The sequence below is a fragment of the Clupea harengus genome, chromosome 12 (assembly GCF_900700415.2).
Source record: "Clupea harengus chromosome 12, Ch_v2.0.2, whole genome shotgun sequence".
NCBI lineage: Eukaryota > Metazoa > Chordata > Actinopteri > Clupeiformes > Clupeidae > Clupea > Clupea harengus.
The window spans coordinates 16,809,154-16,953,332 of record NC_045163.1 but is presented as its reverse complement, the minus strand read 5'-3'; the positions used below and the strand labels follow the sequence as shown (position 1 = coordinate 16,953,332).

The window sequence follows — 144,179 nt, the reverse complement described above, 5'->3', positions numbered from 1 at the left end:
ACATCTCAGACGGCATCTTTCCACTAATCGTCCATCACTGAAAGATAAGCCAGTTGACTTTTTTCTCAGAAAACGCGATGAGCTAAAGCAGTCCAAGGGCCGAAACACACCAAACGCGTTTTTAAAACAGCAGACGCTTCAAAAACATCTTGGCAAAGTGCGGCGGGCAAAACAGCCGCAGGGGCACCAGGCTGTTTTGCCCGGCGCCTAGGAAGTGGAGCTGCGTGCGCAACCTGCCTGGGTCGAGTGTGACACTGATGAGCGGTGCGCCTCCGCGCCTTGCGCTGGAAAGTTGAGAATAGTTCACGCAAGGCGCGCCGTACCATAGGAAACAATGCATTTACTACCGTCCCGTTTAAAAAAAAAACGCGTTTGGTGTGTTTCGGCCCTATCGTGCCAGCCTTCATATAGCAAAAGCTGGTAAGCCGCACACGATTGGAGAAGAACTATGTTTACCTTTGGCCAAAGAGATGACGGGCATTATGTGTGGCGAAAAAACTGCAAAACAGTTGACCTTGGTGCCGCTCTCTAATGACACAGTGTCACGTAGGATACAAGCAATGGCAAATAATGTTAAACTCATACTGGTGGAACGAATTAAATGCAGTCCTATCCTAATGCCTTACATTTGTTGGGTAGGCCTATGTTTTGATGCAGATCAGTTATTAGTATTGTCACGTTGTAAGTTTTTAAATACAATACATGAGTTTACATACACTTAGTTGCTTCAGTCATGTGAACAATAAATCATTATTAATATTAATGCCTTCTGTGTAATCTCTATGTAGTTACAGGCCTACGCTACTTTATTTTAATTCTGGTGGTACTTGGAGAGCCAAATCATTTCTAAGGTGGTACTCATGGTAAAACGTTTGAGAACCACTGACCTACAACATATAACAAGTAACAACAATTTGAAATACAAGAAGGGCTAGCAGCAGTTTCCAGGGCGCAGAGTCCGCTTGCAAGGACCAGGTGAGGTCATCCATGATGTACACACCGAGGAATTTGAAGTTGGAGACTCTCTCCACTGCAGCTCCCTCGATGTGTATGGTGTCGTGACCCCCCCCCCCATCTGCAGCTTCCTGAAATCCACGATCATCTCCTTGGTTTTGCAGACGTTGAGAGACAGGTTGTTATCTTGGCACCATGCTACCAGGCCCCTTACCTCATCTCTATAGGCGGTCTCATCGTTGTTAGAGATGAGACCCAGGATGGTAGTGTCGTCTGCAAACTTCAGGATGATGTTGGAACTGTGTGTTGTCCTGCTTGTACAGGGAGTACAAGAGGGGACTGAGTACGCAGCCCTGGGGGCCCCCGGTACTCAGGGTCAGTGAGGAGGAGGTGTGCTTGCCCATTCTCACCACCTGGGGTCTGCTCGTCAGGAAGTCCAGGATCCAGTTGCACAGGGGTGTTTTAAGACCCAGGCTCCTGAGCTTAGGGACGAGGCACAATAGTGTTGAATGCTGAGCTGTAATCCACGAACAGCATTCTCACATATGTGTTACCCTTTTCCAGGTGGGAGAGGGTGGTGTGCGTTGCTAGGGCGATGGCATCATCTGTGGATCTGTTTGAGCGGTATGCAAACTAAAAGGGGTCCAGGGTGTTCGGAAGGGTAGAGCAGATGTGGGTTCTGACCAGCCGCTCGTAGCACTTCATGATGGTGGAGGTCAATGCTACAGGGCGGTAGTCATTTAAACAGGTGATGGATGGTTTCTTAGCTATGGGGATGAAGGTGGCCTGCTTGAAGCAGGTGGGGACTACGGACAGATGTAGTGAGAGGTTGAATATGGAGGTGAATACCTCTGCTAGCTGGTCGGCGCACCCCCTGAGGACGCGGCCTGGAACTCCATCGGGCCCGGATGACTTCCGAGGGTTCACCCTTTGGAGCTCTCGCTTCACGTCAGCCACAGTCAGGGACAGAGTGCAGTCGTCTCGGTCCTCGGCCAGTTTCGCGGAAGGAAGGGTGTTAGTTGCCTCAAACCTTGCGTAAAAAGTGTTGAGGTCATCAGGTAAAGAGGCGGCATGCTGCTCATCACTGCTATTTCTCCCTTTATAGCCTGTGATGTGTCGCAGGTCACCCCACATGCGTCGGGGGTCAGAGCTGAGGTAGGTGGACTCCAGCTTGTCCCTGTATTCTCTTTTTCCATCTCTGATGGCCGTCCGAAAAAGAGAGTGTTGCTCATGTTGCTGCATTTATGCGTCCCCTTAGTTACTGTTGCTATGTCCGACAAAACTCCCAGGACTGTCAACCCAAAAGCCATGGCGAGGACGGGGACAAGGGCTATATCTGTCAGTGTCAGTGATTCTTTTTAGGGTAATACCTCCGCGATATCCTCCAGATCAAGGCAAAAGGGACTGCAATATGCAGTGGAAGGATATATCCAAAACATTAAGATCAACAACGAAAGGGACACAACAATAATCGAAGCAAAAGCATACAGGTCTCAATCAAAAAATGAGAAACCCCACAACCTCTTCATTAAATGCAACCAGCACAACCTTGTAGACTAGTCATGTTCTTGCACCGCTGGGTAAGTTCTGTATATAATATTTCAAGCTAGCTTCTAATAACCTACAAAGATTATTTCTTATTTCTTATTCTTTATTCCGTCTGTGGGGAGAGACTCTGGAGAGGTAGCATAGCTAGCTAGCTAGCTAAGATGGTGACAATCTAGAGTACAGTACAGTAACATAGCAGTGTGGAGCAATATAGCTGCTAGTAACGTTATTGTTCAAGGAATGTGTGTGCATGTTGCTGAAAAGTATTTCACAGTCACTGTAACTAGCTTGTAAAATGATGATCCTGATGTAATGCTATAGCTTTGTATCAGATCGCCAGGTTATTGCTCTCAGGTTGTGCCTTATGCATACCTTGGGATACTCAGAAGTAGGTTGCCCATTCACAAAATGCTACAAAGATTAAAATAAAATAAGTTCATAATGGCCATTTGAACAGTTTGGTCAACATTGATACAGTATGTGAAGCTCCTGGCAACTTGCTCGCGTTTGCTAGTTAGGATAGCTCAGCGTGCAATTTTACAGACGGTAACATTAACATTTTGACAGTAACATTTACATTTTGATTTTAACATTAACACATTTGTTGAAGAGACTAGTTATGTACTAGTAGTGGTAATAATACTAGTTGACATGAACCATAACTGTATGGGGATGTTCTGTCAACTAGATGGCTTAGTTAGTTAGCTAGCTGCGAGCAGCTTAATTGACTTTGGAGCAGACATATGTGTTTTTGTTGATTTTCAATATATTGAGTTGGGAGTGGGGTTTCCCACACTGTTTAATTCACAGCCAGCACCTTTCCTCCTGTGTTTTGGGCTTTGGAAACTACGCCTCCCTTTAATCTCTCAGGGTACTTTGTGTCAGATCTACATGTCCCGTAGGCACACCGCAGACCTGCCAACCTGCACGCATTTTGTGTACCAACCACGCAATTCTTAGTGAAAATACGCAGGTACGAAATGCTTAAACTACGCAAAAAAAATCAATCGATACAAACCTATACCGTACATTTATTTAAACTACATCCCTCAGATTGGATAAGATGCTACGACCTTGTGCCTGTGGTTCTGTGACCCTCCCCGACATAGTACTCTCACTCACTCATCATCCACTGATACTACTACACTGCTACTTTATTATCCACCAAGGCATAATGCATTGCTGAGGTACAATGGGAAGTGGGGGAGTTATAATCAAGTACATAAATGTGACCGTAATGTTAGCATATAAAACGTTAAAACATGTGTTCGGGAACTTAACGAGATGATTTATTTCAAGGGGTATATCCTTCAGATAAATTTGTATAAAAAGTTAGCCGTAGTAGCTAGCATACGATGTGATTAGCCTGGTTACGAGACGGCTACGGTGTGAATAACTGATGGAGTAGGCTAATTTAGCTGCAGTAACGTTAACTCAAACGCCACGGAGACTGTTCTAACTTTGAATCGCTCTGTTGGGGCAAAGTGACCATTGCAAAGGTGTTTAACTACAGACTGCTAACGTAATCAAATAATTCCTACTATTGCAGCCAGTCAACCGACCAGCCATGCAGGTATAAAATAATCATGACGTCAGATGACAATTTTCAGTCTCGTTACCAAAAACAAGACCCAATACAGAGCAACCCTGAGCACTGACATGATAAGCGCTTTGGTGACAAGAAAGGTGAGCATGGCTGCAAAGGGGACTGTCTGTCACATGGAAGGCTTCAGTGATGCTCTGCTCAAAAAGGCCAAGACGTCAAGCTATGAGGCAAAGCAGTCAAGAGCAAGTGCCACTGGAAGTAGATAGATGGATACTTTTAAATAAGAGTTTTAAAAAAAATTAAAAATACATAAATATATTTTTAGAAGTGCTAAATGATGCAAAATGTAAAGATCTTTTCATTTATGGAATTCTTGTCAAGAAAATATGATTATTGTTTTCTTCAGCGCTGATTTAATATGTTGTATTCAAATTAGGGCTGTCAAAGTTAACGCGTTAATCTATGAGATTACTGTGGCCGAGATTAATGCGATAAAATATTTTAAGGCAGTTAACGTAACTTTGTTTACTTCAACACGAAACCGCCGCGTGCCTGCAGTCAGGAATAGGAGAGACTGAGACGGCAGTTGAAGATGGAGAGAGCAGAGGGATTGTTGGGCGGAAAGTTTCTGTTTAAGAGTAAAAATGATGGAACAATCGACAAAACTAAAGTTGTATGTAGCATTTGTCAAGCTGAATTTAGCTATCACCTTAATGCAAAGCACCCGACAGAAAGCAGTCCCAGGTTAGATGGTCGCCAGCCACACTCCACGACTTCACTAGGAAAATAACTAGACCAGTCCGTGAAAAGGTTACCAACGCTTACGCAGTTTAGGTTGCCGGTGACTGTCGGTCCATCAACATAGTTGAGGACAGTGGGCTGTCTGAGGTGATTCGAATTGCTTCAGGGGACAATTGACCGATCGCGAAACTCCTCCCTAGAACGGACCTCGTCCAATCATACCTTAGCAACCGCTACTAAGAGAAGAAGGTCCGACAACTTTGAGGTCTGAGCAGCATGATGAAACAGTGTGCCTACGGGACTTTTAGATCTGACACAGAGATTAGAGGGATGCGTCTTTTTTTCTCGCATTTCCAAAGCCCAAATACAGGAGGAAAGGTGCCGGCGGTGGATTAAACAGTGTGGGAGACCCCACTCCCAACTCAATATATCGAAAAACACACATATGTCTGCTCCAAAGTAAATGAAGCTGCTTGCAGCTAGCTATCTATCTAGCGAACTACGCTATCGCTAGGTATGATAACTATCTAGTTGAGAGAACATCCCCAAACAGTTATGGTTCATGACAACTTGTATTATTACCACTACAAGTACATAACTAGTCTCTCCAACTAAAGTGTTAATGTTAAAATCACAATGTTAATGTTACCGTCCAAATGTTAATGTTACTGTCTGTAAAATTGCACGCTGAGCTATCCTAGCTAGCGATAGCAAACGCCAGCATTGAACAGAACTTTTAACGAACACTTGTATTTATGCTTAATGCTTGATACAACATTGAACAACACTTGTATTTATGCTGCTGGCGTTTGTTATCGCTAGCTAGGATAGCTCAGCGTGCAGTTTTACTGACGGTAACATTAACATCGCTAGCTAGGATAGCTCAGCGTGCAATTTTACAGACGGTAACATTAACATTTTGATTTTAACATTAACACTTTAGTTGGAGAGACTAGCTCGAGCTTAACATACTGTATCAATGTTGAACAAAAGGCCATTATGAAGTTTTTTTATTTTAATCTTTGTAGCATTTTGTGAATGGGCAACCTACTCCTGAGTATCCCAAGGTATGCATAAGGCACAACCTGAGAGCAATAACCTGGCGATCTGATACAAAGCCGTAGCATTACATCAGGATCATCATTTTACAAGCAAGTTATCAGTACAGTGACTGTGAAATACTTTCAGCAACATGCACACACATCCCTTGAACAATAACGTTACTGTACTGTTCTCTAGATTGTCTCCATCCTAGCAAGATAGATAGATAGATACCTCCAGAGTCTCTCGCCAGAGATGGAATAAATAATAAGAATAAATAATCTTTGTAGGTTATTAGCTAGCTTGAAATATTATATACAGATCTTACACAGTGGTGAAATAACATGACTAGTCACAAGGTACTCGCCATGGCTTTTGGCTTGACAGTTCCGGGAATTGTGTCGGACGTAGCAACAGTAACTAAGGGGGCGGGGCCCTGGCGATCGGTCAATTCTTACGATTTACCGTCGAGGGGCACCATTGTGTCTCGCATACATTCCTTGTATGACGGCGAGAGAGCACGACAAATTCAGCTCCTCGAACAAGCTGCCAGCGTCGCCCTTACTGGGGACAACTGGACGTCAGTCAGCAATGACAATTACCTGGGTGTCACAGCTCATTTTATTGACAATGTATGGAAATTGAGATCTTTTGCATTGGAAGTAAAAAAAAAACAGGCGCGACATACAGCGGAGGACTGTGCAGAGGAATTCAGACGTCTCAAACAGATGGGAGATAAGTGGCAAACTGACCACTTTAGACACTGATAGTGCCTGTATTATGTTGGCAGCTGCTAGGCTACTTCCATTTTAACATCTACCCTGCGCGGCACACAGTCTGTACCAGGCGGACACTTTATAGGTATGAGTTATAGGCCTGAGCCTCTTTGAAAACACAGTTCTGCGTGTAGTTTTGTGTTTAAAAAAAAAAATACAATTAAACAACAGTCTAAAATACACGCTGTCTGAAAGTGATTACTCGTTAATTTAAAAGATTTAGTCTTTAGAAGTCAAACAAACTTTTAATGGCGATCAATCTAGATTCATGAATTTCAAAATGTGAGATTAATTAGTAATTTTTTTTGTATCTATTGACAGCCCTAATTAAAATCTGAATTACATAACATTGTATTGGCTGTCAATCATGATAGAAAAGTAGACAAGTTAAGTTACAGCATGTCCACCATCTCTTGTGGGGGTTATGCATTAAGCCATTTGTGGTGCCCTTACCACATTCTGCCTCATATACTGTATGTTAGACCCAGTGACATCAGTGCATAATACTTAGTAAGGAGGCCATAATCATTTTTGACTCATGGCTGAAGTTAAGTTTCTCCAGCTCTCCCCAGGTTGGCAAAAAAGCATCTCAAAATGCATCAGATTAATGCTTTAAAATATGGAATATTACAATTTTTCTTACAGGGGAGCATGCCCCGGACCCCCCTAGAGGGGTAATATCCTTCTCACCTTTTTCACCCCTGACCCGTTTTCATGCCTGCATTATGTATTTATCTATCACTTCACTGAATTGGAAGTCCATTTTCCAGGCAATCGCACGCCCCCTTCATTGAGGCAGAGGTTAGGTTTGCCTCCCCTTTGTGCTTTTTCACTGTGGTTTTATGACAGATTAGCAAGACTAAATAGCTTCTTCACATACGTGAAATACATTACATTACCTACTATATGGATACAAACGACATATAATAAAAGTGTCTACAAATATTGACAAACAATAAGAAAGCAAAAGTCATGCGCTCAACCCAGTGTGTGAGGGATTACACAATCTGGGATGAGGCGCAGCTCGTCGCTGCCTCACCTCGCGAGTCGCCTCTCTGTTTGAACAGAACATGGTCAAATTCAGCGATCTTGATTTATAAAAATGATCGGAATCATACGGAAATTAAATTTAAAGCAAAGATCAGTAGATGCATATTAATATTTATTTTATCATTATTTGTTTTTTTACTTTTCATGAGGCTCTGCCTCCCCTGACCGCACGTCCTTATGTATGTGTATGTAACAGAGCTGCCAACATACACGATTTTGGCGTAGCAGATACGATTTCCAGGCCCCAATTACGCTGCTACGCTTGACTTGAATATCCTACGCATTACCCAACAAATCGATATCATTATTCTAGCAGGCAGCCACGTGCATGGGTTGACATCCAACCAACCCTAAAGCTCACATATAAGTCGTATTACGATTCGTCCCTCGCGTCGGCAAAGAGCCAATAGGATCGGCCGTACTTTATTTTTTTTAATGCCGTCACTACTTTTACCAGGATGCCTTGTTTTTTTGTTTAAGGATTCCCGCTGTTGATGAAGAATTCTATACATGTAGACGAGTGACGTGTGGTGAGGTTCGTGGCTGGTCAGGCACTGACTTACAAATATATGAACCCTATAGAGTAGCTTAAATCACCATTCAATTGGCGTTAATGGTTATGTAAAGTGCCCTTAGCTAGCTAGTTAGCTAGCATAGCAACTAGATAACCTTACAACCAGGAAACACAACTTTAGCTGCAAAGTTTAATTTCTCAAAATCGGCTCACCAATAAAAAGCAGTCTTGGGTTCAAAGTGATCACAAGCACTTGTATGATGTTAAATGGCTTCACATAGACATTAAATAATCCTCAGACAAATAAGGTGAAATCAACGGAGCAAGGGCTTACTACTCTGATATCAATGTAATGTTAGCAAATGAGGGGTGAGCAAATATTTAGTCTCCGGTGTTCGTCCAAAGCCAAATCTATTCTTGAGGTTCCAAAAAGCAATTTGGCTTTGAATATGAGAAGTCGATCGAGTTATCTTCTGTCCCGTCGTTTGAAACAAACCTTTTAGCTCCGGCATTGGTCTCCCATTATTTATCACTTCACGTTTCGAGTGAAAGTCGCTCTCGCACGCCCCCTTCATTGAGGCAGAGGTACTGTTTGCCTCCCCTCTGCTTTTTCACTGCGGTTTTATGTCAGATCAGCAAGACTAAAAAGGTTCTACAAATACTAGAAATACGTTACCTATTCTATGGATAGAAAGGACATATAACAAAAGTGTCTACAAATATTACAGTGGTGACAAACAATGACAAAGCAAAAGTCATGCGCCCAACCCAGTTTGTGAGGGATTGCCCAATCTGAGATGAGACGCAGCTCGTCGCTGCCTCACTTCGCGTGTCTCCTCTCTGTTTGAGCAGGACATGCGCAAATTCAGAGATTTTGATTATAAAAATGCTTAAAATGATTGGAATCATACAGTAATCACAAATATACCACAGATCAGTAGAGGAATATTTTTTTTATGTTGAACTCTGCTCTAATATTCAGTGCTTAGTGACCACCATCTGACACTACAGTGTCAGTACTGTATTTGGTAATTCAGTATTATTTCATGTGTTATAAAACACTTTTTTGTGTATGTCTGTGTATAATTTTGTGCAACAGTACAGGGAAAAGAGGAAATTATACACTCAAAATACTGCAGTTATTTTGCAGAAAAACATGTCCTAATACGACCTAGATTGCATCTCAGAGCACGTAAAGTCTCTCCCCCGCCTAAGAAAATGTCGCCTCGCTTCGCTCGGCTTGCTACTATTTCAGAAAATACAATGTTGGCAGCTCTGATGTAATCTGAAGCACTGACCCGTTTTCTACTGCCGGGCGCTTCACTGCAATTGAACAAACTTACCACTCTCCTACTTCAGTTTGGTTTCAGAATGAGAGAATTTTAGGAGGAGGATGCCATTACTGTGGCTCAACTAGGAGTTAGGTGCAAATGGGCCTTGTCCTGACAAGCTAGACTCAAAGAGTAATGTAAAGGGAAAAGAATATGTGTTCCCACTGTCACAGTTTTTTCAAGAACACGGAGAACCTAGGCCATGCCTGATGCAGCCTATATTGATTTTCGGTTCCTATAGTTGGCCCTTTTTTTATTGGATTATATGTGACTTTTAGTGCTTTTTAACGTGTTTTGGGGATCACTCCACAACAAAACGAAACCCACATGGAAACAATAAAAACACTGCAAACTTCAGCCCGGTCAGGATTTATCCGAGCACGCCAAGGTAGTGTGTTGCGATGTGCGTTTTAGGATAACGTGGTGCCTTAAAATTGTTTATGTTAACGTTGCTTTGAATATGGGTTAGTGCAAGTTCAACGAGATCTGGCTCGAGAACAGTGCATTTAGTGCTTGGTTGAAGCCTGTCGAAAATAACCCATTTGAAGCCTGCTGCACTTTGTGCAAGAAAACGCTGAAATTAGCTTCTTTGGGTATGAAAGCATTAGTCGCATGGAAGGTCAGAAAAACATAACGCCACTCTAAAAAGCCAGCAGCAAAGCTAGGTTTTTTTATGTTTCAGTGTAGAACTGGGTTTTGAATGTCATAGGAAACTAACATTTACATTTCCTGATGCAACAACATCTTGACAGTGTGTGTAAGCAGATAGACAAAAGTTTCCAAGTGTTACACATCAGTTTCCATATGGTACCTTTAGACGTCTCCAAGTGTGTCATAACCTCTCCAACCTCACCAAATACAAAAGCCACTGTACATCAAGAATTCATACTTTTTTCTTGCCTTCTGTACTACAGCAAACCATTCTGAATTATTTTAAGTGTAATATATTGTAATTTATTGTGACAACACATATGATGGTCTACAGCCTCTCCAAAATATACCCAAAAACCTATCCAAATCCATATAAAAGTACATCATGTATGTTTTGTGGTTTTGTACTCAGACTGAGGTAGCCTGTCCTGATGTGTGTAGTGGAGGTGGTGTAGTGGTGTGTGGAGGTGGTGTAGTGGGGTGTGGTGGTGTGTGGAGGTGTGTGGTGGGGTGTGGAGGTGGTGTAGTGGGGTGTGGAGGTGGTGTAGTGGGGTTTGGAGGTGTGTGGAGGTGGTGTGGTGTGGTGAGGTGTGAGATGGGGTGTGGAGGTGGTGTAGTGGTGTGTGGAGGGGTGTGGAGGTGGTGTAGTGGGGTGTGGGGAGGGATGTGGAGGTGGTGGGTGGTGTGTGGGTGTGAAGGGATAAGATGAGATGAGTTCTGTTCTGATGAGATGAGATCTGTTCAGATGAGATTAAATGAGTGGGGAGCAGACCGATGCATCTCCTGCAGGGACATCTCTCTGGAAAAAATAAATCAATTGGCAAATGTTACACAAACAACTCAGCAATCCAGCAAAAAAATATATATAGATTACTGTGTAAGTATAACTGAACAAGACATTGTAAAATAACCAAACACAATATGCAACTAAAAACAAGAAACATGCAGACATAGAGTACACAACAGGAGAAATATAACATACCATACATACCAAAATGTATGCTAATAGTATTATGCGTGTGCATCACGAGGACACAACACAGCAAAAATAGCATGTAGCTAACGTTAGCGAACTTGCTAGCAGGCTTGCTAATTTGCCAGACAAATACATAGGCAAGCCAATAATTTGGAAACGTACAAAAATGCATACCAATAGTATTATGCGTGTGTGAAACCATACATACAGATATGTATTTACATAGTTTACATTACGAGCACGCAACACAGCAAAAATACCATGTAGCTAACATTAGCGAGCATGCTAGCAGGCTGGCTAATTTGCCAGACAAATACATAGGCAAGCCAATATTGTGAGAACATAACAAAGTGCATACTAATAGTATTATGCGTGTCTGAAAACATAAATGCAGACATAGATACTTACATGTCATGTCTAGGACACAATCCAGCTGTTCCTCGTAGCTTATAGCCATAGCTGTCCATCTGCTAAACCATTTTCAGTAGAATAGCGTCAGGCATCGCTGTCAAATATCATCTCCACAAATTATTTCTTCATTTTTAAGCTATAGCAGTCACGAAGCAAAACTATTTTGATCTTTTTGACCTTTGTGGTCAAAAAATTGTGTCCATGGGCGAACTCCACGTGTTGTGTTGAATGCGCAAAGCCTGTGCTTGAAATGACTCCTCTGGCGCATGGAAAGCGCACCAGAGAACCTTCGGTTACGCGTGGACCAATCACACCCTAAAATTATTCAAAGACAGGCAATGGGCATACCATTGTAAACATGAGAATGAGTACTATTGGATAGAATAGTCAATCAGTTTATAGTAACTGGATTGGAGAAACAGACATTTTGAATGCGGTCATCTGTTACAGGAAGTGGTTGGTTTGTGGGCAATAGACATGAAAACTAAGGTAGAACAAGGAATACAATTGTACTGTGGCCAAAAAAACTACACAGTTTTGCAGAAGAGATATATGGCTTTGATTATTCAGGTATGTTTTGGTAAAAAAAAAGATTTATCATGGCCACAAGGAGTTCGAGGAGATTGAGATCATATGATATGGGAAATGGAGACATGTTTTGTGCTGTGATGTGAGTACATAAATAAACCACGATAATATCCTCAATTAAACTGTTCAGTGTCATCATTTAGTTGTTTGGATAGATAACGATATTTTCATGGCAGAAAACAAGAAATTTTGGCAAAGATAACAATGGACGATTAGTTTGAGGAGGCATCAGGGGGTGGGGCACAGCAGGGGGCACACCACGTTTTTCTTTTGGTGGTTTTCTAACGAACTGTTGAACACAGGCATTTGATATTACGTGTGCCTGTGGTGGTAGTAGTGCTTTTTTAGATAAAAGTCTGTTTATGGTGAAATGTTTTTTATTTTTGTGGCTACATGCACGTAATTAAGATGTTATCAGCCGATCGCGCCCGTGCGATCGCTAGGGGGCGCATCTGAACTAACAGGTTAATATAAGTCCTTTTTACTTTAACAATGTTACAAAATAACATTTAACAAATTAACAAAATAACATTTCCTGAACTAGGGAAAAAGGGTAGACTGCCTCAATTCCTAGACTTAACCATGGGGTGTATTCTGCCCCACTGTTGGATGTTCAATCTGTCAGGGGGTCGTTGTTCTCTTGTGGGGTAATGACGACGTACGGGTAAGTCTACAGTCCCACTGTCTCTGAGTCTGAGTGGTGATGGTGTATGCCCAGACTGGGGTGCTAATGTAGCCTATTTCTTGCGTACATGCATTTATGTGTGTAGTCATGTCATTAATTTACTTTGCAAGTCATTTTGGGACTATTGATTTTACTTCATATCCTTCATACTTTGTTTGCCAGTAAGGATGTGAAAAATGTCTTAAATTGCATTCATAATGGTCATAAAAAGGCCTTAAAAAGTCTTAAATTGAACTTGTTGAAACCTGCAGAAACCCTGATTGTAGAGGCTCTGCATGGTGAACTGTTAACGTTAACATGCGGATGTTTTTTGGTGAGATGTTGAAGCATTGATGAGGTATTGTTATGGTGCGCCAGGTCCGTTTTGCAGTACATACACTGCACCATGTTGTCCTCTTTTCTTAATTTGAAATGATCCCAAACTTTGGACATTTTCTGCCTTTTACGGCCGGTCTCTTGATTCTCAGCCATCGACCACCTTAAATCTTTGAATGCGCGTGTGTCAATAATAACAGTCCGTATGAAACAATGATACCGTAGCATAGACTTTTTAATAGAGGGACTTTGGTGATATGAATTAAACGAAGCCTTGAGGCAAAGAATTTGCATTGAAAAAATTTGTAATCGAATTATTCGAATTACTCGGTTTAACGTTTCAGCCCTACTACCAACAGTGATTTTTGTTTACCAGTGGAGATGATGGAGGCTACCATAGGTGAAAAACATAAAACTATTCTGTAGCCTATATGAGGTTGAACCTGCAAAAATAATCCAGTTTACTCTAAAATTGTGTGCACTGTAGCACTTTGGAAAGGAAATAATCCTTTAATCTAACTCTAACCTGCCTGGACCAATCACATGAGTTGCAGAACTGAGCACAGCATAGCAAAACTAGTCACCACAACATTTGTGAGTTAACAAAGTACGTACTAGTCCTAAACAGAATCCTGAATTAAATTGGATCGAAGGTCAAAAAGGCAACTTTCTTCATGGCTGTCCTCAGACTTCTGACGAAAAGTTATGCTACAACCATGGCAATGCTTGGACTAATAGCAGGACATAAGCAACAGAGATCTCTTTTAAGACTGACTGTAGCGTCTTCTTGTATCTCTGTGGTCGGTGTTAACAACCCAAACGTGTTTTTGTTTATAGGAGTCACATTGGCCATTTGTATGCACGTTCTTGTCTTGCCAATAACGACTGCCAGTTTACCATACTGTTACCATATGAACAGCTCTCTTTGCTAATGGTGGAGAGCTGTTTTTTTAAGTGGTAGCTGATGTTCTGCTACAAGTCCAAACATTGCCCTGGTTGTAGCCAGCTTTTCATCAGAAGTGTGCAAATTTTGGTTTCTGGGAGTTTTTGAAGCAGCTGGGCCTTTTTTATTTTATTGCCCTCAGTGTTAAGAGAAATGGGGGAGACAGAGTCTGGACCCAATGGTTTCCTTATTTTCTGTCTCTGGAAAAGCCGGCTCATATCCTCTTCACATATATCATGAGTGCAGCCTGAGTATCGGGCGGGGGGTGGTAGGGAGATTGCCAGAGGTGTGAAAGGGGCTGTTATCAGGCTGGAGTGGGTGAGGGGTGTGAATTTGTCCCTCTCAAACCTGCAGTAGGTCGACATGCACGTGGAACTATGGAAAACAAACACAAGCACACACATTCTTTCTAGCGTGCACACTCAAGCACATGCTTTTGCACTCACACATACACACACACACTCCCCTTTAGTTCATTAGTTAAGTTCTAATTTGATTACATATTGTGTGTTTTACCTCTGATAAATTTGTAAATAAATGATTTTGTTGTATGTGCTGGTCTGTTTAATGTTGCACTAGAGTGAATGCTGCCAACTCCCGAGACCTTCAACCTTTCATTAGCTATTGATATGGTATTTTTGGTTGTAGTTATTGAGGGAATTATTAATCAGAGTTCCAAACTGTATTTTATGAGAGGGATTTGTAGGCCGGGTGCCAGCACGAACTTAGCCCCGCCCACAACATTTGAGGTCGGGAAGTTCGGTCTGGCATTGCTCCGTTGGGGAGAAATAATGCCCGACCTGAAGCTGTTCAGACCAATCAAATTGTCAGGGCGGGCTTTATACGACGATGGACAGATGATCAACAGTAACGTGATCAGCCACGTCACCAAAGAGCGCTTGGTTTGAATTCGTTTTCAACAAACATGGCTTCCGCTGGAGAGATTCTGCCATCAAGTCTGTTTGAGAAAACATCGACAGCGCATTCATTTTGAAAGAGGAACAGAGAAACGCGATAAAGGCATTTGTCGATCGAAAAGATGTTTTTGCCATCCTTCCTACGGGATTCTGTAAAAGTTTCATTTATCAGCTGGCCCGGTTCACATACTACGTTGCTCTGATTGGTTGTAGGTCTATCCAATTGAGCGAAGAAGCATTTTTTTTCCTGGTTCGGTTGAAACACGCCCCATAATTACAGCCCAATCGAGCAGTATCAGACTCATATTCTGACTAGAATTATGAGTATGACAACGTCAGGCTAAGGGATTTGTGACTGATCTTTAATTTGACTACTAGGGTAAACGCCACACTTTGTGTGGCACCCCATGTGTTCAACTTAATCGTTGATTAACTGCTAATGTGTTGAATAGTTGATGCATATCCAATCGGCTCTTACCAGCTTAACTAGTTTAATAAATGCCATGACTGGATATCAAAAGGCAGGTTTGCTCACAAGAGGAGGTCCAATGAAGTAAACTGACCTCTGAAGTGAAATAAATGTTGAACTGTGTAGTCTCAAGAAACAAAGTTGTTGGTGGAAAATGTATTTAAAAGTCTTGAAAGTTTTTATCAACATCTGTTCTAACATGTTCATTTTAGACTTCCATATTTGAAGACACTGGTGATGGCTTCATAAGAGCTTTGAATGTTAAATTGAGCACTTCCACATACAGCCAAGGACAAATCTTGGCAAAACCAGGAGAAATGAATCGGAATGCATTCTACATTGAAAATGGGCTGGTGCAGGTACTATGTTTAAAGTGAAATTGGTATGGTTTAGGTTGAGAGTTCAATATCTTCTCTTCAGGTATAACAAAAGGAACACTCTTATTTTGCAGGTATATGGAGATAATGATGAGAAGATTGCTACATTGTTACCAGGAACCTTAATTGGAGAAGTGAGAAACGTTACATACAGTGATGCCTTGCTGATATTGTTTATTTTAACATATCTTGATATCTGAAACAGGGTACTTTGGGTGAAGAGATATTTGTAATAAAACCTAAATAAGCTAGATCAGATATAGATGTACTTCTGATAGTACTGTAAGTATTATACTTTGCTCAGAGTTCAGAATTTTCCCCCTTTGCCTCTGATAAGGGCAGACAAGAACATTTTTACCTTACAATTAGCCTAAGGGATTTTCTTAACACAGAATGCTGAATTCTTAAATTAAAACAAAGGTGGCAGGTTTCAGGGCACAGATGGTGCTGCAAGTGAGTTGCAGCCTGAAAAGTTTGAAAGCCCCTTGGCTAGGTTACAGGGTAAACTGCTTGTACACTGAACTCAAGTAGAGTTATTACGTATTTTTTTATGGTCACTATATAACATGTATGAAGAATTTTTTTGTAAAGTAAATGACGCATAATGTATGTGTAACAGCCAAGAATTGCAGTACTGCATACCAGGCATACATTTTGCTATTGATATCTCAAACACTCAAACACATTTATATTTGGTACTCAGGAATGATATTGGTAATGTCTTTTGGGCACATTTGTTTTTTCACTCAGAAAGATTTTTGCCCCTGTGCCATGCACTAATAAAATAGGGCCCTATCTCACAAGTTAAATTGAAGTTACCTTTAGATATGCCTCCTTAGTGTGAAGCCTGTTTTGGTAAAGATATTAAGTTGATACGCCCTTTTAGGCGTGTTTGTTTGTAATGTTAATGTACATTTTTTTTAAGGTATATTTGGTATACAAGATACCAAGAAATGCCACAATTTCAGCTTCAACCTTGTGTGAAATTTGTGTTTTGGAACATAAAGACCTTATCTCACTACTGGCTGATTATCCAGAAGGTATCTAATTTATTCTTTATAGCTCAAAACCAACATTTCGCTTGAACCTTCCTTCAGCTCAAACATGTTTAGCTTTTTGAACCGCTCATTGTCCTGAATGTTGAATGCTTTAGACTAATCTTAATTCTAGGTACATTTTGTCTTTTCCCACCTAAACTTTACATTTTAGGTTGAGGTACATCACAATTCAATTATATGATTATCAAGGGAATTTCATGGGGACTTTAATGATTAAGAACATGCCATTGAACAGAAATTGTCAAAGTGAATTCTTATTTTATAATTACTGATATGTTGCAGTCATTACAGTCATGCTGTGATCAGCAATCATGTAATCCTTGATGAACTAATGCTAGCAAAAACTTCTTCAGAAGGAATAGCACTTGATTTGTTTTTGTGTAGAAACAAAGATGATGTATCATGTTATTGATTTTAATTGACAAATTGTTAATTTGACAGCGGGTCTAAAGATTGCCAGAGCAGCCAGGACAAGGCTACACAATGTTAAATATCCTCTTTCAGAAGCTTTTGCTTTAGGGCTAGCTTCAAATCCACAGAGTGTTGTTTTTCATCAGAATTGTCATGCAGATGGAAAGGTGAGTCTTGAGCTTTTTTCTAAGTTACCTTTTGTGTAACATTGGCCAGGCTTACATTGTGCCAATCCATCATAGAGGTTACTAAAGCATTTGTAATGCCATGAAAATAACTAGATAAAGGTTTGATGGCTCTAAGTAATGCATCAATCATAATCATTATTTTAAGTTTAAGAAGAAAAGTCAAAGGCACTAGACTGTATACATCATGAAGGAGACAGGCTTTCTTGAAAGTCAGAATCACATTCTTTGCAGTTTCCGATGACTTCTGTGTTCTAAGAATGATGATCTCAAATTTACATCATTTAGCACTTTAATCCAAAGGGATTTACAATTGAGTTACAACAAGCTACAGTAAGTTAGGAATTCCAATGAGAATAAGCACTACCAATCTACTTCTAGTCAACCTGACAAGTGCTGGAAGAAAAAAGTAAAAAAGTTTAAGCGCACTGTAAAGGGGGAAGAGATTAAGGAAGATAAGATTTTGAAGGGACAGTCAGCTCTACAGACAGGCTTGAAAACAAATCCTAATGAGAGTACTGAAAGAGTGCTGTTTTTGGCGAATCAGGTTTCTGTGGATTAATCATGATTAATCACTTATTACCGATTTTCTCTGTATATTTTTGTGAGAACAAAAAGATTTATGACAAAAGACGGATATATACATTTAACATTTCTTTTTTTTATTCATAAAAAAAACAATGGTGCTGCAACTCAGCAGTTCTTTAGCAGTTCTCTTTGCTATTCCATATGGAACATTAATATAATCTTCATCCTAAACAGAATTTGGGCTTCTTAGCCATTGTATGGTTGAATAAAACATTTTTCTTTTCTTTTAAATCAAACAGAAATTATTTGGGCTTCTTAGCCATTGTTTTTATAGGATGGTTGAACATTTTTCTCTTTTTTGTCAAACAACCATTAACCACACCATGACACAATCTAATGCCTCTAAATGCCCTTTTACAGTAGTCTAGCCACGGCTATCATATTACGTGCAATGTCTGTCCCTATAGTGGTCGTTTTGTCTTCAATTGCCCAGTTGCTTGCAACAGTTTGGAACTGTTGTGCACATGCCTCTGCAAAGTGGCGCTCTTCTGTTTTCATGCACGTTAGTGTAAACGACTTTAACTTCCATTCGTCGGTGATTAGATGTGCAGTTACACCCAGGTAGTTATCGTTACTCACAGAAGTCCAGTGATCCCCTGTCAGCGCCTGATGTTTCGTAGCAGCCAAGTCATTTTCCTTTTTTTTTTTTTCAGCTTCATACAGCTCGTGGATTTTGGTCATTATCGTCTTTGCGGTGCTTTGATGCTTGAGTCCCCCGTTGCCACTCGCAAAACTTCGGTGAACCCCTCCTCCTCAACAATATTAATCGGTCTACAGCTTTTTACAATCCATTTGGCAACTGTGCTAGTCAACTTGTCACAGGCCGACTTAGGCCCTGTCCCAATTATCTTCCCTTCACCCTACCACTTCATTGAAGTGCCCTTCACAACGGAGTGTGAAGTGTTAAGGGATTGAAATCTTTACCTGCGAAATGGGACACGGCTAGGTTACGGTTTAGGCTACGTTCGCCAAAAACTCAAGGCAAACAGTTTTCCTATGTTTGCGAATTTGAACACATTTCAGTTTTTGCCAAACATATTTACCCACATGACATGTCATGATAAAATAGCGTTTTTTACATCCTAACGTTAACGTTACTCGGCTACTCTCAGCAGCATAGACAGACGTTAATTTGTGAAATAGCGATTTATTTCTAACAATCATATTCTACTCAACTGTAAGGAATATTATTTTGCATAATGATCAGCTAGATATCCCGATGTGTTTCACATTTTTTTAATAGTTATTTGCGAAGATATACTACATTTGTAAACTTATTTTTCTGCACTGGCAGCCATCTTTCTTCAAAATGTTTGGAGTCAGTCGGTTACCTAGGTGTTCGCAAGGCATCCTGGGAAATGTAATCTTTCCCTTCAGCCGTAGTCTGCCTCTGATCGCACTTCGTTTGAAGGGGTTGTTTGAAGGGTTGAACAACACTTCCCCTTCGGTCTAAAAGAATTGGGACACCCTACCCCTTCACGCGAACGCGCAAACGAAGGGGAAGGGCGAAGTGCTAGGGTGAAGTGGTAGTATTGGGACAGAGCCTTAATGAGGGGCCTACGTTGTTCAGTGAGGGTGGTTTGGCGCATTCCACTTTAACTCCCCTCGCCGACCAACGGATGCATCGCGTTGAGGTGGTACTTAGGTATTTGTAGGTCTATCCAATTGAGCGAAGAAGCATTTTTTTTCCTGGTTCGATTGAAACACGCCTCATAATCACAGCGGCGACTAATGCAGATTGGGCGGAATTGTGCGTATATTGGAAGCTCATTTTGCGCATGCGTTAAATGCGCTAAAAAAATTAACTAATTAATCCTGTAATTTAATCATAACGCGTTAACGCGTTATTTTTCACAGCTCTAATAATTATGTATCTTTTAAAGGGCTACAGAGTTAACATACTAAACTATGGCATAAAGGATTACCCACAGGTGTTCGTCTGGGCAGGAAGCTTTTTGGAGATCTTTGGCAGGTGGGGTGGTTTAATTTAGTGTGGGTCAAGGTGTGAGGTGTACTTGATGTCTACGTGAGGGGAGTTTGGTATGTGTAAAGCATAAGGGAAAGGGGGGAGGTGTGTCTGGGGCTCTAGTTCAGGATGAGGTTTATCTACAGACCCGTAGAGATTACCCCAGCAGCCCCCTACAGAGTTGATATAAAAATAAAGAAAAATATATTTAATTTGTTAGCTAGGTTAGTGACGTGATGTCAAAAGGTCACAGACCGGCGCGCCCCCGAATCAAACTTGAAAACACTACCAATTGTACAACATTGTGTTTCGTATGATTTTATATTTGATTTTGATTTAATACAGTAGTTAAATCACATTAATTATTAAAATGTTCTTTTGTAGCCAAAGGACCAGAAGATATCAAATGTATTGAATGAGTTCATATCTCATCAGTTGAAGGATCCCTCTTCATCATCTACAGATAATCAAAAGGTAAGATTCGTTTCAGGCTGTGTGATGAAGCTTATTTATTATATTTATAGTCATTATAATTTAAAATGTAAAGGTGCAGTCCATGATTCTGATCCAATACATGTTCTGTAAATGTAGTGAATTGCTCCTCACGATCCTCTAGCTGTACATTTTAGTGTGTGCACTCAAAAGAAACCTGTTTGAGGTTTGTACACAGCCATGGTTCTGAATGGAAAACAAACCAAGCCCTAAACAAGTCAAGCCAATCGGCAAGTTGCCTCAGGAGCTCTGAAGGGAGCGTGGAATTTGATTGGCTGTTGAGCTCAAACATCAACAAACCTTCGCCACAATCGCAGACTGCATATTTAACGACAGTATGTTTATGAGTGAAGAGCAGAAGGAAAAGTTTGAATTTAACCAATTCACTATAAAAAAAAACATTCTTTTGGTTTAATCAAATGGCGGTGCAGTTAAGTACCTCTTCAATGTAGATTGTGGGCCTTTTCTTAAGATTTAGCGGAGGCAGGATGTGTTGCATCTTGAATGCGGCTGAAATGAGTTACACTGTATGGCCCTTATGGCCATAAATATTGAAGAAGCACATTCTGGGCATTTTCCAAATAACCCCCTACACCCTCTAGCTACCCTCTTCCACTCCATTTGCACATTTTGTGGAGAGTCTGCTTAAACGTCATACTCAAACTATATGTCAAACGAACGACAAGACCACTGGCTTTACGATTGTGCATGTCAAAATGATCTAAAACTACTAAACGTGGACAGAAGTAACAAATCAATTTTTTTTTTTTTTCATAGTTTTCAAAAGTTTATCACGTGATGTATCTTCATGTGCAGTCAAATGAGTTTGGTGGAAATAAACGGTAGAATAACTTACTCTAAAGTATAAACTGTAAAACAAGACCATAATTATCCACCTTAATCCATGTTATGCATAATTTCCATTATAAATCCACACAACGAAAAAGAGTACAGGTACTACTTCCGGTTGACAGCAAGTCTTGTGTTGTACACGGTTGAAAAGGCCATCGTCTTAACTCTTCAATGACCCCTTGCTTATCACGATAACCCAATCAGCCAGCGAGATACGTCAACCCGTAACCAATATCATAGGTTGACCGACCTGTCAGTCTGACACAACAAAGGTGTCCGAGCATGCACCCAAGACTCTTTTACAGTTGCTATCATATGTCTATGGTTGCTATGGTAAACTATGCTAAGTCCGTACGTGGAAAACGTATACTAATACTTTCCTTGACTGGTCCACACGTGTGTCAATCATGTCTGTAGACCAATCAAATGCGAATGTATCCTAGTGCACAACAGAGAAGGTGGGATGTAAGCAGTAGTTCACGTGCATTTGTTTTGCCGGATGGCCATGCAAGGATTTAACAGTTCTATCGAAACGCAGTTGTACAACGAAACACATTTATTCTGCATCACCATGGCTTCTAAAAAGAAAACAGAGAAAAGGATTGTTTTTATGGGGCAACAGCATTATTGGAAGCGCTTCAACGGTTGGATGGCGAGGATTGAAATAGAGAGTCTGATAGAATCAGAAAGCAGCAATAGTCACAACTCAGAAGAGTTCTCTTCTAACTTTTGATTGGGATGAGATTTGAGTTCCACATTTTTTTCAGGTGATGCATACCCTTGTGGGAACACAATTATATGACCCAAACTAAATGCTCCAATTCAATTTCCCACTTGCATCCGCAGTAATCTAGATCTAAAAAAAATAAATAAGGGATCGCCTACATTTTGGGAAGGTTATCAACATCTCATAGTTTGAGGGGTTCTCTGTAACATTAAATGGAAATTTGCCACCAACAATATGCCTAAGAGTCTGTTCGAAAACCTTAAAATGCTGTCTAACGAGGTCTCTTTTCTTATAGTAAGGAAGGAAGGACTGTTCAAAACCGTTATTCTGTCTCTTCCTGTTTTATAAGATAACTTAAAACGTTCGCGTGACGGTCATTTTTCAAGGTAGCATCGATGCATCCTTGAAGCTGCCTATTACCCATGAATCTGTGCGCCAGCTCCATCCGGCAACTGCAAATTGTAAACAAAGATGGCGGACCAAACTCCGCTGACGGCCGTGTTTTGTATGTAAATTTAAATTTTTCGCAGTTTTCTCGCTGAGATTTTTCAAAGGTTACCGTGAAATAGACACTGTACTATCCGATAACACTGTTATTGTAACCAGCAATAATGGTTGATGTGATTTGCGAGGCGTCAGTCAGCCAACTTTCTATCATTAGCAGGTTACGTTAGATAGCCTAAAGTTCTTTCAGCGTACCAAAGCCACAGACTTAAAAGGCCGTTCAAAAACAACGTTTTTTTTAGATGCCTTCACCCAAAAGACATATCTCGTATATGTATAGACACCTGTCTAACGAGAGCTAGAGGATCAAGACGGCTAAGTTTTCGAACACAGCCTAAAGCACAATTTATGGTTGGCTTTTACGCAAGCACGCAAGAGCCCCTTGCGTAGTTACGTACCCCCTCTTCCGTGCGTCTCCCAATTTTTTTAACTATCCGACAAAGCTACGCATGCCGCAAGGCTGAGATTGGTATAAACCCATCACTGTTTACCTTGTGGGCAGTAGCATGTTAACATTAGAAAGCTGGCTCAGACACCTCACAAATCCCCTCAGACATATTTTACTACACCCACAACCGTCTGAGAACCATAAATGAAAACGAGTCCCTCGATGCAACTGCGTGAACATGCAGTAACGCAGTCGTAGAAGCATATTTCACCCTTAAGACTGAAAAGTAGGCCTTGAAATTTGGGCATGGAATTTTAGGTGGAAATTGCCAAAAAAAATCCAGAATTTAACAGGTTGTGCCATCCAATGTGCATGCAATGCCCTGTACTGTTATCCGGTGGTTTCTTATTCTTCCAACTTCTTATTATTATTGAACCGTTTAACGTACAAACATTTTTCTAAACTTTCTATTTTTTAAGAAATTAAAGAAAAACTAACATTTCTTCCATAGGCTTACATTGGGCCATTGTGACATCATAATAGGGTAATTAAACTGGCTTGCACCTGTGCTTCACTGACGCCAACGCTCCAATGCTCCTCTTCTCTCTGTCCCTCTCTATTCAACAGTTTAACTAGGAATATTAAGAGACACCTTCTATACTTTTCTCTCCATATTTATTATCTATCCCTCTCATACCTCGTTTCCACCAATAGTAACATAGCCGGTGCTGGAGCCTGCCTGCACCGGCACGGCCTGCATTTCCACCGGTTCCAGTACCAAAACTGAACGTTATCGAATGTTGGGACATGTTACTATGGTTACAATTGTGAGTTATTCACGAGTGGTCTTCTTCCAGCGAGAAGGCAAATTAATTTCGATAAAACTTAAAACTCATGTTTAATTTTTTAATACCATGTATACAAACCTAAAGTAAAGTTTCTTTTTACTTAGCCTCGGGTTTCTATATTTCCTCACGTAGATTAAACGAGTGGCAATGCAGTTCATCACAGGAGTTGACTGGCTACTACACTGATATATACTTACCAGTTGCCATGACAACTGTAGCAGTATCTCATGACAGCTAGCATCTAGTGCTAGTTAGCTAGCTGCTACACGAACTTGCTCAGTCAAAAGCAATTTTTTTTTTTTCCAAGTGGCACGTCTTCTACAGTACACACAATACAAAACCAGCACTACATTATGGTCTCAGTTAATGATGCAACTACGGGTTTTCTGAATTTCCTCACATAGATCAAACGAGCAGGGAATGCAGCTCATGATAGGAGTTGACTAGCATAACAACTGTAGCAGTACCTCAAGACAGCTAGCAGCTAGTGCTAGTTAGCTAGCTGCTACACGAACTTGCTTAGTCAACAGCTAATTTAAAGTGTCATATCACACAAAAACAACAAGCCAGATATAAAGAGTTAATGTATACTAGGCAGACAAACCAACACATTTTGATGGATGAAAGCTTTCTTTATTATTTTTTATTTGTTTGTTATTTGGTCTGTTGTCCTTTTGAACCCCGTTATCTCCAACTCTCCACGTATTTCTTCATATATTTTAGCTTTCCTTACTGCCTTTTCAATTTTGTCTTGCATTTCTGTTGATGACCAAATCGCTATCAAGGTATTTATTTCATCCGTGGACCACTGCTGGATGTATTTTTCATTTGTGTTTTCATCGTTTTCACTCATCATCTTGGTTGACGGCTGAAAAAAAATGGCGGTTGCTGGTGGGGTAGCTCCGCCCATAACCTCTGTGAAGTTGGTGGTGCCCGATTTTGGGCCCAGCAACTTCAGGGAGCCGTGCCGGTGCTGGATTCTCAGCACCAGCACCAGCAAAATTTGGGTTGAAACGCGCAGAACTGGTGCCAGATAAGGCACCGGCACCATGTCGGTGGAAACGAGGTATCAGTCTACTCTCTCTCACACTCCATCTCTCTGCATCACTCCATTTTCTCTCCTTTCAATATTTGTTCTCTTCACTGTCTTTAGCTATAGCCACTCTTGTTCACTTTTCTCCTTTATTCTTTCAATTCTCACCATTTTTTCAACTTTTCAACCTGATTTCTGCAATAAATTCAGCTCGTACTGCTAAATAACTAATTGTCATTTTATGCAAATATAAATCTTCCATTTAAAACATTCCATTTAAGGTCATTAAAAAGTGTCCTTAGCTAGTTAGCTAGCATAGCAGCTGGATAACCATAGCAACCAGGAAACAGAATGTTAGCTGCGAAGTTTAATTTCTCAAAATCAGGTCACCAATAAAAGGCAGTCTTGGGTTTAAGTGATCACAACCACTTGCGAGAGATGTTAAATGGCTTCACATAAACATTAAACAATCCTGAGAGAAATAATGGAACTTCAACAGAGCAAGGGCTTACTTTAATTTCAGTGTAGTGTTAGTGAATAAGGAAGGAGAAGTCCCCCTCCCCATTGCCCTTCTTGAACACGTTAATTTCATGGCTGCAATTCCCACTGCAAGCATGTCAGAAGATTATTGTTCATGGTACTAGGTTGCCAGGAGATCAATTAACAGTTTGACTCAAACTAGGGCTGAAACGATTACTCGAGTAACTCGAATAATTCGATTACAAAAAATGTTCGAGGCAAATTATTTGCGTCAAGGCTTCGTTTAATCGTTTAACACTCTGTTGATAGTGACGTGGCCTAGCAACACCGTCTGCATGCAGCTCCCTCAGTTTAGTTTTCAGTAGATAGTGAAGTTTAGTTCCTTGCCAATTCAGTGGCAAAGTAGTTGACCAATTTACTATGTTCCTAATACGTTTCGAGTGCTTAAATCATCATTGTTCGACATGTATGTGAGGCATTGTGTGCATACCTTATGAAAGTAAGGGTTTTCATGAAGTTACTACTGTGATAGATCGTGTATTTGGGCTACATGCGAGTGCACGTTGCTATTAGTAGCAATTAACATGCTAAGCGGAGATTTAGTTATGTTCTTTTCTTATGTTGATTTGATGTAATAAGGATGGGTTCATCCTGTTAAGATTTCGACTGGATGAGATATGAATGAGATCCATGTTGCCTAGTGTAATGTCCACTATTATATGTATCTAGTAATATTAGTTACTATTATATACTATATTAGTGTAATTGTTATCGTGTAGCAATAACTCCTGTTAATGTAATTCTCATTGCAGACCACACACATATGTACAATCACACGCATCGTCATGTAATGGAAATTGATGAATGCACATTATTAATCGTGGGTGTTTTAACTGACTAGAACCAACAAATACATTAACAGGTCACCATGCTGAGCCTCTACATTGTAACGTAAAAGTTGACGCTAGCGGATATATGATTGCTAACTAATATGAACACTAGCACTAGTTACAACGTACATTACAAAAAATGCACAAAGATCTCATGTCATGCACTCCTCATTTCTCCCTCTCGCACGTGTGGTCACACACATATACACAGCTGTTGAGCTTTGAACCTGGTTGTGGGACGCACTATTGATATTCATTTAATTCATATCATGCTCTGGTATCATTGTTTCATACGGACTGTTATTATTCACACACGTGCATTCAAAGATTTAAGGTGGCGCGATGGCGGAGAATCAAGAGACCGCTGTAAAAGGCAGAAAATGCCTTTCCGCATGTTAACTGTAATCTTGTATCTTTGAATGAGCGCAAATTTTTTAATGCGTGTGTGTCAATAATATTATGAATGACACACACGCATTCAAAGATTCGCGCTCATTCAAAGATACAAGATTTTAATAATGGCAGAGAATCAAGTGAGCGGCTGTAAAAGGCAAAAAATGTCAAAAGTTTGGGATGACATGGTGCAGTGTATTTACTGCAAAACGAACCTGGCATATCACAACAGCACCTCATCGATGCTTCAGCATCTTAATAGAAAGCATCCGCACGTCAACAGTTCACCAAGCGGAGCCTCTACAAGGTAAAGTAAAATTTGGCGCTGATTTTATATTTCATATATATATATATATATATATATATATATATATATATATATGTATCTTTTATATTGCTTGACGGATGATGGAGGGCGAGAGAGAGAGAGGGGAGACCTGGCCTGAGAGGGCAGCATCCCTAGTCGAGCAGGATGTAATCACTTACTAGCTAAGAAAAAAGAGATCGTTAACCCTAGTATTTGGCGTATCAACCTTGCTATTGCTCGATCGATATGTTAAAGCCTCAGTTTGATATTCCCCGGTATGGCCGAACAGTCAAGGTCAGCAAGTTGTTTATTGTAGGCATTTTCTTCTCCTTTTATTTTGTAAATTAAAGAAATGGTTATTTTAAATAGAAAACATGTCGTTTTGTTGAGCTCACGTCTTCTCACGACACAATGTGTTTCAGGTGTTGCGTAGCAACCAATTACTTGCTAACTTTAAGTTACATTGATCAACAGAAAACAGACAACACAAGTGATTCAAACTATAGTTTCTATTCTTCATCATCATTTTCAATAACAAATCTTCGCCTTTTCTGAATTTCCTCCTGGCTGTTGATGTTTTCATTTTCGTCTGGATAGTACAACTCAGACTGATCACTTTCGCTCATATTGAAATGTTCGTAACATTCTGTGCGCGTCTGTTTGCTGCGGCTCCTGCTCTTTTCGCGCGAGCTGTTCAAACGCGCCACCAAGTTAATTCACTTGTGCGCTGTATGTGCCACCACAGCTGATATTTTGTCACAAATCTTACTGGCGCTAAGCCCCCAATGCTGATATTTTGTTACAAATCATACTGGTGCTAAGCCATCAACGCTGATATTTTATTGCAAAAAAGTTTTACTATCAAGGCGAAAATGGAAACATCGACAGCCAGGAAGAAATTCAGAAGAAGCGAAGATTTGTTATTGAAAGTGATGATGAATACTAAAACTATAGTTTGAATCACTTGTGTTGTTACTTTAGATTAAAGCCATTTAATTGAATGATAGCCCTTTCGGTTGACGTATAGATGTTCGTATTCTGATGGTGCTTGAATACGATTATGGGTACCATCAATGCAGCCGATGATACCAGGGATGCCAAAGGCCTGACGGAAATGCTGCTTGACAGCGATTGCCTCGGCCTCGTTAGGCAAGTTGACATATCGTGGTAGGCGGCGACTCAGTGCCAGCGAGACCCTACGAATAACTCTACAAGCTGTAGATTTATGCACGCCGATCATGTCCCCCACGGTGTTTTGAAATGCACCGTTTGCATAAAACCTCAGTGCGATTAAAAGCTGTAACGTTGGCATCAGGGCAGCATTTCGGTCTGACTGAAATTGCAAATCGTGGGACAGTTTGTCGACTAGAGAAAAAAATCTCAACCCTACTGAAACGAAACCTTTGAATTAACTCCTAATCATTGTATTAGTTAGTTCTGTCTCGCACTTTTAAATAGTGTCCTCTAGTGGGTTTTAGGAAGAGAAATTAACACATTTTGATTTAAAATATGGCACAAAAATAAACATATTGAAGACATCTGCTGAGATAGGTGCTAATTATACTGTAGCATGGTAGGAATTTGCAGCTCAAGTGAGTAGGTTAACATTGTAGGCTAGAGTTCACTAGCTAGTTATAGGATCAATGAACCGGCATGATAAAAGAGAGCCACGACATCTACAATTAACTTGAGATGATTTAACCATTTCGTTTCTTTTACTATTTTAAACTTCATATATATTTTTCAGTGGGGCTACTCCAGGGATCACTTCTCAAGATCTGTACATAACTGTGTCTCAATTATGTTGTTAATGTCAGATATCCTCTGTTCAATTTTCGTGCCTGACAGCTGCAGGTCTGACACAGACCGCTATGATCCGTAATTTTCAGGGTTGAGGATAGCAACGACATCACGTACACAAAAGACTTCACAAACTCTCCCTCACTATATTACTTTTTTGCTCGAGCAATATTCCATGCCACCTGATACGATGCCAACGTGACCGTTTCAGAGTACTTCGTGAATTTCCGAAAAAGCTGAGTCTTTTTCTCTGACTGACGTTTCAAAGTATTTACCTTGTGCTTGCACAGCTCTATGCCTTTAGGAACTCCTGGGCTATGTTAGCATGGTGTGTGGAGAGACGGCGCTCCAAGTTTGAGGCTTTGAAATGCGACAGTGACGTCTGGCATATTAAGCAGAGGGGTTTTCCATTTCGCTCCGCAAATAATTCCTCCCATTCAGGCAAAAAACGTCCGGTGTTCATCTTCATATTTTCGTTTAGCTTTACGCTTTCCTGGATCCATGGCATTATGTCAGTAGGTAGCTACTGCTAGTCTGGCTAGTAACTCTCTGAGACTGGGTGCACACATTAGAATGTTTCATGTTTGGAACATTAACGTTAGACATCTCTCAAGATCGCGTGATGACAAAATATACATGAATAAATACCACATTCAAATCGGACAGCTTTTTGTCTGTATTGCCAAATATATGCATATGCATTTTAGATGTTTATTTTACAATATGAAAATTCTGTACACCAAGAGCAAAGTCAGTAGGCAATCGAGCTGGAGCCGAGCCGCACGTCAACCGGCAAAGAGCCGCATGCGGCTCGCGAGCCGCAGGTTCGCCACCCCTGCCCTAGACGATAACATTTCCTTCACTATGCTTGAGGGATGGTGTCAAGCATTCCTCCGGCATCTTTTAATTTGTTCTGCACCTTCTGACTGCCTTGGAATAAAAAAGAAACCAATGACTGTTCGCAAAAGCCCCGCCCCCTTAGTTACTGTTGCAACGCCCGACAAAACTCCCAGGACTGTCAACCCAAAAGCCATGGCGAGGACGGGGACCAGCGCTATATCTGTCAGTGTCAGTGATTCTTTTTGGAGTAATATCTCCGCAATATCCTCCAGATCAAGGCAAAAGGGACTGCAATATGCAGTGGAAGGATATATCCAAAACATTAAGATCAACAACGAAGGGGACACAACAATAATCGAAGCAAAAGCATACAGGTCTCAATCAAAAAATAAGAAACCCCACAACCTCTTCGTTAAATGCAACCAGCACAACCTTGTAGACTAGTCATGTTCGTGGCACGGTGGCTCAGGTGCTTGCACTGCCGCCTCACAGCAAGGTCATGGGTTCGATTCCCGCATCGGGCGCTGTTGGCACTGGGGGCAGGTCCCCCCCAGACCTTGCGTGTTCACAAGGGGTTTCCTCCACTAAGAACCCCAACAGAAAAAAACATGCAAAAAGAACAGAACACTCTCCTGTCCGTCCCTGACCAAGACGGACGGTTCACTTGGTCCCCGGGCGCTGAAAAGCTGCCCACTGCTCCTGGGGGGTCCTGGAGGAAGGACAGTCTGGGATGGGTTAGCTAACTAACGGTTAGCGGGTTAGCTAACTAACGGTTAAAGGCAGAGATTACATTCACAGCGACCTCAGGCCTGCGTGTGTGTGTGTGTCCTGTGTCGCCTCCATATCCACGTGTGTGTTGCAGTGTGTCGCTTGTGCAATAAAAAACTGATGTACGTCAGCCTTGTTTTGTTTGTTGTTGTTTTGTTGCATCGCTGGGTAATATTCTGTATATAATATTTCAAGCTAGCTTCTAATAACCTACAAAGATTATTTATTCTTATTCTTTATTCCGTCTCTGTCGAGAGACTCTGGAGAGGTAGAATAGCTAGCTAACTAGGATGGTGACAATCTAGAGTACAGTACAGTAACGTAGCAGTGTGGAGCAAGATAGCTGCTAGTAACGTTAATGTTCAAGGAATGTGTGTGCATGTTGCTGAAAGTATTTCACAGTCACTGTAACTTGCTTGTAAAATGATGACCCTGATGTATGCTATTGCTTTGCATCAGATCGCCAGGTTATTGCTCTCAGGTTGTGCCTTATGCATACCTTGGGATATTCAGGAGTAGGTTGCCTATTCACAAAAAGCTACAAAGATTAAAATAAGTTCATAATGGCCTTTTGGGACGTTTTGGTCAACATTGATACAGTATAAGCGCCTGGCAACTTGCTGGCGTTTGTTAATTAGGATATCTCAGCGTGCAATTTTACAGACTGTAACATTAACATTTTGACGGTTACATTAACATTTTGATTTTAACATTAACAAATTTGTTGGAGAGACTATACTAGTAGTGATAGTAATACTAGTTGACATGAACCATAACTGTTTGGGGATGTTCTCTCAACTACATAGCTTAGTTAGTTCGCTAGCTAGCTGCAAGCAGTTTCATTTACTTTGGAGCAGACATATGTGTGTTTGTTGATCTTCGATATATTGAGTTGGGAGTGGGGTCTCCCACACTGTTTAATCCACTGCCGGCACCTTTCCTATAATCTCTCAGGGTACCTTGTGTCAGATCTACATGTCCCGTAAGCACACCGTTTCACCATGTTGCTCAGACCTCAAAGTTTGTCGGAGCCTCTTCTCTTAGTAGCGGTTTGCTAAGGTTGCGAGGGGCGTTCTAGGGAGGAGTTTCGCGAACGGTCAATTAGCTGAAATAATTAACAGCACAAAACTCCATTTGTCACCACGATATGCCACTCTAAAGACTATAATTCACTTTTATTTATGCTGCATATTACTGTATAGCACTTTGCTCTTATTTCAGATTCATTGGATACCAACCTTCCGTCCAGATGACAGATTTGCCAAAAGTTGGAATATCATAATACTTTGGTGTGTCATTGTTTCGATATTCACTGAAAGTTGGGTGCTTTTCTTCGCAAATAACTTGGAAACAGGTGGTATGTATTTTTTTATTTAACTTTTCTGTAGGAAAGTCTATGTTGACATGTAGACTCGATGCTAGTGTTGAAAGATTTGGAATCGACCAGAAGAAATTGATAAAAAATTGATACATCTGTTCATCAAGATAACATTGAATGGACTTAAAATACATAACCAATATATTACCAATGGATTGAATTGCTATTACTGATGGAAATGTTTAATTAATTGTTATCGTATCCCTTATTTAATCTTTAATAACAATTCAATCTTAATTGGTTATTTAAGAGAGCCCCTAAAATCTATCATTCTTTTCAGAAAAATGTCTTTGATTAAAACATAACCAAAGCAACACTCTCAAATCCAGCATTGTTTTACCAAGTGATGAACACTATACATCAGATTATAAAGAATCTCAAGATTTTACAAATGTTTCCACTTCTTGTGTGTATACCCAGCAAACAAAATAGCGTCCTCTTGACATCCTCTAATGGTGCTCTTTGAACGTTCCCTTAACATCAATGTGTAGGGTTCCCTTTCCGTCCTGGGGACGTTCCGGGGACGTCTGGGAAACATTTTCTAGACGTCCTGGGGACGTTATTCAAGGACGTTTCAAAGGACGCACCGCGAACGTAGCAGTTTTAGCAATGCTAGATGTGCTTTCGATGACCTTTAGTCGCCTTATATGGCACTTTTTATTATTATTATTATTATTATTATTATTACTATTTGTTGTTGTTTCTGTCGCTGTGACTTACTTCTACTAGACTACTACCATTTTTATTTTCTCCAAGCTAAAAGAAAGACATATTCAGGATAAAATGTGGTGATATTTATAATTTAATATAGTTTTAATATTTATAATACAAAAATTGCATGAATTTCCATGAAGTAATTAGAGTTAAAGGCAAATACACAAATAATGATGAAAGGACAAAATAATGCACATTAAAATAATAAAACAAAACAGGATAAGATAAATATATTATTAAATGAGTAAAAGGAATATGAATTAAAAGGCAAGACAAAAAAAATGATGAATTAGACACATTATACAAATAAAATGAGCATGATAAAAATAAAAAAAGGAGGAAAATAAGAAGAGAACAGATTAAAAGCTACAGCAGAAAAAAGGTAGTTAAAAAGGACAATACATTGACATTTAAGTCTGGACTTGACTAAACACAAATATTTGAATTTCTAATAAAAAGTGAATATATTTAATGACCGTTGGTAGTTGTGCTCCCTCTACCTATATCTTTTGATTTGTCTTGCAGATTTTGTGCAATTTGGATCCTGCATGTTTTAGTCCAAAGTTTTAAAGATTTTCTTGAGCTATTTTAAACAACGACATAGAATTGAAGAAGGTTGGTGAAATTTGAGCTTAACAGCCAATCAAATTACACCGCTCCCTTCCATGCTCCTGAAGCAACGTATTGATTGGCGCTAATTGTTTATGGGTTGGGGCACTGTGTTTGTTTACAGAGCAAGGACAGTGCAAACCGTTTTTTTGTGCTCACACCAAATGGACATCTAAAGGACAGTGAGGATCAATTAGCTGAATTTGATAAAAAGTATATTGGCTTAGAATCATGGACCCAACCTTTAATCAAAGCTACTGTCATTGGGCCTCATTCTCGAACATTTTCTACGTTTCTTCTAAAATGTTTCTTACGGACTTTGGAAAACCAACGTGTCAGGGAAAAGACCCTAAACAGTTAGTTAGCAGATTAAAGACACCACCCAGCATGTAAGTGAACTGGACTTGTTTACGCCGCGTCCGGCGGAGAGCAGACACCTTGACCAGGGTCTCTCTGACGTGCCATGCTAAAACAAAGTCCCTTTATTAAAAATCCAATGTTTACACAGGATGGCAGACAGGATTCTGGGATACACTTAGGATAACTGCACCTTAGCTGAATTTTACTTCTGTCCAGCAACAAGACATTTCATAATACCCCCGATTCCTTCTTATCTTGCACCTGTTCTCAAACAGACATTCTACAACCCCCAATTCCTTCTTGCCTTAGGTAAACATATACGTGAGGTATCTGGGTTAACATTCTTGACTCTGCTAATTGTCTTCCAAAGTCCAATCTACATGGAGAACGCAGGGCACACAGCATTTTGGAACAAACCTTAAAACAAAAAGACATTCATGATAAAATATGATAATACTTTCTTTAACACAACATAAGAAAAACATCTCCGCCAGATTCATGAATGCCTGAAAATGTGTTCTAAAGCAGCAGAAGTGTTCTGAACTGTGCTCCCCGGAAGAGGTTTCTTAAATTGAAAGCGCGTTCTCGTGCACCTGGATTTGCATACATAAACGCCCTGCCAGCTCCTTATAAGGGCACGCAACCGTAGTGACGTGTGCAGTCGGAATCGACCGAATCAACGCGAAAGCAACTCCAAAGCGAGTCATGTCAAAGCGGAAAGCGAGCACCGGTCGAGTAAACGCAGATCTAACTTCACCGGTGCAGAGGTGGAGGTACTGTTGAAGGATGGAGATGTGTCTATTCTATTCCATTATGGCTATATCAACGCGATTGAGTTTAGTGCTTGTTTATTTATTCACTTACATTTGCAGTGTTCGTGTAGTCCTTTTATTTATTTTAGGACATCACGATGCCTCGTAGAATCATGACTTTAAACGTGAAATATAATTGTTAATGATACAAATATTCTCGTATTTATTATTATTATAATTATTTTAATCCAAGGATGTCTGTAGAGTTGATGTGAACGCAATCACCAATGATTTCTCACAAATTCAGCCCTTAACACTTCTAACACGGAGTGGCCAAGTGGGGCATCTTGTGGTTTTTTGAGGAATCGCATTTGAGAAAACTCTTGAGATTTACGACTGCTATTTCGCGTTCTGAAAGTCTTCTGAAGTTCAGAACAAATCCCAGATGAGAAAACTTTCATGAATGCCAAATTTGTTCATAAATCCACCGGAAGTGGAGTTCAGAAGAAATTCCTTCTTAAATTCTTCTCAACTGCGTTCGAGAATGAGGCCCATTGTCTTAAGCCTGTGAATAGAGCAAGTAATGATGGGTTGGGTTGCCTGCACAATCGCCTTTTTTGAAGCATATTATGGTCTTGTGGGAATCGCTAAGGTTAGAGAAAAAAAAAAGCCCCATGAGTTTGTTCCACCTCTGGGAAGTTACTGAAAGCATTGACATTTCCTGAATATTATCAAAAACTGACAGTCAGAATGACTAATGTCTAAAAAGCTGTCATTCCTAACTTGTGGATTAATTGACCGATCGCCAGGGCCCCGCCCCCTTAGTTACTGTTGCTACGTCCGACACAATTCCCGGAACTGTCAAGCTAAAACCCATGGCGAGTACGGGGACAAGCGCTATAGCTGTCAGTGTGAGTGATGATTTTTGGAGTAATACCTCCACGATATCCTCCAGATCAAGGTAAAAGGGACTGCAATATGCAGTGGAAGGATATCCAAAATATTAAGATCAACAACGAAGTGGACACAACAATAATCGAAGCAAAAGTATACAGGTCTATAAAAAAAATGAGAAACCCCACGACCTCTTCATTAAATGCAACCAGCACAAACCTTGTAGACTAGTCATCTTATTTCACCACTGGGTAAGATCTGTATATAATATTTCAAGCTAGCTAATAACCTACAAAGATTCTTTATTCGTATTATTTATTCCGTCTCTGGCGAGACACTCTGGTACTGGAGGTATCTATCGATCTAGCTAGCTAGGATGGTGACAATCTAGAGAACAGTACAGTAACGTACCAGTGTGGATCAAGATAGCTGCTAGTGACGTTATTGTTCAAGGGATGTGTGTGCATGTTGCTGAAAGTATTTCACAGTCACTGTAGTGATAACTTGCTTGTAAAATGATGATCCTGATGTAATGCTATGGCTTTGTATCAGATCGCCAGGTTATTGCTCTCAGGTTGTGCCTTATGCATACCTTGGGATACTCAGGAGTAGGTTGCCCATTCACAAAATGCCACAAAGATTAAAATAAAACAACTTCATATTGGCCTTTTGTTCAACATTGATACAGTATGTTAAGCTCGAGCTAGTCTCTCCAACTAAAGTGTTAATGTTAAAATCAAAATGTTAATGTTACCGTCTGTAAAATTGCACACTGAGCTATCCTAGCTAGCGATGTTGATGTTACGTCTGTAAAATTGCACGCTGAGCTATCCTAGCTAGCGATGTTGATGTTACGTCTGTAAAATTGAACGCTGAGCTATCCTGGCCAGAGATAGCAAACGCCAGCAGCATAAATACAAAGTGTTCGTTAAAAGTTCTGTTCATAGCTGGCGTTTGCTATCGCTAGCTAGGATAGCTCAGAGTGCAATTTTACAGACGGTAACATTAACATTTTGACGGTAACATTTTGATTTTAACATTAACACTTTAGTTGGAGAGACTAGTTATGTACTTGTAGTGGTAATAATACAAGTTGTCATGAACCATAACTGTTTGGGGATGTTCTCTCAACTAGACAGTTAGTTATCATACCTAGCGATAGCGTAGTTCGCTAGATAGATATCATAGCTAGCTGCAAGCAGCTTCATTTACTTTGGAGCAGACATATGTGTGTTTTTCGATATATTGAGGTGGGAGTCGGGTCTCCCACACTGTTTAATCCACCGCCGGCACATTTCCTCTTGTGTTTTGGGCTTTGGAAATGCGGGGGAAAAAACACGCATCCCTCTAATCTCTGTGTCAGATCTAAAAGTCCCGTAAGCACACTGCTTCACCATGCTGCTCAGACCTCAAAGTTGTCGGACCTTCTTCTCTTAGTAGCGGTTGCTAAGGTATGATTGGACGAGGGCCGTTCTAGGGAGGAGTTTCGCGATCGGTCAATTGAATACATAGTCTGATGGGGTAGATTGATAGAACAATACTGTAAAAAAAAAACGATAAAACATGGATGACACATTTTTTTACCTGAATATATCTGATATTCCCTATGCCCTATGCTGTATCCTATGAGATTGTTAGGTGTGATGGACAATGAAGAACATATCTCAATTATAACTGGTCATCCGTCATTCCCATTATTTAATAATAATTTTAAAAAAAACTTCAAATATTCTAGAATCATTACACATAAAGTGGCATGTTTCAAGTCTTTTTTGTTTTAATCTTGATGATTACGGCTTATAGCTCATGGAAATTAATGAAATTACGGGGAAAATTAACTTTTCCACGATATTCTAATTTTTTGAGATGCACCTGTATATTTGTCATATGTCTGTTAGATATGGTGACTTCTCTTCCAGTGATAAAATGTTATCAGTGTAAACTGTTATTGATTGCGATACGTATTATTGTGTACCATCTTAAATCCTTTGTTGCAGGATTTTATTACAAGCACATGGGACTGATGTATCTTCTTCTCAGCGTATTGATTGATTGTGTTGCATTGATTGACATATTCATCAATCTTCGCATAGAAGTTATGACAAAAGATGGTAATGTATTCATGCAGGATGTATCTCTCATTTAATTAATGTGTTGTTAAACATCTGTCTTCGCATTAAACTGTATTTAGTTCAGAATTTTAGAGATTTAAATATAAATTATAAAATTTGTGGAAAAATATGTTCAAGCTTCTGCTTGACTGGTAGTAACTATTTGATGCAGTTTAGGAGGGAAAATTGTGCTCTTTTTTTCTGAGCAATGCCTGACAAATTCCATCCTGAAACTTTTCACAGTCACATATATATGTTTATTGTTCTCTCTCTCTCTTCCCGTAATTTCTTCCTTCATTTTTACAGGTTATTCAACAGATTTCATATCTATATTCAATAACTATCGGAAATCTTGGAATTTGTATTTTGATGTCCTGGCTATTTTCCCATTTGACTTTTTCTCGTTTGTGTACACTGGTGAACTTCATTGGAGAAATTTAACCTACTTCAGATTAAATCGGCTTCTGTGGATTCGTAAGGTGAGATTTTGAACATGACATACCTTATAGAAACAGTGACTGACTGTCTGTCTAGTCATAAAATAGAGGTCTGGAGGGGATGGATTGTTTTGTCCCGTTCCCGCAAGATGTTTTCCTGCTCCCGTACAATGCATCTTTCATGTTTTGTTCTACTCCTGCCCTCAAAAGCCGTAGGTAGTCTATGCTGAAGGGATTTTTCAGTCCCATTTCTGCCCACTCTCAGAAACATGAGTTCTGTGTAAAAAACACAAACTTTGCGTCTGTTTATGCAAAACATAAAACCGGCACAATATCAAGGCAAATGTATTTATTGACAGTCTATCGTAGATAACATGTGAAACTTGACGTTGGAATTTTGTTTCTTAATGTTACATGTGACAGCAAACCCTTTTGCCATTCTCACAAGGTATTCATAGATACTTGGCTAAGATGCTACCTAGCTGCAGATGCTAGCTGTGGTTACTAGCCTACTGTATTTATTCTTTTTTTTCCACACAGGATCCTTAATTCATGCAAATATTTAATACAAGTCTGACAGACAAGCAAAAAGATTACATGATCACGACATACTGAAAATCACAGTTTGCCTTTATTGGGGGGGGGGCATGGCTGTTTATGCGCACTATTCTCTGCAAGAATTGTTTTGTGTTTTTAACATCACACCATTTTTCATTCAGGTTTATTGTCATTTCAAGAAAAGTGAGAAGGATCTGGACAATGACTTGTTTGTGCAAAGATCTGCGAAGTGTATTTTTCTCTTGATTTTTATTCTACATGTTTGCTCCGGGTGTTTGTATCTCGCAGGATGCTCAAACTATCGGTAAGAACCAGAATTCCTCTCTGAAACTATGCTATGGGATAACTTTGACCACTGAGAGATCACCAGGCGTTGATGTAGCATAATGCAGATATCATATCAGGTGGATGGGATTTGCTTGTTCTGTTTACCATCTGATTTATTTTCAGGTGGACAGTTCTGATTTAAGTAAAATGTATTTAGGCCTCGCATTTTGGTCAGAATCACAGGATTTTAAAAATGCTAAATGTTATTTTTTTCATAAAAAGAATTCCATTATATGACCTTTTTTATTATTCATTTAGGTAAACTATTATTATCATGTAGCATATATATATATATATATATATATATATATATATATATTGGTGTGTGTGTGTGTTTGTTCCATCAACAATCTAACTAATAACCTGATGAGAAAGAAATTGCCTCATGTAATTGTCTCACTTGGAATTAAGTACTCCAATCTGAATGAAAACTTAGATTGTAATTGCACAATAAGAGCATTCATAATTCTGATTACTTCGTGAATATGGGTTCCGTGTATGTTCAAAGACAACTAACTCCACTGCATTTTCCTGAAACTGAAAAAAAAACATTGGTAGATCCACAGAACATCTTTGGAGCCTGTCTGAATTTCCCTAGAGCCTATCAGCGCTCTGAATACAAATAAGGGCTGGAGAAGAGAGGGGGAAACTAAAAACAAAATTATCTCAGCTCGCGGTGCTGCCCCGTGAGTCGGATCTGCTCCAAAATAGATTATTCCTTGGCCCATGCTACACTTTTCCACCAAGTTTCATGAAAATCGCGCAGTAGTTTTTTTTTTTTGCATAATCCTGCTTACAGACAGACAAACTAACAAACGAACTGCACCGATAACACAGTCTCCATGGTGGGAATATGAATGAAAGCAGTGGGAGTATTTATAGCCCAAGATCTGCAGCCCTATTTGGTGGTTACCGACTCGGAATTATGTCACCCGATGGGAAAAAAATTAACTGTGGTACAATATCCCCTCCTGCACAAATTTCAGCAGTAAGGCTCTATGAAACACCACAGAAATTGTAAACAAATTGACTCAGACACCCTATCTAACTTTCTCCACTGATAGTTGGAACTCCAGAGTAAGTGAAAGCTACCTCACTGTAGTAGAGACAGAAACCAGGCCTAGGCAGTGATGCTGCCATTCTTCTGAATAGAAAGTTTTATTTGTCTAAAGTTTCCTAAATATAAAGATACCGAAACTACAGTTATCGCAGCCCAAAAACTGTGATATCGAACCGTGGGCCCACTCTACCATTGCATCCCTAGAATCCATATTAATGGTGAATGGAATATTTCAGAATATATCAGAATAATTTCATTGGAAGAAGTACCTCACATTTACTTTAAGAATTAACTGAGAAGAATGGGTGCAAAAACATTCAACTTGAGTACCTAAACACTACTTAATTGGAATTATATTACCTCATTTTAGCCATAGGAGCTGTAGAGTTAAAACCTTGAGTGAGCTATGGCTTGTGACTGGATGTTATAGTTTGAGGAGCATTTACTGTTTGGGAAACATTTAGGGCCTGTTCGAAAAACGTAGATAGCTGTCTTGATCCTTGATATCTCGTTAGACAGGTGTCTGACGAGACATGTCTTTCGGATTTATTTTTTTCAAACGGCTTTTTAAGATAGCATTTACGTTAACGTGTGACGTTGGTACGCTGAAAGAACGTTAGGCTATCTAACGTAGTCATGTTAGAACGTTGGCTGACAGACACCTCGCAAATCACATCAACCATTATTGCTAGTTACAATAACGGTGTTATCGGATAGTACAGTGTCTATTTCTCTGTAACTTTTGAAAAATCTAAGCGAGAAAGCGCAGCGAAAAATGTACATTTACATACAAAACACGGCCGTCAGCGGAGTTTGGTCCGCCATCTTTGTTTACAATTTGCAGTTGCCGGAGGGAGCTGGCGCACAGATTTATGGGTAATAGGCAGTTTCAAGGATTCATCGATGCTACCTTGAAAAATGACCGTCACGCGAACGATTATAAGTTATCTTATATAACAGGAAGAGACAGAATAACGGTCTCGAACAGTCCTTCCTTCCTTACTATCCTCGTAAGAGACCTCGTTAGACAGCATTTTAAGGGTTTTCGAACAGACCCTTACTCTGATCTTGCTATGTTTTTCCTCTCTCCAGATGTGACGAGGATTCATGGGCATGGAATACTGGTCTGAAAGAAACTCAGTCAAATTTTTATCATTACATGGTTGCTGTATATTGGGCGACTACAACAATGACAAATATTGGTAAGCATAAACCCTTGAAGCACTTGTATATAACAGTCAAACAAGTCAAGACAAGGAGTAAAGACAACTCCTCCCCCAGTACTACAGAGGTGTACAGGGTTGGGAAGGTTCAAAAAGGACGTTAGTAGGCATGTCCAAACTAAAAATCACGTCTCAGGATTGCTGCGCACATAAGTTATTTCGGGTGCATCAACTGTACTCAGTCTACCTTACCCAAAGACTGACTACGATAGCCAAACGCATTCACCGTTAATAAAACGTTCCACGAAAGTTCTCCAGCGTTTAAACGTTGAAGAACGCTGGTCTCCATGAGAACTTTTGTGCATGTTCAAAAATTTATTTTTGGACCAGCGTTTTCCGCCGATCACCGACGATTACTGACGATTACAGCGTTCATCAGCTTTCACACAACGCTCTTCTAGTGCTATACCAGCGACCATGGACGATTACCAACGTTTCCTCTAACATCATAGAACGTTGACCAGAACGTTATGGTGTGACTGGGCCTTTAGGCGCGCAACCATAGTTGACACTTCATCAGAGATGAATTTTCCCAGGGGAGATCATTCTATAAAATGTCCAGGATCAATGTAAATCAAGTGGTGGGTCCTTCTTCCGGCACATGAGTATGAGTAGCGTGACTTCCCGGTTACATGCCAGCGACGCGACGGAAGCGAAATTCTTTATCCCATTCATTTCTGTTGGAGGCAGGCGATTGTGACGTAGATAAGCAATAAAAGTTGGGGAAAGTTTAATCCTATGCAAATGAGGAGCGAATTTCACCAGCAGCGGCCAATCAGATTGTTGGTGTTGTCTCTGACGGTTTGAAAATTGCAGAACTATGGCGTCATTCGGTCGTTTAATTTGGTAAAAAGAAAAGCTTGGCTGGCCTTGTAAGGAGTTATTGTTGTTCCTGGTATGTTAGATATTTAATCCTGTGCTTACTTTAACACAATGACCGTTTTGATATAAAGACAAGTGACTCGATTGCTTACAAGCTTGCTAGTCCAGTCTGTAATGCTATTTCCACATGCTACGCCCACTCAAAGCGAAGCAAGTGTTTTGCGGCGCTGGCATGTATCCGTACCGTGAGGCACAACAACCTCCGCCACTACACTTTATAATTTAAACTCCCTGGGTAACACCGTACTCATGAAAAACATAATTGACCACCTCAAATGAGTTCTCTGAGCAACACAACGGCCCTATTAAGGGCCACCCCAAAGACCAAATTAACAGCTTGCATTGCTGGCTGTGTCTGTGTGTTTGTGAGGGTGCTAGTGTGAGCTAGTCAAACACCGTATAGGCGCTAGCTAGCTAGTTAGTTTGCGTAAGATACTGTAATTTAAGATAACCCTGGTAAAAACCCATCGATTATGTGTTTGTGATGTGTAATATCAATCTTTTATCAGTCATTCACGTTATTTACGTTTCCATTATTTACTGCTAGCCATTACACCAACACAAGTGTAATTCAGTTGCTATAAATGTTGAACAGCATTAACCGTAACATAACATTAAAAGTCAGGCAATCAACATTGTTACTCAAAGACAAAATAACGGTCCTGGTATAAGCCAATCAAACGTATCGTGTTTTCCGTATCGTGTCTTAACCAATCATTACTTAGAATTACTTCCGTGCGAAGCAGGTCGTCTGGCTACCACCCATCGTCTATTGACAGAGACTGTCCAGACGGCGAAAAGATGCAAAGCAACAGAATTCATGGTATATTAAAAGCTCTAAAGCTTTTCACCAAAAAAATTATATTTGGATGTAACCCCTTTGTAATCACCAAATTTTGTATTTGTAACTGTCATTTAATTACATAGTTTTTTCTCAGTAATAGTTCTCCTTTATTTTGTAATTTAATTACATAATTCCGTTACCTGTCACTAGTTACTCACCAACCCTGGTGGTACATAACTGAAATAAATATAGGGTAGGTAGTTTTTTCAGCAAAAAAATAAGGCAAGTTTTGGACAGAACAATGGTTTCTGTTTATCCTAGAACAATGCCTCGCCCAACCACCAATGGTAAATTATTGAAAAAGTTTTAATTTTAGTGATAGGAATCTGGCTCCTGCTATCCCACTGAATTTTGATGGGAAAAAAAAGACCAGTACAGTGATGGGGTGATTGTGGTTTAGGAGGTAGAGGAGTCGGAAGCTAGTTTGATCCTGACTCCTCACCAAGTGTCGAAGTGTCCTTCAGCAAGATATTGAACCCCCAACCGTTCCCGATGTGCAGGTTGACAATTTAGATAGTAGCCTCTGCCATCTGTGTATGAATGGTTAGATGTCTGAGGCATTCATCTGTAAAGCGCTTTGAGTGGTCTAGGAGTAGAAAAGCACTATATAATAATGCAGTCCATTTACCATTTACATAATTGCATGCAGCACAGTTGTAACATAATCTGATCATATTAAGGTATGAATTTGAATCTCTGCTCATGTGATTAGCTGAAATTGAAAGATCCCTCTGAAAGGCTCAAGAGAATGCCCTTTTGAAATTCAAATGCATTTGTGAAGTCTCTAACCCATGTGCCCAAATGCAGGAAAGTTAGCAAATGCCAAGTGGTTTGTAAATACAGGCTCGCCAGTCTATAAATAAATAAACTCAAAATGTCAAATGTCAGAATGTTTTTGGTTGAAATTGCAAATTCTTTTAAAGACATACATTTCTGGATTTATTTTACGTTGATATAATATGAGAAATGTTGTGTGTGCATCAGACAGCCCTTTTTTCATACCCTAACCCTTTCATATACAGGGCAAAATGCCTTTATATATGTAGTTTTAAATATTTTTATATATTATATATGTTTAGTTAATTCATATGCAATGATGTGTGCTTTAAAAAAATATCCATATGTATGTAGCAAATGTTGGCTGTATTTATATGTGTATGGCATATATTTGTGAATTAAGAAACAGATCTAGTCTCAAAAGTAGAGGCCAGAACAATACTTCCTTATTTTCACTCTTCTTGTCATTGCACATTTAATATACATTTTTCAATCTTAGGATACGGTGATATTCTGCCCAGCAGTATGACTGAGAAGTTAGTGGCAGGAATGGTTGGCTTAGTTGGACTGTTTATGTTTAACTACATTGTCAGTCAGATTTATGCCACATTATCCGCCAAAAATGCATCTAGGTAAGTAATGGGACAGTTTATTACTAAGAATTTGTGATGATTAACAGTAGAATGGCCAGGCAATTTATAATCGTCTTTACACCAAAAGTACATGTCTGAACCTAGTGAAAAATTAACGTAAACATGACTATACTCTCTGTTGACTATTCATTGTAGACAGACAATGGTCAAATAAGTAAAAAAGGTGAAAGCAATGAGACAAAGCAGCAGAAGTTGAAAGCAGTGGACAGCAGTGAATTTGAGGCAAAAGCATTACATTTAATGGAATGAATATTACATTTACAGAAAAAATTATGTGGATGAATCAGTCAGTAGTGTCAGCAAATCCTTGTATGTAATGTCCAGTGTGGTGTAATGTGTTGTGCATAAACAAAAGTTAAAATCTCAACTAAATCATAACCTCAAACTAGTGCTGTCAGTTTAACGCGCTATTAACGGCGTTAACGCAAACCCATTTTAACGCCGTACATTTTTTTATCGCGCGATTAACGCGATTTTATTTTTTAAAAATTTTATATATTTTTTTTTTTTTTAGATTAACGTTCTTTTTGGCCTTGCAAACTGTGTAGTAGGCTAACGTTACGGTTTGAGTGAATGGTGAGCGCGATACGGCGAAATGGATGATAAAAAACTTCTGAATGGAAAGTTTACTTTTAAAAGAAGCGAGCTTCACTGTTGTCTGAAAATGTCAACAGGCAGCTGGCTGAAAGCAAAGAAGTAGTAGGCTTACCTTTTATTGGTAACCTAACTGTTACGGTTCATTGTTTCTGAAATAAGAGGCCTGACTGCTATGTTCCCAGCAAACTTGAAAAAAAGAAAATATTAAGCCATGGTTTAACTGCACTATAGGGTCCTTGTTTAGCTGAAATGTGCACTTTATAATTTTATTTTGTACCGCCCTGTTTGGCAATGTAGGTTTTCAATCAAATAAAACATTTGCATAAAGCAAGCCAATCCACTTTTCCATGTTGATAAGGGCATTGAAATAAAAATAAAATGATGGAAAAAAATAAATAAACGAAGGGACATTTAGAATAGATCAAAATTTGCGATTAATCGCGATTAATTTTGAGTTAACTATGACATAAATGCGATTAAATATTGTAATCATTTGACAGCACTACCTCAAACACAAGCCAACCAAACCAACATCCAAAATCAAATACCAAGCCTCAATCATTTCTCTTCCATACAACCCATAAAGACAGTTATTTTAATAGAGTCCACAGGTGTAGATGATCAAACTGATGACACAGATATAGATGATTGAGCTTTCCAGCCACACCCACCGGCTGTCACTGCGTTCACACCACGGGCGGCAAGAACGTAATTTTCTACGTGAGGTGGCAATAATATATATTGTATATAAAGGCTAGCATAGGGTATGAGGTAGAGTAAGTGTACGGCAGTGAGGTGGCGGTGGGTGCAATTGGCCGAGGGTTTCTACAGGTAGACCGGGTGGAGAGATTACAGCAGCGTCCCATAGCGAAGATAGTCTAGATTAGGAGAGAAAGAAAAATAACAGAGTGAGTGGGTTATTATAGACATTAGCAATGGGAGGGAGAGGGAGAGAGAGAGGCTGCATGGGTGGGTGTATGGGGATTTTATTTAGTATTTAGTTGGCTGGTGACAGTCGCAAAACGCGCCATGTGCTGTACCCGGGATCTTCCGCACTCCTTCACGGTACAACATACGCTGTCTGTAGCCCAGTTTTGTTGATTAGGGGGGTATTGCATGTGTTTAGATGTGTTTAGCTATGCTGGCATTTAGCAGTTAGTTTGGTTTGGTACATATGGAGATTTTAGTCGTAAGCTTTGTTAGGGTTGCAGGGTACAACATACGCTGTAGCCCAGTGATATACGTTTTTATTTTATTTATTTATTATTTTTTTATTTAAAAAAAAAAAATTCTTGTGTGTTCAGATATGTCTAGTTATGCTTGCTGACTGGCTGGCCCGCAGGTGATGGGTTTGTTGACGCAATTACTTATGGCTATAGGATATACTAAAGAGGAATGTCTTTAGTCTTGATTTGAATATAGGTAGGGTGTCTGCATCTCGGATGGAGGCAGGGAGATTGTTCCAGAGGAGGGGGGCTCGGTAGCTAAAGGCTCTGCCTCCTACTGTGGTTTTTGATATTCTTGGAATTACAAGGAGGCCTGCACTCTGGGAACGGAGCGGTCTTGGAGGGCGGTAGGGGACAACTAATTCCTTAAGGTAGTTTGGAGCCAGGTCATTTAGGGCTTTGTATGTTAGCAGGAGTACTTTGAAATCAATTCTACTTTTGACAGGGAGCCAATGCAGAGAGGCAAGTACAGGTGAGATGTGCTCATATTTTTTTGTTCTGGTGAGTGTACGGGCAGCAGCGTTCTGTATAAGTTGGAGGCTCTTTATTGAGTTGATGCTGCATCCGGACAGGAGAGCATTGCAGTAATCTAGTTGGGAAGTAATAAATGCATGTATTAGTTTTTTTGCATCTTGGAGGGATAGGACTTTTCTAATTTTGGCAATATTGCGTAAATGAAAACATTATGTCTTTGAGATCTGTTTTATGTGTGAGTCAAGTAGGAGGTCTTGGTTAATAGTTACACCAATAGGGCCAATGATTTTCCGTTTAAAAAAAAATGCATTTTCCGTTTCACATTTGGTGAATTCCGTTTTTTTTTTCCGTTTCAGCTCATTTTGTTCACCCTGAGGTAGATTGATGGCTTAAAATGAGTGAATAATATGTGCCCTTCTTAGATTGTTGTTTGCCAGCCATCAACAGAACAGAAGACTTAACATTTTTAGTTTTAAATGCGATTGGGAAGACGAGCGCATGAATGTGACTGAATGTGGCTTTAGCGGAAATCTGTGGGTCAACCGTTGAAAAGGGGGACGTGGCCGGAGCAGAGTTCAGTGCAGACGTGACATCTTCTCAGTGGTTTTGTTCTTTAATTAATGTTTGTTCATCGTTGCAATCGTTGTTGTGTTTATTTGAAAGAAATATAGCCTTGCAGCCCAAAATAAAGGGGAATTTGGGCGATTTGTATGAACAAAATGATGTTTCCGTTTCAAAGGTGCAATTCCGTTTCAAAGTGTTCATTCCGCGAATTCCGTCCGTTTTCCGTTATCGCGGAAAATCATTGGCCCTACACCAAGGTTTTTGATGCTAGTATTGGGTGTTGGGATGCCATCGAGTGTGGATAGATGGCTAGATAGTGTCATTCTCAATTGATCGGGCCTACAAGCATAACCTCAGTTTTATCAGAGTTGAGGAGCAGGAAGTTGTTAGCCATCCAAGATTTTACATCTTGCAGGCAAGTTTCTATCTTGGGTAAATGTACAATTTCATCAGGTTTCATGGATAGGTAGAGTTGGGTGTCATCAGCATAGCAGTGGAAGTTAATGCCATGGTTCCTTATGACAGCACCTAAGGGTAGCATGTAAAGGGAAAAGAGCAGTGGTCCGAGGACAGAGCCTTGGGGAACACCGTAGCTTACTCTAGTGTGATTGGATGACTTCACATGGACATGAAAGAATTGATGGCGATCAGAGAGGTAAGCTCTAAACCAGGATAAGGCACTAGCGCCCACTATTGACGCACCGCACCTTATGCGTGGCAAAAGCCCAAACTGCAAGCACCACAACTTCAGTTTACCAGGCAAGAAGGTCGTATCAATAGTATTGAGAGCCTTAACAATGAATTCTCTAAGCTCTGAAATCTGTCGTCAGTCACTCAGTCACTCAGTGTGGAATTGTTCCACCTGCCTAAAGTCTTCACAGGCTTTTTTACATTAGAGGGAATCACCTCGGCATCAGTATAAAATATCTCTTCCATCAGTTTTCCTTCACTGATAGAAACACTTCTACATTTGTTAGGTCTCACTTTCATCCATACCCATTTCAGACTGTCTTGGCTAACAGCCGACAGAAACATGGAGCAGTTCTTGTCAGTGTCGTCATGTAATCCATTTAAGGTGGGAGGTAATGGTATTATTTTAGTACCAAAAGATTGTAGGAGACTCAGTCTGAGATAAGATCAGTCAAGGAACCGGTTTATCTTGTACAGGGATGCGCATCAAGGGAGAGAGAAAGAGGTTTCACTCAAAAGCTTCATCTATGTCTCTTCTAGTCAGCCATTGTAACATTTCAGTTCTTATATCCTCTGAGTATAAGGGGTGTCACCCCATAGCCCCATCCCTCCATGAATATGTATCAGATTACTACCTCTGAGACAGAAAAAAACTAATTTGTCACACAGAGGAAATTGGTTAAGAGATCCAGCTGTGAGCAAATGTTTCAGAGGCCTGTATTCATGAAGGCAAGGGTTATCAAAGACACTTTGATATGACCAAGAGGAGGGGAGAGGTGAGAACACTCATTCACACCTCTCTCAGGTCATTCCATCTACTAGTATATTCAACCAGAAATGCTTACATTGTAGCCTGTCCAATTAAAAGCAACAAATACAAATGAATATAAGATTAAATGGATTATTGAATATTGTCAATCATTATTAACTCTGATCCATTAATTCAGATTTTTCAACTCCTTCAGAGGTAATCGGGTGCCGTCCTGCACCAACAATCCATTTAGATGCCTTTATAATTACTAGGGGTGGGAATCTCTTGGCACCTCACGATTCGATTCCGATTCAGAGGTCAACGATTCGATTCTAAACCGATTATCGATTATCAATTCTAAACCGATAAAATGATTATCGATGCATGTGTATTTTTAAAACATTTGAGTTTGCTACTCAGTCTCAAATCACTTCATACTTTGTGTTTGATAATTAAAGAAAATCAACAGATGAATTACCTTCTCTATTTTTTTATTAGAGAAAAAGCTTTTCCTTGTCACAATTATGACTTTCAATGAACAATGCAATAATCGATGCAGCTTGCATTTCAACACAAAATGAATGTGTAAAAACTGTGTTTTTTTTTTTTATTATTAAAAAATCGATTATGAACTTTTCTGAATCGAGACAGAATCGTTCTAGAGAGAATCAAGAGAAATCAAAGAATCGATTTTTTTTCCCACCCCTAATAATTACGTACATTATCACAGTGAAAGCCAGCTGTGAAATGGTACCTCAGTGGTACATTAGGGCCGGGAGAGGATGCAGACCTTGCAGCACCTCTTGCACCTCACTCCACCTGGGCGGGCCATCGTCCATTGATGAACCCATCTCTCCAAGTGGAGGAATGTCTGCCTGTAACATGAGATCCTCATGCCTCAGATTGTCTTTATGTAGCTGTTGAAGATAGTTCTCTAGGTCCTTTTTTTCCATTCTCAAACCTTCTGTTTTCCCGGGTGAATAAAGACTTCACAAACTTAAATGGATCCTTGTGGAATGCAATCCTAGCTTGTTCTTTCTTCTTCCTTTGTTCATCTGAGGAGCTCTGCCCACCTTAACGTAGCCAGTCTACTCTTTACCTCTGCTTTCAGTACACTAATAACTTATCTCCGTTCATCTGCTGCTCGTTTCCATTGCTTCGTCAGCTGCGTCCTTTCTGAAATAAAATACCTTTACAATCCTGACAGCCTTTCCCCCCCTCAAACACACAAAAAAACAAACACGACGGTTAACACAACCAAAGATTTTTTACATTTTTATTTTCATATCTCTTACTGGAATTACGTATGCCCACCACCAGAGGTTGCAGCATAAAAGTGAAACATCCAGAAAGAGAACACAAGCACTGTAGCACCTCCCAAATAAATAGGAATAAAACAAATTTACACTGAGGTCTGAAATGCTGTGAACTCCACACATTTGACATCCTAGATCTTTCCCAATGGGGTCAGCAACTCTTTCAATAGTGCCACCTTTCTTGAAAACACCAGAATGAGACTTTGATTCCAAGGACTCATCTTGGCTCAACGCTGCTTCTAGCCTCACCCTTGAAACCAGTTTGACAGAGGCTGGCAATGAATCCTGTGCCTCAAACACTCAGTTGAACTTTGTGCTGCATTCTGAGGAGCCATACTGAAAGAATATATAATGTTCAGTTCATAGCGGTTGCTACAATTTGCTAGGGGATTTTTAGATCTATCAGCTGGCAGTTTTGAAACCTGTGCATTACCCGATTTGGCAACACTGTTCATGTGCGTCTGGCCTCAATTTCTCTGCCCCCTTATAAAATAAATTGTGTGTTCATTTCACTGAGGTGTAAGGGGGGTGACATGGGTGTTTCCAAAATAGAATGTTATGCATTTAGCTTTCAAAGCTAAAGCTTAGCTTTAGCTTTCTTTTCTGTTGCTTCACTAACTTCCTCTGCCCGCTAGTCAATAAAGCTGTGACTTTCTGCCTCCTTTGTAACAATGTAGCATTGCCCTTTGCATGACCTGAACCTAACTCTGACCTGGTTTTATTTCAGGCTACAGGTATATCCAACGTGTGTATTATAAGTGTACAGTAACTGCTGTAATATAGTGCTGTGCTTAAATAGTAGTAAATATGAAGTATTTTCATGTTCAATAATAGTAAATATGTTAAGAGTAAGCTCTTCAAAAAATTACAAAATACACCAATGGGTGTTAGCTTTGGTCATCTAGGGTTCATTTTTCTGAATGTAGCTTGTTGGCTGGACACGTTTTTTCCATTTAGTTTTTTCATTAAATATCACTGTAATCCTAATCACTTTTTTTGCAGGGTGTCATTTCAGAATCTCCTCTCCTCAGCGACTCTTTATATGGACCATCAAAATCTCAGTATATCTCTTCAAAAAAGAATTATTGATTACATGACTCTTCTGTGGTCAAAGTATCAGTGAGTATACAACTTTTATTAATCACACCTATAAAGGTTGGAGCCTTTTCTCTATAGTTCAGTCGTATAAGCCTCTATCAGTCTTATGTCCAGGGTTTTTCCTGGGTCAAAATGGGTCTTCGGTGCTGTGCGCGCACAGTCTGTGTTACCTCCTGTATGTATTTTTTTGTTTTTTTACCATTTGATAAATAATAGAGGCTATGCTTGAGGAAATCATTTTGCTTCCACTTTAGATTAAAATAGATAGGCTAATAGATTGACAATAGCCCAAGCCCCATGGTGCTATCATGTATGGTTCAAGGCCACTAAATTGTTTGGAGTACAGCTCCCGACTACTGCGCCCGTCATGGTTAAAAATAGCTTGCAACGTCAACACAGTGGGAGAGAGTTCTAAGAATTTGTATACAACCAAAACAATTTGCACGCGAATCCAAAGTTCTAATACTTTGCCCGCGAATACAAAGTTTATAAAGTTCTAATATTTAGAGCGCGAATCAGAAGTTGAAACAGACTAACTTACATTACCACACACAAGTTAACGCAGATAAACGAAAGCTAAACTTCTCAAAATAATGTTACGATTTATTGCCGGTGCATCACCTCCAGCAAAGGTAAACGTCAGTGGGCGTTAACCGGCCAGCTGTTAGCTAGAATCTAGAAGTTCGTTGTCTCTGAATGTTTACAGCAGCTAGCTATCCTAGCCTGTCACCCTACTGGATCCATCATTAAGATAAGTTTTCTACTTCCTTGTCAGGCTGAAAAGAAAATCAACTATCAATAATATGATTTTGAGCTTGTATCCCATATTGTTGTGCAATGATATCCCCTGTCCTCCCGGCTCCTGATAAGTTAAGCTAACTAATATTAGCGTGCTAGCTATCGCTAGCCAGCATGGGGAGTTGCCATTAACTAGCGAGCTACAAACGTCAGCCAACAATGCAAAATCAAAATGATATGGCAGAAACAATGTCCTTAGCAGGCTGTTAGTTACATTACAGGGAAACCAGCCATCAAGTACATGGAATTGAGTTGCATTATTGTCAACACAAGTTTTTTGTTTTATTCTTCGGTTTAGGCCCTGGACTTTGTAAAGCGCCTTGAGACAATTGTATTGTTCTGGCACTATACAAATTATTTTAAAAAGTAAAATGAGTTGATTTTGTTTAATCCATTCTGAGAGTGATTAACAATGATATTAAAATCATAGGTAAAGGTTGTTTATGTCAAACAATGTCAGAGTAGGTCTGAAATGCCAGGTTTAATTTTGGCCGGTGAAAAATATGATTGGCTGGTAATTTTTTTCATCTACCAGCCATGTTGGCTGGTAAGTCAAAAAGTTAATTTCGAGCCCTGTTCTCTACTACAACAACTTTAAATGTTTGCTCTCTGAAGCGTCTTTGGAGTCCATGAAAAGCGCTAAACAAACCGATTGTATTATTATTATCATTATCTAGGCTTCTTCCGACAGACGCGCACATCTGCGACGGTCACTGACAAAAGGCATACAGCATGTTATAGAGTCTGCAATCCCAAATACCTAACTTACTTTAAAACACTTGTGGTAGTGAGGATTAAAGTTGGGCGACAGGTGACCACTACCATGTCAGATAGAGTGAAATTAATCTTGGAATAGCAGATAGAATTAACTAAAACAGTCAAACAGTCAGAAATGCGTTAAAAAGGTATATATTATTTCAGTTCACAATCATCAGTAATCACATATAACCTTATGTTTACCTAGCACACAGACAGACTGCTTGTCTTAGGCTAAGGCGGCTCCAAAAAAATCAAAACAAGAGGAAAAAGGCAAAAAGTTAAAATCTTCGGCAAAAAAGGGCATCTTCGTTGCTAATCAACCGAAACGAGTCTTCAGCGACACAGGGCAATCAATGCATGCAACAAATCAGACAGCTTTCATTAATGCTACACAGCTAACAATACCTTAGTTGCATTGTACTCCAACCACGCAAACTGTCCCAACCAGCTTTTACAAAAACTCCTTTGTTGGACTCCAAACATGCAAGGTGGATATTTCTGGAGTTTTGGTCCATCCTGAGCGTTCATGCTAATGTCACTGATGCTGCTAGCACCATGGTTAGCACCCTCAGTAGTGGTGGAGGGTTGACCTCATTGACCACAACGTTCCTCTCCTTAAAAATCCACACCAGATACCCCTGGCATTTCTTCTTCTTCTTCTACGTCACTCTTGTAATCGTTCTTCCAAACATCGACATTTAGGTTGCAAAAACCGATGCATTGTTGATATTCACTTGAAACTACCACGCACTAGCTCACTTTCTCCTTCAACCGTCCGGTAACGTCAACATTCAAGCGTGCAACGTGAAAGTTGGGTCAAAGGTTATGACAGAATGATTGCTCTGTGTCTAAAACAACCTGTTCATTTCAATCTGTTATTATTTTCTTTTGTGAGTTAAATATTATTATCACACAATAAACAACGCAGAATGAAATTAAATAACAATAATAAATAAACCATTATTTTCTTGGGGGTGCTATGGCTAATCCAGGGGGAGCTAGAGCACCCCCTAGCCCCCCCCTGGTATTCAGACAGAGTATTAGGAGGCTACAAACTTCCTATTTTTATTCTTATTATATATCAGTAAGTTAAGGTAGAGACTAACTAGTTGGTTATTAAGAATGTACAAAGAATAAATTACATATTCAATGAGAATAAGAAACTGGTGAATACAGGCCTAATAAATGATCAATGATGCTCAATGCAGACTTTATTGGGCACTTATACAGACACATATTAGTTATGTTTTAATGGTTAACATATGCTTTTTAAACTAAAGTGTTACCACACATGCAAACCTAGATAATATATCACATGTATACAGAGTTTAGCCTGCGTGATGTAAGCATGGTTGAATCAAAACAAATTATATATGAAGGTTCATGGAACCATATGCGAACTATATGTGATCAAGAAATTGAAAACCTAACTCATTATGAGCTTTTATGTTGTTATTTCAAGATATGAAGTTGTTAGTACAAGATACACTAGATTTCACCTGATTCTTCCCTAAATGTAAATCTATTTGTATTTCTTTCAATATCATTCAAGAGGTGAAGCAAACCCAAAGGGACTTTTTCTAATGCATGACTTGCCCAATGAACTGCAGCAGATTGTCCTCATGAAGGAGAGAGGAAAGCTTTTGTCAAAGGTCAGTGCACATTTTATACACTTGAATGGGTGATATAGCAATTTTCATTAACAGTAGCATTGCCAGGAACATTAGCATGCAAAAATGTACAATTAAAATGGAGTCCTGCAGATGCACTTTATTCTTGTGTGACATGAACAGTAGGCCAAAATTACGTCAAAGTCGAGAACGCTGAGATGCAAACTTAAAATAACAGGTGGAAAATTGACATCAATCAAGTGGCCAAAGATAACAGAAAGCCAGAGACAAAATAACAATACATCTATAATGATCCTTTGCTAATTCAATTAATAAAATGAATGTTGAATCATATTCTTTTAAAGATTTGGTCCTCTGGAATCTGAAAGTTCTTCTTGAGTTTAAAGTATTGTCAGGGTTCGACATAAGCAATGGCGCAATGTCCTGGAGGCCAGTGAAAATGTATGTTGGGCAAGTTCATTGGCTAGTAGCTGGCCTGTTTGGGCCAGTCACAGTCTTTCCACCAATCACAGTCATGGGTCAGCTGTGATGCTAGCTGTCTGAAACTAATATATTATATATTATATTATAATAATATATATAATGTTATAACCCCAAAGTCTGACATGAGTGAGCCTCAGGACAAAGAAGTTTGAGAAGTCTGAGTGTTTAAAAGATCTATAGTAGTCTATTTGCCCTGACTATGTTCATGTGACATGTAAAAAAAAACAGTCTATGTTGATGACACAAATGGTTGAATAGAGATCTTTTAATCACATAAATGTTTTCATGCCAGTAGTGAAGAGGTGGCTCAAGAAGGCAGACAAGAGCTTGCAGTGAAAGATCCACACTTAATGTATTGCTATGAATGTAATGTATTAACATCTTTAAAATGTTCTAAGGAGACAATGAATCAGTTAGGATGTGTTTGGACGAATCATCACAATGTATATAGGATTAATAAATGAACAATTTTATGGAAACGTTTTTTTTCTTCAGGACAGTGGGGGAAAAATGTAGCCTGGATGCCAGACGAACTTAGCCCCGCCCACACAAATTTAAGTCGGGAAGTTCGGTCTGGCATCGCTCCATTGGGGAGAAACTATCTCCTCACAAAAATCTGTGAGGAGATAGATAGACCAATCAAATTGTCAGGACGGGCTTTATACGATGATGGACAGATGATCAACCGTAACGTAATCAACCACGTCACCAAAGAGCGCTTGGATTAAATTTGTTTTCAAAAAACATGGCTGCCGCTGGAGAGCTGAAATGTGGAGATTCGAGTCTGTTTTAGAAGACATTGACAGCACATTCATTTTGAAAGAGGAACAGAGAAACGTGATTGTGGTGGCCAATTCTAAGTCTTAAACTATTTTCACAATCAGAAAGTCAAGACAAAGGACGTGTTGTTCCAACGGATTTACTGTAGTACATTAAGCCACAGTAAAGAGATGTATACCGGAAATAGATCTGCCAAAATACCTTCCCGCTAACATATTTAAGCCTGTAATTAGCACCTCCCATCTATGTTTTGCTTGGTTCAATCCAGCCAATTAAACCTGACCTCTCCATTCTGACCCCACCCAAATCAAAGACTTCCATGGTATATAATACCACACCCATTTTAACCGTAGGTCACTTCAAGCTACGCCCTCTTATTTTAAATCTCTACCTCATCTGAAATGTAACCCAAAGCTAATATTTACACTCATTCAACAGGTATCTGGTAAAACTATCCCTTATTCATATGAAAATATCCCACAGTGATCAAGGCATTTGTCAATCGAAAAGATGTTTTTGCCGTCCTTCCTACGGGATCCGGTAAAAGTTTAATGTATCAGCTGGCCCAGATGGTCTACGTTATGGTCATACTACGTTACTCTGATTGGTTGTAGGTATATCCAATTGACCGATCGCCAGGGCCCCGCCCCCTTAGTTACTGTTGCTACGTCCGACACAATTCCCGGAACTGTCAAGCTAAAAGCCATGGCGAGTATGGGGACAAGCGCTATAGCTGTCAGTGTGAGTGATGATTTTTGGAGTAATACCTCCACGATATCCTCCAGATCAAGGCAAAAGGGACTGCAGTATGCAGTGGAAGGATATCCAAAATATTAAGATCAACAACGAAGTGGACACAACAATAATCGAAGCAAAAGTATACAGGTCTCAATAAAAAAAAATGAGAAACCCTACGACCTCTTCATTAAATGCAACCAGCACAAACCTTGTAGACTAGTCATGTTATTTCACCACTGGGTAAGATATGTATATAATATTTCAAGCTAGCTAATAACCTACAAAGATTCTTTATTCTTATTATTTATTCCGTCTCTGGCGAGACACTCTGGTACTGGAGGTATCTATCGATCTAGCTAGCTAGGATGGTGACAATCTAGAGAACAGTACAGTAACGTACCAGTGTGGATCAAGATAGCTGCTAGTGACGTTATTGTTCAAGGGATGTGTGTGCATGTTGCTGAAAGTATTTCACAGTCACTGTAGTGATAACTTGCTTGTAAAATGATGATCCTGATGTAATGCTATGGCTTTGTATCAGATCGCCAGGTTATTGCTCTCAGGTTGTGCCTTATGCATACCTTGGGATACTCAGGAGTAGGTTGCCCATTCACAAAATGCCACAAAGATTAAAATAAAACAACTTCACAATGGCCTTTTGTTCAACATTGATACAGTATGTTAAGCTCGAGCTAGTCTCTCCAACTAAAGTGTTAATGTTAAAATCAAAATGTTAATGTTACCGTCTGTAAAATTGCACACTGAGCTATCCTAGCTAGCGATGTTGATGTTACCGTCTGTAAAATTGCACGCTGAGCTATCCTAGCTAGCGATGTTGATGTTACGTCTGTAAAATTGCACGCTGAGCTATCCTGGCCAGAGATAGCAAACGCCAGCAGCATAAATACAAAGTGTTCGTTAAAAGTTCTGTTCAATGTTGTATCAAGCATAAATACAAAGTGTTCGTTTAAAGTTCTGTTCAATGCTGGCGTTTGCTATCGCTAGCTAGGATAGCTCAGAGTGCAATTTTACAGACGGTAACATTAACATTTTGACGGTAACATTTTGATTTTAACATTAACACTTTAGTTGGAGAGACTAGTTATGTACTTGTAGTGGTAATAATACAAGTTGTCATGAACCATAACTGTTTGGGGATGTTCTCTCAACTAGACAGTTAGTTATCATACCTAGCGATAGCGTAGTTCGCTAGATAGATATCATAGCTAGCTGCAAGCAGCTTCATTTACTTTGGAGCAGACATATGTGTGTTTTTCGATATATTGAGGTGGGAGTGGGGTCTCCCACACTGTTTAATCCACCGCCGGCACCTTTCCTCTTGTGTTTTGGGCTTTGGAAATGCGGAAAAAAAACACGCATCCCTCTAATCTCTGTGTCAGATCTAAAAGTCCCGTAAGCACACTGCTTCACCATGCTGCTCAGACCTCAAAGTTGTCGGACCTTCTTCTCTTAGTAGCGGTTGCTAAGGTATGATTGGACGAGGGCCGTTCTAGGGAGGAGTTTCGCGATCGGTCAATTGAGCGAAGATGCATTTTTTTATGCGCCCCATAATCACAGCCCAATGGAGCGATATCAGACTCATGTTCTGACTAGAATTATGAGTATGACATAGTCAGGCTAGGAAAAATGTTGAGGTGTGGATAAAATTAGGTCTATATATAAACTAAGCATAAACAAAAAAAATCATCCATCATCCATTACGGCCAACTTTGATTTTTTTTTCCTTGCATCACTTTAGACATCTACCACAGTTCCAAATTGTAATACATTTGTGAAACATTTGCTTTAGGCAGGATCCAAGTGCACGACATGTAGACAAACAGGGCAAAACAAAGGGAACACATGACAAGCTAGCCGAATGGGAATCCATAGCGGAAGGGAAAAAATGCTACAGAGATGCTACCATTTGGCCAAACTCAGGCAACAAAAGTTTATATACTCGCTTTAAAATCCACCCACGAAAACAGTAGCCACTTTCCAATAGGTATAAATTAAGCTTTAGACAAACTTCAAAACAAGGACTAAATGAGATAACCAGACACAGGTGGACACACCAGGCAGTAACAAAAGGGGCATGAAACAGAGGCACAAGGCACAACAAAAGCACATAGAACCAGAGGTGTAAAAAGTACTGAAATGTTGTACTCAAGTAAAAGTACAATTACTTTGATGAAATTTTACTTAAGTACAAGTAAAATTACCCATCTAAAAATCTACTCAAGTAAAAGTAAAAAGTAGTTCATTTAAAATGTACTTTAAGTAAAAGTTACTTAGTTACTTTCAACAACTTGATGGGGGCCGCTCCTATATAGTGCAAAAAAGGACAAGGGGTCATAAATCCAATACAAAAACTAGTTATTTTTTATTAAAGGAGAATCTTTAGAAATATAAGTGCAATGACATTAAACATGTCAAACATTAAACATGTCAACACAACATTTAAGAACTTTTGGGAGGACATGTCAAGACATGACAGCTAAAATAAAAAGTTAAAATACCGCTGCCCCACTTAAACTTTGGTTACTTTACTTGTGTCCACCTTTAGAGCATTAGTCTACAAACTTCTTGTTGAGTTTGAGCAGCAGCTGATTTTCAAGATGAGTAGAGTTCATCCGGGCTAGCTTTGCATTGAACAGCAATCCAGCACAGCTGAAGAGTCGCTCGCAGGCGGCTGAGGCAGGTAGGCCAGTATTGAGTTTCAGGGACAGTTTTTTGATATTCTGAAAGGCGTTCAGCAGATCCATATTGACTGAGACACAGGCTAGGTACCCTTCTAACTCCCCTGTACCTTCTGACCTTCTGGACTTCATTGAGGAAAATAAATCATCTTCATCTGATGAATGTTGTCCAACTTGCTCCAGCCTCCAACATCCGGTCAAGGTGTTGTCTGACATAGACTAGACCTGTAGAATGACAAACAACATTTCTGACAATTAAGTATTGAGCTGCCATCAAGATTCAAGAGTGCATCATAACACAGAAATAGCTATAAATCAGCTACTTGTGATGACAGACCTACAGTATACAGAATTATAGCATTATTTTCTATTTCTACATGCATCACAATTCATAATCCTCAATTATTGCTAACAGGGACCCCTTAGCATGAACATGAAAGACGTGCACGTTGCAAAGCCACCACTTATCGTTATAAATATCTGACAACATCGTGATAAATTGCAGATAACGACATACACATTGACTTGTCCAACTGTCTGAAAACGATGGTGTGCGCATTCACATTGTTCTGTTTCAAGGCATGGGAGGCGGCCAAATGATTAGCCTAATATCAGTTTATGTGGTGTATTTCATTGCTGATGACTGATCTGCAGTTTTTAACACAATATGAGAGACTGAACATAATAATTCTATGACCTGAAACGAATGGAAGACAGGAATGGTATTATTAGTCTATTGGATGACCGCTGTCGACGTTAGCATACTCAGGTCGGTTGCAAGTGCTAGCCAAAATTAGGCTACTACCTACTAGTGCCATGAAACGCATATTTTGCTTAATGGAGCAAAGCTAACTAAATGACAAAAACGCTGTCTGAACTACTAATGGAAAGGGACAAATACTGTACTTACCAACACATGCTTGCGCAGATTTGAAGATGAATTTGTATAAGCAGAAAGTTCTGACTGACGGATTAGGCACTGTTTACACAGCATATAGCTGTTGCCTCTTTTACGTTGGAAGGCAAACTGCTTGCTGAGATGTGGCCACGGGTTTTCTTCATCTTCTTTAATTTCAACTGGCGGAAAGTTCGGTGCTTCAGCTTGTTGGTGGTCCGCAGCTTGTTGGTAGTCCGCACTATCATCTTCCTCCATATCTATCTCTCGTGACTCGGCACCGTACTGGCGCCTTGCATCGACTCCATCATCCACTCTATGCAGCATCCACCACTGCAGTGAGCATTGTGGTGCGCGATTCCTGCCTTGAACTATGTTTTTTTTTTTTACTCAGTAACGGATGTAATTTCCAATGTAGCGAAGTACAATACTTCAGTCAAAATCTACTTAAGTAAAAGTAAAATTACCGATTTAAAAAACTACTTAAAAATGACAAAGTACACAAAAAAACGACTCAATTACAGTAACGTGAGTAAAAGTAATTCGTTACTTTACACCTCTGCATAGAACACAGGAAGTAAACAAAGAAGCACATGGTCTGTAAATTCTCTTTAGAGAATGGGGTCATGCAGGGACCTCTGGGTTTTTCATTTTGCATTAAAAAACGCAAATATATATCTTTTTATATATATAAGCTAAAAAAAATATGAAATTGTGTACATGTCACGCCACAGAGAATAAGGACACTGTAGGTAGGGGAAACGTATTTCCTATGGGATCCGTATTGAAACCGGAAGTGGGTACTTTACTCTGGTCTCTGGTACCCCTTTTCCACCAAAGCTGGGCCGGTGCTGGTTCTGGGCTGGTTCCAATTCTCGAACAAGTTCTTCGGTTTTCCACACAAATAAACCTGGCTCCGGTTCCAAAAAACAGGTTCCAAGTCAGCCGGGGAGAGTTGGAGATGGCGGGGTTCAAAAGGACAACAGACCAAGTAACAACCTAATTTAAAAAAAATAAAGAAAGCTTTCATCCATAAAAATGTGTTAGTTTGTCTGCATCGTATACAGTAACTCTTTCAATCTATCTTGTATTTGTTGTGTGATGTCACACCTAAGATTAGCTGTTGACTAAGCAAATTCGTGTAGCAGCTAGCTACCTAGCATTATCTGCTAGCTGTCGTGAGGTACTGCTACAGTTGTTGTGGCAACTGGTAAGTATGTAGTAGCTAGTCTACTTGTGTAAAGATATATATTTAGTTGATGTAATCACTTATATATGTATTGTTTATGTAATCACTTTTATATATCCACGCCAAATGCTTTGGCAATAGTAGTCTACAACGTTAGATATATAAAGCTTCTTTTGAATTGAATTGAATAGTCAACTCCCGTCATGAACTGCATTGTCATTCGTTTCATCTACGTGGGGAAATATAGAAAACCCGTTGCCAAGTAAACAGAACATTAACTTAAGTTCGTATGGTACTACATGGTATTAAAAATGAATCATAATAGAAGTTTTATCGAAATTTGTTTGCCCAGGAATAAAACCACTTGTGAATAACTAGTAACCTAGTCACAACATTCCAAAATGTTCAGCTAGGACAACGGAGGCGTATGACGTGATTTAAAGACGTAGCTAGCCCTATTCTGACTCTCGGCCGGTGGAAAATCGAGCTGGTTCTTAGATAAGAACCAGCACCGAACCGCATAAGCACCAGCCCGGAACCAGCACCGGCCCGGCTTTGGTGGAAAAGGGGTAACTGTCACACTTATGGACCGCAAATGCCACACTTTCAGTTTACCCGGCAGGAGGGTCCTTTCAGTAATATTGATTGCATTAACAATGTCTTTCTCAATCTGTCCAGTGTCATTCAGCACAGATTAAACCTCCTGCATAAGCCTCATCAGTATGAAAGTTTTTTTCAATCAACAGTCCCTTACAAACATTTGCAAGGTTACACCATAAACCTTGACCACCTCAAATTAAAATGTAATTAACCCAACAGCCAAGGAGTACATGGAGCAATCGTCGTAACCATTGTCATGCCATCAGGGCTGCAAATTAGGTAGATCTGCTTGACCTACTAGCCACCGTGGCAGGAGAAAAAAAGTATATGATGTGTAGCAGTAACATATATGACATTAACATTAACAAAGAAATGAGCTGCTTCAACAAATTTTCAATTATATATTTATACAGATTCCTTTTTTTGAGCAAGCTGGCCCAGCTTTTATTCGGGATATTGCATCAGTATCAGAGATGTATTTCTTTCCCAGAGGGGAAATAATCCAGTACTGTGATACAATAACAAGGGAGCTTTTTTGCATTCATCGAGGGACATGTCAGGTAAGTTCATAACAAAACCTTTCTTTGAAGTTTTAACTGTATGATGTACAAAATAGGACAGTGCTCATCAATGCCTCAACTTTAGAACTGATATATATGAATACTTTCATTGAATGTCCGTACAAAATTAAATGTGATGAACCTGATTTATTTTCATCTCTAGATTTTAACTGATGATTTGTCGGATATTGTGGCACTGTATGGAGAGGGAATGTATTTTGGAGAGGTAATATCTGTAATTGTAGCGCCATAATTTCATCTACTTCTTTTAAGTTGCCCTACAACTTTTCAAATAATAACTATGACTTTTCTCTGCAGTCCGGGTTTTTGTTTGGAAAACAAGCTGTCATGACAATGCGCGCAAAGACACACTGTGAGATACTATCCATTGATTTCGACAAAATGAAACCAATCCTTCAACGATACCCTAGTATAAAAAGGTAAAAACAACTTAATAACCTGACTTTTTAGTTTTAGAATGTCAGATGCTGGTAAGCCACTTGCTATAGTTTTTACGGCATTGTTTATTAACAAGCAGTGATGGATAATGTAAAATGTAAGTCCTTATGTTATCAAATACATATTGCTATTTATTACACTTCTTAGGCTGGGTTGCACCAACAAGGATTACCTCTTAAACTAGGTCTAAACCAGGTTTGTATTTTAATCCAGTTGCACCAAACTTTAAACCTAGTTTAACCTTAGTTTACAAATCTGTTGCACCAGTCATTTTAAACCTGGATTAGCATTTATATTTAAACCACCCCTGGAGGAAGTTTATCTCTGTTTTATTGACAACAAATTATAGCCTACTTTCGTCATTTTTGTCACGTTATTGCTGCAACTTACGGCGTTGGACAGAGTGATAACTTACTTGGGGTGACAGCAATTATTGTAACCTGCTATTCATAATATTTACACCCTATTTACCTGTTCAGTCACAGCAGTACATAATCAACACAACGATTATAAGCTAGCAACGTCATCTAGTTCGTAGTAACTTACTTGCAGCTTCTGTGGCTGTACTGTCATCTAATGCGCCGTCTTCGTCGTAGGGGTTGGGGAGGGGGAAATCTGCTGCGGGATCATATCTATCATCTTCTTTGACAGAGGATCCGTAGTCATTGGTGGTGGTCCTCCGCCGGTTTAAAATTGAAGGCCACATCTTTTTTGGCTTTAGCCTTGAGGTTTTTCCAACAGGCTTTCAGTTGTACACTGTCCCTCGTCTCTTTGATACCGGTAGAGCCGGTGTAGTGTACTGCTGTCAGTCCTCATATCCTCAATTGTAACCCCAAACTCCTCCATCAACTCGGTCAGCAAAATCTTTTCAAATGTTGAAAAGTTTGACCCTCTTTGACGTGGCATAATAGCTAGCTAGCTGGCTAAAGTAACTGTGTCTATTAGCTATAGCCGCTGTAGTGGTAGGCTAAACGGTAACTAACGGTATCAGTAACGGCATTTATTCAACAAGCAGCTAGTTTAGGAAAAAGAGCGGATGCATTTATTTAGGGCTATTTAGTTCCGTATTTGTTAAACCTACATTGTGAATTTGTTTACATTTCGTCGGAATCCATCATGGCTAGGGTTGGGTACCGAGAACCGGTACCAATATGGAACCGGTTCCAATACAACCGGTACCTACGTGGACCGAAATGTAACGCAGATTTCGGTGCTTCATTTCGGTGCCTGAACCAATTGAACACGGTCGCTAGGCAGATTCCGTGGGGCACATGTAAAACTGCCCCAGCTCCCAATGTAAACTTTTTCCTGTGTCGCTCACGCTCATTGGTGTTTTCATAGCAACAGTCTTATGACAGTGAAGAGCAGGCAGCATTTCACAGAGCAAGCACAAACAGAACTAGCCATCAACCTTTTAACAGAGAAAATACCTAAAGGTAAACGGTGTGGCTGTATTTCACACTAAAAGATTCAAACATCGCGACGTGCAGCAAATGCAACAAAACTATTGCGTGAAAAGAGGGGAGAGAAGGCAAGAGTCAACGGCAGATCAGCAACCGAAGACAATAAAGAGATGACAGCTACATTTAACCAACGGTAGTCTCTTAAAGGGGCAGTACACATTTTCTTGTACTCAGTGTGTTCAAGTAACAAGATTAACTATAAACAAGATAGAAAAGATAGGTATAAACAAATCATGAAATGGTGAAATTTCATGAAATAAATGCAAACAATATAACACATTTTTGACTCCAAAGGCAAATATGCTCATATTTTTGCAAAAGAAGTTTGAAGCTGTTTGTTTTATTTATTTATTTATATTTATTTAAGTATACTATAAACTGTTGTTTACAGTTAATATAATGTTCATAGTTTGAAGTTAAAAAGTTTGAAGCTGTAGTTGGAAGCCAAGTGTTTTGTATGTATTTCTATTCATAATATACTTTAAACAGTTAATATATTGTTCAATTTGAAGAAAAACAATTAAAAAAGCCTTTCTTTGATGTCGTCAATCGTCGCTTTGTGCTTTTAAAAAAAAAAGTATCGGTTCAGGCACCGGTATCGTTTTAAAAGTATCGGTTTAGCACCGGTATCGGAAAAAACCCAAACGATACCCATCCCTAATCATGGCGGACATTGAACATAAACTAATCCGTTTTTTAACCCTTGTTTAAACTAGTTTAACTTATCCAGGGTTAAAATTAAGATGTGCAACACATCTCTGATTAATTATAAACCAGTTTAAACCTAGATTTACAAACCCTAGATTAACTCTAAACCAGGATTAATTTAATCCATGTTGGTGCAACCCAGCCTTAGTGTGTGTGTAAATTTTGCGATCAGATATTGTGGTGGTGATTTCTAAAAAATTGCGAGGCATTTTTGCAATGTTTGCTCTGTATGTGTTTTCATGTCTTAATTTCATGAAGTCCTTTTACACATGTTATCTGAAGTTGAAATTAAATGTCATGCATTGGTTGGCCACTGGAACTAGGCTTGGCCTTTGAACTCTATTCCAAAATCATTAGTTCTCCACATTCAGAACAGTAATCATGAGTAATCCTGCACTATTTGGTTAAAGAAAATTCCGATCCTTACTTCATCATTATTCTACTCAAACAAATATCCCTTCAATTCCCTATGCATGAATTTAGGAAGGGACTTTTATTTTGAAATAGCATCTCTGTGCAAGACGAATGGCAGATTAAACAGTTCAATGCAACAATATGCAATAGTCCTTCTCTATGCTAAAGTAGGTCCGTTGGTGTTGATTACAATTCTTTGAAAAATAACTAGGGCCAATGATTTTCCGTTTAAAAAAAATGCATTTTCCGTTTCACATTGGGTGAATTCCGTTTTTTTTTTCCATTTCAGCTCATTTTGTTCACCCTGAGGTAGATTGATGGCTTAAAATGAGTGAATAATATGTGCCCTTCTTATATTGTTGTTTGCCAGCCATCAACAGAACAGAAGACTAAACATTTTTTGTTTTAAATGCGATTGGGAAGACGAGCACGTGAATGTGACTGAATGTGGCTTTAGCGGAGATCTGTGGGTCAACCGTTGAAAAGGGGGGCGTGGCCGGAGCAGAGTTCAGCGCAGACGTGACATTTTCTCAGTGGTTTTGTTCTTTAATTAATGTTTGTTCATCGATGCAATCGTTGTTGTGTTTATTTGAAAGAAATATAGCCTTGCAGCCCAAAATACAGGGGAATTTGGGCGATTTGTATGCACAAAATGATATTTCCGTTTCAAAGTTGCAATTCCGTTTCAAAGTGTTCATTCCGCGAATTCCGTTCGTTTTCCGTTAACGTGGAAAATCATTGGCCCTAAATAACGAACTGGTTGTTCCACACCATCGGAACCCACCTGTAACAGGAAAGCACCCACCCCACAATCACTGGCGTCAACAGCCAAACAAAAGGGTTCCTAAAAACGAACACAGGAGCACTAGCCAACAAGGCTTTAGCAGCATCAGATGCCTGCTGAGACACATCAGTCCATGCTAAAGGGGCTTAGGGCTAAGGAGGTCAGTCAGTGGGGTGGCAATGGTAGCAAAATTAACAGAACCCTCGATAATACCCAGCCATCACTAAGAACCTATGCAATTCCCAACGGTTGGTAGGCACAGGAAAGCTGCAAAGAGACTCAACTGGATGAACATGCCCCCGACCCACCACCTTACCCAAGTACATAACAATCGCCTAACCAAAGTTAAATTTAGCAAGATTGCTGCCAAGGATGGCTTCAGAGAGACGATTGAAAAGTTCCTTAATCTGATCAAAGCGTTCTGACCAAGCAGAACTGAGAAAATCAACGTCATCCAGATCAATGGTTCTCAGCTGGTGTGTCTTAGAATTTTTGAGGAACTTAATGTGCTTTTATACAGGATCATGGAAAAGTATTTGAAATAGTATTCATGAAACCAGTACTTTCCTGGATGAGGGATGGCTAGCAACAGTCAAGGAAGTGTCCAGACAACTTCCATTATGTTTCATTTTTAATACCATTTAGTACCATACAACCTAAGCTTAATGTTCTGTTTACTTGGCAACGGGTTTTCTATATTTCCTCAGATCAAACGAATGTAGTTCATGACGGGAGTTTACTAGCTACTACACTGATAGCTACATGCTTACCAGTTTCTACCATAACAACTGTATCACTACCTCATGACAGCTAGCAGCTAGTGCTAGTTAGCTAGCTGCTACACGAACTTGCTTAGTCAACAGCTAATTTTAAGTGTGATATCACACAAAATAAACAAGCCAGATTGAAAGAGTTATTTTTATTTTAAGAGTTTCTTTATTTTCTTTTTAAAATTTGTTTGTTATTTGGTTTCAAAAGTGTCGCCCGACTAAGCAGAAATTGGTCTTTAGTGCTCAGAATATCTTTCTTTAGCCCAAGCCAGAAGAACCTATGGGGAACATATGGGGAAATCTGTACTTGACCTTCAGTCCCTCTTAAGGTGCCAGTATGGTACTCAGACTCCGTTACGGATGGGCGGGCGGACGGATAGGACGGACTTATTAGCATTTCTGTTGCCTTTATGGTTCTCCGAAGGCTGGGGGTGCTGAAAACAATTCACCGCCAGAACAGTAGGTGGGGAAGCGTTTTTTTTGTCGAAGACACGTTGCTTTGTAACGTCTTTGTAAGTTAGAAATCGTCGTTGTTTATCTCCCTCCTCCCACCTCTCATCACACGTGTGACCCTCTTACCAGCTGTCACTAGTCAGACGATAAGTGCAGCAGGTGTATTATTTTTTAAGTGTGTGTCTAATGCTATATAACCACCTGAAAGGGCAAACTTATCTCTATCATGGTAGGTATTATTTGTGGGGAAAATAGTAGCACTCTATAACCAAATGATATGCGTATCTTATATACACTATCGAAACTATTAAAAAACGATTCCATGAAATGAATACGTTCTTATTTTCTTTGGTATTTTTGTCATATTCAGATTTGCAATGATGATTGCTGGGTAATAGGTATGTTGTGGTCCAATGTCAAGTCTCTATTTGATCATGTGACGAGACGATGGTATAGCTAGCTTAGGCACAGCATCTGAACGTCAAGACCGACAAGCTGACAGTGTTGTACAAGTTCACACCTCTCATGAACCAGTTCCAAGTTCAGTTCATACAAATAAACATGAATAGTTCACGTTCATAGTTCACCATTTAAATTCTGAACCAGTTCAGTTCATAGTTTTAGAGTGGAAAGTGAGAATGAAAGACTTCACTTGTTTTTTATAGAAAACTTTATCCATCACTACCCTTTGCCTTAAACTGCACTTCATGTGTATCAATTCCTAAAATAATATATTTAGGATTCCTCCGTCAGGAGGAACCCTATTGTTTTTGTAGGTATTATTATTCTTGTACCATGGGAGTCAATGGCAGCCCCTAGAACCGTATGGTAACTTTTTCTGAAATTTGGCACACTCATTAAGGACAGTCCCTTCTTTACTCACACCAAGTTTCATGTCTCCCACTAGACCACACTAGCGCCACCAACGGGTCAAAGTTGGACTTTTGTTAACGCTGTAACTTTTGAACCGTTTGACCGATTTTCAAAAATGAGGTACCATTGGATTCCTTGGATAAAGACGAATTCGACGTTCAATGGCGACAATTTTCGGTTGTATAGATTTTCTGTTATTCCCGGTTTTATCAAAAAACTTTTGAAAGCTTACTCCTCCTACAATTTTGGTCAAATCTTCTTCAAAATCACCAGAGATGATCTTCAGACCAAGCCTCACAAAACTTAATCAACAAAATTTTGATCCTCACAACCGTTTGTCCGGTACAGCCACTCAAATTCAGCAGAAAAAATGCGCAAACAGGAAGTCAAGTACTATCTAAGCAAATCTTTGAGATATTAACCTGGTCGTCAGTGGTACAGGGGTAGAGAAGTCGTTTAGTAATCAGAAGGTTGTAAGTTCAATTCCCTGTCGATTCGTCCTTTAGCAAGACACTTCTTTCTTTTCTTCTTTCCCTTCTTCACTCTTCTTTCCTTCTTTTACTCTTCTTTCCAAAATTGTGAAGAATATAAATTTTCCCCTGGTTTCGCAATCTTTGGAGGAATCCGCATCGCTGCTTGCAGCTATATTTTTTTTAAATTATTATTGCAACCACCCTGTCAATTTCCCCCTACCGCAGCGTTTCTCGAAGTGTGGGGAGAGCCCAACTGGTGGGTCGCAGAGACGTGACAGGTGGGGCGCAAATGGAGATGAGCAGGAGATTTTTCCCGTTGCAATGCCTTGCTTTATAGACAGTAACGATAATATACCCCCATCGCACTAAACAACCACACTCAAACAAAGAAATATTGTATTGTTAGAAACAATAGCAGGGCAGTGCACACGGATAATCCATAATCAGCATCTTGGCAAATTGGGAGACTGTGGCCTGCGCGATAAAGCATTCCATATTTAAAACATCTTAATAAGTAGTGAAGTCAACGTGTCCGCTTTACATGATGGAGAAGTTCGTTTATTGACACATCTTTTAAGGACGGCCACAGCGCTTTAAAACGAAGTGTTTATAAGTTACATTATTCAAAGGTGGAAGGTTGGTCAGTAATCAGTCTAGAGAGATAACTGAACAAAACTCCACTCGCTTGCCTCACGGGTGCAATACCATATGCCTTTTAATCATATTTGATAGAATGAAGGACAAATGAGTTGTGAATATTATCACCGAGTTTGAAAGGTATTGGTCCGGTAATAGCCGAGTGACAGCTGTGTTTTCTGTGTGTTTTAAGCAAATACAATGTGTGTGCGCCGAATTGCGTAGAGGCCGAGAGCGGTATTGCAGAAAAATTATAGCTCGCAACATATTGAAAAAAAGAACTCCATTTTTGGAGCTGTGAACTTAGTTCAAAATTTGAATTATAAACTATGAACTGAACTAGTTCATTTTAAAATTTGTGAACTATGAACTGAACTAGTTCATGTAGAAAGTGAACTTTCCCAACACTGGAACATGTTTGCTTCATATTCATGAGTACCAAAGACGTCACTTCCGTGAAGCCTGCCGCCATCTTTGTGTCCAACTCTACCGTTATTCCCATTGTATTTGTACCCAATAGTAGGTAGTTAGTCATATATATTAATATATAGTAATAATATAATAATAATATAAATATAATAATGGTATTGTTTTCTATTTAGACTTTTTAAAAGCAGTATTGTCTAATTCTAGTGGTTAGTTAGTTAGCTTTCATAGTTAGCCAACGAACAGAGTCATGACTACGAACACAGCACATCTGAATGAAGCAGAAAGACAACGATATTTAGAAAAAACATTGATTATTGGCTGCGATCCATATTTATTATCGGCAACTTTATTTTGTCCCTTAAAGTCTGCGAAACGTCTGCCCCAACTGTCCTTTCCCGACATATATATTTATCTTGTACACAATCCATCCCCATACACCGGAGATAGCCTGAAGGCTTTCAAAAGTACATCAATATGCAGTTGCAGGATGGGTGAACGACACCAAGATATGGCATCTGGAGACAAAAAATATGTATGTCATCACATGACATCTTAGTAATTCAAACAGCGATTATCAACCGATTTATTTTAGTGGTGGTTAAGAGTGCCAATGTGGGCTAGCTAGGTGTAGCTAAAGCCTTTAGTGAAGGGCTAAACAGCTCGCTAACTATTAGCACTCTAGCTTGCTCAGGAGAGTTTAGCTCTGATAAGACACAGCAATTATTCACGATTGTATCAACGTGCTGCATTTCACTTAACATGTCAGTCATTCCCAGGCTCTGAACACAAAATCAACATGTCCGTGGATAGTGGTGCAGGAAGATACAAAGTGTTGACTGCACAATCTGAAGTTAGATGTTGGCTGCCAGTTGTCTCTTCTAATTTGCAGCCAACCATTTATTCCGCCGATCTAAATCTTTTGGTATACAATTAAATTGTTTCTTTGGGTAATTTTCGCGACTATTGTCGCATCCATCAGCACAACATAAGCAGGGCATTTTAACTTTCTGCGGGTTGTGACCGACTATTGTCTGTGTTGTGACCGACGCTCAGCTAGACTTTCGGACACAAAGATGGCGACGCTTAAACGCAGTGACGTCACATGGTATCCATGAATAATGCAGAAGTTCGTTTTTGAGAGTAAATTAAATCACTTTGTGTTTTTTTTTTTTTTAAAGAAACTGTCATCTGGAGAGTTTAAAACGACACTTGATGAGGGGAAATGTACTGTATGGAGATATTTCTGTCGGATGGCATCATAGTCCATGCAGATTCTAATGAGGCTGTTTGATATGTCCAATGTAAGAAGTGTGAAGCTTTAATGAAATATGATTGATGCCATCCTCTTTCTCCTCAACAACATGGATTAAACCTCGATGGTTGGACTATGTAGATAGTTTTATAACGAACGTGGCCGTGTACTTACATTTTTCAAGAAAAAAAATGATCTTCAATGGTAAGACTTGTTTTATTCGTGCCTCTTCTGGTGTAGCATATAACTTGAGTTTTATTTAGGCATATACAGATGCCTAGCGTGTGTAATGTGTAGGCCATTTTATTCCGTTCTTGCAATGTGAATAATTTAATTTCAATATGCTTATCTCCCTCTTGTGCGCGCTTGTGCGTTTAACGTGGCTTGTTTGTGTGAGTGACTAAATATTTTACTTGCTGTCGGGCTCCGGTCGGGCGTTTTTGAGAATAAAATAACTTCACATTTAGGATAACAGCCTTCTTCCTGTTGCGGGAATTTGTTTGTGCCCTAGCTGTGATAACGCGATTACAGGCGGCAAATGCATCATGAAACAAGTTTAAAAGAAATTAACTGTATGGAGATATTTCTGTCAGATGGCATCATAGTCGATGCAGATTCTAATGAGGCTGTTGGATATGTCCCATGATATGATATGAATGAATATGTCCAAAGGTAGTTTGGACAAAATATTTTAATTGCTGTCTGCTCCTGCCGGGCTCTGACGCTACTCTGTCAGATGCTGCCGCTCATGTGGGTTTTAAATATGGCGGTATTGTGATATATAGGGAATGAAACAGGAAACGCAAGGCTCAGAAATGTGAGATTCCGGAAATGATGTAGTTCGGAAATGATGTCGTAGCGGACCAATCACGGCCAAGGGGTATCCGTCGCTGTACAGCACGTCATGACGGACCGACAGGAATTTCAACGGTGCACGGGAGGGCTCTCCGAGAGCCCCGGAGACGACGGAGAGGGCGTTCCAGGGCGTTCCACCTATGTGTAGGCGTTCCCATGTGTCCGTAAACGTGTAGTACGGAGTACCATATAAGCGCCCTTAGTCTTAAACATTGTGTCTGCCTTGAAAGTCACCTGTGTGGTGATGAAGTCACCTCAGATGTTGTGAGAGCAATCTGTGAAAGCCGGCTACAGAGGTAACTCCTGCATTTGTCGGATCTCTGACTACGGACATAAAGGGTCCCCATATGACCAGCAACTCCACCATAACACAGTTCCAGCACTGCAGCAACCTCTGCTGTAGGAAATAACAGGATGGCTTCAACTTGTCACCTCCCTCAGGCACCACTACTGTGAATAGGTTGTTGGTTGACTCTGCTCTGCAATGAGTTCCCCCCTGGGAGACCTTAAAAAGATGACAATGAGGTAGCCAACGCGCTTTCAGACTCTGTAAACACAAGGCGGAGGCAAATATGCACTCTAACAACCACTGCTCCAGTCACCAGATCAGAAGAGTTGCTCTTGATGTAATGGCACTTTCACAAATCCCATTTCAAAACCCTGAACTAACACATGGGTCCCTGTGGCAGTATACTATGAAAGAGGAACAACTCCCTCTAACAGGAAAGGCTGGGCCACCCTTTGTCTCTATGTATACACACAGGCCTTCTATCCTTACTAGGCAGAGAGACAGATCCCCAGGTGATAAATCAGGGTTTCCGCGGGTCCTTAAAAAGTCCTTAAAAAGTCTCAAATCAGGTAATCCGAATTTTAGGCCTTAAAATGTCATAAAAAGTCTTAATTACGATTTTGACTGGTCATAAAAATGTATTGGATTACATGTGACTTTTATAAAGTTTTAAACTTGTTTTGGGGATCACTCCACAACAAAACGAAACCTAAAATGGAAACAATAAAAACACGGCAAACTTCAGCCCGGTCAGGATTTATCGGAGCACGCCAAGGTAGTGTGTTGCGATGTGCGTTGTGGGATAACGTGGTGCCTTAAAATTGTTTATGTTAACGTTGCTTCGAATATGGGTAAGTGCAAGTTCAACGAGATCTGTCTCGAGAACAGTGCATTTAGTGCTTGGTTGAAGCCAGTCGAAAATAACCCATTTGAAGCCAGCTGCACTTTGTGCAAGAAAACGCTGAAATTAGCTTCTTTGGGTATGAAAGCATTAGAGTCATATGGAAGGTCAGAAAAACATAACGCCACTCTAAAAAGCCAGAAGCAAACACCTGCAATCACCCAATTTTGTATTGGTTCATTGGGAGCATCACCCGGCCCCAGTGCGACCCTGTCTGCTCTATCAAATTTGACGCCTACAACTCCGGTAAGCGACATCCGGACAGCGTTCGGATCTACGCCAACATTAAAAGCGGAGGTGCTCTGGACTTTACACACGGTAGCAAAACATCAGTCCTATAAAAGCAATGATGACATAGGTGAGCTGTTTCAAACCATGTTCCCTGATTCTGACATCGCTAAAACCTTCAAGTTGGGAAAGGACAAGACGTCTTACATTACGCGATTTGGATTGGCAGATTTCATTGAGAGACAGTTGTATCAGTATAGAGTGTGCTATACAACAAAGTAATGATCGGACATGAGACCGTGATAGAAATCACGTGCATTCTTTACTGTATGTTTCATAGGACAAAAATACCCAGCATTCTATGCAGGTAAATAGTGGGGTATTACGGATGCCCCGAGGGAACAAACTTAATTCAATATCAATACACAACATTCCTCCCCCTTTACTTTTAAATCCCCATAAGTAAAAGTAATATTCACTCTATTGATTATTCTTTTCTAACAGTCTTTAACCTTAAAGAAACTTGCTTTTCTTTTTTAATATAACAGTCCTTTTTACTTTAACAATGTTACATAATAACATTTAACAAATTAACAAAATAACATTTCCTGAACTATGGAAAGGGTAGACTGCCTCAATTCCCAGATTTAACCCTGGGGTGTATTCTGCCCCACTGTTAGAGGTTAGTCTCTAGACTACATGTTCAATCTATCAGGGGGTCGTCGTTCTCTTGTGGGGTAATGACGACGTACGCGTAAGTCTATGTGAAAAGACGTGAAATAGGTCTTAAATTGCATTCATCATGGTCATAAAAAGTCTTAAATTTAACTTGTTGAAACCTGCAGAAACCCTGTAAATGGGAAGTAGTTAGTACCCCCATCACTACCCTCAGCCTCAAGAGAACAGAAGTCCTCAGCTGGATGACTGTACCCAGATCTAAGTGGAGATGGCAAGGCACTCAAATTTTGAGTGGAGACGGTCTGCTTTCTTGAAATAATAACAAACAATATCAGGTTTCACATCAGGTGAGCTACCACATTTTTGATGAGAGGATTAGGTGCTGCCCCACTAGATGTTGCCACTGCTTCTGATATGGAGTTCTTAAATTCCTCTACTAGGGCTAACCTTCTGTGAACTACACCATTGATCAAACAAGTGCTCTTTCTCTGGAGGGAACTCAACATATGTGTGTTTGTTTTCCTATAGTTATGAAAGCGCTGGTGGTAGGCCTCAGGCACCAACTCATATGCACGCAGGATAGCACCCTTGGCGGTATCATAGCAAGAGGATTGCTTTACTGAAAAACATACTGCACCCTACCAAAACAGGACACATTGTAAGACCAGGGTCCTGGTCTCTATTGGCCGCTTCAGAGAAGCAGGCACCCTTTCAAAGTAGAGGAAGTATTGACAGAGCATTCACACGCTTCCGTTGGAATGCGTTGATCCGTCAGGGTTGAATCAGAATCAGGTTTTATTGGCCAAGTAAGTTTGCACAAACAAGGAATTTGACTTGGTAAAGTGACTCTCAGTGTGCTTACACAAAATATACAATACAATACAATACAATACAAACAAACAAACAGTGCAACAGTGCAATGGACTAAGGAGTTTAAAAAAGTATGTACAAGGCGGAATGGCTATATACAGTAGCTGTGAAATGTTGCACAACAGTAGTGCAAAGAAGAAGTGGAGAGTGCGAAAAGTGCAGGGATAAATATATAAATATAAATATATATGCTACAGTGGGTTAGTTGTTCAGTAGTGAGACGGCGAGGGGGAAGAAACTGTTTTTGTGTCTGGAGGTTTTGGCGAACAGTGATCTGTAGCGTCTACCAGAGGGGAGGAGTTTGAATAATTTGTGTCCGGGGTGTGAGGGGTCTGCAGTGATTTTTCCTGCCCGTTTCCTGACTCTGGAGGTGTACAGGTCTTGGATGGTGGGCAGGTTGGCACCAATGATCTTTTCTGCAGACCTGACTGACTGTTGGAGTCTGTTCTTGTCCAGTTTGGTGGCCGATCCAAACCAGACAGTGATTGAAGTGCACAGAACAGACTCTATGACTGCGGTGTAGAACATGATCAGCAGATCCTGAGGCAGTACACAGTACACAGTACACAGTTCACTTTGAATGGGGTGACGTCATCCTTTGCCGAACTGAATTATGGCTCCGTTGGGTTCCCGTGCGTTGCGTTTCATGCTTTGCTTGCAGCAAGAGTTGAAGAATGTTCAACTTTTCGAGAGGCAATGCATGCGTCAGCCAATCAAATTGCCTTTCATGCATAACTGACAGCACAGGCGCTAGCCAATCAGATCCCGTATATGCTCACGTCTAGAAAGCGGCAAGCTCAAAAAAAAAAAAGATGGCGACCAAACTCCGTAGATGGTCGTATTTGTACCCAAAAGTTGTTTGTTTGACTTTTTTTTGCTTAGATTTTTTAAAAGTTACCGAGAAATAGACACTGTACAATGTAAAAACCCCTTTATTGTAACTGAAAAATACGTCTGATAGGATTTGCGAGGTGTGTGAGCACCCTACCTAATGTTAGCATGCTACTGCTTACAAGGTAAGCAGCTTGCTAGTGGCGTGATTGGTTTGTTGACCTGTCAATCTCACTATAACGTCTCTGGTATCAACAGAACCCCATGCGCCAGACTCCTCCTCCGCCATACATTGGCGCAACGCATTCCAACGGAAGCGTGTGAATGCTCCGTTATTCACATTCCGCTCTGAAAAGGGTGGTACCATCCTGATATTTCTGCCAATGTCCATCAAAGGAGCTCTAGGCGGCACAGCCACACCTGGAGAGGGCAGTGGAACTGAGGTCTCTTTTCCAAACAGCTCTAATTCTAATTTTCTCAATTCAAATTTCTCTTCAGACTCTTGATTTCTAAAGCCAAATTTATGCTTAGTCTCTCGACACTTTTGAAACCGTCGCCGACAGAAATAAGGGCTTGGTCGACACTTTTAAGCGTCGTCTAGAAGTGTCTGCTACCAAGAGAAATTTCTACTGTCCCTGACTACGTCAGATAGTGTAGCGCAAGTGTGATTGGTTAGATAGAAGGCACGTGCCGTTGACCTCCTTGTTTGGGTTTTAGGCGTTCAACGCTGTAGGAAAGGCTAGCGGAGCTAGTGAGAAAATATCCCCACCTGTACAATGCCTCCCTGCCTCCTCGAGTGTCACGTGACCGTTGAGCGGAGGAGACTGTTCACTGAAGCATATATGCAGCAACATGAGCGACACTCTCTTTTTTGTCGCCGACCATATGCTGAGCGACACTTTCCAATAAGTCTAAATTAAGCTTAAGTCTTGCTGGTTCGTCTCATGTTCTCGTTAGTGTTCTCACTAGCATTCACACTTTTGCTTGCTTTTGGCATGCTCATGCTAACTGCCTTCACGTGCTGCTTACTCACCTCACGCTCTTGTTGAAACTCTAATTTTCTTGGCAAGTTTCCATAGCAACTTGGCTATTGCAAATTGAGAAATTGAAACGAAGAAACTGCCTTCCCCCTGTAAAATTACCTGTATGGAAACACTTTGCTTTTCCTGTGTCCTACACTGATCATAATGTTTGTATAGCGGACTGAATCTAAACTGTGTGAAGCCTCTGTTACATCCAGTTCTCATATAAAACCGGCTCACGCATTGCTTAATGGTCTTGTAAGTTTGTTTTTTTACTTTCCAAAAGATTTACTGAAAGGTATAAGGTCATATTCTGTTAAATATATTCTGTTAAACATATATTCTGTTAAATAAATTGATAAAGAATGCCTCATATAGTGTTAAAAACAGTAATTTAAATGCAAACCTGTTGGAACTAGATGTGTGTTCTTTGACTGTAAGTATAGTGTCTCATTAGCAATATTACTAATTATACAGTCAAGTAAACAAGTGTTTACAAACGAACCACATGGTGACTTAAAAGATTGAACTGAATCTGAAAATGTCGTCTTGTATCTATGTATGTATTTGTGTATTTGTCTATTTGTTATTTTCTCATTAACAGACAGATTGAGATGATGCAGACCAAATCAGACTATTACAATCGAATTTTGGACGCAGTTGGGGGAATGATGATATCAAAATCCAAAACATTAGAAGAGGATGCTGTAACAGTTCGGAAGAAAGATGCTGCCTTTGTATATGAAGGACGCAGATATGCCAAAAAATCAAAGTGTTGTAAGTGAATACATACTAATAATCCAAAATATCATTATTGATACTACAATAAAAGGAACCACAACTAACAAGACTTTTGTATGCCTTAGCAGATTACTGTTTCTCTCAGATACGTTTCACATAAAAAATACAGAATTTGTTTAATTAGTAAAAAAAAAGTAAACAATTGTTGTTGACTATGCAAAGCAGTCTCGGTAATGACGTCAAATGAGTGTTTTCATATCGGCCCAATTCAGTTCACTCTGTAATGCATCATGTGAAAACACAGCGTTATGTAGTAACACATTTTCACTTCATTATGTAATAACCTATCACATTTTGTTGTACACAGCTTGAATGCAATATGTAATACATTAGAATGAAGATCTTACAAAATGTGGGAGTTACACTTTATGATGAAAATGTAATATAAGGTGCATTATGTAATACCCAACCAAAATGAATATCTTCATTTGTACGTGTTACATTTTTGTATTATAGGCCTAGTAGCACTAAGCATGTGAAGTTGTTCATACAACTAGAGTCATCATAATAGTCAGTGTCATGCAAGAATTGCCATTACACATAATATACTCTATGGTCGCATGATGCAGAAAGCCAGAAACATAGAGAGCCTGATCAGATGCTCAATCGATATGTCCTGCATTTAGTTTCATATTAAAATCTATTGTATGTTCTGTATAAAAATCATTCAACAATGTAATAGACGATAAACTTCCCTTTCCTGTCATTCACTTTTCACTGTCGCACACCTCCTTGAACTTGGATACCCAAAACAAGGGAAACAATTGAGGTAGATTCCGAAGGAACTTATCCGGTAGTTTCCAAAGTTTCCTAATATTATTTTAAGCTCCACTTGGCCATTTAGTAGTAGGCTATTCACTTTGTTCTGAATATGAACTTCTGTGCTGTTTCCTGAAAAGGAGTAGCCTAAATTACCACGTGTAACTCCATTTAAAGAATTATTGTTGTGATAACCTTCCTCTCGTTTTCCGGTTGGGATTTTGCTGGGACAGTTGAGTATTTCTTTCTTTGGGTATTTCTTTATTCTTATGAGAAAATACTTTGAAGTCAACTTGAATATTTTTGGCTTATTATTTGATACATGTGTACATAGCACGCATTCTTTTCTCCATGGAGAAAACGGGACTTCAGAAATTACATTAACATTACTACTTACCACTTAACTTAGTCGGCCTTTTTACCATGTTATACATAAATTAATTCCAAAATATATGAAGCTCACTTTCAGGGATGTTTATTGAACAATGTGAAGGCCATGGCAATGATTATACTGTGGAGGCTTGAGCTGTGCTGGGCTGTTGTCAGTTCAGATGTTTAATAATTTTGCAATAACAATTTAACAGTTTAAATATTTTTATAATATACACTGATCTGCTGGACTTGAATCAAACAAGTAACACGTTTGCTTGTCATCACAGCCATAGATATATATAAAGGCTAGATATCTCGTCCGCGTTGCCAGCCAACGGAGTCGAACGTCCGCACATGGCGGCCATCTTGCCCCAGGCAGCTCGCTCACCCATAACATTGTGTTGGTAGTGGTATGTACTTTTTAAATAACCATAACTTGCTCAATTTTCAACCGATTTTTAAACGGGTTGGTTTGTTATAAACGTCAGATATGTAGTTATGACACTGCATACTTATAAATAATTATGTTATTTTCTTAAAAATATCCAAAAAGCATCCCGAATTATAACCACGTTAATAACGTTTGTAAGAAACCAAACCGTTTGTAAATCCGTTGAAAATTGAGCAAGTTATGGTTATTTAAAAAGTACATACCACTACCAACACAATGTTATGTGTGAGCGAGCTGCCTGGGGCAAGATGGCCGCCATGTGCGGACGTTCGACTCCGTTGGACGAGACATCTAGCCTTTATATATATCTATGATCACAGCCATGTCAGAATGTCCAGTGTTATGATGTGTTCAGAAGATGCTGATTCAACGACATACCCAGAAATGAATATGCTATTTTACTTGCCCCACAAAGGTTTTGCTCTATTCTAGTGGTCATATGTGTGCATAGGTCACTCCTGCCAGAGCTTTGTGTGTGTGTGTGTGTGTGTGTGTGTGCGCATGTTTGCATGTATGCACGTATGTGTGTGTGTCTCCTGACATTTGTATGTAGCAGAACTTTATGTTTGTTTTCGTATAAGACTCAGTGTTGTGCAGTTTCTTATGTTTCTATTAAGCTAAGGAATACAGTAACACTTGGCGTAATTTTGACTAATGAAAGATACTGCTTAGCTACTAGGATCTTTTTTATTATTATTATTAATTTCGAAAAATAAACATGGATGAAGATATTCATTTTGGGTGGTTATTATGTAATGCTCCACATTATTACATTTTCATCAAAATGCGGGTGTTATTACATAATGAAGTGAGAATGTATTACATTTTGGCAAGTTATTACATAATAGAGTGTTATTACATAATGCGTTGTTACACACCCTACCATGAGACACAAATGTCCACTGTTCAGCCTTCTCAATTCAAACCAGAGGAGAATTGGAAGTTTGGTGGAAATCATCCAAGAGAATCATAAGGAAGTACATAAAAATGAATACGAGAAGATGGTTGAGGAGGCAAGAGTGGGGTGAAATTAATGGATGGTCTCTGTGTGTAAAGGATAGGGCATTTGTTTTTGCAGTGCAACCATTTTAAGTCATTATACACACTGTTTTGCTGTGTCAAGAACAATGGGAGTATACTATATGAAAGTTTTTTTGTAATTTTATGATGAACAAGACCCACTATGTGATAGTTATGTATCTGAAGGTGACAGTAATATACAAGTGTTACTAGGTTTCCTTTTCAGGATGGTCTGAAAGTTATCTTGTGTTACTGATATATTTCAGACATTGAAGACTTTGGAAATTTTCCTATTTATGCTGGGGCACGAGAAGAAACAGTTAAGGAACGACTCTTAAAACTCAGCAAAACAAGAATGATCCCTCGGAAACCAAGGTGAGCTTATCTACTGAAATGTGTTTTCTGGCTAGGTTTTAAAAAATAAAAATGTGCAGAAATTTGTCAGAATGGGGTGTCAGTTTTCTTAATCGCTAACGTTTGTGTAACACCGTAGTTGAATTTCTTGAATATTACCTGCCTCAACCTTCTGTAGTCTGTTGGCCATCTTTGAGGTAGTCTAACATGCATCGTAAAAGCTTTGATTCAGTCCTACATACCCCCCTGATGCCTTCTCCCACTGACAAAAGTATTGGCATCAGTCTAGAATGTCAGCAAAAGACAAAAGACCTTTCTACAATTTACTGAAAATGCTATAAAGAACATAATGTCTGTATTGTCCAGACAACAACATTTACTTCATAACAATGAAAAGGGTCTGGTGACAGCATAGCACCTGTGGGCTTTCATGTGCCATGACCAGTGACAAACTGGCTGAGAGCAGAACATCTCATTTCTATGGCAACTCAGCTAACTAGTTCAAAAAGAAGCACAAATCTATCCACAACATAGTGTGCCGTAATTAACAGATTTTCTATTCTTTCTTTTCTAGGACATATTTAGAGCATATGAAAGAGTTTATCTGCAGGACTTTCCCTACTTTCCTTTTAATGAGGTATTTATTTATAAGTAATGTTCATAATTATTTTTGAAACTTGCCTGGCTTGCAAAGCTGAACAGTGTAGTGTTTTGTTCCTCCTCTTCTATGATTGCAGTGATGGCTTTTATGAAGGTATACAGATATGATATAAAATATGTTTTAGTTCAAAGTGTAATTTCTGACATTTTGGAACCTTTTTCTAATGAAACCAAAGTGTCTTCCAAACATTTGCTAAACTACAGTGCTCTGCATGTCCAATGCAGAGGAAGCCCTTTACACAAGGGTTACTAGTTCATCCATAGTGAAACACCTTTCAGTGTGTGATCGTTTTAAATGGTGAAGGCTCCAGTATATGATGTTAGATTAGATTACTGTATACCCACACCCACTGTGAAGCAGTCTGTTGGTCTTCGTCATGGTTTTGGGACAGGGAACTTTGGCAGTCAGTATTTTTAAGATTTTAAGATTTTGATAAGATTTTAACGATTCCGATTCCATAACGATTCTTTCTTATCGATTCGATTCCTTATCGATTCTCTTATCGATTATTTTTGGAAAAAGGAAGAAAAAAAAAGAGTACAAACGAGTTTATTTACATTCATTTTCTTTTATATAATATTCTCTGAATAGACGTTGCACAGCATATACAGTATGTATGTATACATTTACATGTTTTAAATAACCAAAAACAAACCTAAGAATAGGTCAACAAACTCTCAAAATAAGGTCCAGAGACCCATAGCCTAGGGATCCTTTTCCTTGATGGGGTGCCAGGGGGTCCCAACAAATTTGTTAAGACTATAATTCCAACCATAAGTAACAGAATGTATGCCTGATTTGGTAATGGGTTTCATACAATTTTTTTAATAAAACATCTCAACTCAAAAATATCATCAGATGGGGGAGCCTGGAAAATAGTCTTATCAAATAGGGATCCCTCCCTGGTCTAATTTGTGGCAGTTTAGGTGTCCTTGATATAGCAGAGTTTGAGAACCGCTGTGCTAAATAATATTTGAACATGCCAATGACAGTGCTGTTTTTTTTTTTTTTACAAGCTGCGTGCGTGTGACATACCTAAACTGCACTTACATCGATACCGGAATCAAAAAAAAAAAAATCAAAAAATGAATAATTTTTTAAGGCATCTATAGCGGAATCAGAATTTAAAAAAAATATATATTTAATTTTTTTTATTTATTTTTTAAGTATCGATAGCGGAATCGAAAAGGATTTTGGCTAACGATTCCAAGGAATCGGTCCACTGGGAACCGGTTCTTAACAAGAACCGGTTCTCGATTCCCATCCCTAGGTACAATACGCATAGGCCAAAAAAGCGCACATTTTGCACATGGGAGAATCGTGCCTTTTGTGTCTGTCTTCACTGAGTTTGCGCTCATTAATGCAGTTTTTCAACATAGATATACAGTGCCCTCCACAATTATTGGCACCCTTTAGTAAAGATGAGCAAAATGAGATGCGAATAAATGTCTTTATTATTTATCCTCATGATCTTTCATTCAAAATATTTACAAAAATCAAACCTTTAATTGAAGTAACATAATTGAAACAAATATTTTTCTCAGAAATAGGTGTGCCACAATTATTGGCACCCCTCCATTTAATTTTTTGTGGAGCCTCCCTTTGCCAAGATTACAGCTATGAGTCTTCTCTTGTAATGTTTGATGAGGTTGGTGAACACATGGCACGGGATCTGAGACCATTCCTCCATACAGAATCTTTCCAGATCATTCAGATTCCGAGGTTGATGCTTGTGGACTCTCCTCTTCAGCTCATCCCACAGATTTTCAATGGGGTTTAGGTCGGGGGACTGTGATGGCCATTGCAAAAGCTTTATCCTGTGGTCGGTGAACCATCTCTGTGTTGATTTTGATGTGTGCTTTGGATCATTGTCCTGCTGGAAGGTCCAACCACGGCCCATTTTAAGGTTCCTGACAGGGGCTGTTGGGTTTTCATTTAATATCTGCTGGTATTTGATGGAGTCCATAATACCATGTGTCCTAACAAGATGTCCAGGGCATTTGGAAGAAAAACAGCCCCACAACATAAAAGATCCGCCACCATACTTCACAGTGGGTATGAGGTGCTTTTCTGTATGGCTATCTTTCTGTCTAGGCCAAACCCACCTTTGATGTTTGTTGCCAAAAAGCTCTATTTTGGTCTCATCTGACAATATAAAATATAAAGTCCCAGTAACATTTGACAAACTGTAGGCGCTTTAGTTTGTTGTTAATTGACAGCAAAGGCTTTTTTCTGGCCACCCTCCCAAACAACTTGTGGTGATGTAGGTGGCGTCTGATGGTAGTTTTGGAGACTTTTTGACCCCAAGACTCAACTGTTTAGATATTTTCTTATATCCTTTTCCGGATTTCTGTAGCTCAAAAAGTTTTTGTCGCACTTCGACACTGTGTTCTTTTGTCTTTCCCATCTTGATGAATGACTGAAGCCCAATTTATACTTAGGTTGCCAACACTTTTAAAACCGTCGCCGACAGAAATTACGTCATGGTCGACACTTTTAACCGTTGCTTGGAAGTGTTTGCTACCAGGAGAAATTTCTACTTGCGCTGATGTCGTCACAGTGGCGTAACGTAGTTACAACGGGCCCCGGTGGAGGCTATTATGACGGGCCCTAGTCAGTGTCGTAAGGTAGTTATGATGGGCCCTATAGTGCATGCTAGTTACTAGTCATGAGGCGTGCACACACAACATTGGTGTATTTTATTTTTTTATTTTTCATTTTAAAAAGTGTCGGCGACATAAGTATAAATCATGCTTTATACTGCTTCTTCTTCCTTTTATTACAGTGCATGAAATGCCCTGTATTGTTATTCCTAGGCTTCTTATACTTCTTCTTCTTCTTACCGACTTCTGCGCTTTATTCAGCTCGAACCGCTTAACGCAGAAAGTTTGTTAGAATTTTTCTGAACTTTATACTTTTTAAGATATTAAAGAAAAACTAATACAAATTTTCCCATTGACTTACATTGGGCCATTATGACATCATAATAGAGTCATTAAACTGTGCTTCACTGACATCTGCGCCAAGGTTCCAAGGCTCCTCTTCTCTCTGTCAAAGTCAAAGTCAAAGTAGCTTTATTGTCAATTTCTTTACATGTCAAGACATACAAGGGAATCGATAGGACGTTTCTCACTCTCCCACGGTGTAACATATAAAAGTGCACAGGCACAACAGATAAGACAAGACATTTCCTAATACTAAGTAAACATAAAGATTCACGTACAGTGGTTATAAATACTAGATATATAAATACGTAATACAATTTTTAAACGTAATACAAGTGATTAAAGTGCTGAGTCCTGAGTGATTTTTAGGGGGGGCGGGGGGATTTTCAGCTTCCTGTCAGACTGGAGGATATGGCTGGGGGGAGTGAGGGGAGAGAATTTAGCTTCCTGACAGCTTGGTGTATGAAGCTATTTCTGAGTCTGGTGGTGCAGCAACGGAGGCTCCTATACCTTCTTCCAGAGGGTAGGAGGCTGAACAGACTGTGTGCAGGGTGGCTGGTGTCATTCACAATCGAGGTAGCTTTCCGAGTGAGGCGGGTGGTGTATATGTCTTGCAAGGAAGGGAGTGGGGAACCAATGATATTACCAGCTGTGTTCACTATGCGTTGCAGTGCTTTCTTGCTGTGTTCAGTGCAGCAACTGCCCCACACAGTGATGCAGATGGACAGGATGCTTTCAATGGTGCCCCGGTAGAATGTGTTCAGGATGGGTATAGGAGCTTTTGCTCTCTTGAGCTTGCGGAGGAAGTAGAGGCGCCGCTGGGCTTTCTTCGCCAGTGATGCAGAGTTGGTTGCCCAGGAGAGGTCCTCACTGATGTGCACCCCCAGGAATTTGGTGCTGCTCACTCGCTCCACAGCAGCACCATCGATGGTCAGTGGTGGGTGTACAGTGTGGCTTTTCCTGAAGTCAACCACAATCTCCTTTGTTTTGATGACATTTAGCAAGAGGCTGTTGTCTCTGCACCACGTGGTCAAAAGGTTGGCCTCCTTCCTGTAGTGCATCGGTTCCCAAACTGGGGTACGCGATTTGCGTTTTCAAAGTGAAAAAGCCTATTACATTTTCAAACAGAGCTATAAATAGACATGAAATCTTAAATAGTCCGAATAGCCAAGTCGCATTGCGAGAAATACTTATGTATACCCATATTCAACGAAATATTTACACTGCCAAAAATAGCTACAGGTAGGTTAGTGACCTACCCTGACAGTTTGAAGTGTTATAGGCTGAATATGCGCGCGGGGGGAGGGGCGTGGAAGCGGCGGTTAGTGACCTACCCTGACAATTTCACAGTTTCAGGTGTTATATGCTGAATATGTGCGCGGGGCAGAGGTTCCGCTAGAAAAAAATGTTGCTGGTCAAAGTGACCGGCAGAGTTTTCATTTTCCGGACATTTTAATGATAAGCCGGTCAAATATCTATTACTGCTTCTAAATTAACCTATTGGAGAAAACTGAAGGCAGGCTATGTAGCTTAAAGAATTACATAATCAGGTCGTATAGAATGAAACATGTTTATTTGCCTAAGTTTACAATGAAAAAAAAAAAACATTAATGTCTGATGCGTGTCAATAAGTGGCCTTTAATCGCAACCTGCTGTGGCGTTAAATTGAGCGCCGCAACATGGTCATTCCTCTGACTATGTTTAATGAGAGCAGAGATTCTAAAATGATTCGACCCTCTTGTGAATCCGTTGCGTCGTCCTGCCATTTCGCAGTGCAAACAGAACATTTTATCGTTACCATCAATTACCTTGCACATTAGCCAAGGGAACTCCATTCCGACTAAACGCCCGACACTTTGGCCTTTTCTCTGGTGGAGCTGTCCGAACATCTATGGCTTCGGGTATTACAGGTTCATCCTCATCAGACGGTTCACCCTCATCAGTTGCGTTTGGCCTCTGAAAAAAGCTTTTAAGGCTAGTCTGCTTGGCCATGTTTGATCCGTCTCACTCAGTTCGCTCCTGGTTTATAAACGACGGTTTGCGCTTTATTTAAAATGCAGCATATGCGTGTTGTTTAATAACTTTGAAACGGCAGAATAGCCTGTTCCTTTAAAACATAATAAGGGCAGTGCATGTTTGCTTTATAGGCCTAGATGTTATACTTATTCTCAAATTGCGTTTGTGTTTGGGGGACGGGATTTGTAAGCAATTCCAATCAGACAATTTGACGGGTGAGATCTAATATTTCATTTTTTTCCCGGACAAATTACCAGACAACGGAAACGCTGGCGTGGCGGCGGTTTACGAACAGGAAAAAAAACGTAGCTGGAGATTAAATGTCTGAAGGGGTACGGGACTGTAAAAAGTTTGGGAACCACTGCTGTAGTGGGTCTCATCGTTCTTGGTGATGAGACCCACCAGAGTTGTATCGTCCGCAAACTTCACCATGTGATTGGTGCTGTAGGTTGGTGTGCAGTCGTGAGTCAGCAGGGTGGAGAGCAGGGGACTGAGCATACAGCCTTGTGGGGCCCCTCTGCTGAGTGTGATGCTGCTCGAGGTGTTGTTGCATGTGAGTCTGCTTTTTCCAGGTGGGTGAGGGCTGGGTGGAGAGCAGAGCGGATTGCATCCTCTGTGGAACGTTTGGCCCGGTATGCGAATTGAAAGGGGTCCAGGGTGGGGGGGAGGATGGACTAGATGTGAGACATGACTAGCCGTTCAAAGCACTTCATAATGATGGGGGTCAGTGCCACAGGGCGATAGTCATTGAAGCAGGATGGAGCCGGTTTCTTTGGCACAGGTATGATGATGGAGGTCTTGAAATGTGATGGAACAGCAGCTTGACTCAGAGAAGTGTTGAAGATATCCGTGAAGATATCCTTAAGCTCCTCTGCGCAGTCCACGGCCTGGAATGTTGTCTGGGCCTGTTGCTTTGCGGAGGTTGATAGTGGAGAGTGCCCTCTTCACACTTTCGGCAGACAGGCATAGAGCCTGGTCGTGGGGGGGGGGGGGGGTGGAGTTTTCTGTGGGCTTGTGTTATTTGTTGCTTCAAACCGTGCAAAGAAGCTGTTGAGGTCGTTGAGCAGAGAGTTTGTCGTTGCAGGTCTGTGATGCAGGCTTGTAATCCGTTATGGTCTGGATGCCCTGCCACAGGCTGCGCGTGTCTGCTGTCCTTGAAGTTGCTGGTTATCTTTTTTGAGTAGTCCAGTTTTGCTTTTCTGATGCCACGGGACAGGCTGGCTCTAGCTGTTCTCAGGCCAATTCTATCCCCGGCTCTGAAGGCTTTGTCTCTGGCCCTCAGCAGCCGATGGACAGCTCCTGTCAGCCATGGCTTCTTGTTAGCCCGAGTGATGATGGTCTTTGTGTGGGTCACATCATCTGTGCATTTGCGGATGTAGGAGAAAACAGTGTCTGTAAGCTCCTCATTGTCTATGTGGTTGTTGTGTGTAGCTGCTTGCTTGAACATGCCCCAGTCTGTTGTTGCAACACAGTCCTGAAGAGCAAACCTTGATCCATCTGGCCACACTGAAATCTCTTTCCGAACCGGTTTCGTCCCTCTCCATTCAACTGTATAACTCCATCTTTCTCTCTATCCCTCTCACTCTACTTTCTCTCACACTCCATCTCTCTGCTTCACTCCATTTTCTCTCCTTCTTTCAATATTTTCCCTCTTCACTCTCTCTTTACTGTCTTTATCCAGAGCCAGTCTTGTTTACTCTTCTTTCCTTTCTTCTTTCTTTCTTCCACTCTTCTTTCCTTCTTCCACTCTTCTTTCCTTTCTTCTTTCCTTTGTCCACTCTTCTTTCCTTATTCCAATCTTCTTTCCTTTCTTCTTTCCTTCTTTCACTCTTCTTTCCTTTCTTCTTTCACTCTTCTTTCTTTTCTTTTTTCCTTTCTTCACTCTTCTTTCTTTTCTTCTTTCCTTTCTTTACTCTTCTTCCACTCTTCTTTCCTTCTTTTACTCTTCTTTCCTTTCTTCTTTCCTTCTTCCACTCTTCTTTCTTTTCTTCTTCCTTTCTTAACTTTTGCATTTCATGCACTGGTATTTGCTTCAGGAAATGCATTTTCTAGTTATTCTTTGTACCGAACTTCTGCGCTTAATTCAGCTCGAACCGCTTAACTTAGAAACTTTGTTCGAACTTTGTCGCGTAGGTCTTATAAAGGACACTTATGCTATGTATTTCACTTTTTCACCTTCTATACTCTACTTCGTTTTCTCTCCATCTTTCTCTTTATCTCTCTCAGTCTACTTTCTCTCACACTCCATCTCTCTGCTTCACTCCATTTTCTCTCCTTTAATATGTATATATATCCATACCCACTCCTGTTCACTCTTCTTTCCTTTCATCTTTCCCTTACTTTGTCCATCAATTTTTACTCTTTTTTTTTCAACTTTTGTCAGCCTTCTTTGACTTTAAATTCCTCAATCCATCGATCATTCTAACATCTCCTTCCTCCAGTCCATTCTCTTTCCTATTTTCACTCATTCCCTCTCTCTGTAAAACCTCGATCCACTTGTTTTTTTCTATCCCTCTCCAACTCCTCTTTCTCACACTCCATCTCTCTGCTTCACTCCATTTTCTCTCCTTCTTTCAGTATTTTCCCTCTTCACTTTACTGTCTTTATCCATAGCCACTCTTGTTCACCCTTCTTTCACTCTTCTTTCCTACTCTTCTTTCCTTCTTCCACTCTTCTTTCCTTCTTTCACTCTTCTTTCCTTCTTACACTCTTCTTTCTTTTCTTCTTCCTTTCTTAACTTTTGCATTTCATGCACTGGTATATCCTTCAGGAAATGCATTTTCTAGTTATTATTAACCTAGGCTATTTAGAATGATGCAGGTATTTTGCTCTGAACGTTGGCTATCATAAAAGTTTTTTTTTCATCATCGCGATGCAAATGCCATGTGTGTATAATAATATTCTGAATTAAAGTTCATGGTTGTGAAATAAATGCATTTATATGTTTATGATTGTGTAATCAATTAATTGGGATGTGCATGTTTGCTATAGTGGTTCACGTTGCTGTGCTCACAATTTCGGAACAGCGGGCTGTTGGACTAATGAGTTTTGTGTTGTCAGGGTATAAGGCTACCATAACTTTGATATCTGGACAAATTGGCATATTTTTGGAATACTGAGTTGTCGGAATACTGGGCTTTCGGAACATTGACATGACACCGTCTGACCACTATAACAGGGACATTGGAATAACGTTTCCTGCACAACTCCTATCATTCAGGGCCTGCTTGACATCAGAGATTGCTCAGCAGTCCGCAGACTCTCAATTTGCCAAGATGCTGATTATGGATTATCACTCCGTAAAATCCACCTTCGGTGAGGTGTGCACTGCCCTGCTATTGTTTCTGACAGTGGCAATAGCCGAACGACCCTTTTCCAAATTGAAACTCATTAAGACCTACCTGAGGAGCAGGAGAGGCTGAATGGTCTGGCTATCCTGTCCATTGAAAAAGCAAATCATGCATCACCACTTTTATGTTTGAAAGGCACCGTTGGTTGTAGGTGAGCTGTGCCTCTGGCTGTGCTCAGTCAGCTTGTCGGTCTTGACGTTCAGATTTTGCGCCTGCTAAACTAGCTATATTGTATCGTCTCATGATCAAATCAAACTTGACAATGGACAACAACATACTGTACATATTACCCAGCAATCATCATTGCAAATCTGAATATGACAAAAATACCAAAGAAAATAAGAATGTATTCATTTCATTGAATAGTTTTTTAATAGTTTCTATAGTGTATGTAAGATAAGCATATAATTTTGTTATAGATTGCTACTATTTTCCCCCACAAATAATACCTACCATGATGGAGATAAGTTTGTCTTTTCAAGCGCATATATATCATTAGACACTCTTAATAGCATAATACCAGTTCTTCTCTGAACACAAGCGTATTTGAGCGGCGAAAATTTGACTATGAGTCTTCTGTTAGACGCTGGACTGTGGGGGGGGGGGGGCGTAAATTTAGACAGAAATATGTCTAATGTCTATATGCACCTGCTGCACCCCCTATAGTTACTATATTAACACTAGTTAGTATATTTTACGCCCCTGATTCGTCACATTGTGTCGCGCACGTGTGATTGGCTAGATAGACAGCACGCGCCGTTGACTTCCAAAAAGTCAACAATGTAACGGGAGAAAAATGCCGTTGGCGCCACAACGATGTACTGACGTAGGCGGTGACTGTTCGCCGAAGTATAAATGCAGCAGCCTGATCGACACTTTCTTTTTTTGTCGGCGACCATTTCTAAAGTGTCGGCGACATAAGTATAAATTAAGCTTAAGGGTATTTGGCATGTGTCACCTCATATTTATACCATGTCATGGTTGACCACTTAAGAGTTCCTAATCAAACAGGTGAACTTAAAAATGTAAAATATGACTGGTAGATTTTAATTATAAGATTTTCTCCCATGTTTTGGAGAAAAATATTGTATTTAAATGTCAAAAAAAAAAAGTTTACTACAATGAAGATTTTTGTGAATATTTTGAGTGAAAGACCAAAAGGATAAACAGCAAAGACAAATTTTTTCATAGCCTGTTTTGCCCATATTCACTAAGGGTGCCAATAATTGTGGAGGGCACTGTAACACTATTAATTATTTGTTGTAAATGGGTATGTGGCATTGTCATGCATGTTTGATTAAGCAAAATAAAACATTCAGTATAGTTGCTCATTCCTCTCCATACACGTTGTCCAAAAGGAATAGAATATTGGTGGTAATCTTCAATCACTTAATCATGACTGATGAAATACACAACAAATTAATTTCTCTTTCTTTCTACAGGAATGCCATTTTGCCAAGTAATTCAACATACATCAACTGGGAAATCCTCCGCATATTTGTGGCCATTGCGATAAGCATTCTTACTTCACTACTTTTTTCATTTTTGCACAAGTTTATATGGCTCTGGCTTCTGTTGTACATCCTTGGAGCATTTTGTTGGATTGATATTTATATTCGTATGCATGTGGCATTCTATAAAGACAATCAACTCCAAGTTGATACATTAGAAACAGCGAAGCATTATTTGAAGACCAGTTTTGCTATAGATTTCATCAGCTGTTTTCCCTGGGAAGTTATTGGACTAATATCTGTTGAAAACGGAGGTCATTTTCAACATCTTGCACCTGAAGTACTACACATTTTTGCATATCTTAGAATCCCGCATATTTTACAATTGTACCGGGTTCCTTTGGCGTTTTCTTTCTATCAGTCTGGGATTTCTACTGAAAAAACCGCTGTTACATTTTTTCAGTTTTTTCTCTATACTGCATTGCTTATCCACTTCTGCACTTGCATGGTATTTGCAATTGTATGCCCTCTTGCAGACCTCAATGGTGACCCTGCAAAGTATCTTTTGCCTTTTACAAAACACAACTGTTCTAGATTGTCATGGGTAAATCACTTGGATTACACCTTTGATGTTAACTTTGGTAAGTAGGTTGTCAATAGCTCATGTCAAACAAAATCCACTTGTCTTTTTTCAGTTTTTGTGTTGTTTTTAATGCCAAACTAGAGTGTTGGTAAATTATTCTGATTTCAGTGTTAAATGGAGCTGTGTTTTTTAAGCTGTGTGACTGTAAATTCATGACTGTATACTGTTCCCACAGGAACAATAACCATTGCACGATTGTATTCTATAAGCTTATATTACGCTACTACAACCCTTTGTGGAGTTGGATACGGTGAAATTCATCCTTATCTAACTTCAATGGTATGTAATATCAGTGTGTTTTGCTTGAAGTGAAAAATGTGTGTGTGTGTATAAATATGAAGGTACTTGCAAACATGAATGTAATTTTCATTTAAAGGTCGTAATTACAATATCATTGCTTTTTAGAGAATTGCTATGATCTTCATTATGGTGGCCGGGGCCCTATATAATGGTCTTGTGTCAGGTACCGTTGCAGCAATCCTTGGAAATGCAGATGCAACAAGAGCTGCCTACACTGATAAAATGGACAGCATAACATTATTTCTTAAGGTATGGTGAAGTAAACCCGCTACTGCCATAACTATATTGGGGCTATTGCTGTCACGGATGTCAGGACTCAGATGTGGAATATGACAGAGTTTATTGGAAACAGCCAGTAACAAGGGGAACTGGGGAATAAACAGGAGAACAAACGCAAAACTGGGGATAACGCTCAGAAGTATTAAAGTCCACGCAAAACAGGGGATAACGATCAGAAGTTATAAAGTCCAATAAATACAAAGCTCAGAATTTAAACTAGGGAGAATCCGTGGAAACTCGAAAACAGGAAATAACTCCACACAGGAGAATTAGAGCGTAGGAGATCGGAACAGAACAGGAGATAACGATCGCCCTGGAAGTCGGAGAAGAGACCTGGGACGATCGCGGGAGATATAGTCAGGAACTGGTTGCTTCATTGAGATTAGTCCTTTTACGAGGCCAGACAAGGCAGTGAGGGGAGTGAAGAGTTTATATAGTGGTGGAGGGAGTGACAGGTGCAGGCAATCACGGGATTGGGAAGGTTGAGTTGAATCAGGAAGGGGCGTGGCAGGAGCAGGGCTCAGTGCTGGCATTACAATTGCAGTGCGCACGTACCATTTTAGCAATGGGCTTATAAAATGACTTGGAATATTTTCTTGTCATTTTGTAAATAAATTGTAGTCCCCAATCTTTCCAGGTACCTCCTGCAAGCTGCTCAAGCCCCCCTAGGGGTACGGGCACCCCTGGTTGGGAATCACTGGTTTAGATGATGTGCTTACACTCAATGCTTTTTACTCCAGCTCATAAACAGCAGGAATATTCTATGCACTGTACTCTCTCTCTTTCTCTCTCTCTCTGAAGCTGATATAATATTTTTTAATTATCTGTTCATATAGAGTCAGAAAATAACTGGGCACCTGTATGAAAGCATCCAGAAATTTTATGAATTCCAATGGATAAGGACAAAAGGAATAGATAACGGCATACTCTTTCAATATCTTCCATCGTCACTGTTGGGGGATGTATCCACCATTGTTTATGCCGATGTTGTTGCAAAGGTAATGAAAACACTGTTTTACTGTTTTTTTTTAAAGTGAAGTTGAGCCAGAAATGCTGCCCCACTAAAATGTGTTTGGCCATGCTCCACTGGAATTTTTTTCCTACTTGTTCCTTAGGTTAATTGAAATATTTGGCAGAGTAGACTAATAGATACTTTGTGTTTTATGATTTATGGGTAATGTATTTTTTGTTTGTCAGTTCATAGTGTACTGTTAGTGTACTGTTTTCTTGTCTTGTAGGCGTTTGGTCTTAAGATCAAGAAAAAACTAAGGACAGATTTATTGGCACAGATTTTGACTCCATTGGAGAGGAAGTTGTCAGGAAAACTGGAGGTAATTGCCTTTCAATTTTAATGTGCTTTATTTGCAGACATACTAGCATAGAATTTTACATCCAATTCCATATATTAAAATTGTATCATGACATGTTAAATTTGAATTTAGTCTTGACCAATATAAATTCTATCAATTTATAAAAGCGGTCTGTATGGAATAACTGTAGATCTATATGTGGATGAGTTTGAAATCACCCAGAGGTATTGTGTTTGTTAGAAAATTGTGGTTGTCTTCTCTATGGTAGCAAAAAAGTAATCCGAAAGCATAAAGGAATCAAAGAGAAACGGAAATGTAGTCAAATAATCCTTTATATGCTGCAACTACACATAGTATAGGACACCTTTAGCATTCTAGCTGTCACGTTTTTTGACATTTTTATGTCAAAATTCCTATCCACAAATCTGTCGTGGTGCAGTCTAGTGATAGATCGATAAATAAAGCCGATATCATGTTGGGTTTTTTTGAGGGGGGGGGGGGTATCTGAAAATACAACAATTAAATAATAACAAATCACACAAAAAATTTTACTTAAATTAACATTTATTTAACATTGAAAACGGTTGTGTGGACGGAGATTGTTTTTATTGCGAATATGCATATTTGTGTATACCGGGGTTAGTGTGTACAGGGCATAAAGCAATCGATCCTCAGATCATGGATTAAAAGTGATCGAGGCAGAAAAGTTATATAAATGATGACATTATCAGAAATAGAATATGAGCTGAATTAATTAAATCTCTAAGGCACGTTAAGACCATTTTAACATTAATGCTTTTATAAACCATCTTTTAATCTTCCTATGGATTCTCAAAAAGCCAACTGTTTGCATTTTTTACATGTAACACATGAACTAACTAGTATCTACGATTGACATTGCTAATTTACACAAATAACAAAACACTCACTCACACACACAAGCGTGCGCAGAGGGAGAGAGACACGCACACAAGTGCAGAAACATTATGTTAGCTAAGAAGCCCATAACATTCGTTCCCCATAACGTTGCTGGTAAGCTGATAACATTAACGCTACCTTTCGGACTGCTGTTATCTTAGCCTACTTGTTAAATTGAAGCTATCTCTAGCCCATTAGTAAATGCAACAGTTTGTAACTAACGTTGGGTTTCTTATAACTATCAAATCAATCGCTTACAATAGCAGATTGTTGACTTGAGACGAAAGGAGAGGTTCATCAATCCTTTTTTCATTCTCTGCCTCAGCTGACAGCAGGTGCTGCTGGGTCTGCCCACTTGAGAATAGTTCTGCTAGCTGGCTATTAATGTTACTCTACTACGGGCAAACTTTGCGCGTGTATATGAGCACCATCGATGAAGAAAATATGTTTATGTTATGTAACATGCTTAACAGCGGCAGACCACATGCTCACCAACAATAAAATGCTTCACAGTTACACTTGCTTACCTTCCCCACAACCATCTCAAATGAAAAATCTGATAAATATTTTATGACTCTTGCTACAGCTACAATTTCGAACTAACTTTATTCGCATTTTCTCACTAAAAGGCCGGAAACAATCTAATTATACAGACAGTAAACATTGTTAAGAGTGGCTAATTAAATATATTGAGCTTTGAAAACTAGGAATTTAAGTATTACCGTTTTCTCTCAGGTAAAATCCAGAAACTGCTTTGCAGCACGTTTGGCATGTTTTCCACCCGTTGCCCGTAGAATGGCGAAATTGCCGCTAGGGGGAATGCTAACATTGGGCCTCATTTTAGAACGCAGCTCAGAACAAGTTAGGAAGAAATGTCTTCTTAACTCCACTTACACCGTTTCCGGGACAATTCTGGCATTCATCTGGGATTCGTTCTTAACTTAGACCAGAATTTAAGAAGGCTAAATAGCAGTCGTAAATCGGCCAGATTGTTCTTAAGGGCTGAATTTGTGAGAAATCGTTGGTGATTGCGTTCACATAAATTCTACAGACATCCTCGGATTTAAATAATTATAATAATAATAAATACGAGAATATGTGTATCATTAATAATTACGTTTCATATTTATAGTCATGATTCTACGAGGCATCATGATGTCCTAAAATAAATAAAAGCACTACACGAACACTGCAAATGTAAGTGAATAAATAAATAAGCACTAAACTCAATCGCGTGGATATAGCCATAGTGGAATAGAATGGACACATCTACATTCTGCGACAGTATCTCCACCTCTGCACTGGTGCAGTTAGGTCTGCATTTACTGACCTGTGCACCACCGGTGTTTGCTTTCCGCTTTGACATGACTGTCGATTGTGTTGCTTTTGAGTTGCTTTCGCGTGGATTCCGTCGATTATGACTGCACACTTCATTACGGTTGTGTGCCCTTATAAGGAGCTGGCGGGGTTTGTATGTACGCAAATCCAGGTGAACACGTGTTCAATTTAAGAATCCTCATTCGGGGGAGCAGAGCTGAGAACACTTCGGCTGTGTAAGAACCCATTTCCAGGCGTTCATGAATCCGGCGGAGATCTTTTCTTACTTTGGTCTTTCGAAGTTCGGAAGAAGATATTTAAGAAGACACTTAAGGCCCATTGTTCCACAGCAGCCACACTGACAAGGCTGTCTGCAGAGTTTTCTTTATAATTGGCCTTTTTATAATCGATGCCGATGAACTAAAAATGCCAGATAGCGGCCCGATTATTCAGCCGACCGACCACTAGTGCAGTGGGCTTGTAAAGTGCCATTCCCACTTATGTTGAAAGCCGTAATTCTGCTGTCAATATGCTGTTTTGACATTATGTGGGAATAGAAGCTGGTGTTGTTATGTTGGCAAATTTGTTATGGCATTCTAACCACTTTCGACCTAGCAACAATAATGGCAAAACCGATGTTGATTAATTGGGTTTAAGATTCCTGTCTTCAAGAAATGGAAGCAGGAGGGGGGATGTATCCAGGGGCTTGCCTCATCGGGTAAGTGAGGAAACGATAAGAGTAATGGTATTTCACCACTGGTCCTGAAGGGCCTCCCACTTATTCTACACCCTTCATGTCTCTTCACAGTGCCAGACTAGAGCCCAGCTCAACAGGGTGTTCTTTCCCCGCTGATTCTGCCAAGCCCATTCCCTTGGCTGTGGTTTCGCTAAATAGTAGGAAGGGACAGTGGGAATCTTGTTCATCTATTCATGCGCGTCACTAATTAGATGACGAGGCATTTGGCTACCTTAAGAGAGTCATAGTAACATAGGTCCTCAACAGCAAGGACCACACGTCTAAAGGACAGTTTTTCCCAGTCGGCTATCCAAACAATGTACTCACACAAGCACTAAAATGTGAAATTTCAATGTGCATTATTAATACTTCAGTCACTTTATTCTACTGCAAGTCACTTATACCATCTCAGTCATCTTATTCATGTGCATGAAACAAAAATGTTGCTCTATTTATTTGCAACGTACCATTTACATTTAGTCATTTAGCAGACGCTTTTGTCCAAAGCAACGTACAAGGGAGAGAACAGTCAAGCTAAGAGCAATAAAAAGCATGGTGTAACAATAAATACTACTTTACATGAGAATTAGAAAACAACGACCTAGAAACAAGGAAAAAGAAGTGCAGGAATGTAACTGCTGAAGTGCAAGTTAAGCGCTGGTCAGGTGCCAGTTAGGAAGGGAGGTGCTCTCTGAAGAGTTGGGTCTGTCGGTAGGAAAACTGTATGATCAGGGAAAGTGTATTAAAACCGGATGTCGTCACTTTAAGCCGGTCTCTGGTTGGATAAAGCTTTTCAGCAGAAATGGACAAGGACCTTTGATTTATTCTGTAGGAACCATGCCGATGCCTGACTTTTAATATTGTGTGACGTTGTTGAAGTTCAAGTTCAACATTAATAGCGATTGAATTACCCTTGTGTCTTGTAATCGCTAGCGGTAAATAAACGTTAATAACTTGAATGACTGATTAAGGATATATGTTACACATCACAAACACATGTAATCGATGGGTTTTGGGGGAAATTAGGTAATTGGTTAGCTTAAATTGCAGTATCTTAGGCGAGCTAATTGACCTGGCTAGCTATAGCGGAATTAACAGTGCTAGCTTTGTGTTTGGTCATATAGCTTCGTAAAAGTTCGGTTAACAAGTCACTTGTGTGTTTAGTTGTATGACTTCGTAAAAGTTCGGTTAACAAGTCAATTGAGCATTAAGCCACCTGACTATAATGGGTCTATTCATATTAGCATGCTAACGTTAGACTTATTAGCAGCGAGGCTAGCTAGCTACTATGTGTTCCAATGGATTGTTGGTCTAAGCGTTAGCTTCAGTTAAGTCCTACAATAGGACAATACTCTGCAACATTCGTGTACCACATGGACAACTAACCGAGTCAATGTAGACATAGGTTAACAAGTCACTTGTGTGTTTAGTTGTATGACTTCGTAAAAGTTCGGTTAACAAGTCAATTGAGCATTAAGCCACCTGACTATAATGGGTCTATTCATATTAGCATGCTAACGTTAGACTTATTAGCAGCGAGGCTAGCTAGCTACTATGTGTTCCAATGGATTGTTGGTCTAAGCGTTAGCTTCAGTTAAGACCTACGTGTACCACATGAACAACTAAACGAGTCAATGTAGACATATAAAAAGTTGTGTAGATAGCTTTATTCACATAAGCCGTATAACTTCACAAAAATAATAATAATTTAAAGAAAACCGATCGTTTGCATGCCAGGCGATCAACACAACTTCTCAACTAAAAAGTAAAGGTCCTTGTCCATTTCTGCTGAAAAGCTTTATCCAACCAGAGACCGGCTTAAAGTGACGACATCCGGTTTTAATACACTTTCCCTGATCATACAGTTTTCCTACCGACAGGGTCTTCAAAAGCTTCTTGAAGGTAGAGAGGGACGCCCCTGCTCTGGTACCACAGTGGAAGTACTTGTACTCCACTTTGTTCTACTCTTGTTTATTGTATTTTGTGTTGTTATATGTTGTCCCTCATGGCACCAACAGGAGCAGCACTCCAAATATTGTTGTGTGCAAAGCTATAGCCAATGACAATAAAGGCTTTCTATTTTATTTTCTATCCATAGCCACTCTTGTTCACTCTTCTTCCCTTTGTTCTTTCTATTACTCTGTCCTTCAATTCCCACACTTTTTTATATCAGCTTTCTTTTTACAGTTGTCTATACTCCCATCTTTTTTTCTTCTTTGTTCCATGTCATGTATATGTCTTCCACTCTATCCAGCGATCATTCCATCATCTCCTTACTAGCCCCTGTCCTTTCTCTTTCCTACTTTCACTCATTGTCTCTCTATGTATAACTTCCATCCAACTGTTTCTATCTATCAATCTATCCCTCTCCAACTCCTCTTTCTCATGCTGTCCATCTCTCTGTTTCACTCCATTGTCTGTCCTTCTTGCCAACTTTACTCTCTTCACTCTTTTTTCCCTCCATCCCTCTATGCTGTAACACCTCTCCTTTTTAAAGACACAGTTTTTATACGGCAACATTAATTCATGAAATAATACCCCGCTAGTGGATACATGAACAACTTACTTTTATTTTGAAACCGGAAACTGGGTGTGTTGTCATTTACTTTTATGAAGTATTTCTTAACTACACTTTGCTACTGACAGATCGCCTGAGGATTACAGTGTCTCTGTTCTCATTGGATGAGACCGTAATTTTGTGCACCAATGATGACGATTCATCACGTTTGTATGACAGTGACGACCATGTTGATGTAAGAAAAGAAAAAAAAAACGTATTAGAAATAGTGATATTAGTATCCTCCTGTTTTTTCTGACTAGCTAATTCTCCAGTAACGTATGGATGTCACTGAGAAGTGTTGGTTTATAACTAACACCAGCCCTATCGTTCTCCAAATTGATAAGATATAGCTAGATCAATGAAATTTGAATGGATTGTAAACCCATGACACTTTTATTTTCAGAGATATGTAACATTTAATTATTGCTCTTTGTGGGACGTTCAATAAAACTAATTTTCACGTTAACTCACTTGTGGAAATGACGGTCACTTTGCGACTTTCGCAACCTACGAAGCAAGCACCCGCATCTGTGGGTGAGAGCTATTTTGTGCACAAATAATGACAACGCAGGTAATCGGTTGTGTTTTCTGTTTGTGAAAGTCAGAAGAAGTGTCTTTTAAACTTTTCATGACTAGTTTGCCAGCTAACTTGCTAGCTATCTACCTTGACTGAGGTAACGTTAGTCTGAGGAGTTCGAGCCAGTCTGACGAGTTGTTTGATAGCTAGTTATTGAGTGCATCAGATTTAGCATGTATAGTAAAAAAAAAACATCAAGCAAGTGCAACACAAGACAAAGCAAGACAACAAAAAAGTTACTGAATAGTCCAGGAGAAAGTAGCCCCCTACCTGGCGGCTTCAGAAACTCCATAGTGTTACTTTAAGACCCTGTCTCTAATTAATTTGTGTGCTTTCCAATGACGACATCACAACGTGTATGCATCTGTGGGGAGGGCGTGAAACTGTGATCTTTATAAAACAATAACAGATACCGGTAGGTTGCCAGAACAGAGAGTTGAAAAAGTAACTACTTATAGTGGAACGCTGTCTGTGATCTGCAGCAATCATTGCAATGCCTGTATTCACAATCTGCAAGAAAGAACGATTGCTCATGCTATAAGTTTTACAATGTGTTGCTTCTTTTTAAATTATTAATGTAGGTGTGAGAAATACACCTCTCTTAAGCAAGTGTATTTGTACATTGTATTATCCACAAGCATATTTAATATTGCACTGTAGCAAAGGCTCAAAGCTAGTACTTAGGTAACATCATAAGGGGAGCTCTAATAACATAGAAAATGACCATTGATATAGCTATCAAATGAAATACAACAGTTCATGTTTCATGAACGAGCATGCAAACATCAACGAATATAAATCAGTCATTTCTTCTCCAGATTTTGATCATATGTAGTACTAAATCAACTTACCTTGACCGGAGGTCGTGTGAGTTCCTGTTGAAGTTGACACTGACAGAGATGAGTTTTCCCAGGGGAGAAAAGTCCAGGATTAATGTAAATAAAGTGGTTGGCTCCTTCCTCCAGCACATGGGCATAAGTAGCGTAAGGCACAACAACCTCCGCCACTACACGCCACTTTACCGGAGTTCATTAAAACTCCCTGGGTAACACCGTACTAACATAATTGACCACGTCAAGTTAGTCCTCTGAGCAACACAATGGGTTAATAAGATGTATGAAGGACAATGACCAAATGAACAGCCTGCATTGGTGTGTGTGTGTGTGTGAGCATGTGTGTTTTGAGGGTGCTAGCGTGAGCTAACCAAACATCAGGAGATAGGAGATAGCTCGTTTATGTGTGTTTGTGATCTGTAAGATCACTCCTTTATCAGTCATTCACGTTATTACTTAAACGTTATACCAACACAAGTGTAATTCTCTCTCTGCATGCCTAGAAATGCGTTAAATGTCCGATCATTTACTTAATATTTATTTTGAGTTTTAAACTTTTGCTTTGCATGCACTGGTATTTCGTTCAGAAAAAAAAAACTAGCTATAATTTTATTATTTAAAAAAAAAAAATTACTATGATGGTTTATGTTGTTTATATTAATTGTTTTTATTTTATTTATATTGTTTCTTGTTATTATAGTTATTTTTCTTTATTTTTACGTATTTATTTATTTTTATCTAATGTTCTATAAGTCTGTTTGGACAAAAGCATCTGCTAAATACTGTAAATATAACTAATGACACATCACTGAACACAACTGTTGTCAAGGAATAATTAAATTACCTTCTTTTTTAGCAACCATTTTTTCAGGAAACACTGAGAAAGGAGAGCATACAAGAACTGGAAACTGATGCTGGATTTATCCGATTACTGGCTACACAGATAAAGCCATGTCTTTTCAGAGCTGGTGATAATATTTGCAGGAGGAAGGATTATGGAGCAGAGGTAATCTATAAACAAAATTTCTGAACGGATAAAAGAACTTACCATCACTGTTTAACTTTGATATGTGGAGAAGCTGCATAAATGTGCCCCTCCGAAGAGCTCTTGAAGGAGGCAGCCACCTTATGCGACTTTATAATGTTATCATGCTATCATTATGTAACTATAACAAATGTAGAAAACGGTACCAGCGGACTGCTACTGTTATCTCAAAACAGTGTGTGTGCGTATACAATATTGCAAAATATCTTTCAGATGTATTTCATTGAGAAAGGAGAAGTTGACATTTTATCTTTGGACGAGTCAAAAGTTATCATTAAACTAAAGACAGGACAGCACTTTGGAGAAGGAAGCTTATTGTTTGCAGAGCCAAGAGCAACTACAATAAGGTACTATATTGATTTACTCCTCTGACTTTAGTCGGTGCAGATGAAACCTGGAGCCATGCTTTGAAAGTTTACAGGACAGAATAAGTTGATAATAAACAAGCATCATGCTTTCACTGGACTTAACAACAGCGCTGGCACAGAAATTGGAAGTTCCCAAATTGTATGAGGTAATACTGCCATCCGGGGTGTGGGCATCAAGACGTTGTGATCTAAATACAAAAATAAAACAAAACCAAAGTTTTTTTTCCTTTGATTGGAAAACCTCATTGAGGGCCAGATGTACTAAAAGAATTGCGCCCACTTCAGGCGTAATTTCTACACAATATGCGGGTAAAGACATGGAACCGTATTTACCAGCGCGGCGCACTTGGGTAAAATCGCAGATTCCCCGCTGCTGAAGCGGATAGAGGCAAGTTGCGCTTCCCGTCTAATACATATGCATAAATGGGAGGGTATAAGGAACAGTGGGGGTTCACCGCAAAAAGATAGGTGGAGATGCGTAAAGTGCGCCTATTTATGTATTCTGTGGTATTTACAAAAACTGCCTGACGAGAGCGCGTCACTAATTTGCGCAAGAATTCTCCGCCTCATAAAAGCAGGTCTAAACCAGGTCTGTTCCATTTGTAACGAAACAAGAGGTGTTTTAGCATGACACATCAGCTGCTAAATGAAAACCATGTGCGTGCGAGAAATTTGACGCAATTCATGTAAAAAATAAATACGAACATCAGGATTTTAGGTGGGGATACAGGTGAAAATATAACAGAAATGTTATTTGTTTAAATGTTTATATTTGACATATCATTTAATATAGGCATATAATAATGCTGTAATTTGTCCATTTAAGTTCACAACGGGGTACCAGAGCAAACATACCTTGAATAGAGGGCTCTGCGGTATCGATACCCCCTCCACACCCTCCACCTGTTCAGAAACAAGTGTTTGTTGGACGACATCTTCTAAGATGGTTAATGGTTCGGATTGTGGGTGGCCTGAGCCGGTCATCCTGGTCTGAGCTCGGTTGAATGCCACTTTTTCTTTTGTCCGTCTCTTTATTCCTTTTTTCACTTCCTCCACCTCCCGCCGCGTAGATGACAACTCATTGATTGTATTTGTAATAGTCTGCCAGATAGCATTTTTCTCCCAAGGCAGTGTATTTCTGATTTGTACTGTGTTTAAGTAAGTTGTAAGCTGTAACCTCGTGAACCAAAAGCTCTAATTCTAATTCTAACTCATCTTCCCTGGTGGCAGGAACACGCTGGCCCATTCTCCCGTCTTTTGGCGGCGCGTTAATCACACTAGAGGGCAGCTTTATACCAAACTGATTATGCCCTGTTTAAAAATTGGCGTTTGCTCCTTATGGGACAACTTAACATGTTGCAATGAACTTTGTATAGCTATGAAATAAGGACCCTAAGAATGGAATGCTATTGCGTAATGGTTGCTTTACGTGTTTGGTTATATATGTGTGTGTGTGTGTGTGTGTGTGTGTGTTGTGTTTCCAGGGCAGCGAGAAACTGTGATATGTTAATACTTTCAAAGGAGAGCCTGGATGAAGCTATTGGATACTACCCAAATATTTGTAGGGACATTAAGAAGGCTGCTGAAAGAAAGCGGGCAGAATTGTTTAAAGCCAGTACTTCTGTCCAAAAAAAAAAGGAAGATTTCTCAAGAGATATTTTATCAAGAGACACAGGATGTAAGTTGTTTCATTTTTTCCTTTCATAATGGCCATTCTGTCCAAATTAAACTACCACTACTATATTTGAACAAAATTACCGAGCATTTTCACCCGTTACTGTAAATACTTACAGTATTTGCAAATTCCATCTTTTTTAGTTGAGCTATTTTGTAGCATTAGAATGTGTATGCAACAGTAGTTGCTAGGTAACAAACACAATCAAACCATTATTGATTATGATTGAGTAATTTAGGGTGTCCTAACTTGAAATAAAATGTTGTAATATGGATTTATGAAGAAAAACAATGATCTGCACTGGCTTGTCTTATGGATTTTTTCTCTGTAATACTGCCCTAGATTACTTAGATGTTGAAGTGAGCGATGAAGCCTAAATTCAGTTTCCAAGGTGTTAAATGTTCATTTGTGGGATATAATGCAGTAAAAGTGCAATTTAGTGGTTACATTGTAAATAACAATGTTGCATGTTATCTCTGCAGATACTAAGTTTTACAAAGACTTAATGGAACAGGACCACAGAAAGACACATCAGAAACATACTTTCAAAAACATAATCCAATGTATAGTCAACTTTTCGAAGAGTTTAGTTACATTTCACAACTCAACTGTTGATCCACAGAGCAAGATCCGCATCTTCTATCAGTACACATCTTGTGTGCTTGTTATCCTTTTGTTTTGGGCAATATCATTTATGGTACGTATGACAAAAGCACAAATCTTTGCTCCTTTCTACTTTTATCTGAACTGATGAGCTTTGTCATCACAAGCATTGAATTGGCTTAGACTGTCTCGTATTCATTGAATGTGCTGATTGCTCCCGCATTTAGACCACTAAAAATTGTGACAAATGAAAACTTATGGACAAAAGTAATGTTGAGGTGAACAAAGGTGAATTGAATTAATTTGACAAAGCTCATGTTTCTGTGCAACAAATGTTAAGTGATACTAACTGGTAACTAAAGGGTACTTTTATCATTTTTGAAGGAAGTGTAAATATGAGAAAAAAATCAAGCTGATCCATAGGCAATGATTAAACCTGTTGACAGTGTTTCAAAATGTGTAAAAGACATCAGAAGGTTTTCAATCTGGTGCTTCCTCACTTTCATCAGCAAGCATGAAAGCTAAAGCTGAAAAAAATCAGATGTTTTGGAACATGCTGCTGAACTGACGAAGAAGCATGCTTTGGAAATGCATTAAGTGGAACCGAAAAACCAGTGGCGGTTCTAGACAATTTTTACTAGGGGGGCCAAGGAGGGGCCAGTGTTTAACCAGAATTATACGTTTTTTGTAACCAATAGTAGCTAGGTAGTCATATATAATAATATATAGTAATAATATAATAATTATATTATAATAGTATTGTTTTCTGTTTATAGTTTCTTCAAATTTAGACTTTTTAAATGTAGTATTTTCTAATTCTAGTAATTGCCCCACCAGAAATTTCGGGCTAAAATCGCCAATGCTTTTCATACTAAAATCTAAGCATGTGCTTTTTTATGTGATGTCTCCTTTAGGATTTGTTTTTGGCATTGATACAATCGTGAAAAATTACTGTCATCAAACCTAAACTCGTCTGAGGAAGCTAGCGAGCTGTAGCTGATAGCATATCTAAATGAGACAGAAGGACAGCGATATTTGGAAAAGGCATTGATTATTGGCTGCGATCCATATTTATTAACTACAACTTTATTTTGTCCCTTAAAGTCTGCAAAGCGTCTGGCCCAACTTTCTTTTCCCGACATTTACATTTATCTTGTAGATAATCCATCCCCATACACCGGAGATTTCAAGAGTACAAATCAATATGCAGTTGCAGATATGGCATCTGGAGACAAAAAATATGTATGTGATCACAGGTCATGTAAGTAATTCAAACAGCGATTATCAACCGTGTTATTTTAGTGGTGGTTAAGAGTGCCAATATGGGCTAACGAGTTGTAGTTAAAGCCTTTAGTAAAGGGCAAAACAGCTCGCTAGCTATTAGCACTCTAGCTTGCTCAGGAGAGTTTAGCTTTAATAAGACACAGTAATTATTCACGATTGTATCAACGTTCTGCATTTCACTTAACAGGTCAGTCATTCCCTAAATCTTTTGGAATAGAACGAAATTGTATATTTGGGTTTCTTTGGCGACAGTTGTCGCATCCAACAGCACAACATATCCCGGGCATTTGAACTTTCTGTGGGTTGTGACCGACGGACAGCTAGACTACTGTGTCCGTGTTGGACACAAATATGGCGGCGCTTAGACACACGTCACATGGTATCCATGAATCGTAGTTGCTGAGCTCTCATTCACCGACGAGCACCACACCTGGCAGACTACAGTGTTTGGGTGCGCCGCTTTTATTTACCCGTGTATAACGTTGCGTCGGGTGTAAAATCATAATAAATTCATATTTTTTTTATTTGGTCAGCACGGGGTGGCCAGGGACATGTCTACGGGGGTATGGGCCACCCCAGGCCTCCGTGTAGAACCGCCACTGCGAAAAACGCAGGATAACCGAGTGACCTGAACACTGACATAGCTGTGGCAAATACTAAAGTTCAGGTTCTTGAGAGTTATGAGAAACAACTTGTGAGCTCTCAAATCAAATTAGTGTCTCACTCAAAACCACCTGAAGATGTCATGAATGCTTATCTGAAAGCGGAGGGTAGAGACCTAAAGGGAAGTACTCAGAATCCAGGACCATCAATTGAATATGCATGTGTCATGTAGTTTCCAAAAACTCCACTTCAAATGACTGCAGCAAGGGCAGTCAGTTGGTTCCAAATTCAAATCACGTAATATATTAATGTGAAGAGTTGTTATGTAAGTCTCATAAAAAGTGTGAAGAATTGCTGAAGACAAAGGGGACTGGATGTTTATACCCAGGAAGAAATCCCAGTCAACAATGATCATATCCCCAAAAATATTAATCAAACGCTAAATGCAAAATAATAAGAAAATAAGTTACTGAACAAGCAACTAAAGCAATTCGCTAAACGTTTTATTGTTGCAACAAAATTATAATACAAGGATTCAACAAGTCCACCAGTACCTCGTTTCGACCGACATGGTAAAAGCTACTGTTACTATTTTTTCTACAAACGTTAATAAAGTTCTGAAAGAAAACAAACACTCCGTGACCCATTGAGAAAGCGACCCACCAGTTGAGAAGTTGTAGTAGTCAAGGTCACCATTACAAGTAACTGTGATGCCTCCAGCACTCTTTTTATTTACTTTTCAAGTTGGAATAAACGTATCCAACTGGAACTTGCTCATACAATTCATCCCGAAAAGGGAGGATGCCACAAGCTTGGTTGTATGTAACTATCAGTCCAGGATATTAATGATGCAGAAGTAGCCATTGTGAAGTTTTGCCAACATCAACAAGGATTCCCACGGGAAATGACAAGCTTACACAATGGAAATGTACAGAGGAAGATCTCCATCTTTAGACATGATACAGTGGTTGATAGTGGCATCCTAAAGGCGCCAGCATGCTTCTGCAACAAAGGCTGCGGCTTTTCACGCTGTTGTGTCGATGTACTCGTTTCAATTCATGGTTCCTAAAAGGTTGCGCGTGTTGCAAAGCAATTCACCGCCAGAACAATAGGTGGAGTAGCGTTTTTTGTCGAAGACGACCTAGAGAATTACGTCTTTGTGTGTGGAAGTCGTTGGTTTGTTTATTTACCAGGTCTTGTTGTCTACTTACACAGTGAATGATGGCAACTGAGATCATTGGGGTTGTATAAATGTTCATATCTCCTCACCTCTTCCAACTGGACCCGACCAGCCAGGCCGTCTTCGACAAATATTTAGAAATCATACTAGGGCTCAGGTCAGCCATCAGCACGATAAGGCATTGAACATTTCATATTTAAAATATCTTAATAAGAAGTGAAGTCAACATGTCTACTTCAAATGATGTAGAAGTTCGTTTATTGACACTTATTTTAAGGACAGCCACAGCACTTTAAAATGACGTGTTTATAAGTTACATACAAAAGTGAAAGATAAAAGGCGAGAGAATCGCCAGGTGTACCTTCTCATTATGTGTGTGTGTTGTCAGTGTTTGTAATACAATGGTGTGGGCCGCAAGTTAACTCCACTTCACAGGTACACCTGGCAATTCTCTCGCCTTCTATCTTTCACCTTCGAATAATGTAAATTATTAAATTATTATAAACACGTCGTTTTAAAGCGCTGTGGCCGTCATTAAAAGATGTATCAATAAACAAACTCATGTGATCTGTCTTTTTCGCCACTGGTATTGAATTGCCAACCTTTGTATTTCGTGTAACACATGTATTCATAACATCAAGCCTTTCGCCCACTACACTTTCATGCTCCGGTAAGTTGTTTTCCTTTGTCCCGCTGCAATAAATATGCTTACTTCACTCAAAATAAAACCTACAGTTCTGGCGTTGAATTGCTTTGCAACACGCACAACCCTTGGGGAACCACTTATGTATCTGCAAAGAAATCACATAAATTGCAACATACTACATTCTCAGAGGATGACATTAAAAAAACGTTTACTGCGTCTGTTTGGAGAGAATGCGCGCTAATTCACCGAACAAATACTTTCATATTCATTTTTCGCCACTTCATGTCATCCATTCATATCAATTTGAATCAATCAATACTAATACAACTTTAACTGTGATGTGTTTTGTTTCATTTCACAACTTATTTACTGCATAATCCAAGACAGCAGGTTTGTAAATATTCCACATTTTATTTGCTTAAAACACACAGATGTAGGCTACTGTCAAATCAGAAAGAAAATCAGCTGTCACTCTATTACCTGACCAATAGGCTACCTTTCAAACTCGGTGATAGTGTTCACAACTAATTTGTCCTTCATTCTACCTAATATGATTAAACGGCATATGTTATATTGCACCCGTGAGGCAAGCGTCAGTAGAGTTTTGTTCGGTTATCTGCCCTCTCTAGACTGATTACTGACCAACCAAGCATGTCAATTTTCTTTTAGGTTGATTTTTTGGTGGATCTGTCTTTTTTGCCACTTGTAGCCTACTGAATCGCCAACCTTTGTATTTCGTGTCACAAATGTATCCTAACGTCAATATTGGCCTTTCACCCACTTTCCTGCTCTGGTAAAAGTCTGGTAAGTTGTCCCGCTGCAATTAATTCGCTGACGTCAATCAAAATGTTTGCACTGTGATTCCATGTCACATTTTCATCCCGGTCCCCCATCTAATGTTAATACAGTGTTGTAGGCTATAATGGTCTTGCTCCTATAATGTATAATGTATAATGGACCAACACATAGGTTACAGGGTGGATGTGTGATGCACACAGATATATCAGATAGCGACTGGAGCAAAGTTATGTTGCTGTAACGTTGAACTCTGTGCAATTAATACAATACAATACTTAATAGGCTAATTGATACAATATCTCCTCGTTTGAGTGGGGTTGTTTTAGTGCAATGGGAGTGTATGATCGTTATTGTCTATAAAGGGAGGCATTGCAGCGGGAAAATCTCCCGTTCGTCGCCTCCATTCGCGCACCACGCGTCTCTGTTTTTAGAGGGCAGCGCCAGATAACCGAACAAAACTCTACTCACGCTTGCCTCACGGGTGCAATACCAAATTGCATCATATTTGATAGAATGAAGGACAAATTAGTTGTGAATACTATCACCGAGTTTGAAAGGTATTGGTCAGGTAATAGCCGAGTCTGATTTGACAGTAGCCTACTGCTGTGTGTTTTAAGCAAATTAATTGTGGAATGTTTACAAACGGGCACCTGGTTGATTATACAGTAAATAAGTTGCGAAATGAAACAAAAACACATCACAGTTAAAGTTGTATGTCAACACAGTGGCATACCACATAACTATCGTCGGACAATAGCTTCTGAGAAGGTAGTATGTTGCAATTTATGTGGATTTCTTTGCACAAGTGACACCCTTCACCTCTCATCTTTAATCCTCCGATTCATGCATTAATTTCAACTGTTCCATCATCTGAAATATCACGGTATGTCGAAACAAACCTTTGATCTAAACAGAATATTCAGTATGGAATGGGAATAGATCAGAGCAGTATCTTTTATCGCGTTTGACAAATATGCCCCGATTGCTGTGCAGGTGAAGTCTCCTGCAAATGGGATAGTAGCCTATTCTCTCTGACGCAAGTCTAGAAAAATCGGTCGACGCACGCAAGAGGTGAAAAAGCTTGCAAGGGGCTTGCACGCTTGCGTGTCCGTGCGTTTCTCTGAAAACGCTTAAGCATAAATCAGGCATAAGAGTTGGTGGTTGTCTAAGCAAGATGACAAGTGCCAGAGGAGCAGAAACATTCTGCCATTTTGACCATCATGTTTCAAAGCCTGTGCCTTAACAGCAAGTTGGGCACAGTGGAAAAAAACACGTCAACTGAATGAAAGAAGTATTGGATCCCTTGCGCAAATTCCTTGGCACACAAAGTTATGAATCTGACTGTTTCTTACATGTCAAGCATCAGCAGGTAAACAAAAGAAGGCTGACTTGCCGATAGATGTTAAGGGTGTGTCATGGCAAATCGGTATGGTGCGATTTTCACTTGTCTCACCATCTGGAAATGGTACACTCTCTGGATTCAGAATGTGTGAATGCATTCAGACGTTCCATTTCCTGGAGAGGCCAAATAAGACAACTAAACTAAGTTCAGACAATAGAACAAATTTGATCTCTGCTGAAGATCTGAAGGAGTGGAATGTGGATTTGATTAAGAGCAGTCTCTTCCAGAAAGGTGTGAAGTCGATGCTCAATCCTCGTTTAATTATAATAGAGTAATTTGTTGTGGATACTTTTTCTATCTATTCCAATTTATTTTCTGCCCTATTTGGCATGATATCCCAAGTGTTTTGTAGTCCTGTACAAAATTGCAAAGCATTTGTATTTATATTTCCATCATAATATACAACCAAACTTTGTCCGATGATGTCCATTTTATGAAATATCATGTGGTGCGACCATCAAGAAACTACCACTTTGGGACAATTATGTTGCAACTTCCTGTTTTTGAATGGATTTCATCATTGACAAGCTTGCCAAGGACCCATGGAATCAGTAACAGGTTTGTAACTCTCTCTCAAATTTGGAAAAAAAATAACCTTTTTAACGGATGGTATGTAGTTGCCATATTTCGATATCATGTGGTGTGACCTAAAAAAAACAATGAATTTTAAGTTATTTCTACAAATATATATTTTGATTATAAATTTCATTGTGACCTTTTGTGCTAAGCTAGCTTGTTTTGTTTAGGTGGCCAATTCTGTGCCTGTAAATTTTGACTGAACTTGAAAATATCATGTGGTGCGACCATTGCAGAGTGTTTTCCATGATAGATATATGTCCTAGATTGGAAGTTTTTGTGCTTTAATATTCAATTGATGATTTATATGCATTAAGTACTTTATTTAAGTATTATTTGGAATAGATTTTTATGCAATTTGAGTAATTTTTTCCTAATATTTCAGAAACAACGTTTTATGTTTAAGCTTTGTACAATATCATGAGAAAAAGCAAAAAATATAATTTAGAGCATGTCATTTCACTTTAGTAATTATGCATTTATTAGTAATTTATTATTTATTTATGTATTAATTTATTTATAACTGTTTTAATCTATTTTACCAGATGCCAGACAGCCTCCGCCATGATGAGAAGGGAGTGTGGGCACACCTGGAGCCCATACTGAAAGAGCTTCAGGCAACCTGCCCAAAGATTACAGTTCTACATGTAGTCAGTGATGGACCTGTGGTTGAATCCCCTGTAAAGACGTCATGGAGCATGCGCATAAAGTGACAGAAGACAGAAGTCGACATCCAACTAGCAATCTACCAATTGCTGAACGACTTCTGAAATCACTGTTACCACAGCACTCCAACAGGACTAGTTCGAATCGTGCACTTCGCCATAACCCTCGTTTGTGTTAAATAACTGTTTTGAAACTTCCGCCTAAAATACAAATCTTTTCACATCAGATTTTCTCATATAGGCTATTGCGGACACTTTTAAAAAAAAAAAAAAAAAAAAAGTTTTAAACAATGGTCTGATGCAAACAGATTAAGCAGTGATAAATTAAAGTGTGGCTTGTTAATGTCATCCCTTTCCTAACCACAGGGGTGCAAACTCGTCACCTTTCGGCGAAATTCGCCGTTTTTGATCCAAAATAGGTCATTTGTGTGATTCGTGTAGATCTGCAATAAAAATATTTGTGCGGGGGGGGGGGGGGGGGGTCCTCCAAGTAATCTGCAAACGCAAGCTGTCATGAATATTGGTATGCTGCAATAACGTTATGCTATCTAACGTAGGCTAACGTGCTAAAGTCAGACAGTTGGCTGACAGACGCCTCGCAAATCACATCAACCATTTTTGCTGGTTACAATAACGGTGTTATCAGATAGTACAGTGTCTTTTTCTCAGTAACTTTTGAAAAATCTAAGCGTGAAAACGTCGAAAAATGTACATTCACATAAAAGACATGGCCGTCAGTTGAGTTTGGTCCGGAGTTTAGCTGCTAAAGTTATCTTCTGTCCTGTCGTTTGAAGCAAACCTTTTAGCTATGGCATTGGTCTTCTAGCACGCCCCCTTCATTGAGGCAGAGGTTAGGTTTGCCTCCCCTATGTGCTTTTTCACTGTGGTTTTATGACAGATCAGGAAGACTAAATAGCTTCTTCACATACGTGAAATACATTACATTACCTATTCTATGGATACAAACGACATATAATAAAAGTGTCTACAAATATTTCAGTGACAAACAATGGGAAAGCAAAAGGCATGCGCTCAACCCAGTGTGTGAGGATTGCACAATCTGATATGAGGCGCAGCTCGTTGCTGCCTCACCTCGCGAGTCGCCTCTCTGTTTGAACAGGACATGGTCAAATTCAGCGATTTTGATTATAAAAATGATCGGAATCATACAATATTTTTATTTAAAGCACAGATCAGTAGATATATATTAATATTTATTTAATTTTATCATTATTTATTTTTTACTTTTCATGAGGCTCTGCCTCCCCTGACCACACGTCCCTATGTGTATGTAATCTGAAGCACTGACCCGTTTTCTACTGCCGGGCGCTTCACTGCAACTGAACAAACTTACCACTCTCCTACTTCAGTTTGTTTTCAGAATGAGAGAATTTTAGGAGGAGGATGCCATTACTGTGCCTCAACTAGAGGCGGGAGTCAGGTGCAAATAGGCCTTGTCCTGACAAGCTAGACTCAAAGAGTAATGTAAAGGGAAAAGAATGTGTTCCCACTGTCACAGTTTTTCAAGAACACGGAGAAGCTAGGCCATGCCTGATGCAGCCTCTGTTGATTTTCTGTTCCAATAGTTGGCCCTTTTTTTGCTTAATACCTGTTGGAGATCTGTGACGTAATGTGCTTTGGTGAAGTAGACTGGAGTGGGTGGTCGGGAGGGTATTGGGGTGGGTGGTTGGGTTGGGTTGGCCTGTGCCCGTGCAACATTCAACACAGGAATGTTTATGATGAAACTGTTACCAGAGCACAAAATTGTTTACAACAAAGTTATTCATAGATCTAGCCTCATCATTTTGTTGTCAAAGTGCACCAGATTGATGCATTGAACTTTAAAATGTGCAAAATGTTCTTATATATAAAATATATTCCCCGGGGAGCATGCCCCGGACCCTCCTAGGGGGTTCGCATCGTTGTCACCTTTTTCATCCCTGATGAGTTTGCACCCCTGTAACCAGCTTCTTAACGATTTAGTTTATGTTGTTGCTGTTATGAAGTGAAGCAGGGTTAATTAGGGTTCAGGCTGAGGTTGCAAGGCGGGGCGTGGGGCGTTCACGTAGGGCAATTACGTCATGGGGTTAGAAAATGTGCGGATCAGGTGTCCACGAAAACGGATCCGCTGGTGGGTTGGAATCTTTCCACTCTTGAGACCGGTTTCAAAAGGTTGCGGATTCAGTGACCCAATCCGCCGGGTTCATGTGGACGGAAGGCAGATCCGACAACATTTCTTTCCGGATTCAGGCAATCCAGGTTCCGTGTGGACGGGCCCTTAAGATTCACCAGGTTTTGTTTTCACAAGCGGCACAAATAAGTCATATGGACGTGTCATGCTTTTGAAGCATGCCGAAATGAAGACATGCCTATGTTACCAGCCAGTAAAAGTAGACCTGAGGGAAACCATGTGCCACACTGAAGGTCCCTCAAGCACTCCTGAGCCACCAGGGAGCAAGCTAGTCTTCAAGACCTAAATGGCAAGTTTGACGCGATTTTTATATAAAAAAATGTTTATGTAATATTTGTGTTCATGGAAATTCTATGAATTTTTGAATAAAATCTGGTTTTAATCTATGTTTTGTATGGAATTTATTGTTTATTGATCTCTTTTAACGATAGGAGGTTTTCACATCATTTGGAGCGACCACTCATCATGTGGTGCGACCAATAATAGCAATCACTATTTAATTTTTGGGGGCTGAAATATTATATCACTAATACAGTATGCTTAAGTGAATGGTATTTTTTAAACATTTCTATCAGTTTTATGCGCTTTACAGGAACAATAAGTCTGTAAACTGCATTTAAGAAGGGGACTTAAGACATAATAGAACAAAAATATGAGATCATTATGTACAAAAACTCAAAAGAAATGCAAATACTGTCTCTAAACACTTTATATTACTGATAACTTGTAAAAAAAATGTCAAGTATGTTAAGCAAATAAATTAGTTTTAAGATAAATCACGGTCACACCAGATGACATTTTTTAAGGCCATGACCAATTTACTAGATGAAAAATCACTAAAATCACTTAATTTAAAAATTGCAATAGATATTCTTATTTTTTGTATTTTAAAATTGGCCTGTTGAAAATCCTTATACGTCATTGACCCTTTTACAAATTTGCGCAAATTAAAGGATTTCCCACAATTGCAACTGCAGGTTGCATTTTCTCCTATTACCAAAATATTTGTGCAAAAACACCATTAGCATTATTTGTGATTGGTTTCATTTTAACTGCAATTTTAGAGAATTCTTGCGGAAAAATTTCACTTTTGGCTACAACAATCACAACAAACCCTTGCAAGACCACTACAAACAGCTTGGAGGGACTAACCTTCATTTAGGTGTCTTCATGCACGTCATGTTTGGTTAATTATAGATGTTGTAGGTATTACAAAAGCACCAGTGTCTGCTATCACAAGCATTGGGTTGGCATGAAATGTGTCAAATTCATTGAATGTGCTTATTGATCCTACCCACGTTTAGACAATATACCATCAGTCCTTCAGACATATGACTATTTCCACCCGATAACACGTATGACTGATGACTACAGTTGTCAGTTCCTTTCTGTCAGATAAAAGTACTACAAGCTTAATGGGAGGGCTTGCATTAGGCCAAGGTTACAAAGGAGTGCCTTTTTTTTCCCTTTACCACTCAGTTGTGCCTACGGTGGTGTTCAGTTGGTGCTTGGAGGGACTAATAGGGTTTGTTCCAGATACAGGAGATATTTAATTCTGAGCTTACTTTAATGGGGGGAAAAAACACAGTTTTGATGTGATCCTCCTAGCTGGCTAGCTAACTAACGAGCTTTCTAGTTCAGTCTGTTACACCGTTTCTACATGCCACTGCGTCTAGCTACCACTGGTGGTCTGAAGACTAGGTACAATAGAGGTGTCGTTTGTTGGCAGAGTTAAATGCCTTAGTGAGAAAGTATTAACATTCTTGGTCTTAGGTCTTAGGAAAATGTATGTTAGGTTGATGAAAACAGCACAGTATCCATGTGGAATGAATCACAATATTATATATTTTTTTAAACACAGGTTTAATCTTCACTGTTTACAAATGTACATATTTATTATAGGTACTTTAAGACTTAACCAGAGCCAAAAAAAGAGTAAATATGTCTGACTGATTTGCTTGGGCTTCCGAGACCCTGAAAAAGTACTAACTGATCATTATAATTTTCAGCTTATTTATGTTGGGATAAGGGCAAAAAAAGAAATGTCCAGGTTCTCCATTAAAATGGGGTATTTCATTATTATTATTATTATTATGAATAATAATAATGTTTTTTTGTGTTTTTTGTTTTGTTTGTAGTACACCGTGCAAACTTTTTCTGAACTACTGTATCAGTTGTGCATCGGCATTGAATGTATACTAATATTTCAGGTAAGACTTTTAATACCTACCTCTTTTGTACCTACAACTGTAATCGTATGTCAACATAGCATCGCTGCAAATGGTCACAGTAATGGGAGGAGCCTTTATTGTAAGGCCTGTGTTATAGCCGCAGGAACATATATTTTGTACATACAATATGCCAGTTATTGTTTTGTTTTTTTAGTTGTAAGGAAACTATTCTTTTAATAGTTATGAATGTTTTCATATTACGCATATTCAGATTACTTCTTAGGAGAGAGTGTTTGTTAATACTTAATGTGTCAGTAAGCTTTGGATGTTATTGATAAGAATGCAGCCCTAGTAATGATTAACCCTTGAAGTGTGACCAAACCTATGAATTTAACCACTGACAACAGATTTTGTGTGTAGTGTAGTTTTTAATGTAAGAGTGACTGTTTTGCCCAATATTAATTGAACATACTCTGTCTGTTTACAGATCATCGTGAAGTTCCATATCTGTTATTTTGATGAAGATGGACAATACAACTCTGACTATAAATCTGTATCTCGGAAATATTTGTTCAGAAGAATTGGTTTCTTCTTTGATATTCTGACCACTTTCCCATACACAATGACAGTGCTACCTTTAATTGATTATATGCATCCCGTTATTTTCATGTATTTTATTGTGACTGTCCGCCTTGGACATTGTCTCACAATTGTTTCGGTCTTTGTTTTTATGAGAGAAGAGGAGAAATCCATTGGTACCAAGTATGTATACTTTATATTTGAATTACTCGTATTACATATTACATTGTTTCTACATACTTTAATTAACACTGATAGTCCTATATAATATCATTATTCCTTGGCCTTATATACATTTTTTCATAAATTACATGATTTGCTTTAGGCAATCAATGTTTAATGTTCAGCGCAAATCACACTGACACAATTTATGCCATTGGTTCTTTTCCATACAATAAGAGTATATTTCTTAGGTGATGCCACATATCTTGGATATTTGCTCCACAGCAAATTGTGGTGCATTGTCATTGCATCTGTTTAGCTTGATGATTGGACACTTACAATTGTAGCCCGTAATATACTATTACTATTCTGATAATGAATATTTCATGTGCTAACTCTCAGTTTTTCATCTAAAATGAAAACCTCAGCAGTGGGTGGATGAAGACAGAATTGTTGCTGCCGCAAGGAATTGTGGGACGATATTATCTCCCTTCCTTTCGTAAAGGATGGTCCAGTGTACCCTATGCTAAAGGAGATACAGTCAGGTCCATAAATATTTGGACATTGACACAATTTTCATCATTTTGGCTCTACACCACCACAATGGATTTGAAATGAAACAAATTAAACACCGTTCCAAATTAGGTGAACGGTGTAGGAATTACAACAAATGTAAAAAGACCTGGAAGACCACATAAAACAACTGTGGTGGAAGAAAAACCCCTTCACAACAGTTGGCCAGATCAAGAACACTCTCCAGGAGGTAGGCCTATCTGTGTCAAAGTCAACAATCAAGAGAAGACTTCACCAGAGTGAATACAGAGGGTCCACCACAAGATGTAAACCATTGGTGAGCCTCAAAAACAGGAAGACCAGATTAGAGTTTGCCAAAAAAGGTGGGCACATATAACATTTGTTGTAATTCCTACACCGTTCATCTGATTTGGATTTGTTTCATTTCAAACCCATTGTGGCGGGTGTACAGAGCCAAAATGATGAAAATTGTGTCAATGTCCAAATATTTATGGACCTGACTGTACAGAAGGCACCTCTCCTACGCATTTAGATAATTCAAGCTTGGCACACTTGTTTCTGGACATTTTTGCCCATTCCTCTTGGTATATCCTTGCAAGCTGTGTCAGGTTGGATGGGGAGTGTCGGTACACAGTCATTTTCAGCTTTTTCCACTGATGTTCAATTGGATTCAGGTCTAGGCTGTGGCTGGGCAAGGACATGCAGACTTTCTCTGGAGACACTCAGCTCACAGGTCATGACACTTGGTATTCAGGCCAAAAAGTTCAATTTTGGTTTCATCAGACCAGAGAATCTTGATTGTCACTGTTTGAGAGTCCTTCAGGTGCCTTTTGGCAAAATCCAAGCGGGCTGTGATGTGCCTTTTACTAAGGAGGGGCTTCTGTCTGGCCACTCTACCATAAGGCCTGATGTGTGAAGTGCTGCCTGGATGGTTGATCTTCTGAAAGGTTCTCCCATCTCCACAAGGATACGCTGGAGTACGCCGGATACCCTCGGGTTCCTGCTCACCTCCCTGGCCAAAGCCCGTCTTTCCTGATAGCTCAGTTTGGCCGGGCGGCCAGGTCTAGGAAGATTCTTGGTGGTTCCAAACTTCTTACATTTACAAATTTTGGTGGCCACTGTGCTCTTTGGGACCTGTAAAGCTGCAGAGATTTTTCCGTACCCTTCTCCACATCTATGCCTTGACACAATCCTGTTTCTGAGGTCTGCAGATAATTCCTTTGACACCATGGCTTGGAGTTTGCTCTGACATGCACTGTCAACTGTGGGACCTTATATAGGCAGGTGTTGGCAATCCCCTATGGAGGACCAAACCTGCCATATTTACAAATGAATGAATGAATAAATAACATCTCCACATCCATGCATTTAGACAGAAATAAATGAATACATGTATTAATTAATGCACAATTGTCAATCAATAGTTACGTATAATTTACATTTATGTATGTATTTATTTCTGTATTCATTTATTTATTCATTCATTCATTTATTTCTGTATTCATTCATTTATTCAGTCATTCATTTATTTATTCATTCATTCATTCATTTATTTCTGTATTCATTTATTTATTCATTCATTCATTCCTGTATTTCTTCATCTCAATATGTTAATGAGATGTGTCAATCAAAAATAGGTAGGCGGTATTTGACACACCATTGGCTAATCGTTTTCAACGCGTTGTATTCGATTATGTTAGCCTTACCTTGCTGTCATGGAAAAAGGGCAATTGCCAGAGACTTGGCCAGGCTGGCCGATCTCGTTGAAAATGAAAATGTATATCCAATCATACCTTAGCAACCGCTACTGAGAGAAGAAGGTCCGACAACTTTGAGGTCTGAGCAGCATGGTGAAACAGTGTGCCTACGGGACTTGTAGATCTGACACAAGGTACCCTGAGAGATTAGAGGGACACGTTGTTTTTTCGCATTTCCAAAGCCCAAAACACATGAGGAAAGGTGCCAGCTGTTGATTAAACAGTGTGGGAGACCCCACTCCCAACTCAATATATCGCAAAATACACATATGTCTGCTCCAAAATAAATGAAGCTGCTTGCAGTTAGCTAGCTATCTATCTGGCGAACTGCGCTATCGCTAGGTATGATGACTAACTATCTAGTTGAGAGAACATCCCCAAACAGTTACGGTTCATGGCAACTAGTATTATTACCATCAGAAGTGCATAACTAGTCTCTCCAACAAATGTGTTAATGTTAAAATCAAAATGTTAATGTTACCGTCAAAATGTTAATGTTACAGTCTGTAAAATTGTGCGCTGAGCTATCCTAGCTAGCGATAGCAAACGCCAGCTAGTTGCCAGGAGCTTGACATACTGTATCAATGTTGAACAAAAAGTCCCAGGCCATTATGAACTTATTTTATTTAAATCTTTGTAGCATTTTGTGAATGAGCAACCTACTCCTGAGTATCCCAAGGTATGCATAAGGCACAACCTGAGAGCAATAACCTGGCGATCTGATACAAAGCCATAGCATTACATCAGGATCATCATTTTACAAGGAAGTTATCGCTACAGTGACTGTGAAATACTTTCAGCAACACGCACACACATCCCTTGAACAATAACGTCACTAGCAGCTATCTTGCTCCACACTGCTACGTTACTGTACTGTTCTCTAGATTGTCACCAACCTAGCTAGCTAGATAAATACCTCTCCACAGTCTCTCGCCCGAGACTGAATAAATAACAATAATAAAGAATCTTTATAGGTTAATTAATACATTTATTTATTTATTTCTGTCTAAATGCATGGATGTGGACATTTATTTATTCATTCATTCATTTATCAATATGGCAGGTTTGGTCCTCCATAATCCCCAATCATGTCCAATCAATTCAATTTATCACAGGTTGACTCCAATTAAGTTGTAAAAACAGCTCAAGAAGTATCAGTGGAAACAAAATGCACCTCAGCTCACTTTTGGGTGTCATATCAAAGGGTGTGCACACTTGTGAACATATGATATTTTACATTTAGATTTTTAATAAATTAGCACAAATGTCTAAAAAACTGTTTTTACTTTGTCATTATGGGCTATTTGACACAAAAAATGAACTAAATCTATTGTAAAATATGTCTAACGTAATAAAACGTGGAGAAGGTGAAATGGGTGTGCATTCTTACTGCAGAGATAACCTTACTATTCAGTATATCACCATCCAATTCAGAATGCATTATAAAAAAGTGACCCAAAACTCACTCATCGTGGTTTGTAATTCCTCTTGGTGTGATACAGCTCAAAACATGTGGTGAGTTTGTCTGGGCAGGTCTTGCAGAAGAAAGACGGCTGTTTCCTTCCATTCTTCCCGTCACTGGTCCTTTCTTAGAAGAGCAGACTTAAGCCCAATTTATGCTTAGTCTGGCGACACTTTTAAAAACCGTCGCTGACAGAAATGACGTCTTGGTCGACACTTTTAACCGTCGCCTGGAAGTGTCTGCTACCAAGACAAAATTCTACTGTCGCTGACTACATCACATAGTGTTGCGCAAGTGTGATTGGCTAGATAGACGGCACGCGCCGTTGACTTCCTTGTTTTGGTTTTCACCGCTAAAACAGCAGTTTTTTAAATGGAAGGGATAGAGGAAAGACTAGCGGAGCTAGTGAGGTAATATCCCCACCTTTATAATGCGACCCTGCCCTATTATAAAGATGCCCAAATGATTTTCCCCGATTAATGGGCCAAGAAAGACAACAATGTAACGGCAGAAGAAATGGAAAGCTACCGTTGGCGTCGTCCGCCTACGTCAGTACGTCGAGTGTCACTCAACCGTTGTGCTGAGGAGACTGTTCGCTGAAGCATACGTGCAGCAACATGAGTGACAATCTCTTTGTCACTCATTAATTTCCTTCGGGATTAATAAAGTATCCATCTATCTATCTATCCATCTTTGTTGTCGGCGACCTTATGCTGAGCCACACTTTCCAAGAAGTATAAATTAAGCTTTAGCAGTGTAGTTTAGATGCTGAGTTCTACCCCATGTTCAGGCACTATTGCCATGTCAAATCCACTGCATCCAACAGGTTCCCACACTCCTGGTACACAACATTGACTTATACCCTGGTTACATGCCAGCGATGCGAAGGAAGCGAAATTCTATATCCCATTAATTTCTGTTGGAGGGAAAGTTTAATCCAATGCAAATGAGGAGCCAATTTCGCCAGCTGCGGGCAATCAGATTGTCTGGTGTTGTCTCTGACAGTTTGAAAATTGCAGGACTATGGCCTCGTTCGGTCATTTCATTTGCTTAAAAAGAAAAGTTCGATGGCCTTGTAAGGGGTTGTTGTTGTTCCTGGTATGTTAGATTTTTAATCCTGTGCTTACTTTAACAGAATGACATTTTGTATGTATAGTGACTAGATAGCCTACTAGCTGGCTAGCTTGCTAACCAGTCTGTTATGCTATTTCCACAAGCCACACCACACCCACTCTAAGCGAAGCAACTGTTTTGCGTCGCTAGCATGTATCCGTACCGTAAGGCCACTTCTTTCACATGGTGGTAAAACCAGTGGTACAACTTCACTCTGCGGTGTCTAAAACTCATAGTAGGTGGTCTGCTCTGTCCACACTACCCAGGTAAACATTGTAATTTTCGACACAAAGTGGTTTTCCCACGGTTCTAAAAACAGTGAGTCCCTTACACCTTACTCTTTTTGATATGATTGTAGTGTCATACTCTGTTGACAAAACGGTGACAACTCCTGTGCCACTCTCAAAAAAATGTCGGTCAAAACAAGGTAATAAGATACGGCACAGTCATGGGTCAACACGTAAGCATTTCATGCGGTGTTAGATGCGTGGTTCGGTTAGTGCATAAGTGCATTCTCATAGACATTAGTGCGAGTGGCAAAGCATTCATCAACTTGAGCCTACTCTGTTCTGTTATGTCTGCTTGCTATGATTTTCACCAGCTTGGCCTTCAAGGTTGCATTGGCCCGTTCTACAGTCCCCTGAGACTATGGATGGTACACACACCCAAACCTCTGCTTAATCCCCAACATTTTCAAAGCAATTTTGTGCGACTCTGCTACGAAATGTGGTCCATTGTCACTACTTATGCTGTCAGGAATACTGAGTTGACAAAAACCTCTTCACATAAGCATTTTGCTACTGACCTAGCGTCTGGCCCCACCGTGGGTGTTGCTTCTATCCATCTGCTTAAACGACAGATTACCATCAAAATATACTTTACTCTTCCTATTCTTTGAGTCATATCCACAAAGTATATCATTAGATGTTGAAACAGACCAGGTTTACAATCCAATAAAATTGAATTGATTTAGCTATGTCTTATCAATTTAGAGAACGATGAGGCTGGTGCTAGTTATAGACACTTTTCAGTAACTGCCATACGAAGACGTTACTGGAGAGTTAGCTAGTCAGAACAAACAGGAGGATACTAATATTACTATGTTTTTAAATTTTGACTTTTCTTATCATGGTCGCCTATGTCATACAAACGTGATGAGTCGTCATCATTGGTGCACAAAAATACGGTCTCATCCAGTGAGAACAGATGGGGACGTCTCTGATTGCTAGCCATAACTGCAAAAGACACTTTAATCCTCAGGCGATCTGTCAGTAGCGAAGTATAGTTAAGAAATACTTCAGAAAAGTCAATGACAACACACCCAGTTTCCGGTTTCAAAATAAAAGTAAGTTGTTCATGTATCCACTAGCGGGGTATTATTTCATGAATTAATGTTGTAGTATAAAAACTGTGTCTGTAAAAATTGCGGCTGGCCGCGGCCGCTATAGTAGAATTTTAACAGGCCGTCGGCGGCCACTTTGGGAATTAGAGGGTTAATAGCTCTCAAATCAGGCACCAAGCAGTGTTCCTTTGAGAGTGGCTTTGGAATGGGAAAGATTGGTGTATTGCAGGGATTATTAGTTTTTCTCAGGACCCCAGCTTCCATTACGTTTTTCTATGGCCTGGTGTTTGCGTGGATATTGGGCCTCATTCTCAAACATTTTCTGAATTTTTTTCTGAAATGTTTCTTACGGACTTACGTCGGACATATCCGCCGGATTCATGAACGCCTGAAAATGTGTTCTTACGCAGCAGAAGTGTTCTGAGCTGTGCTACCCCGGAAGAGGTTGCTGAAATTGAAAGCGTTAAATGCTTATTTATTCACTTACATTTGCAGTGTTCGTGTAGTCCTTTTATTTATTTTAGGACATCACGATGCCTCGTAGAATCATGACTATAAATGTGAAACGTTAATGATACAAATATTCTCGTATTTATTATTATTATAATTATTTGAATCCGAGGATGTCTGTAGAGTTGATGTGAACGCAATCACCAACGATTTCTCACAAATTCAGCCCTTAACATTTCTAACACGGAGCGGCCAAGTGGGGCATCTTGTGGTTTTTTGAGGAATCGCATTTGAGAAAACTCTGGCCGATTTACGACTGCTATTTTGCGTTCTGAAAGTCTTCTGAAGTTCAGAACAAATCCCAGATGAGAAAACTCTCATGAATGCCAAATGTTTTCCTAAATCCACCGGAAGTGGAGTTCAGAAGAAATTCCTTCTTAAATTCTTCTCAACTGCGTTCGAGAATGAGGCCCATTGTTTTTTTATATGGTAACCTAACCCCTGGCTTTAACTTAACTTGTACTGGTTGTGCTGACCTAATTAGCCCTACATCTGTTTTGTGCTTTGACCAAACTTCCTGAGGTACCTGTCTTAACACTTCATGTTTGGGAGCTAACACCATCTGAGAGGGCACTCTTACCCCTTTTCCACCAAAGCCGGGCAGTATACCTAAAAAAGTATGTTTATTATTTTGAACAAAGGTTAAATGTTATTTCACAAGTTTCAAAGAGTGCCCCGAATTTCAGTCAGTGGGGGCAAAAATTGCTGGTGACGTGACGTTTATATTTAGCTTTCTTGTCAATGTGACCTTACTAACATGACTAAGTGCCAAACATCTACACATATTCTGACATGTATATTATGGGCAATGCTGAGGGCTCTAGATTAATGTTTTTATATTTGCCAACATAGGATTTAAACGTCCCTTTCTGCAAACTAGAACTGTCCACCTTTTGCTCCCATAGACATGCATTGCCATTATCTTAGACCACATTTACACATAGCCGGGTATTTACAGAAACAAATATTTCTGCCCCTCCGTTTTCAAAAATAACGTCATACACACAACATCGTTTTCAAAAAAGTTTCTGTTTACATGAGCCCGCATAAATACGCCCTTCTATGGAGGGATGCAGTAACTCCGAAAGAGACAGTAGTGATGAGCGCGACATTCGGAAGTTCTCATGCCATTCGTCCGGGAGGACGACTTCTTTCTCGAAGTTTTCCCACCAGACAGCAGTTCGCCCTGGTCGGATCCAAAACCGTCAGTGGCGACGTTGGCAGGCAATGTAGCCTACGTCTTGGGAGTGAAAGCAGTAGAAAGACTGCTGACCTCCGTGCAGTTCTTCGCCTCTGCTCCTCCATATAGAAAAGCAGTTGTGTTTGTAAATACAAACAGGCGTTTGCATTAACGTATAAATGAGCACTACCTTAACAGCATCCATGATCAGTAAGCAAACTAACTGTAAACAATAGGACGCTCACATGATGTGATGCATTTTTAGTCGCATACTGTGACGTTTGAGAACCAAAAACTCCGTTTGACCTAGTTCACACGCAAACACAAAAACGGAGTTTTCAGAAATCTCCACTTTGGCCGGAGTTTTTAGAAATGATCGTTTTCCGTGATAAAACCTCCGTTTTCGTGTAAATGAAAGGCCAAAACGCATGAAAATATATGTGTTTTCCCATCGTGTAAACGGGGTATTAGTATCTTGTTAAGTGTCTTGCTCTGCAGTAGAATACTATTCTACAGGTGAGGTTAAAGGGTCATTATAACAAAAAATGCATTATCAGCGTAAAAAAATTGGTGGTGTCCCTGCATTATCGTGATATCACGTTAACTTTGACAGCCATAAGGTTGAAATTACTAACAAATCACTTTTTTATAGTAGTTAGAATAAAAATGCTGATTTTTATTTAATTTTTTTCCTGAAACATCTGTTGCTGTTTTCCCAGAGCTACCACGGGGGCCCCAATAGTAATCTAGTGAAGTACTGACTGTGATTGCATTATATAGTCCTAAACGTTACTCTGACTAATTACTATTCGATTATACCTGATTCATCCTTTTTTGCCACCATAATTCTGTTAACATAAAATTCTATAGCCTCAGATGCTTTTGGTGGCGGTTGAATAATTGTGCCATTGAGGTTTGCGCTTTACATTATGATTGCTGTAAATACTGTCATTATTATACCATTTACTTGTGCTGTAAAGTGAGGTGGTTACTGACCAAGCTAAATTATTTTCTTTTCCAGTTTGCTGTTAATAAGAACCCTCCAGTATTTGGTGCAAGGTACTCTCTTTGTGCATGTGGCTGCTTCTATATTTGTGACGTTCACTGCAATGCCCCCCCTGAATATGGATTGGGATACGTATATACCGTCATTCGTTGGTTACCCAGGTAAGTCTTACCAGCACATATTGGGCTACTTGTTTTCTTGTGTGTTCTCTAAAGAATGGCAACAAATGTTTAGCCACCACTGCCCTGTCTTTTCTGGCAGTTATTTATTTATTTTTACTGTCGCCATGGTTGCGGCATTTGTTTGTCTGTTATTATAACTTTTCTCTCGTCTTTCTACCTTCTATATTTTGATGTAGTGTAGGCTGAACCCATTGGAGTGGGGGGCAAATTCTAGCACTTTCTGTCATACTTTGATGATGCTGGCATGTTCCAAAATCAAATGTATTTTCTTTAGCTAGAATAGTATGTAAATAGTATGCATGTCATATAAATGTTTTTTTTCTAAAATCATCAATAAATCCTTGTACTAGAAAGGGACACAACAAGTATCTCTGTTTAAAGTACATTTAAGCTATTTAAAACAAATGTGTTTAACTTATAACATTTCAGTTGTATTATGACCAAAGAGTAAGCATAATGTGGTCTTTTGACTTTTGGAGTAATTGGTCCATGAATTTTCCGGCCACATTTATGCGACAGGCACTGTCTATGTAGATTGGTGGATGTTCATAGCTTAACATGTGCTGATCACAGCGCTGGAGAGTATTGTTGTTACATACATTGATATCATAGTTTGTCAGGTCATTGTTGGCATATTTTTTCTTTCAGAGATGTCCGACGGGAGGCTAAGGTATTACTTTGGAGCATATTGGATAGTGGCAACATACACAACAACGGGCTATGGTGATGTTCGTCCTAAAGGATTTGAGGGAATGTTATTCTCCATTCTGGTCATGATTTTAGCGAAGATACATGTAATCTACAGCATGGGGCTCCTTTCCTCTACTCAAGCAAATAAACAGTCACTCCAGGTTACCTTTGAGGAGAAGCTACAGGTATGAATTTAACAGATTTTTTCCTTTTTAATTTAACTGCACACTGCATAATGTGAAAAATGCTAAAAAGTGGGCAAGGGGCCGAGAGAGTGGGACTGAGGAGGGTAGACTCCTATGAACAATGAGTCTCGATCAGCAAATGAAAATGATTAGAGGGCATTATACATTTCATGACATAGATATGTACCAACCGGTAGTAGACTCTGTCAGCAATGGCCTTGCATAGTTCAGGGCTGATGTTAATCAGTAGATGGCATTTTGAGACATTTTCACAAAAAACACAAAATGCAGATTTTTATAAAAAGGTAATTTTTCAATATTAACACCACCATTAATTTCATCATAGTACAGTCATATAATTTACTTTATAGCGCAAACAAATGTAAGGGTTCACTACCTCTTTAAACACATTACCATTAGAAATGTTGTGTCCTTGTACTAAAACGGAATTATTAACTCAATGAAGTAAACTATTCACTCTTCCCTGAAGTAAAATACCATGGCACTTTGGGAATTGAAATTGTCTACCAGTATAATATGGCTGTCTCCAGGTCCAGGGTTTAAAGGCAAGGTGCCAATTACTGGGGTTCTCCAGTGATAACCCCTGATAAACCATGGGAAACCCCTGAAGCACACATACCCCTTTTCCACCAAGGCAGTGCCAGTGCTGGTTCGTAACCAGTGCCAATCCTTAAACCAGTTCTTAGATTTTCCACACAAATAAACCTGGCTCTGGGTTCCAAAAACCGGTTCCAACTCAGCACCAACTTTATGCTGGTCCAGAAACAAGAACCGGTGACATCGGGTGCAAAAACACCGGTTATGGGCGGAGCTACCCCACCAGCAACAGACATTTCCGCCGCCATTGTTTTTCAGCCGTCAGCCGATGATTGATAACGGTGAAAACATAAATGAAAAATACATCCAGCAGTGGACCACGGATTAAATAAATACCTTGATAGCGATTTGGTCATCAACAGAAATGCAAGACAAACTTGAAAAGGCAAACTTGAAAATATGGGGAGAGTTGGCGATGGCGGGGTTCAAAAGGACAACAGATCAAATAACAAACCAATTTAAAAAATAAGGACAGCTTTCATCCATCAAAATGTGTTGGTTTGTCTGCCTAGTATACAGTTACTCTTTCAATCTGGCTTGTTTTTTTGTGTGATTTGTGCTAGCTGCCGTGAGGTACTGCTAAAGTTGTTATGGCAACTGGTAAGTATATATCAGTGTAGTAGCTAGTCAACTCCCGTCATGAACTGCATTGTCACTCATCTGATCTACGTGAGGAAATATAGAAAACCCGTTGCCAAGTAAACAGTAGCTCGTATGGTACTACATGGTATTTAAAATGAAACATAATTGACCGCTCGTTAGGGCCCAGCCCCCTTAGTTACTGTTGCTACGTCTGAGACAATTCCCTGAACTGTCAAGCCTAAAGCCATGGCAAGTACGGGGACAAGCGCTATAGCTGTCAGTGTGAGTGATGATTTTTGGAGTAATACCTCCGCGATATCCTCCAGATCAAGGCAAAAGGGACTGCAATATGCAGTGGAAGGATATATCCAAAATATTAAGATCAACAACGAAGTAGACACAACAATAATCGAAGCAAAAGCATACAGGTCTTAATAAAAAAAATTAGAAACCCCACGACCTCTTCATTAAATGCAACCAGACTAGTCATTTTATTTCACCACTTGGTAAGATCTGTATATAATGTTTCAAACTAGCTAATAACCTACAAAGATTCTTTATTCTTATTATGTATTCCGTCTCTGGCGAGAGACTCTGGAGGTATCTATCTAGCTAGCTAGGATGGTGGCAATCTAGAGAACAGTACAGTAACGTACCAGTGTGGATCAAGATAGCTGCTAGTAACGTTATTGTTCAAGGGATGTCTGTGCATGTTGCTGAAGGTATTTCACAGTCACTGTAGTGATAACTTGCTTGTAAAATGATGATCCTGATGTAATGCTATGGCTTTGTATCAGATCGCCAGGTTATTGCTCTCAGGTTGTACCTTGGGATACTCAGGAGTAGGTTGCCCATTCGCAAAATGCTATAAAGATTAAAATAAAAAAAACTTCATAATGGCCTTTTGTTCAACATTGATACAGTATGTTAAGCTCGAGCTAATCTCTCCAACTAAAGTGTTAATGTTAAAATCAAAATGTTAATGTTGTCGTCTGTAAAATTGCACGCTGAGCTATCCTAGCTAGCGATGTTAATGTTACGTCTGTAAAATTGCATGCTGAGCTATCCTAGCTAGCGATAGCAAACGCCAGCAGCATAAGTACAAAGTGTTCCTTAAAAGTTCTGTTCAATGTTGTATCAAGCATAAATACAAAGTGTTTGTTAAAAGCTCCTGGCAACTAGCTGGCGTTTGCTATCGCTAGCTAGGATAGCTCAGCGTGCAATTTTACAGACGGTAACATTAACATTTTGATTTTAACATTAACACTTTAGTTGGAGAGACTAGTTATGTACTTGTAGTGGTAATAATACAAGTTGTCATGAACCATAACTGTTTGGGGATGTTCTCTCAACTAGATAGTTATGATAGTTATCTTACCTAGTTATCTAACGATAGCGTAGTTCGCTAAATAGATAACTAGCTGCAAGCAGCTTCATTTACTTTGGAGCAGACATATGTGTGTTTTTCGATATTTTGATTTGGCAGTGGGGTCTCCCACACTGTTCAATCCACCGCCGGCACCTTTCCTCCTGTGTTTTGGGCTTTGGAAATGCGAGAGAAAAAAAACACGCTTCCCTCTAATCTCTGTGTCAGATTTATAAGGCCCGTAGGCAGACTGTTTCACCATGCTGCTCAGACCTGAAAGTTGTCGGACCTTCTTCTCTTAGTAGCGGTTGCTAAGGTATGATTGGACGAGGGCCGTTCTAGGGATGAGCTTTGCGATCGGTCAATTGAAGTTTTATCTAAATTAGTTTGCCTTCTCGCTGGAAGAAGACCACCCATGAATAACTCACAATTGTAACCATAGTAACATGTCACAACATTCCAAAACGTTCAGTTTTGGTACTGGAACCTGTGGAAATGCAGGCCGGTGCTGAAAGGAACCAGCTCCAGCACCGACACCGACACCAGCACGGCCTTGGTGGAAAAGGGGTAACAGTAGCCACATTTTGGGGGGTCTCAATTTATTTTAATTTTGTAAGTCACAACCACTACTAAAATATAATTTCAGTATTTTACATCTGCTAATCAATTTAAAAATGTATTGACCCATTATTAACAAATATTTAGACAGAAATGGATTGCAATTAACAAACAGCATGTTAACAAGGGTCTGTTAACAGAAATGGCTTACAACTGATTTCAATGTTGCTGTGCAAAACATTCATACAATGGTTGTTTGCAATTCTCAGAAGGTTACTGTTACCCAGCAAGAGCTTAAAACATATGTGAGGTGCTTTTCAAATCACTTACCTGCAAAGCCACCTTTGAATGGTGTTTCCATAAACCTTAAATGATTGTCCTTCCTATTAATAGACTGACAAATAAAATGACTGTTTAAAAAGTAGACAGTCTCAGCACCAATAGGGTAGTGTAAACAGAGACTAGACTAGCCTAGATCATGCAGGAGAAAGTCCATTGTAAACAAACTCCACTGAGGTCCAAGTATAACTTCCTTTTTTTTAGTCAAGCCCTGCCATTTGGAAGTAGATTCCATCAAATAAGATAGCCTACATATCCACTAATGCACATGTAAATCGAAGAAATGGAGAGAACTGGAATATTGTTTTTTTTTTTAGTTTTACGTTTTTAAATTCCGAGGACAATGAGACAGATACCGCATTTACACCGACATTCCATAACGTTCAGTTTTGGTACTGGAACCTGTGGAAATGCAGGCCGGTGCTGAAAGGCACCGGCACCAGGTCCGGCACGGCCTTGGTGGAAAAGTAATAAGAGTGTGTAATGGAGCTTCAACTTGATAAATGAATACTATATGACAGGAACTGGATGGGTTAAGTTTAAATAATTACTCTAGGAGATTTAACCATTAACCTTCCCATTGATACCATTTGATACTGCAATGACAGAGTCATAAATGTTGGGACCACAGAACTAAACCTGGTTACAGAGCAAGCTGTGCATGTTTATAAACCATGGCACACACCAATGGAATAGTGGCTGCAATTAATCAAGTCTCAGCTGATTCGGCAGTCCATGTAAAATAATCGACAGCTATGAATCAAAACTGAATAAATGTTATTTTATTTCTAACAACAAAGGAACAGCTGCGGAAGGACATATACTATCAACATGTGAAGTGTGGGGAGTTACGAGATGCTTCTGATATCAGACAATGATATCAATTGGTTGTCTATGGTGAAAATGTCATTCTGTGCAACAATATCTTTTATTTAGGAGCTACTAACTACAATGTAACGCAGGTAGCAGTGGTGCAACTGAAATTTCTTTAGCACTAGTTCAAAACTAGAAGCTTTTGATGTTAGATTGAAGATTTATTTCACACCCAAACTTTGGGTCAAACCTACACGCAATTGGTGCAACCAACTGCTGCCTCTTAGACCTGAGGTTCCACCTGATTAAACTCATCTGTCCCATTTTCTTGATGAGCTGATTTACTCCATGTCGTAGTGCAGTCTTGCTGCTCTGTTGTGTCAAACCCCAAACCACCAAAAAGAAAACAAAGAAGCACATTCCAATTAGTGGTTAATTATATGTTATATGTGTTTACTTGTCAACAGGCCTACACTGTAAATACAGCAATGATAGATATGACATCTATAACTGTCTGTTTAACTAGCATTTAAATAAAACATTTCCTACTCTACCCTGTACACATGTAAACACCCTGAAATTACCTTTTTAGCATGGCTAAATTGTCAAATAAAAATGTGTGTAGTCTATGTAAGTGGATGGTGACCTATGTTGTTTTTCACACTGAGTTATCATTTCTTGCTGATTTTGTGGATGTAGCTACAAGACATAGCTTTGCATAGTTTCGTAAATTATCCTTATCTAGAACAATTCAAGGGTTTACCATTACCATTTTTTCTGACTATTAACCACGGTTTACACACCCTTGGCTTGCAACACCTGGCAGCGAATATGTTACTCGCTGTACACACTGCTCCGCGTGACTTACTATCTACAGCCCACGCCCCAGAACCTTCTTCCCAGGTCCCGGTTGTGGTTCACCAATACTTCGATCCCGAAACTAGCTCCCCCTATTGGAACCCCCAGATAAACACTTCTGTTATTGTGCCTGATCAACATGACATTCCAACCCTGATCTCGCAGAGGAGAACACGCCCGCCGCAACGTTTCAGAAAACAAACTCTCAGGGGCTTGTTGCAGATACAAGACATTTCTCCGCCCCCCCCAACACATGTACAGTCAATCAAAATATCACTACCTTTATAAGTGACCCCCAAGAATTTAGAAACAGGAAAGGGGTGGGTTTCTTACACCTAAACATAAGAAGTCTGTTGAGCCATCACAAACTTGACCACATTAATATTTTAGTAAACCAATCAAATCCTGACATATTGGTCATATCTGAGACATGGCTACATAAAAATATAGACGACCAAACAGTGTATATTCAGGGATATAATATTAACAGATCTGATAGGGCCAGTGGGGGGGGGGGTGTAGCTGTCTATGTTAAAAGCACTTATGCTGCTGCTATTTTAAGCGCTGTATCCATCCCAAAATACTTATAATTAATTTGCCTAAAAATTGACCTTGGCTACAATAACCAGACCCCCTAGTGCCCCGACTATTGCCTTAAACAAGATGGCAGAACTTCTTATTCCTCTTACTGACTCAGAACTAATTGTATTGGGTGATTTTAATTTAGATTGCTCAACTGATGCCTCCGAAGCTCTTAAGGAGCTGTCCTATGACCTGCATTTTACCCAGCTAATTTCTGTGCCCACTCGTCCTAATGTGAAAGACATTTCTAAATCTACTTTAATTGATCTCATTTTCTGCAACAAACCTGAAAAATATGTTGCAAATGGGGCTTTAGACTTGGGGATGAGTGATCATTGTCCCATAATATGCATCCGTGGCATGATGTTGCAGAAATGTGGTTCTCGGGTGGTAATGAAAAGGAATTTTAAGCTCTTTGATGAGCAGGCCTTCTTCCACAACCTTTTTTACAGTGACATAGCAGATACTCTCAAAATACCTGATGTTGATCTAAGACACTTCACCACAACCTTTAACTTTATGGTTGACAAACATGTTCCTTATAAAAAAATGCAGGACTAAGAACAGAGTCAACCCATGGTACTGTAATGAACTTGCAAAACTGCAATGTTCCAGGAACAAGGCATGGACTCTAGCAAGGCAGACAAATGACCATGCCCAATCGCGAAAGCCGATTTTTTTTTTTGCGAAAATGTACTGATTAATCCAATAGACCAGGTGATTTCTGGAAAGCAATTAAGAGTCTAACAGGAGAGCGCAGTACATGCCTGCCTGCTAGCCTTTTAGCAGACTCCACTGTTTTAACTGAACCCTCTGACATCTGCTCTGCTTTTAACAGACATTTTGCTGCAACTGGGCACCTTGATAATACTGTCCATACTCTTCAAGCAGATCCCTGCACATCCCCCGCTATCTCAGTTCCACTCTCAGAGAGCAGCCTTAGTCTGACAATATTAGATTCGCTTCAGGTCTGCAATGCCCTGATCAAAATGCATCCAAAGAAGTCGACTGGTGATGACAAGCTTGACCCTTTCTTTCTGAAAACCTCAGCTACTGTCATTTTTGAACATATTACCCACATCTTCAATCTCTCCATAACAACTGGTGTTATTCCTTCAACCTGGAAAACAGCCCATGTTCTCCCACTGCACAAGGGTGGTAGCACAGATAATATGAACAACTACAGGCCAATTTCAAAATTATCATATCTCTCAAACATTCTTGAATCATTTGTTAATATCCAGCTAAAGTCACTATCCTCTTTTTTTGAGTCCATCTCAATCAGGTTTCAGAGCCCGACATAGCACTTTTTCTGCAGCTTCCCTTGTGTTGAATGATGTCATTGCTGCCCTGGACAATAAGCAACATTTTGCCGCACTATTTGTGGACCTCTCAAAGGCCTTTGACACTGTTGACCACCATCTACTTTTACATAATGTATCACTTATCGGCTTTGACCATATGAGCCTACAGTGGTTTAACAGTTATCTCACCGGTCGCTCCCAATGTGTAAAGGTGGGCAAAGTAACATCACTTTTTTTTAGATATAGATAAGGGGGTACCCCAAGGCTCTCTCCTTGGGCCTCCACTTTCTCAGGTTCATCTTTATGCAGATGACACAGTTCTGTACTGTAGTGCTGATAACATTGACTTTGCTATAAATAGACTGCAGCTCTCCTTCCACATGCTAGAGAAGCAGTTAAGTGACCTGAAGCTAGTCCTGAATTGTGCCAAAACAAAATGGATTATTTTTACTAAAGCTAGAAGCGCTGATTTTAACAGTTTAAAACTCTGTTCTATATATGGTACCGCTCTGGAAAGGGTCACCAGCTATAAGTATCTAGGCATTTGGGTTGATGAGAAGCTTGATTTTAAAGGCCCCGTCACACCATGACGTTCTTGTCAACGTTCTATGAAGTTAGAGGAAACGTTGGTAATCGTCCATGGTCGCTGGTATAGCACCAGAAGAGCGTTGTGTGAAAGCTGGTGAACGCTGTAATCGTCAGTAATCGGCGGAGAGCGCTGGTCCGAAAATAAATGTTTGAACATGCACGTTTAATTTAAACGCTGGAGAACTTTCATGGAACGTTTTATTAACTTTGCACGCGTTTGGCTATCGTAGTCAGTCGTTGGGTGGGTAGACTGAGTACAGTTGATGCACCCGAAATAACTTATGTGTGCAGATTTTTAGTTTGGACATGCCTACTAACGTCCTCTTTGATTCCGGGAAATCTGAGCACCTAACCCATCTCTCATACAAAGATATCGGCGAAAGTTTTTTCACGAAGGGAAGATCTTGATTTTATCATGTCCCTTCTACAATTAATATGTTATTAACCATACGTGATCAACAAACGCAACTTACATCATTGCAAACGTTATTCTGTGCACTATAAATCTACATATTCCATGCTATCATGTCATGCAAGGTCATTGCATAATCTAGCGAAAAGCGGAGTGGAGGGTATGCTTGCTTGAGCCCAGCATGAAGTAGATGTACTGAACTTGAACATAGCTGAGCACTGTTATAGCTGGTGCTGTTCCATGGCAGATGGATATGATATGAAGACTTGTGACATGGACAATGTGTGTGGATGTGTTGATGTTTTCTGATAATAAACATTGAGAAACACAAATTCAGTGTCAAATTTAAATAATTTATTTCTAATAACATAAAACCCCAGGAATAACGCCCGTTATTTCGTAAATCACAGTAATAATAACAGTAAATCTTCGTCCGAAGACATTGCTAGTGAAAGAGGCTTTGTATTATTCTTACTTTCAGCAGCATTTATCATCTTCTTACTTGCAGCAGCGCTAGTAGCAGACACGTCAGCACACGTTTGTCGCGCACCAGTGACACGTCACAAGTCGCTGTTACATGCTCCTAATGCGTGAGTCCCACGCTAGTAGTCATGCGTCAGTACTACGCTATTTTTTCGTTAAGTCACACGCCAGATGTGTCCACCTCGCCCTAGAACGCTCGAAATTGAACTATTAGAAAGTTCAGAGAACGTTGACCAGAACGTTATGGTGTGACGGGGCCTTTAAGCACATGTGAATCATCTCGTAAAAAAGCTAAGAACAAAATGTTCTCTACAGAAATAGGTGCTGCTTCACTTCCCTAGCCAGAAAACGCATTATTGAGTCTGTTTTAGACTGTGGTGATGTTATTTATTAGCCTGGATGCCAGACGAACTTAGCCACGCCCACACAAATTTTGGTCGGGAAGTTCGGTCTGGTGTCGCTCCGTTGGGGAGAAACTATCTCCTCACAAAAATCTGTGAGGAGATAGATAGACCAATCAAATTGTCAGAGCGGGCTTTATACGATGATGGACAGATGATCAACCCTAACGTAATCAACCACGTCACCAAAGAGCTTTTGGGGTGAATTCGTTTTCAACAAACATGGCTGCCGTTGGAGAGCTGAAATGTGGAAATTCGAGTCTGTTTTAGAAGACATTGACCGCACATTCATTTTGAAAGAGGAACAGATAAACGCGATCAAGGCATTTGTCGATCGAAAAGATGTTTTTGCCGTCCTTCCTACGGGATCCGGTAAAAGTTTAATGTATCAGCTGGCCCCATGGTCTACGTTATGGTCATACTACGTTGCTCTGATTGGTTCTAGATATATCCAATTGAGCGAAGAGGCATTTTTTTTCCTGGTTCGGTTGAAACACGCCCCATAATCACAGCCCAACGGAGCGGTATCAGACTCATATTCTGACTAGAATTATGAGTATGGCATCGTCAGGCTAGTTATTTATGGGAATGCATCCCAAAGCACACCGAAATCCCTGGATGCTGTATACCATTCTGCTCTGCGTTTTATCACGGAGACCGCTATGGCACACACCACTGTACTCTGTATAACAAGGTTGGCTAGCCAGCCCTGTCTGAAAAAAGGGATGGTTATTGGAAGATCTTTATTTACAAAATGATCATTGGGCTACTGCCACTATATCTCTCCTCTCTCATCAGCTGGAATTGTAATACCCTCAATACCCGCTCCCAGAGCTGGCTTTCCTTATATTTGCCTCATGTTAACACTAAATTGGGGAAGACAGCTTTCTGTTATAACATTTGGAATGAGCTCCAAACATCCTTGAGGTTGTGCACATTTATTTCATTAAGGGAATTCTCTAATCTTATCTCCTTTACAACTGACTTCTCCTGTAGTGATTGTAACTGTTGGTTTGCTTAACCATATTTTTCGATTAAATCTTCAAAATTGTTGTTTTATGTCCTTTCCTCTTGTATTCCTGTATTATTTTTTATATATATATATATATGCATACTTTTTCTTTTTTTTTTACTTCAATGAATTCACTTTTCATTGTACCCTCGGCACCATTGTAAATGAGGGCCTTATTCCTCAATCTGTTTTCCGAGGCTTAAATCAATCAATAAATCAATCAATCAATCAATCAATCAATACAGTTTATACAGTGATTTATGTAGCCCTGCGGTCAATCCTCACAGTTGTGGCCTGGTTGTTAGTAACCCGCACCTGGTTGTTAGTAACACGCACAGTAACTGCCAGGTAAAGCATCTATTGGTCTCTATCTCTCTCCCTCTTTCACATATGAATCCCATTAGGTCAGGTAAAACAACATGGGATAGATAGCACATTTTCATTCAGACTCAGTCCTATCAGTCCATACCACTAGCTGGTGTTGTGTATTCCCACCCGACTGTTGCCTATTTAACGGGATGCTACTGAGTGCGAACCTCCATGAGAGCTGTGTAAAACATGCAAGGGCTCATGCCAGTTAAGCCAGTTGTGAACTGTCCTAGCTAGCTGTAGTAGTTGGTAGCGTGTATAATATGAACTCACGTAAATATGCAGGGAATATGAACTTGTGTTAATATGAAGCTGCACAGGCACCCAGAGGGTTTTTTACCTATTGTAGGTTTTTAACTAACCTAGCTATCTCTAGTTTAGGGAACCATCTTAACAAATGGCAGCGGCTAACGTGTGTTAATATGAACTCATGTTAATACGAAGTTGTGTTAATAAGCTGCACAGGCACCCTAAAGATTTCTACCATCTCCTGTTATGATTTTATAAGTTACATTTAGGAGACTGTAACATCAGCTAGATAACTAGCTATCATTTCATACAAAAGGAACTCTGCCAATTAAACTGTTATTTAAAAGTGTCCTTAGCTAGACAACAATAGCAGCCTGGAAACACTATTTGCAGCATAGCCAGCTCACCAATAAAAAGCACTCTTGGGTACAAAGTAGGGCTGAACGATCAATTGCATTTGCGATTTAATCGCGATATGATAGAACGCGATTTTCTAACCGCAACGGTCGCGATTAAAAACGTGGTCTAAAAAAAAAAAATTAAAAATATTTTTATTTTTTTATTTTTTTTAAGATGGTACATTTTGCACACAGTGTTTAAAAAGTGCATGCCTTGTGTTTATTCTTACAATGACTTTGTTTAAATTACTTAAATGCACAGTGGCAAAGCCACCGATTTGTTGTTCTTGATTCTGTAATGAGCAGTTAAATAAAAATGTAAAATGTGGGAAAGAATATTTTACACTAAATGTATCTAATATTGTGTTGGTCATATTTAAATCATTCATTACGATTTGTTGGGAAATTTTTTGGGATAAAATAAAAAAAATCGCATATTAAATCGCAATCGCAATCGCAATATTTGGAGAAAAAAATCGCAATTAGATTATTTTCCCAAATCGTTCAGCCCTAGTACAAAGTGATTACAACCACTTGTGAATGATGTTAAATAGCTTCGCATACACATTAAACAATCCTGAGAGAATTAATGGAAAATCAATCAATAGAGCAAGGGCTTACTCTGATATCAATGTAATGAGTGAAGGGGGTGAAATCCCCCCTCTCCTTGCCCATTTCTAACACATTAATTCAAGGGTTGCATTTCCCACTGGAAGCCTCTCACAATATTATTATTATGGTACTAGGGCACCAGGGGATTGATTAACGATTCGACTTACGTACATTCTCACATGACACCATAACACTAGATACATGCTTAATAAAAGTGTTCTCTGTGAGTGAGTGAGGTATTTATGTGCATGTGGGGATGGAGTAGTGTTTTCGCTTCAAATACCCATCCCTACTTCATACAACTTTTAAATGGCTAGTAGCGCTCACACTACAACTTCATGGCATTTAGTTTTACGTGACACGATTACATAACGTTGAATATACTAATACACCAGTTTGTTTTATAAAATGACATCAAATACTGTACTGCAGTTCATAAATGCAGCGGTTAATAGCCAGGGAAATATGGGACACATCATTTTAGTTTTTTGGCTTATCTAAAATGTATTTTTTACATGATTTTCTGTTATATTTCAGGCTATTGAGGCTTATATGGTTGGTGCAAACATTCCCTCACCTTTACAATATCGGGTGACACACTTCTACAACTACATTTGGACACGCACAAATGGAATTCAATCTAAAGTTTTGTTTAAAGATACTGCTCATTGTATGAAAGCTTCAATTTTTTCAAGGTACGTAGTGTATTCTTATACTGTATATTTGTTGCCTGCCATGGTTGAAGGTCATGGACCTTTTGACCAATAATGAAAATCATGTGCAGTAATGGCTTGGACTGAGCCGTAAACAATTCCAGCCAATCAGCCACAATCCTTCAGGAGCATGAAGGGAGGGGTGTTATTTGATTGGCTATTCAGATTCCATTCGCTAGAATCGCGGACTGCATCTTTAAGGATGTAATGTTTGTCAATAGTTTGCAGTACAAAATGACTGTGGAGAATGCTTAGATTGTCCTCCTGATTTTCAAAGGTGAATGATTAGATTGTCCTCCTGATTTTCAAAGGTGCTCAACAGGCTTTTTTGTGAGCTGTGTTTCGTATTTTCCAAGCATGGTGATATTTGCAAATAGTGGGGATATTTATAAAACACATTGTGTTTGTTTGTTTTGTCATTATTGATCCATGGGTATGGATCTCAGGCTAAATTAAATTGAAGCAATTAGACCAGCACTTAACCAGTTCTGACATGTGACTCCAATATATATTTGAGAAAGTAAGTTTGATACTTAGGTGTCAGTTCAAGGCTTCATGGTAGGTAGGTATAGTAGTCAGTCCTCCCAATTATTGCTTATACCATGCTCAGGTAGGAGGAGAGAGAATCAGAAGCACGCAGATGAATTCATTTATACATCAGGCAGGAGAAAACATGTTAGTTGAGGGCACATACTAGATTGATAGTGGTTAAAAATGAGTGAGAAGCTAGCTATCAAAGTATTGGTTGTAGAACAACACAGTGTGCTCATAAGGTCACTATTATGAGGATAAGTGCAGCTATGAAGCAGGGATCCATGTCGATGATGGCATTTGTTTGTATAATTACGAGAAAATAGGATGGCAAACAATATGTACATATAAAATGTATCGTACTTGTTGCAGAAACCAGTGTTGTGAAATAAGGTAATTTTACATTAACTTTGTAAGGGTATAGCTGAGTGAAGCATTGTTTCATTGCAGAATATCTATTCCTCATCTGAAGAACAATCAGTTGTTTGCTCATCTCTCAGAAACCTTTCTGCACCACCTCTCAACTAAAATGCAGCTGACGAGCTACACAGCTGGTAAGCATGACCTGTTTTACTTAATTTGCCACAGCAACAATTCGATGTGTTTGTACTTCTGTTGTGCTTGAGTTTAGCATTAGAGAGTACTTTGAATCAATTTCACATAGCGAGACATGCAAGAGAACACTATCCTCAGTTAGATATGGTGTTAAGGTCCAGATGAGGGTTGTGATTGACCCCACTTTAGTTTGATTCATTTAAACCTGTGGAACAAATATATTGTGCAATAACATTAATATTTGTATTTATTTATTTAAAATAAAAGTAAATATGGCTATGTAAATAATTCCTATAGTTCAAACAGACGTACTGTATATATTTGTCAGAAACCTGTTAGACTGGTGATGCTCTCTTTCACAGTCAGCCTTTATATATTTGCTCACGTAGTTTTCTCAATAAAGGCAATAACAACAACAACAATAATAATAATAATAATAAAGATAATGTAAAAAACAACCATGCAATATTATTATAATTATTTTTATTAATAATATTATTATTTTATCCTTTATGAGGTATATTGAGATTTTCTTACCATAGAACCCTTTCATAATTCTGTGGTACTGTATCAGCTGTTGCAAAATACATTATCTATGAAAATGAACACATGTAAAGCTGCAAAATACTTATTGACAACTACTTGTTTTTTTACATTTCAGGAGAGTACATTAAGAAAAAAGGAGATGTTGGTGTTGGGATGTGGTTGATCTTATATGGCAAAGTAAATTTGAACAGACACAAAGCAGAAGAACACAATGAAACCATATCCACTGGAAAAATTATAGGACTACATCTTCTGTTCAAACGCAAACACTGTGGACACACTGCCATTGCTGAAAATTATGTTGACATTTTCTATTTGACTAAAGAGAGTTTTGATGAAGTCTGTTCATATTATCCAAAGGTTAGGAAAAGGCTTGATAAGAGAGCAATTAACTATGCAAATGTAGATTTGTAAAACTATCAGTTTCAAGTTTTATAATATCTATTATAGTATTTTCAAATATTTAAGGTTGATTATTCATTAACAGTATACATATTGATATGAAAGTTGATAGTTGATATGAAAGTTTTGCTGTGTTCACTTCTGATATTACATTGCCTTACAAACCTTGCTTGAAATGTGAAGAAAATAAACATTGTTGCATTTTGCTGCACTAGTCTTTTCTAGTCTTAAATGTTGTGACTGTGAAAAAAATTATGTAAGAATATAAATATAATAGTAGATAATCTACATTTTACGTCAAAAATGATTGATAGTTTCTTTGCCCTAGTGTGTGTGCGTGCTTGCAAGACTGGGGATGTGTGAGAGAGAAAAGGGTGTGAAACATTGGTCACTGACTTTCTCTGCTGTTAGTTGAAGGGGCAGCTACAGAGATGTCGCTGTGTCACGACAGTGTCTCACAAGCAAAACGATGTATGGCACATTGTTAATGTCGATCCCTGGACATGTTTGGTTAACTATTTGTTAACTATTAATGATTGGTTGATTGATTTGACTGGTCTTTTTTGTCTACTGAAGTGACTCAGAACATGTCACTGATGAGATGATGGACGTTGGCGGCGCGTAAACATGCAGCGGCTGGGGGCTCTCCAGATTAGGATTTTGTTTTTGTTTTTAGTAATTGTTTAGTTGTAGTTTTAGTTTAGTATTAGTTAAGTTTAAAGTGTAATAGCGGCTCGGGGTTCTCCCGATTATAAGATGTCATTGTTTGTAACTGTTTAGTTGTAGTTTAGTTTAGTTTTAGTGAAATCGCTTAGTTGGTTGCCATGGCGACATGTACACAACTTGTACACAACTCGACTGTCTACAGTCGCCAGGATCTCCTAAACATTGGAGTACGGAGTGAACAATCCGTAAACAGCGACTTTACCCACACACACAGCATACCAGAGGATATAGCCCGGACAGCAGGCTCTCCGTGGATTGTCATTCCCACGAGCAGGAGGAGGAGGCGCCGAAATGAGAGGAGACAAAAGCGAGGCTGCCGAGCTGGCGTTTACGCGCAGCTGAGAAGACGACCGCATAAACTGCCACTTCCTAGCATCTTCCTCTCAAATGCCAGATCCATCACAAATAAAATGGATGAGCTGAAGCTACAGATGGCAGCAAACGGACTCGTCCAGGACTGTTGCATTCTGCTGATAACGGAGACCTGGCTCCACTCATCCATTCCAGATACGGCTATCAAGCTAGCAGGACGCACAGCGTATTGCCAGGACAGGAACAGTAACTCCGGTAAGAGCAGAGGAGGGGGGTGTGGTGGCCAATTCTAAGTCTTAAACTATTTTCACAATCAGAAACTCAAGACTCAGGACGTGTTGTTCCAACGGATTTACTGTAGTACATTAAGCCACAGCAAAGAGATGTATACCGGAAATAGATCTGCCAAAATACCTTCCCGCTAACATATTTAAACCTGTAATTAGCACCTCCCATCTATGTTTTGCTTGTGTCACGACCCTGGCGGGTCTAGGCCCCGCCCCAGGCTATTTGCATATCTGTTCTGTCTCTGTTTCATTAGCAGGTAATGGGAAGCAGGTGTACCCCAGGTGTAACCCATGATTGGTTGGGCTACAAAAGCCCTGATCAGATGGCAGTCGGAAGCGTTGGTCGTCGTATTTGGATAGAGATTGGTTTTGGATTGTCGTTGGTTTTGGAGTGTCGTTGGTTGTGGATTATCGTCGTCGTTGTTTGTTTATATTACCATTTACCTGACTGGACATCACATCGTTTGTTTCTCTTCATAACACTGATCTTCACCACACGTTTGCTATAATTATTAGATAACTATATAACCTTGTAAACCTTTAATAAATATATTATTATTATTATTATCCTAAATTCTGCGTGGCCTCCCCCTTCTTGTTTCGTGCCTTGAGCTGGCACGTAAACACGGTGGGGGCTCGCCGAGATTTTTTTCCGGGAATCTGGTTAAACAACTTTTCATCCACTCATTGGGGAACAGTGTGGTAAAGCTGTATTGATTTTATAGATCGGGATATTGGCCTTTGATGCTGACGGGCATAAAACTGCCGGTGCAGCAGGAAGGGTATTGCAAATTGGGGGAGACACACGCCGGAAATTGGTAAGTGAAAAATTAAACTTTTAATTGTTTTCGTTGGGTTGCCGTGGAGGAGGGAAGTCACTTTTTCGAAGTGATTGCAGCTGTTGGCTCTCGCTGCAACAGACACGCTGTGCAGGCTGGGGAAAATTGGGTACAGGTGTAGTGGTAACTGGGTGGTAATAGTAGGTGAGTACCTACTGAGCAAACGCAAAACCCCTGCGCAGGTTAAGAGCGCTTACCGCTTTTTTGTTGTTTTGGCCGGGCTTGTAAGAGTTTGTTGTTTTTCGTGGGTGTGTCGGACGCGCTTGGAGTTGCTTATCAGCTCAATTGCAGGTGGACACACTGAAGAAATAGCCATTGGAAATAACGAGGACTGTGTTTGGAGGTAGATGCCGGGAAGCTCTAGTCGGTTGGATTTTTGTAAGTGGGTGGTGATACACCTGTGCTTAATTACCGGGTGTGCACGGTTGCGTCTGAGCCACCGGTAAAGAACACGATCAGGGAGAAGGCATTGGTAGACCTTGGGCCAGATCGGTTGCAGGGGGGAAGTAGGCATTGGGAAATGGAAAGCGATGGCAGAGTTTTTCGAGTCTCCGACAGAGGGTATTTGGAGGGACTCACGAAGAATCAGTTGCGGGAAGTGGCAGAACATTATAAGTTCAACGAAACGTTGCCGAAGGACCTTAGGAAACAGGAGTTAAAAGAGGGAGTGAGGAAGGGTTTAGTAGAGAGGTCCATAATAGTGGCACGCTCCTATCCTGTAATCCCACAGCAGCTTCGACTCCAACACGCTCAGAGTCAAGTTCACCTGCGCGGAGAAAATTACCGTCAGTTTTGAGCAGCAAATGGAACTGCTAAGAGTGCAAAACGCGGAGAGAGATAAAGATCGGGAAGAAAGGGAGAAGGATCGCCAGTTGGAATTCGAAAAGATGAAAAATATAAACGAGAGACGCGCGAGACAATGATCGGGTTTGTAGAGATAGAGAGGTTAAGGTTAGTAGACGAAGGGAAGTTGCAGGAGTGTAGAACTGGAGACTCCTCTAGGTCATCGAGGGGGGGTGGCATATGAGACGTTATCAAGCATGGTTAGGTTTCTGCCAAAGTTCAATGACCGTGATCCCGACATTTTTTTTCCCTGTTCGAAGGCATTGCCGAGGAGCGGGGTTGAACGACGCAGAGCGTACCCTGTTGCTCCAGACTGTTCTTCCGGGGAGAGCGCAGGATGCGTTTGTTGCCCTGCCTGTGACCGACCGCAGTGCTACCAGCGAGTAAAAAGAGGCAGTGCTGAGGGTTTATGAGCAGGTTTCCAGAATTTTATAGGCAGCGGTTTAGGAACTGGCGAAAAGGAGACCAACAAACTTATTCTGAGTATTTCAAGAGAGTTGATTGGATTTTTTAATCGCTGGTGTTCGTTCTGTTCAGGTCAACACGTACGAGAGTTTTGTGTGATTTAATTGTTTTAAGAACAATTCAAGAACATTGTCCCTGAACGGCCTGGCTGTGTATATTAATGAACACAAAGTTAAAACTGGCCGCGGAGGCTGCCGTACTCGCGGATGAGTTTCATTTGACGCATAGAGGCACACATAACGAATATGTACCGACGCAGGCCTAGTTCCCGCGGGAGGAACGAGGGACAAGTCGTTTAAATAGTGGTCCATCTGGGACTAGACAGATGCCTTCAAATCGGAGTGAAGTGGGACGTCGAAAAATGTCATTATTGTTTGAAGAGTGGCCACTGGAAGAGAGAATGCCCACTGCTCGAGGGTAGAGAGGACAAAGGGCCGAACCCTCACAAATGGGACTCGGTAAAGGGGTGGGGTGTGCAGCCCCGGTGCGTCAGTCCTTTTCGCACTGAAAAGAGTGTGCAGGTGAATTTCAATGTCCCAGCAGGGGGTTTCGGGCTGTGAGGTGCCTGGTCCCTCTGGACTTAGGGCAGTGTGTCTCAGAAGTCCACTGATGGGCATGTCGGGGAGGGGTATGGCCCGTTCATTACTGATGGTTTTGTTTCACTGGTAGGTAGCGC

At 39.7% G+C, this 144,179-nt stretch overlaps 3 protein-coding genes across 5 annotated transcripts in view; all 3 read left to right on the top strand.

The window, feature by feature from the left end:
* The window catches only part of LOC105906018 (potassium channel KAT4-like), an 84,121-nt gene extending 39,717 nt beyond the window's left edge, over window positions 1–44,404 (top strand). For all 3 annotated transcript variants that reach the window (XM_031577760.2, XM_031577762.2, XM_031577759.2), the window contains 11 exons: window positions 15,669–15,815; window positions 15,908–15,967; window positions 16,759–16,873; window positions 17,333–17,469; window positions 20,426–20,515; window positions 31,585–31,720; window positions 37,068–37,181; window positions 37,488–37,660; window positions 38,338–38,480; window positions 40,656–40,765; window positions 43,789–44,404. In XM_031577760.2, the coding sequence (XP_031433620.2) occupies window positions 15,669–15,815; window positions 15,908–15,967; window positions 16,759–16,873; window positions 17,333–17,469; window positions 20,426–20,515; window positions 31,585–31,720; window positions 37,068–37,181; window positions 37,488–37,660; window positions 38,338–38,480; window positions 40,656–40,765; window positions 43,789–43,925 (1,362 nt within the window). In that variant the 3' untranslated portion in view covers window positions 43,926–44,404. The remainder of the gene's footprint in view (window positions 1–15,668; window positions 15,816–15,907; window positions 15,968–16,758; window positions 16,874–17,332; window positions 17,470–20,425; window positions 20,516–31,584; window positions 31,721–37,067; window positions 37,182–37,487; window positions 37,661–38,337; window positions 38,481–40,655; window positions 40,766–43,788) is intronic.
* A 5,904-nt stretch (window positions 44,405–50,308) lies between these two features.
* On the top strand, window positions 50,309–115,885 carry LOC105906016. The gene is made up of 19 exons (XM_031577968.2): window positions 50,309–50,679; window positions 53,768–53,867; window positions 61,644–61,790; window positions 61,954–62,016; window positions 62,109–62,230; window positions 76,783–76,955; window positions 79,848–79,956; window positions 80,510–80,572; window positions 90,350–90,999; window positions 91,177–91,280; window positions 91,407–91,550; window positions 92,417–92,578; window positions 92,819–92,911; window positions 100,688–100,837; window positions 101,090–101,223; window positions 102,729–102,922; window positions 103,402–103,616; window positions 115,006–115,077; window positions 115,526–115,885. Exons 1-19 carry the CDS (start codon window positions 50,381–50,383, stop codon window positions 115,883–115,885), a joined length of 3,354 nt encoding a protein of 1,117 aa, XP_031433828.1. The 5' UTR covers window positions 50,309–50,380.
* An 8,823-nt stretch (window positions 115,886–124,708) lies between these two features.
* LOC116222887 (cyclic nucleotide-gated channel rod photoreceptor subunit alpha) lies at window positions 124,709–140,380 on the top strand. Its single transcript, XM_031577967.2, has 5 exons — window positions 124,709–124,844; window positions 125,514–125,740; window positions 137,822–137,979; window positions 138,979–139,082; window positions 139,745–140,380. The coding sequence occupies exons 1-5, from the start codon at window positions 124,787–124,789 to the stop codon at window positions 140,041–140,043; spliced, it is 846 nt and encodes a 281-aa protein (XP_031433827.2). The 5' UTR covers window positions 124,709–124,786; the 3' UTR covers window positions 140,044–140,380.
* Window positions 140,381–144,179: the final 3,799 nt, after the last annotated feature.

Bases quoted from the DNA above. Each gene is read 5' to 3' on its own strand.
- LOC105906016 (XM_031577968.2), top strand. From the start codon at position 50,381: ATGTTCAATAATAGTAAATATGTTAAGAGTAAGCTCTTCAAAAAATTA. The intron at 76,956-79,847 runs GTAAGTGAATAC...GATATATTTCAG, and splicing joins TGCCAAAAAATCAAAGTGTT to ACATTGAAGACTTTGGAAAT. The intron at 91,551-92,416 runs GTATGGTGAAGT...CTGTTCATATAG, and splicing joins GCATAACATTATTTCTTAAG to AGTCAGAAAATAACTGGGCA.
- LOC116222887 (XM_031577967.2), top strand. From the start codon at position 124,787: ATGCCCCCCCTGAATATGGATTGGGATACGTATATACCGTCATTCGTT. The intron at 137,980-138,978 runs GTACGTAGTGTA...GTTTCATTGCAG, and splicing joins AAAGCTTCAATTTTTTCAAG to AATATCTATTCCTCATCTGA. The intron at 139,083-139,744 runs GTAAGCATGACC...TTTACATTTCAG, and splicing joins GCTGACGAGCTACACAGCTG to GAGAGTACATTAAGAAAAAA.